The sequence below is a fragment of the Balaenoptera musculus genome, chromosome 6 (genome assembly GCF_009873245.2).
Source record: "Balaenoptera musculus isolate JJ_BM4_2016_0621 chromosome 6, mBalMus1.pri.v3, whole genome shotgun sequence".
NCBI classification, from domain to species: Eukaryota; Metazoa; Chordata; class Mammalia; order Artiodactyla; family Balaenopteridae; genus Balaenoptera; species Balaenoptera musculus.
In genome coordinates, this window is record NC_045790.1 from 79,554,492 (window position 1) to 79,693,041 (window position 138,550).

At 48.3% G+C, this 138,550-nt stretch overlaps 8 protein-coding genes and 1 pseudogene across 20 annotated transcripts; 4 read left to right on the forward strand and 5 right to left on the reverse strand.

The window, feature by feature from the left end:
• The first annotated feature begins 3,377 nt into the window (after positions 1-3,377).
• On the forward strand, positions 3,378-21,137 carry NPR2 (natriuretic peptide receptor 2). 4 transcript variants are annotated; one of them, XM_036854802.1, is made up of 22 exons: positions 3,379-4,846; positions 5,678-5,883; positions 11,702-11,815; positions 12,119-12,254; positions 12,498-12,592; positions 12,820-12,952; positions 13,180-13,264; positions 13,505-13,625; positions 13,788-13,862; positions 14,074-14,151; positions 14,383-14,487; positions 14,605-14,676; positions 16,438-16,597; positions 16,779-16,934; positions 17,012-17,180; positions 17,340-17,486; positions 17,986-18,109; positions 18,299-18,367; positions 19,964-20,138; positions 20,210-20,308; positions 20,571-20,662; positions 20,796-21,137. In XM_036854802.1, exons 1-22 carry the CDS (start codon positions 4,180-4,182, stop codon positions 20,859-20,861), a joined length of 3,144 nt encoding a protein of 1,047 aa, XP_036710697.1. In that variant the 5' UTR covers positions 3,379-4,179; the 3' UTR covers positions 20,862-21,137. The 4 variants fall into 4 exon arrangements, with proteins under 4 accessions (XP_036710700.1, XP_036710699.1, XP_036710697.1 ...); XM_036854805.1 differs by lacking the exon at positions 13,505-13,625 and having other exon boundaries at positions 3,378-4,846; positions 12,820-12,956; XM_036854804.1 differs by lacking the exon at positions 13,505-13,625 and having other exon boundaries at positions 3,378-4,846; positions 13,140-13,264.
• Positions 19,451-24,221, reverse strand: SPAG8 (sperm associated antigen 8). 2 transcript variants are annotated; one of them, XM_036854814.1, is made up of 7 exons: positions 23,497-24,221; positions 22,545-23,394; positions 22,268-22,442; positions 22,050-22,095; positions 21,852-21,966; positions 21,667-21,729; positions 21,226-21,557 (listed from the first exon to the last, which is right to left on the reverse strand). In XM_036854814.1, the coding sequence occupies exons 1-7, from the start codon at positions 23,532-23,534 to the stop codon at positions 21,360-21,362; spliced, it is 1,485 nt and encodes a 494-aa protein (XP_036710709.1). In that variant the 5' UTR covers positions 23,535-24,221; the 3' UTR covers positions 21,226-21,359. The 2 variants fall into 2 exon arrangements, 1 of the variants encoding a protein (XP_036710709.1); XR_005020240.1 differs by lacking the exon at positions 21,226-21,557 and adding an exon at positions 19,451-19,706 and having other exon boundaries at positions 21,667-22,442.
• A 100-nt stretch (positions 24,222-24,321) lies between these two features.
• HINT2 (histidine triad nucleotide binding protein 2) lies at positions 24,322-26,495 on the reverse strand. 4 transcript variants are annotated; one of them, XM_036854817.1, is made up of 6 exons: positions 26,361-26,482; positions 26,081-26,152; positions 25,006-25,146; positions 24,805-24,909; positions 24,629-24,701; positions 24,322-24,519 (listed from the first exon to the last, which is right to left on the reverse strand). In XM_036854817.1, the coding sequence occupies exons 1-6, from the start codon at positions 26,439-26,441 to the stop codon at positions 24,506-24,508; spliced, it is 486 nt and encodes a 161-aa protein (XP_036710712.1). In that variant the 5' UTR covers positions 26,442-26,482; the 3' UTR covers positions 24,322-24,505. The 4 variants fall into 4 exon arrangements, with proteins under 4 accessions (XP_036710712.1, XP_036710710.1, XP_036710711.1 ...); XM_036854815.1 differs by having other exon boundaries at positions 24,322-24,508; positions 26,361-26,477; XM_036854816.1 differs by lacking the exon at positions 26,081-26,152 and having other exon boundaries at positions 24,322-24,508; positions 26,361-26,495.
• Positions 26,496-29,392: 2,897 nt separating this feature from the next.
• FAM221B (family with sequence similarity 221 member B) lies at positions 29,393-37,321 on the reverse strand. Its single transcript, XM_036854813.1, has 7 exons — positions 37,246-37,321; positions 35,780-35,958; positions 33,563-34,214; positions 33,271-33,414; positions 30,853-30,963; positions 30,477-30,674; positions 29,393-30,285 (listed from the first exon to the last, which is right to left on the reverse strand). The coding sequence occupies exons 3-7, from the start codon at positions 34,212-34,214 to the stop codon at positions 29,837-29,839; spliced, it is 1,554 nt and encodes a 517-aa protein (XP_036710708.1). The 5' UTR covers positions 35,780-35,958; positions 37,246-37,321; the 3' UTR covers positions 29,393-29,836.
• Positions 36,066-63,789, forward strand: TMEM8B (transmembrane protein 8B). 6 transcript variants are annotated; one of them, XM_036854807.1, is made up of 13 exons: positions 36,604-37,340; positions 41,794-41,983; positions 42,362-42,569; positions 48,493-48,626; positions 48,918-49,186; positions 49,794-50,119; positions 54,119-54,212; positions 54,370-54,493; positions 54,607-54,749; positions 54,963-55,141; positions 62,230-62,376; positions 62,510-62,626; positions 62,877-63,789. In XM_036854807.1, exons 1-13 carry the CDS (start codon positions 36,815-36,817, stop codon positions 63,210-63,212), a joined length of 2,793 nt encoding a protein of 930 aa, XP_036710702.1. In that variant the 5' UTR covers positions 36,604-36,814; the 3' UTR covers positions 63,213-63,789. The 6 variants fall into 6 exon arrangements, with proteins under 6 accessions (XP_036710707.1, XP_036710702.1, XP_036710701.1 ...); XM_036854806.1 differs by having other exon boundaries at positions 62,881-63,789; XM_036854810.1 differs by having other exon boundaries at positions 62,761-62,972.
• Positions 63,790-67,700: 3,911 nt separating this feature from the next.
• LOC118896388 lies at positions 67,701-68,686 on the reverse strand (annotated as a pseudogene).
• Positions 68,687-76,796: 8,110 nt separating this feature from the next.
• Positions 76,797-77,735, reverse strand: LOC118897532 (olfactory receptor 13J1-like). The gene has a single exon (XM_036856829.1). The coding sequence runs from the start codon at positions 77,733-77,735 to the stop codon at positions 76,797-76,799; it is 939 nt and encodes a 312-aa protein (XP_036712724.1).
• Positions 77,736-127,006: 49,271 nt separating this feature from the next.
• On the forward strand, positions 127,007-128,027 carry HRCT1 (histidine rich carboxyl terminus 1). Its single transcript, XM_036855863.1, has one exon. The coding sequence runs from the start codon at positions 127,235-127,237 to the stop codon at positions 127,559-127,561; it is 327 nt and encodes a 108-aa protein (XP_036711758.1). The 5' UTR covers positions 127,007-127,234; the 3' UTR covers positions 127,562-128,027.
• Positions 128,028-131,111: 3,084 nt separating this feature from the next.
• SPAAR (small regulatory polypeptide of amino acid response) lies at positions 131,112-133,334 on the forward strand. The gene is made up of 2 exons (XM_036855687.1): positions 131,112-131,295; positions 131,799-133,334. Exon 2 carries the CDS (start codon positions 132,137-132,139, stop codon positions 132,362-132,364), a length of 228 nt encoding a protein of 75 aa, XP_036711582.1. The 5' UTR covers positions 131,112-131,295; positions 131,799-132,136; the 3' UTR covers positions 132,365-133,334.
• Positions 133,335-138,550: the final 5,216 nt, after the last annotated feature.

The following is a 138,550-nucleotide window of genomic DNA, read 5'->3' on the forward strand; positions in this document are numbered from 1 at the left end:
TCTCTCTTTCCCTCACTAGGGCTAAAAGAAATCATGCAGAATTTTAGTAAGGTCTTTTTTTGCCTTTAATGTGCTTCAGTATGTTTTGTTTTTAAAATTTTTTTGGCTGCAGCCGTGTGGCTTGTGGGATCTTGTGGGATCTTAGTTTCCTCACCAGGGATTGAACCTGCACCCTCCGCAGTGAAAGTGAGGAGTCCTAACCACTGGACTGCCAAGGAATTCCCACTGTGTTTCTTTTTTTATACTGCCTCCCCCTCTCCCTTACTGAAATGCTGCATTTGAAAATGTATCTTTTCTGCCTTATTTTATCTTCCTTTCCGCGGCTGCTCTCTGCCCTCTGTTGGCAAGTTCTCTTGGACCTGTCTTGTGTGCAGGAGACAATCACATATAAGTCAAAGCCTTTTTCTGCAAGTCAGGTTGGTTAAGCAGAGAGAAGACTGGAAGGTGTTTTGTTTCTCTGGAATCCTATAGGCTTGGAGGCACAGTCTTGGTGTAGAGCAAACCAGAGGGTCCAGAGTTAGCTGTGAAATCAGGGAGGTTACAAGTTCAGTACTGAACTGGGAGTTTGTTTGGGGCATCAAGGCTTGACATGGAGATTGGCATGAGCCTGAATCCCATGTCAATCTCAGAACTCAGCAAGGGTCTTGAGGCTCCTTTGGCCTGAGTGTGACAGGCCTCAGGACTTCTTTGCACTAAGGAAGAGGGCAACTTGGAAACTACCATAGCTTCTAGCAGCTAGCTAATTGATGTTCCACAGTTTAGTTCTGGATCAGATATGAGGTGTTTGGGCTGGCCCTGTCCCAGAAGAAATTATAGATGGTGTCTGCGAAGTAGTGGGAGGCATTACCGACTCTACAGAGATAAAGTTGGCTCCTAGCTGGGTGCTGCTCAGGCCAGCAGGACCTTTAGGTTTCCCAGGCTTTGTATGGGTAGCAGTAGGGCCACCAAATACAGACAAAATCTTATTGTCCATATCAGTGAGGACATAATTAGATAGTTGGAATATATAGATAATCAATCTCATTTATCTAATATTTTCAGCCTCTCCCTACAAATAAAACAACAAAACAAAAAACTTTCATTGGATGTTAGTAAGAAACAGCATTGATTAACTTTTATTTCCCTGGCCTTTCCCACTTTCTAGTCAGTGGCCAGCTGGAATATTTTCAGCCTCTCCCTACAAATAAAACAAAAAAACAAAAAACTTTCATTGGATGTTAATAAGAAACAGTATTAAGTGATTAATTTTATTTCCCTGACCTTTCCCACTTTCTAGTCTTAGTGGCCAGCTGGAAGGAAGAGGGAAGGGGCAAGATGCTTGAAATGACATGTCATGCATTTAAACTTGTCTGGGGAGTCTGGGCAACAGTGGTGTCTGGTCCTCACTTGAGTCTGCAGGTGTTCCAGAGAGACTCTTCTGGGTCTTTAGTGGCCATTACCCTCTAAGCACAGCCTCACATGGTAAATTCCTTGAGTCAGAAGAATATCTGTACAGAGCCTCACTTTAGAGACCAGGAAACCTGGATTCTAGTCTCTGCTCTGCTATTAAAAAGCCATGTAGGATTGGGGGAGAGGGGCGGGGCAGGGAGCTATGGGACTTCCCTCTCTGGGACTCAGTTTTCAATTATCTTTAAATGAGGGGAGTGAACAATATTATTTATAAGATTCCTCCTAGCCCTGAAATTCTGTGATTCTGGCAGAGACTGTGTCGTTTGGATTTGCTTCTCTCATTAAACTGTGTGTAGTTGCTTGAAAAGTATTATTTGGTGGATTGGGTCTGAAGTTAGAGCCATGTCTTTTTCAGGTTGTCCCATCACCCTTTTGACTGGTCTATATCCTTCTTTTCCTTGCTCAGATAGGACGAAATTTCTTTACACTAACAGTGTCAGGAGCTGGAACTGGAGTTAATCCATCTGTGTTAAAGAAAGAGCTGCCCTAAGATTTCCATTTCTACCAGGCTGAGGGCAAGAGACGTTGTTGGGGGGCTTGCCTTTGGCCTCTGTGCCCCAGGGATTCCAATTGTATGCTCCTCAAAGGTAAGTCTGTATCATTCAGCTTTTTGTATTCACCCCCATAGCTTGTGCAAGGCAGCCAGTGTTCAATAAAGAAATATCGTACCTAAGAATAAAATGGCATTGTCCTTAATTTCCCCCCAAACCACTAGGTGTCGCCTTCATCTCAGAGAAACTACGCCCCTCCACTCCCTCCCCGCCCACCCTCCTCCCTCTACTCCAGCTTTCTCAGCTTCTTGGCACTGATTTCTGGAGAAGTGGCTTGAAGCAGGAGACAAACTGTGGCTCTTGGCAGGGGGAGGAGAATGGGTTTATGTGCATCTCCTTTATGACAATTTGAGGAAAACTCCCTAAGGTCCCATTGCAGCCCCTCCCAGCAACCATGATATCATCCCTCACAAGCTGTTCCTCGGGATCAGATCAGCACTCCAAATATGGGGTGTCTGGGGTGAGCCTTCTAGGATGGAAGCTTGGGAGTGGGGTAGAACCCAAGGGGGGCACAATGGGCTTCCACTGCTGGGGAAACGTTTTGCTTAGTCAGTCTCTGAGCCTTTATCAGGTGGAAGCCCAGGCTGTGCAGGAAGACAAAAGAGAGAAGAGGCTGCTCTGGGCTCCCACCCTGGAGCAGATGGTGTGGTGGGAGCCCAGTGGGCTATGGTGGCCTCTGAGGACACGGGAGGGCACAGAGGGGGCGTGGGGACAGAAAGAGGGAGATTGGAGGGTTGAGTCCTAAGGAAGAAGGAGACTCATGGACTTCGTAAGGACTCAGGAAAAATCGGTCACCGGAGCGCCTTGGTCCCGGAGGGGCTTATCTTCCAGGGACCAGGCCTGTCTTACTGGTGAAGGAGGGAGAGGTTCCCGTCAATGAGAGGGGTGCTATAGTTTACTAGGTGGAGGACAAGTGAGGATACCAAATTTGTGGGGATCCCTGACTGTTTCCTGGAGGCTGGAGTGTTTGAGGGACTCAGGGGAGTTAAGAAAGGAGACCCTTAGAAGAGCGGGATACGCGAGGGGTGGGTAGGGAGGCCCTGGGCTCGTGGGAGTGTGTGAGATGGAGAGCGCGCGGCGGGGTGGCCCAGGGGCCTGGGGGAGACGGGGTAGGCCTTGAAGTGAGGGGACGCCCGGAACCTCGCCGGCCTGAGAGGCCCTTGCGCGGAGCCCCCGGGCTGTCGCCGGGTGGGTTGGAGACCTGGGAGGTCCCCGGGCGCCCGGGTGGGAGTGGGGAGTCGGGGGCAGGGGAGACAGCAGGCGCCGGAGGGTGGGGCCGGGCGGGGGAGGAGGAGGGGCCGCGGGGAGGGGGCGGGGAAGGCGCGGGGCGGGGGCGGGGGCGGGCGGCCTGCCCAGGGAGTCACACTCTGCAGCCGCCGGCGCAGCGAGCGGAGGCGGCCGGGCCGCGGCAACCTGACCTGGACGAGCGGCGCGCCCGGGGGCCCAGGCGGGGGGCGGGAGGAAGCGCAGGGCAGCGCCGGCCGCCCGGGCCCAGGAGAAGCGGAGCAGAGAGGAGCGGGGACACGGGCGGGGCCGCCGCAGCTCCGGATGGGACCAGCGCCCTGGGCCCGTTAGTCCAAGCAGGAGCTTCGGGAGAAGCCTTCACAGGGAGATTTACCCCTGCCTTTCCTTCTCCTCCGGCCCAGGCCTCGCTTCGCTGCCCGCCTGCCCATGGTCCCAGTCCTTCCGCCGCGCCGGCCCCCTCCCACCTTATCCCCTTGGTCCTTCTTTTCGCAGCTCTCTGCCCTCCTAGCCCTTTCAGCGGTGAGGTCCCCCCAGGCCTTCTCTTTGTACCAGCCTACCCCCCCGCTCCACCCCATCCCAGTCTCGGATCCCCTTTTCCTTCTCAGCTTTAGATTCATCAGACGGCTTCACCTCTCACTCTCCCCATCCCAGTCACAGGCCCCCTTGGTCCCTCCCTCCTCCTGCCACCCTACTCTTAGCCCTCCTCCGTTCCTGCCCTAGGCTGGTGGACCCACTCCTTACCCACTCCCCGGGGCTTCCTCCCACCTCCTCCTCCCCGATTCCTGCCACTTTCTGTATCCCAGCCTACCTAGCTTATCCTCACTTCTCTCCCTGGCGGCCTTCCCCAGGTTCCACGCTGGGCGGTGCTTGTGGCTCCCCCGTAGGCCAGAGTGGCCCCAGGTTCTGGGGGGGGTGGGGCCGCTGCTATCTCCCCATGGCACTGCCATCACTCCTGCTGTTGGTGGCGGCCCTGGCAGGTGGGGTGCGTCCTCCAGGGGCGCGGAACCTGACGCTGGCGGTGGTGCTGCCAGAACGCAACCTGAGCTATGCCTGGGCCTGGCCACGGGTGGGTCCCGCTGTGGCACTCGCTGTGGAGGCGCTGGGCCGGGCGCTGCCCGTGGACCTACGGTTCGTCAGCTCTGAACTAGATGGTGCCTGCTCTGAGTACCTGGCCCCGCTGCGCGCTGTGGACCTCAAGCTCTACCACGATCCCGACCTTCTGTTGGGCCCCGGTTGCGTGTACCCCGCTGCCTCTGTGGCCCGCTTTGCCTCACATTGGCGCCTTCCCCTGCTGACTGCGGGTGCTGTGGCCTCTGGTTTTGCGGCTAAGAATGAGCATTATCGTACCCTGGTGCGCACTGGTCCCTCTGCTCCCAAGCTGGGTGAGTTTGTAGTGACGCTACATGGGCACTTCAATTGGACTGCCCGTGCTGCCTTGCTGTATCTGGATGCTCGCACAGATGACCGGCCTCACTACTTCACCATCGAGGGCGTCTTTGAGGCCCTGCAGGGCAGCAACCTCAGTGTGCAGCACCAGGTGTATGCCCGTGAGCCGGGGGGCCCTGAGCAGGCCACCCACTTCATCCGGGCCAACGGGCGCAGTGAGTGTGGCCCGGGCTACTTAGGGTCAGGGGAGGAGGGTCGCTGTGTCCCTGGAGCTGAGCACTGGGAAGCTGTAGATGGAGATAGCCGTGGAGGAGCCAAATGTGGTGGTTGGGATCAAGAAACACGTGTGGATGGAGCCCCTGGGAGGGGCTAACGCATTATATTGGGGGGCTTGTGGATGTCACAGACAGATGTGAACAAGGAGTAAGATGGCCTGAGGGGAGAAGCTTGTGTCGGGGAGAGTGTGGGATTGGGGGAAGTTGAATTTGGGGGGCAGTGTGAGTTCCCTGGAGTAGTGAATGTGGTTGATGGTCACTCCAAAATGTGTGCCTGTCTGTGAGCAGAGACTTCTCAGACTGGGCCGCCAATACCCCTTGGTGGCATAAAGAGCGTGAAGACTCCATAAATGGGCTTTGGGGTGCAGCTGATTAGGTTGGGAAAGACAGGTAAAGCTCACACTGAGAGAAATTCTGAGCAGTCAGTGCCTTTGAGCCTAGGGAAAGACAGGGCAGAGTGGGGGAGTGAGGAGGGCTGGCGGGGGGGGGGAGCAGCAGGCAGGGCTCTGGGAAGAGGGGGGGCTTGAAGGATAGCTCCCTTCCTCTGGGGTCTGGAGTCAGGCTCTGACTTCTGCCAGATGGTCCATACGGTCCCAGGGTACTTATGACATAGACTCCAAGGGGGGAGGGATGGGGAACATCTGCTGGGTGGTTGATAGATTAGGGCCTCTCTTCCTCGCTAAAGATGGAAATGCAGATGGTCAGAGAGGGGGCTGTTTAGGGTCCTGGATGCTTTCTCAGAATGCCCCTCTGTCATGTACCTGCTCCCAGTTGTGTATATCTGCGGCCCCCTGGAGATGCTGCATGAGATCCTGCTTCAGGCCCAGAGGGAGAACCTGACCAACGGAGATTATGTCTTCTTTTACCTGGATGTCTTTGGGGAGAGTCTCCGTGCGGGCCCCACGCGCTCCACAGGCCGGCCCTGGCAGGACAATCGCACCTGGGAACAGGCCCAGGCCCTCAGAGAAGCTTTTCAGGTATCATTTGAGCCAAACTTGAAGGGAGTGGGGAGAGGAGCTTTTTTGGGGATTCTCTGTCTCTCACAAGACCCCATAGAAACCCCAGCAAGAGGACGAGAATTGTGAACCACAGGGGTGAAATGGACGGAGGCTTTCCAAGTCTAGTCTCACCTCTGTGGCTCTTTCTCAGTGTGTCTTCCAAGGCTACCTCCCAAGATCCTGGAACACTGACTTTCCTAAGTACCAATGGTGGATATACCGTGGGGTGGGGGGGAAGTTCAGGGAAAGATCTAGGTCCCGTCCCTGGGAGGGCTTCCACCGTTTCTGGAGAGGCGAGGCATGATTGTGGTGCAGTTAGATGCAAGTACAAGAAAGGATGTGATGATGTGTCCTGGAACAGACACTAAGAACTTGAGTGGTTCAGAGGAGAGGGTCACTGTGGGCTGGGTTTAGGGAAGGCTTTTATAAAGGAAGCAAGACTCTATGGTGACTTTAAAGATAGATGTCATATTCCTAGTCAGAGTGGGAGAGAGGATGCAGGCAGCCGGAGCAAAGAAAAAGAGATGGGAATGGACATGTTTGGGGATCCAAGAAGATGCTGACCTGACAAGAAAGAACGGTTCACTTGGAGCAGATTATAGGAAATAATGCTGCAGAGGTAGATTCAGATTAAGGAGAGCTCTGAACCTAAGACTGAGGCGCTTGGACTTGAATGGTGGGGTCTTTGAGGTTTTTTTGTGATGAGAAATATACTGACAGAATTCAGGTTGGATTAGAAGAGGAGGAGACAGTGAGGCCGCCTGCAGTAGGTTGGAATGCAGTATGGAGGTGTGGGCTTGAACTATGGTGATGATAGCAGGAATGAAAAGAGATGGGTATGAGAAACAGTTTGTAGGGAAAATTGACATGACTGTCTTCATTTCACTTCTCTGCTCAAAACTTTCAATGACTTATTTCCTACAGAATAAAGTCCTGACTCCTTATCATGAAATTTAAGATTTTCTACAGTCCTCAACCCACTTTTAAAATCTCACCTCCCAGTACTGCTGAGTACTCCAGCCGGCTAGACCTCACTCAGACCTGCTACCTCGGGCCTCCCTGCCCCCCTGCCTTTGGGCTCTTTGCTGCTTTTGTCCACAGTGGTCTTCATCCCCTTACCCCAAATCTCTCCCTCTCAAAATCATACCCATGAATTGCTCCCCGATTCTCCCACCAATTTTACACTTACTTATGTACATAAGTACTTTTTAAAACTTATTTATGCATACCCCCTTCTTAACCCAAAAAGGATTTGAGGTGGCGTATAGGATAACCTTAAGGTCCTTTCAACCCTGAGATTCTTTGACTCTAAGTAGATGTGTATAAGGGCTGGACTTGGGTGGCCACCTTCTCCAACGAGTAAGGTTTTATGTGGCTGTGATTATATATTTGGTAGCGTCTGACTGTGAATGACATATCTGTTTGCATGCCTGAGTATGAGTCTGTGACCGTCACACTTGAACACGGGCAGTGGCAGGACAGGTTTTGTTGCTGCTGAACTTTTGCCTAAAATGACCTTCTCACCTTCGTGTGTCTGGATAATGCTTGTGTATTCTATAATACTCAGATCAGTTATTTTCCCTTCTAGGAAACAATTCCTGAATCCTCAGGTTGGACTGAATTTCCCACTCTTGTGCCTAACTCTATCTCCTCTAGAACTTACAACATTATTCAGTCAATGTTTGATTCATCTGAAGACTGACTCATTCTGTTAGTGTTTACTGAGCACCTGTTATGTCCTAGTCACTGTGCGAGGTGCTAGTATACAGCAGAGAACATAACAGATGTCCCTGCCTTTTGGAGCCTACATTCAGTAGAACAGACAGACATAAACAAGCAATAGATACAAACATAGAACAAACTGTGATGTGTTACTTAAAAAAAAAAAAAAAAGGCATAGCGTGGTATGAGAGGAGAATATCAGGGGTATTGTGCTTTAGCTAGTGTGGTCAAGGAAGGTCTCTCTAACCCTCCCAGATGGGAAGACTCCACAGCCTTCTGGGCCATATTCTCTTTGTGGAGGGAACACCTCTCTTCTTGTGGGAGAATTCCTACCAGCCAAGGGGCCCCAGCACTTAGGGTAGTAGGAGGAGGAGGGATCTAGTCTGCTAACAATTAGCTACATACAGTTGACTCTTGAACATTGTGAGGGTTAGGGACATCCACCCTCTGTGCAATCGAAAATCTGAGTATAACTTTACAGTCAGGCTTCCCTCTTGGAGGTTCCATCCACATCTGTGGATTCAACCAACCGTAGATCATGTAGTACCGTGGTCTGCGTTTATTGAAAAAAATCTGCGTATCAGTGGACCCGTGCAGTTCAAACCCAGGTTTTTCAAGGGTGAACTGTAAATTAATTCTCAGCTCTCCCGCTCACTGTAGGCATTATTCAGACAGAAAAACAAAGAGGGAGATTTTGCTACAATACAAGAGAAGGGGCAGTCAAGAATATGCTGAGGGGAAAATCAAAGTGGTGGGGTGGGGTGAGTGGTGATGAGGTATCCTCTGACAAAGCTACTCTTATCCTTTTCCAATCTGGGAAGGATAAGAGTAGCTTATCCTTACCCCGGGCAGGGAGTGAGGGAAGTTGTGTGGTCAGCTCCAGACAAGGATGAAAGAGCAGAGAGCCCACACCCCAGAGATACCTGGCCCACTGGGGTCCCAGACCAGGCCAGCCTGGAAAAGGTGGCGGCAGAGGTGAGGAGTCCCTGATATAGATGCCCACAGCCTTTCCAGGAGGGTGTCATGCCCAAGGAAGGGGTCCCAGCTCATGCTGGATACTAGCTATTGGGGGAGAGGACTCTAAAATTAAGTACGTTGCTATGATTTTTCTCCCTCATTAAACCATAGCCGCTTGAGGGCAGGGATCACGCTTGTCTTTGTATTCTGTGTACCTAGCACGTTTGCTGAATTGAATCAAGGTGTGTTTTGGGAAGAGGGGGGCCGGGGTTAGGAATTCATTTAGACAGGAGTAGAGCTGGCAGCTACTGTAAACCAAGATGATCAGCCAGGAAACGGAAGAATAAGTAGATATGGTGGAACTAACCAAATGGGTAGGCTCTAAGGATCCAGAGGCTCTGTCTGGACATTTGTGGACCTTCTACAGGGTCAGAAACCCAGGCAAGCCACAACCTAGGTGACCAGCATGAGACTGGGTTACAGATGGGGGACACCAGCGGCTAGAATGGAAGTAAGCAGTAAACCAAGGGCCGTGTAAGGCAGCATCTCTTGTGGAGACCATTCTGTTAATTTAGGCCACTGTTGACAGCGCCTCCTGTGGCAGCCAGAGTGGGTCTGGGTATGGGTGGGCCCACAGGAGGAGCCAGGCATCTGCTGCCCTTGCACATTTCCCAGGTGCCCTCCTGGCTTCCACCCACCGCTGTACCCATTTTGGCAGCCTTTGCTTTTTTTTTTTTTTTTTCCGCCTGGGGTCCCCTGTGGAATGGGACACAGTTACCTACCTTTACCTTCTCTCTAGCCCCTGAGCAAGAACAGAAATTCTTTGGAAGTTCTTCTGCTTCTCTCTCTTTTTTTTAGTAGCTAGTAACCACAGCAAAACAGAGTCGAGCATAGCGGTTCTCAAAGTGTGGTCTTGGGATCCTGGGGGCCCCTGGAATCCTTGTAGGGGGACCATGAGGGCAAAACTATTTTAAAAATAATACTAAGGTGTTATTTGCCTCTGTCACTCTTCATTCTTCCATGATTGTACAGTGGAGTTTTCCAGAGGTTATGTGACGTGTGATGATGTCATCATTCTGGCAGCTATAGGAGGTGTGCTTGTGTATTCTTGTGTTTTAAAACTTTGTCAGTTTTAATTTCTAATATGGTAAATATTGATAGATGTAATCCAAACAAACAAAAGCTCCTTGGGGTCCTCAATAATTTCTAGTAGCGTAAAGGGGTCATGAGACCAAAAAGATTGAGAACTGCTAGTCTAGCAAAGAAACAAACCTAGGGAATTACTTTTTAAAAAGCATTAAAAACCTATTATCAACCTTTATAATGAAATAGAAATTGTGTGAAGCCTGATCTTTTCAAGATTTTTAACTAACTTTTTACATTTTTTGTCAACCATATCCTACCCTTCTATTTTTCTTTTATCCTTTGAATAGGTGTTACTGAACGAACCCTTCCAGCCCCACCCTCAGTCTCCCTCTCCTTTTTAATTCTGCCTGACAGTGGGGGAGTATTAGCAGTGTGTGATCAAGCATCCGAACGCTCCAGTAAGAATAATTACATCATGAAGTAGACTCCAGTCTAATATAATCAATGTGTATTAGAAACTGACTTCATTATTTCCTACCTGGAATGAATTGATCTATAATAGATCGTAAGTGATATATCTAGTATCTCTATGGTACTTTCTATGACAGGAATTAACACAACTGGTAGAAATGGCTAGTTTTATTTTTTTTAATTTTAAAAATTTTTAATTTTTTTAAAGAATGAATTTTATTTATTATATTTATTTTTTGGCTGCGTTGGGTCTTCGTTGCTGCGCGTGGGCTTTCTGTAGTTGTGGCGAGCAGGGGCTACTCTTCGTTGTGGTGCGCGGGCTTCTCATTGTGGTGGCTTCTCTTGTTGCGGAGCACGGGCTCTAGGCGCGCAGGCTTCAGTAGTTGTGGCACGCGGGCTCAGTAGTTGTGGCTCGCGGGATCTAGAGCACAGGCTCAGTAGTTGTGGCTCTCGGGCTTAGTTGCTCCACGGCATGTGGGATCTCCCCCGACCAGGGATCGAACCTGTGTCCCCTGCATTGGCAGGCGGATTCCTGACCACTGCGCCACCAGGGAAGTCCCAAAACGACTAGTTTTAATCTCTCATTTCACAAAGTCACGTTTCACAAAATATATTGATCTGAAGTCTTTCCCCAAAGTTGCAGTGCCAGTTTCCTGACGAAGGCAGAGGCTGGTCTCAATGATTGTGGAGGCCTGAGGTGGAGGCAGAGGCTGAGAAGCAGGAAGTGTGTGAGGCCAGTGGGAGCCAGGCAGGCATCCCAGTGAAAGACAGAGGCATGCTGACTGTGGCCAGTGAGAAGTGTGCACGACTGAGACCATGTGTGCCCCTGGCTTATCTATGAGATGTGTGTGGGCATGTGACTGTGTGTTTGCCTTGTGACTCATGATGTGTGGGACTATGCGAGTATGCAGGACAGTGCTGCATATGGTGGGTGTTCCATGCACATTAAAGGAGCCAGCTCATGGCTTTTTACAGATGGAATCACTCTCTCAAAGTATTTCCCCCAGTTGTCATAGAACCTGAAATCTCTAATTCACTGGGTGGAGGCACTGTGCTCAAGTGGCCCAAATGAAAATGTAAACATTTTACTGATGACATGAGCAGTAATTAACACCAGGGAGAGGAGCTGTTGCTCAGTGTTGTCCTTGCCAGTAAACAGGCACCCAGAAAGGGTGGGACAGAGGAGCTGTGTTACAGCAGCCCTGCTGGGAGGCCTGGGTGGTAGTAGGGGCTTCAGGACGATGAGGAGCCCGGTTTGGGGGATGGAGTTGACCTCATCTATTTCCCAGTCTCCACCTTCCCAGAACCATCCTATCTATCTATCTTGCATGGAGGAGTGCCACCTGCTCTCCCCAGAATATTAAACATACACACACACACACACACACACACACACACACACACACACACACACAGAGTTTAGTATCCTCTCGGCCTTCAGAGTCACCCATGTACATTTTTTATATCATGTATATTTCACCAAGTTTCCCTGTCCTGCTTCCTCTCTTCCCCTAATGCCCATCTTGAATCATTTCCACTCTCCCATGTGCTGTTGGTACAGATGGTATTGGTCATCACATACCGAGAACCCCCGAATCCTGAGTATCAGGAATTCCAGAATCGTCTTCTGATAAGAGCTTGGGAAGATTTTGGTGTGGAGCTGGCCCCTTCCCTCGTAAGTAGATCTCTCTTTCCCCGAGAATCAGGCCAGGCTTTGAGGAAAGCCTCTTCTCCCTAACTCAGAATCAAGCCTTGGCCATGGAGCCAGCCCTACTTTGGGGGCTGTCCACTTCCATTCAGGATTTTCTCTTCTGCCTTAGTGTTCAGTGAGGTAGGAATGGCACCTTAGGAATGAGAGGAGGGAAGAAAGCAAACCAGAAAGAGGAGAGGTAGAAGGAGACCCCAGAGATGGAAAAGGGGGCTGGGGAAGGGGCTTAGCAGGACCTTTGGAGAGCACTGCTGAAGTTACCACCCCCAGATGAACCTCATTGCTGGCTGCTTCTACGATGGGATCCTGCTATATGCTGAAGTCCTGAATGAGACAATACAGGAAGGAGGCACCCGGGAAGATGGACTTCGAATTGTCGAGAAGATGCAAGGAAGAAGATACCATGGTAATGGAGAGGGTCAGATGGAGGCCAGAGTGCTGCTGTCAGGCTCAGGAGTGGAGTGGGCAGAAGAAAACACAGACACCAGGGGCAGGAGGGAGAGTTAGTAGGGGCCAGAGAACATGGCAGAGGTGGACACATATTAAGAATGGGGGCAGGGACAGACTGTGAGGTGATTGGAGGGATTGGGAGGATAGGAGAGGGGCCTAGGGTAGATCTCAGAGTGAGGGGTACTCCTTTCTGTCTTAGGTGTGACTGGACTGGTCGTTATGGACAAGAACAATGACCGGGAGACTGATTTTGTCCTGTGGGCCATGGGGGACCTGGATTCTGGGGACTTTCAGGTGATGGGGGACGAGGCAGGGAGGAGAGTGGGGGGCCTGCCAACCCAGCTTTCAGGGGGTCCACGGGGGCAGAGTCACAGGTTCTAGAGGCAGGGACTTATTTCCTCTGCTGGAGCTGCATGGTGGGTGGGCGGTAGGATGGGGAGAAAAGCAGCCAAATAGCTGGGTTTGTGGGGAGGAGGCTGGTGGGAGCAGGCCTGTGGGCCCTGTTTTCTCCTTCCTCACAGCCTGCAGCCCACTACTCGGGAGCCGAAAAGCAGATTTGGTGGACAGGACGGCCCATCCCCTGGGTGAAGGGGGCCCCCCCCTTGGACAATCCCCCCTGTGCCTTTGACTTGGACGACCCATCCTGTGATAAAAGTGGGTGTGTGCAGGGACTGGGAGCAATCCTTCCTCCCTTGACTTTCCGTTCTTTTACCTCCTCCTCGCAGGCTCCCCCACCCTTAGCTCTATCTCACCTCTCCTGCTATGCCCCCTGCCTGCTTCTTTACCTCTAGAGATCTGTCTGCTCCCTGCACCTAAGAGCATCCCCCCTCCCCGTTCACAGCACCACACACAGTCTTTCTCAGGGCCCCCTCTCCCTTCAGCCCCACTTTCCACTCTGGCAATTGTGGCGCTGGGCACAGGAATCACCTTCATCATGTTTGGCGTTTCCAGCTTCCTCATTTTCCGGTGAGTTCTGGGCTTTCCGCTGACCTACTCCCTCCCTCCCATTTCCACACAGCCTTCTGGCTGAGGCCAGGAGGTCCCTAGAACACGGGGGAGGGAATGCATCCCTCTCTCTCAGTCCTGTGTCTGGGGTGTGACAACTGCAGCTTCAGGAGCTGCCGGGAAGTCCCTGCAACCTCGCTGTTGGCTTCTGGGGTGGTAGGATTGGGCTTGCCAGTCAACTGAGGTGTGCAGTCCTTACAGAAAACTGATGCTGGAGAAAGAGCTGGCTAGCATGTTGTGGCGCATTCGCTGGGAGGAGCTGCAATTTGGCAATTCAGAGCGATACCATAAAGGTGCAGGCAGTCGCCTCACACTGTCGCTGGTGAGCCCTCGTCTCAGCCGTCCCTCTGCTTCCCTCTGAGTGCCTGTCCTTTCGTACCCTGGACCTTTCCCAGCACATCAGCCTGTAATGATAGCACCTGCACTACCACCACCATCTAATGTTCCTTTCATCCTTCCGCCTCCATGTTGCCCTTGGCCCCAGCGGGGATCCAGTTACGGCTCGCTCATGACAGCCCATGGGAAATACCAGATCTTTGCCAACACCGGTCACTTCAAGGTGAACAGTCGTCCACTTGTTCTGGTCCCCACCATTTCATCCTGTCTCATCTGCATCTGTCACCTCTTCCCGTGACCCTCTGCTCCTCATAACCCTCCTCTCTCTGTCCAGCTGAACTCCTGGATGCTCCCACAGTTCTCCAGTCTTTCCCAGCACCCAGAGACCCTTTCTGATATTAATTTTCCTCTTCCCCTTTCACTCCCACCATCAGGGAAATGTTGTTGCCATCAAACACGTGAATAAGAAGCGCATTGAGCTGACCCGGCAGGTTCTGTTTGAACTCAAACATGTAAGTCATGGTGTATGGGTTGAGGGCCAGGGGTAAATAAGAATGGGGAAGGGGAAGGGGAAGGGGAGAACTAGGGAATAGTAAAATTGGCTAGGAGGGCAATGGGTTTATTTATAAATGATTTCAAGTTGTAAGTATAATTAAGAGAAAGGTCCTCTCATGTAGTGGTAGATTTCTGTATCTAATTTTTAGCTCTTTCAATTCTCTTTTTCTTCCTTTTTTTTTTTCTAGATGAGAGATGTTCAGTTCAACCATCTCACTCGCTTCATTGGCGCCTGCATAGACCCTCCCAACATTTGCATCGTCACCGAGTATTGTCCTCGTGGGAGTTTACAGGTGAGGGATATAGGTGGGGATTATAGGGGCAGGGGAGATAGGCCCAAAGTTACACTGACTGTGCAGGTAATAGTGGGGCTAGGATAGTCACATAATCTATTCCATGTCACTTACCAGGATATTCTGGAAAATGATAGCATCAACTTGGATTGGATGTTTCGTTATTCACTCATTAATGACCTTGTTAAGGTGAGTCTTCCCCACTCCTCCTTGAGTTCATCCACTTTAAAATGCCTCCCTCTTTCTATCTTTGCTTATGATTTCTCTTCCTAGTCTAAAAATTCCGTCTCTCCATTTCCCCTTATTCTTAAGGTTGGGTAATAATGGGTAAACAATGGATTTGGGGCTTTTAATTGGGGGGAATGAGTTTTATCTGCCACAAAGAGTCCTGTACTTGTAGAGAATTTTTGTCTTCCTGCCCTATCTCAAATCTCAGGTCTCAAATACCTCAAATCTCCCTCCGTCATCTTTTCTTTTTCCTCCAAGAGTTTATATTAAAATCTCTTAGCAGGGAAAAATTACTGGGGTCTCCAAACATATTTATCTTCTGTTTTTTTTCCTCATCATTTACTCTCTACCCAATATTTGGTATATCTGCTCTTTTGTTCAGAAAAACTGAAATTCGAAATGAACATTTATTAGTAAAAATAAGAGAAGCCAAGGAAAATTATACTAAATGTTTGGTATCTTCTAATATACTAGGTTTCAGCTATTTTCAAGTGACCCAGAGGTCCGTGGATTTGTGGAGGCATAAATTTGAATCCTGCACAGGTGGGACAGGTGTTTAGAAGCAAGTCCCCCAGCCAGTGAGCTAGCCTAGTGGACCACCTGTACCACACCTGGAGCTGGCTTTGGTTTTTCTGCATAATTTTCAAGAGGTTATTTAAAAAATTTTGTGTGTGTGTGTTAAAGTTTGCCATCAAATGAGAGATAAAATATTAGGTAAAGTTGATGTGGTGCTCAGCTGGAGGTGTGATGATAAATATAAGAAAAACATGACTCTTGAGAGAACAGTGATTTGATGGAAAGGTGATTTAGAACAAAGCCAGAAGCCTAATATCTGTATTCACGAGTTTGGAGATTCCCAAAGGTTTGTTGATATCAAGATGAAACGAATAAAAAGGAAGAGTTCACAAAGACTAGGGTTTTGAGTTGTTTAAGCCCAGAGCTAAACATTTAAAGGAGGTTAGCATACAGGACACTGTATCCTTTTTCTATTCCACCTGAAGTGACTTCCCAGGGGAAGCACCACTCTGCCCTCTTAGGACCTGCCTTAGAGTCCCTCACAGGCAAACTTTCTCTCCTCTCTGGCCCCAGGGGGGCCAGAAGTTTCAGGCTTCTGCATTGGCTTGGTAGCTACCTCCTACCTTTGTCCATTTCCCAGGTTCTTCTAATTTACTATTTTCTCCACTTTCTCTCTGGCCCGACATCCCCTGTAGTAGATCGCTTTCCTCCTCCATCTCGACTTGCCTGTCTATACATGGTTGTATGTTAAAGTTTACAACTGGCTAGTCTTCCTTGGTGCATCCAGATACTCTTGATACCTGGACCTCAAGCCATGTCTTCCTGAGTAGTGGCCAAGCATTTGAGGCCACCATGGGTGTTGTATTCTTGGAGTTCACTCTCAGAGTTCCGATCCCTTCATTACTCAGAAGACAGACCGCCCTTTCCAGGATAATAACTGATAGCTCCCCTTGTCCTTCCTCTTAAGCATGTCTCCTATCCCTGGTGCCTGGGTGCCGATATACTGCTTAAGTTACCAGGAAGAGACGACTCTCCTATTTTGCCTGCTTCCTGGGGTGGAAACTGTACAAAGGATGCATTCCAAAATTAGCTTATTGTTTTTATGGTCCCAAGATCTTTAGACAGCTAGCTAATGCCCATCTCACGGAGAGGGGATATCCCAAGCCAGATATGATCCAATCCCATGACTTGATCTGTATCCTGCAGGGCATGGCCTTTCTCCATAACAGCATTATTGCATCCCATGGGAGTCTCAAGTCCTCCAACTGTGTGGTGGATAGTCGTTTTGTGCTCAAAATCACAGACTATGGCCTGGCCAGCTTCCGATCAACTGCTGAACCTGATGACAACCACGCCCTCTATGCCAGTGAGGCCTTCCCCCACAACCTGCTTTTACATTGCCCCCCCTGGCCCTGATCATTTCCACTTAGGGAGGGTGGGAGAGGGAGACGGAGTGACAGTAATACGGTGAGCATTATGGGAATGAGGCCAGGTGGGCTTGGGGATTCCCTTTTTGAGGACCTGGCCAGCCTGTTCCCTCTTTTCAGAGAAGCTGTGGACTGCCCCAGAACTGCTCAGTGGGAACCCCTTGCCAACCACAGGCATGCAGAAGGCCGACGTCTATAGCTTTGGGATCATCTTACAGGAGATAGCACTTCGCAGTGGTCCTTTCTACTTGGAGGGCCTGGACCTCAGCCCCAAAGGTGAGAGTCAATCTACTACCCAGAGCCTCCTCTACTTGGGGGACCTGTTCTTCATTCAAACCCTTTATCACCCTCAGAGATTGTCCAGAAGGTCCGAAATGGTCAGCGGCCTTATTTCCGGCCGAGCATTGACCGGACCCAACTGAACGAAGAGCTGGTTTTGCTGATGGAGCGGTGTTGGGCCCAGGACGCAGCTGAGCGACCAGACTTTGGACAGATCAAGGGCTTCATTCGCCGCTTTAACAAGTGAGAGGGCGCCATGGTGCAGGGGCTCCCCAGGGCTAGAAGCCCCATCAGTCTTAGTGGATGAGGTGGGGTTGGCGGGGCTGAGAGGGTGGGTTGGGTAGAAAGCCCTGGGAGTCTTGAGCATCTTGGAGCAGGTACCCTATCCTGGCCTCCTTCCAGGGAGGGTGGCACCAGCATACTGGACAACCTCCTATTGCGCATGGAGCAGTATGCCAACAACCTGGAGAAGCTGGTGGAGGAACGCACACAGGCCTACCTGGAGGAGAAACGCAAGGCTGAGGCTCTGCTCTACCAAATTCTACCCCAGTGAGACTTCTCTCCCCCTTCCTGAATTTTCCTTTGGTATTCTTCTGTTGGTTTCTGCCGAATCAAGCTCCTGAGAACGCACTTCCCAACCCTTAGAATGCTGCTTTGTTACATCTTGCTACCGTGAGCCCATTCTGGCTCTAGACCGTGTGTTTTCATTCTGTCTCCAAATGAGTTGTGCTGCCTTCTTCCTGGCTTCCCATCCCTTCTTCTTAGGACACTGCTCTACCAGACCTTTGCTCCAGCAAGTGTATGTAGAACAATCCCAACTTGAGACGTTTAGCCCGCATCCCCAGGGATCCCCTTCCAACCCCACACCACTTGTACACCTTACCTTGCCCTGGACTGTAATGTCTTCCCAGCCACCTTCCTTCTCCTCCACCAGGCTCAGCTTTCATGTTCGAACTCATCTCTGCTCCAGCCATACTTTCCTTTCCTCTCTCTCGCCCTCCCACCCTCTTTATCTGAGTTTGGCTCAAACTGTACTTTTGCTTCCTAGTTCAGTGGCAGAGCAGTTAAAACGGGGAGAGACCGTACAGGCCGAGGCCTTTGACAGCGTTACCATCTACTTCAGTGACATCGTTGGCTTCACAGCTTTGTCAGCAGAGAGCACCCCCATGCAGGTGAGAGCCAGGTGAGGGGCAGAGGGTGGGGTAGAGACCTGCGGGAGCTTCACTGGGGCATAGAGATCCTTGATAATAGGGAAGGTTAGCTTGGTCTGTAGTTTCCATATCTTGTTATGGCTTGTGTGTTAAGAATTCTTAGAAAGTTAGACACAAGTCTTAAGGCCTCTACTTTCCCATCCCTGTTAGGTGGTGACACTTCTTAATGATCTGTATACCTGCTTTGATGCCATAATTGACAACTTTGACGTCTACAAGGTGAGAGCTGGGGCTGCCCTTACACTGACACTCTTTTAAAACCCAGTCTCCCCGAATCCCACATGCCTTACCTGCTCCAGGGTCAGTTTTCCTGCCTGGGTCTCCAGCATCCTAGTGCTAGAGTACCCTTTGTAGACAAATGAGGCTGTGGCACTGTAATTGTACATTCCCGTCTAATCTCTTGTGAATCCTTAAGGCTTCCCTAATCGGAACCATCACAAGATCTAGCCCCTGTCTGCCACTTCTTGCCTGGGGGTATAGGCATAGCCTAGTCATCTTTTCTCTTCTCTTCATCCCCTCCAGACATGGAGGAATCATACAGGATGTGGGTATAGAATGATTTATTGGGGTGAGGGACAAGCTATGTAGTGAAAGCTTTTTGTTGAAGTCATTGAGTTGGCACAGGGTAGGCTTTATTGTGCTTAGGAGTAAAAATGATCGGGCTTTGTGACCAACCGTGTGGCCTTGGGCAAGTAACAGAAGCTCCTGAGCCTCAGATGTTTTATCTATGTGATGGGAATAATAAATTTATTGTGGAAAATGCCTAATATTGTGCAGATAATAATATTTATTACCCACTCCTGTCCCTTCCCTTTGGACTTACTCTGCCATCTCTGTTATTACTGTAAAAACTCCCATAAACCCTTTACTTGCATTCACCAATTGTTCATATTTTCCCCCATTTGCTTTATTTTAAAAAAAAATCTATGTATCCATATATTATTTTCTGAACCTTTTGCAAGTAAGTTTCAGACACAGTGCCCCCTTTTTTAAAAAAATAAATTTATTTATTTTATTTTTAGCTGCGTTGGGTCTTTGTTGCACGCGGGCTTTCTCTAGTTGTGGTGAGCGGGGGCTGCTCTTTGTTGCGGTGCACAGGCTTCTCATTGTGCTGGCTTCTCTTGTTGCGGAGCACGGGCTCTAGGCGCGCGGGCTTCAGTAGTTGTGGCTCGCGGGCTCTAGAGCACAGGCTCAGTAGTTGTGGCGCACGGGCTTAGTTGCTTCCCGGCATGTGGGACCTTCCTGGATCAGGGCTCGAACCCATGTCCCCTGCATTGGCAGGCGGAGTCTTAACCACTAGGCCACCAGGGAAGCCCCACAGTGCCCCTTTATCCCTAAACAGGTCAGTGTATAGTTCCTAAAAACAAGGACCTTCTCTTACACAGCTTCAGTACAATTAACAAAGCCAAGTGCCTGCTTTCTTACCTTTGACACTTCAGGCTGTCTGAGGCTCATTTCATTGGGCCTCGTTGACGTCCCCACCAGCTTCTGTGCTCTTCAGGGCAGCCCTGTTGTCTTGCTTCCCATTTCCTGACAGCAGAGGCTATTTGACCGTGTCCTGTTGCAGACAGGGTGTCCATTCAGCAGACATTTGTAGAGTATTCGCCAGGTGCTGGGGTGGGCAGGAGGATTTACAGATTCCCTTGACTTCCCCTTTTCCCAGATTCTCAGGACCATGGCACTTATTTTCTAGTCAATGTTCTGCCCTCCAGGCTGTCAGGATGACTCATAGTGGTACCCAGCTTGTCTCCTTCTGCTCTTCCCCATCCCCACTGATACAGATAGAGGTGACCTTTTCATCCCCCTCTCAATCAGGTAGAGACGATTGGAGATGCCTACATGGTGGTATCTGGTCTCCCAGGCAGAAATGGTCAGCGCCATGCCCCGGAAATTGCTCGTATGGCCCTGGCATTACTGGATGCAGTTTCTTCCTTCCGCATCCGCCACCGACCCCATGACCAGCTGAGGCTACGAATAGGGGTCCACACGGGTAAGGCTGACTCTCACTCCTGTCCTCATATAGACTTTTCCCAGGCTCTCCCAACCTATTTCTTCTCATAGGGCCCGTCTGTGCTGGGGTCGTTGGCCTGAAGATGCCCCGCTACTGTCTTTTTGGAGACACAGTGAACACTGCTTCCCGAATGGAGTCTAATGGTCAAGGTGAGACATTAGCCCTCCACCCCAGCTTCAGCCTCAACCTGTGTTGGCCTTTTCTTTTCAGAGTTCCTCCAAATCTCATTCTGAGAGACCACAGTTCCTGATTGCCCCATCCTTGGACATATTTTGGTTCTAGTGCACGTGCCCTGGGAATACTGAGACCCTCCTGAGGGATGGTGGTTGGGTAAAGCTCTCTCCGATACTGCCAGTTCTTCGGTTGCCTTTTCTGATTCTTCTTTCCATCATTTCCCCTATCCCACCCCAGCCCTTAAGATTCATGTCTCCTCTACCACCAAGGATGCCCTGGATGAGCTAGGATGCTTCCAGCTAGAGCTTCGAGGGGATGTGGAGATGAAGGTGATGGCAGGCCACGGGGAGGGAGTCATGGAAAGGGAGGATGAACACAATTATGGGGTTTGTGGGGGGAAGGGAGGGAGATATGAGGAATAACATAGAAGAATCTGAATTATCTCTACTTCTCCGCTTCCAGGGAAAAGGAAAGATGCGAACTTACTGGCTCCTAGGAGAGCAGAAAGGACCTGCTGGGCTCCTGTAAACCCCACTTCTTCCCAAGTCAGACAATCCCCTGCTGCTAGTACCCAGGTGGGCAGTGGCTATCATCTCTCCACATAGCAGAAGTGGACGTTGTCACATGAGATGGAAACCAACATGCACAAAACCCCCACCTTATATGGAAGTTGCTGCCCTTTGCAGCCCAGCCTTGTACATATACCTGTCCCTCTCTGGCCTGGTTCCCTTCCTCCCTACCTTCTGTAAATATCTGTATCTAAACCAGAATATTTTGGCCAAATATAAAACAAACAAAAACAGTCATGGTGACATAGTCTGTGTTAGGGGCAACTCCAAGGAAAGGTTATGGGGTATGGACACGGTAACTCACAGAATCACTGAATGAGCAGTCTCAGGATGAGAGAGAACCCTTTTTATGTAAAGAGCCGCTTCACCAAGTACAGACCAAATTCACTTCCTCCCCATCTCTCCAGTACAGACGGAAGGAGATTCCATATTCCACATCTCCTTCCCTCCTTGACCCTTAGAAAGGAGTAGTTCTACCCCTCCCTCCACCACCCTGCCCTCCTCCCTGATGGCCAAGGGAAGATATTTTTCCCAACTGGTGGGAATAATTCTCGGGTTCATAGGGCAAGGGCTGCCCTAGAGACAAAGGCACTGGTGTTGAGAAGCTGCAGTTCTTCCGGAATGGCGTGTCCAGAGTCCTGATGTTACTGACACCCTGGAGGAGTGCCGGAATGAGGACAGAGCCCGCTCTCCACCAAGCCGGGGCAGAACAGCCTCTTCCCATCCCTTTCCCCCACTCCCAACAGCCGGTCACCCTCACACACCTGTAGCTGTGGTGCCCTCTGTAGCCAGAAGGTTTCAGGCTGTTCCTTATGGTAGTCGTGAGGCTGCGAGGGAGATATACTGAATAACTCTTGGCCTGAAGCTCCCTCTCTCAACCTCTGGGCCTGCTGCTTTCCCACAGCCTGTCAGGGCCCAGCTGTACAAGTGGGGTGGGATGGGTTCTTACCTTTGTTGGGGCAGGAGGCCCTGATTGCACCAGCTCCTTTCCATAGTCGTGGTGTGTCACAGACTTGACCTCAGAGTCCTTCCTTGTGGGTTCCTGCTCTGCCTGCACCTCTTTACTACATTGGCCTGGGGGGCATCAAGGCCATTCTCCCCTGATTTTTGTCCTCCCCCTCCCTTTCCCATTCACCCAGCCTCTCACCAGATCTGGTGGTGCAAGAGCATCTCCAGCATGGCTTCACGCTTCCCTGTGGGAGGTCAGGGAATGGACAGAGTGGGGGGAGTCTGGTTAAGGAACAGGCCCAGAAGAAAAAAAATTGGGGAAAAGGAAGAACTGAGCTTTGCCCTTACACCCATCAGACATTCCTCTCTTTTTTTCTCTGCTAGACTCACTCTGGCCCATTCTCTCATGTTTCATACCTCGAATTGGCTGAGAGTGGTTTCCTGGGGGCTGGTATGAGTCTTTCTGGGTGGTGCTGGAGCACATGGGTGACTGTGGCTCCAGGGTCAGCAGTCCCCGGTGTCCGTGTCGGAAAAAGAAACTCTCAGAGCCATCCTGCATGCTTGGGACTTGATCCAGGTGGTTGGTGGCTCTCTGTGGGCCCCAAGTTGAGTGACCATGATATCCTTTCTGGTACCCACCCTCATCAACTGGGGGCAGCCTTCAAGAAAAGGGAGCAGGTTAAACCCTTAATACCTCCTCCTCCCAGTTGTAGAGAAGGCACTGGCCCCGTGGCAGTGTTTCACTGAGAACCTTACTTGTCCCTTCAACCTCAGGGGGCTTCCACAGCCCTCGGGCACCAGGTTCTGAGACTTGCAAAAATTTCCAGGGTTGTTTCTGAGGCTCCCAGTGGCTGTGGTGACTCCAGGAGGCATAATTAGGGAGCAGATCTGCCCTGGGTTTTCTGAAGCCTGAAGGAGCAGAGGAGCTGAAACCAGGGCCCTGGCCAGAGCCTGGCCTATGCCTAGAATCAGCGGCAGGAGCAGGACCAGTGCCTCGACCAGAGCCGTCACCAGGACCTTGACCAGAGCCACTGCCAGGACCAGAACTGGAGCCAGGACCAGGGTCAGAGCTGAAGCCAAGACCAGGGCTAGAGCTGGAGCCAGGAACAGGGCCAGAGCTGGAGCCAGGAACAGGGCCAGAGCTGGAGCCAGGAACAGGGCCAGAGCTGGAGCCAGGAACAGGACCACGGCTAGAGCTAAGGTCATTTGCAGTATAGGGATTCCAAGCAATATGGGAAACGGAGACAGGCTCAAAGCCAAGTCTCCCGTGGCCTATCTTGTGGGTAAATCTGGGTCCAGTGTAGCGCTCCCCAAGAAGACTTTCAGAGGAGGGCTCCATGAGAAGGCTCCGTTCAGAGTAGGGCGCTGGGGTCTTTGTAGATAACGCAGCTGCTTTGGTAGTGGAGGCGGCTGCAGTGGCTGCAGCAGCTGCTGAAGTTTCTGCGGTTGCAGCTTCCAGGGCTGACCTATGACAGCCATCCCAATAAGGAAAGGGATCCAAAATGGACCCTAGTCCTTCGGAGCTGGGCTGTACGTCTAAAGATCTGAAAAAAAGTGAAAGCGGCAAAGTTGTCAGAAGCGCAGCAAAGCGAGTCTATTAACCTTCCTTGTCCCCTTAAGCCTGCAGCCAGAGCTGTGCCTCTCACCGCGACTGTGATCCCTCGGTAGACTCAGTGGTCTCCATCTTCAGAAGCCAGCTACCGGGTTGCCATAGAGACGGCAAATCATTCCAGGAGACTGCGCGGAACCAGAGCTGGGCTGACGGGGAGGGTGGGGGTGGAGGCAAGGCCTCTGCGGGGCGGAAGTCTTGCACCTGGCGTAGTTTGGGAAGTCTGCCTTCCGTCCGGCCTCCCTTCTGCCTCAGCCCGGCTTTTAAGGTTCCGCTGGCCTAAGGCCTCGACCTCCATACCTAAGCAGGGCTTACTGAGGCTTTCTAAGGTGGTTCTTTGCGTTGAACAGGCACAGAGCTGTTATATCAGATGAAAGTCTACTTGGTATGTTTATGTTGGGGCAACAGTAGTTCATTCTCAAAAGTGGGGGCATCTTTTCAAAAATTTTAAGGATGAAAAGACATCAGACACAGCTTAAAAGCAAAATGGTGAGACATGGGAAATAGTCAAAGGGTAGCGACTTTTTTGGTGTGATTACTTCTCTTTCAATAAAAGGCCTTCACATTGACAATCCTCCTTCCAGACCCCCTTAGAACATGGTTTGGCATCTGAATTAAGCAAGTCCTGGGACTCAGTCTCTTCCTACTCATTCAGGCTTATTCCTACTGCTACTTTTCTAGAGGCCTGACCCAGGTAGACCATGAGTCCTAAGCTCTCAGATATATAGGCAAATGCCCCTTTAACTACAGGATGGGCCTCCTTAGTGTCTCAGACCATAGTCAAGGGGGATCATAGTCTTGAATCAGTTTTCTTTCCTATTTGTGGTATAAATCCTTATATATTTAAGACAGGGATCCAGAATTGAGGGAGAGCAAGTTTATTAGCATTACAGGGTGCCGTTTTCCCCCACCCCCATCCAAGCATCCAAGTCTGAGATCCTTGGTCATTTGGTAGGTTCAACCTGGAGGCCACTGGAGCTGTCGGCCCCCAAGTACGTGAATGTGCAGGTGATACACAGATTGTGCACCCAGCTTCCCATCGTTGATCACTGAAATGGAGCTTGGGTTAGGGGGTCAGGATCATGGGAAAGGTCAAAGAATGAAGATCATACTGAGGGGTAGGTATGAGAATTCATAGGTGAGGGGCTCAAGGGCCAAACGTCACTCACCAAGTCGGTATCCATCTCCCAGCCCCTCAGCCTTTGCTGTCTTCTTGGCCACAAGGAGAAGGTGTCCTAGAAGCTACAGGGAAAGGGGAAGGAGACATGTGGCTTCATTTACAGGGAGCAAAATTTCTAGCTGAGTACAGGGCTCCCCCAGCCAACCCTGGCCCTTTTCTTCCCACCTGCTGGTCTTCTTCTTCAGCCTGGCTAATGCGAGGAATGGGCTTCTTAGGAATGACCAGAAAGTGCACAGGAGCCTGAGGGGCCACATCACGGAATACGAGACACTGGGAGCAGTGACAGGACACAGGCCACCATGTTATTTCAACAGGCTGGATGGTATTTATGAAATTCCTAAGGGGATGGGTCCTAAGGGCGCCCACCTGCTGGTCCTCATACAGAATGTCAGCTGGGAGGCTTCGATCCAGGATCCGGGAGAAGATGGTTGGGGCTGCCCCACCAGGAGCTGCCTGCTGGGCCTTGGCCACTTCATTCCCATCAGTCACAGCTGCAGCTCCTCGGACCTGAAGGTGGGTCAGACACACCCAAGGGAGGAAGCTGGCAATACCTGTCTCATGTACTTAGTTGGGGCTGGCAGAGGCTGGCCATTAACTTCACCCTTCTAAGAACCTGTTAGTGGTTCCCACTCAAAGGGAAAGTTCCTCACTTTCAGAGCATCAGCAGCAGAGAACAGGGCCAGATAGTGCTGGGCCTGGTTAGGTAACAGGCAGATTTCACTGCAGGATTCAGCAGTGCAATTGATTCCTGCTCCTAAAGGGTTGAGGAAATCTAGCAGTGTTCAGGGGAAAGGATCCAGAATGAGAACCTGGAGGCTTAGGTCCAAGTTCCTATTTCACTATTGAATTACCTTAGATAAATCCCTTCTCTCGGCTTCAAATATAAAGGGGGTGGTTTGCATCATCTCTTAAGACTACTTGGAGCTCTTTCCATTTACTCTCACCTTGTTAATAAGTTTCCATTTACTTTCATTACTTGTTTTCTGATCTTTAAGCCGTGTTAACTATCTTATCCAGCTTTTAATACAATTGCCCTGTTTGACACAAAGGTGTCTGGGTATCACATCTGACCTCTTAACTGTGAATTTTCACTCCAGTCCCCTGAATCGGTGGAGGGAGGAGTTCATTTGAGTGAACACAACCCCAGCCCCTGGGGATTGAGGGTAGGGAAGTCCCAGTTTCCCAGGGACTGAGAGAAGGCTGAAGTCAGAGATGTCACATTGTGGGGAAAAGGGACAGGATGAATCTGACCCCTTGAGTCGCTGTGGCAAAGAGGAAGAAGAAGGGGAGTTAGCATTAGTGCTCAGTAGAAAGCCAGGAGTCTGACGGGGCAGAAGACTGGCTCCCAGGAGAAAAAGCTCACGTCCCGCAGGGGGCACTGAGGAGCTGCCCAGAGTAGGCGTTCGGTCGGCTGGGAGATGGCGGCAGACGCTGCGCTGACCCTGTGTCCACCTCGGTGCCCGGGCCTGTGCAGGGCGTCGTTCATCGCCGGTTCGTTTCTCTCGCGGCGAGGCTTTAAGAGAGGCTGCCGTGACCTCACCGCACAGCCCTGGAGCCTGCACCTCGGGAGGGACAAGGTTCCCGGCCGGGCGCTCGAGCTCCGGCCCCGCGAGGCCGCAGGGCTGCGCAGGCCGGGGCGAGCCGGGGAGGAACGCGCCCCCCGGCCCTGGAGGGCGTCAGAGCCCGCGGGACCCCTTCCTCGCCCCACGGCCACCTCTCACCTGCGCCCCCCGCGGCCCCGCTACCGCCACCGCCCGGCGCGCCGCGCACAGCCCGGCGGCCAGCACCGTGGCTGCCGCCATCTTCCCCTCGGCCGCAGAAACCTCCCACCCCGGCCAGCGCTCGGGCTCTGTGGCCAGCCGAGGTGGGGAGGCGTGGAGCCGGCGAGCGGCGGCCATTGGCTCCGCCCGCGGCCGGGAGCGAACCCCATCATCCCATTGGGTCATGCTCCTGGGCCCGGCACGCCACTGGCTCCGCCGCCACGGTAGAGGCGGGATCTTTTCATCCCATTGGCTTCTTGTGCCAACTCGAGGGCGAATTTTCTACTCCTTTGGCTTCGTCCTCTAGTCAGAGTGAAAGTTCCTTTAGATTGGATCCCCTTGCTAGTTGCGCTGTGAGATAGTTTCTCACTCCATTGGAAGGATTGAGAGACCTGGAGGTGGGATTTTCTTCCAATTGGCTCACAACACAAGGCCGGCCCACCTGAGGTTGCGGCTCGGGGGGCGGGGGTGTAGTGGGGCTTTTATCGTATTGGCTCCTCCTATTCGGGTCGGGCCCCTACTGGTGGGCTGGGAGGAAGGGGGCGGTGCTCCGTCACCTGCCGCGCAGAGGCTCAGAGGTTGTGGACCCTTTCATTGCCTTGGCCAGGAGGAGGGCGGGGTTCGGAGAGGGGCCGCTCCGCGCTTATTGGCCCCAGGAACCACCACTACCCCCTGGAATTCCAGGCGGTAGGAGTCCCGGAAGAAAGAGGAGGGTGGAGGTCGCCGGGCGGGTTGGCCTGAAGGTGAATGGGGCCGGTTTTTTTTTTTTTTTTTTTTTTAACTGGTGGGATAGATACCCAGCATTATTCCCTACAAGGACAGTTTCAGCCCCTTGACCATTTCAAAGATGTTAACTTACTCATCTGAGGGCAGTTCCTCCTTAGTTTATGTGCTTGTTAAAATATTCCAAGACTAAAGATTCTGCAGTTTGTTTTCCGGGCGGTTTTTGCATTTTTCTTTTCCTTTTTTTTTTTTAACGGGCGGGGACAGGAGTGTCCTGTCTTTGCTGCACGACTAATAAGCAAAGGAATATGTATCCAATGTTCTTTCCTAATCAGAAAAAGTATGGGATACGGTTAGCTCTGTGTCTGGCATTTTCAGTGAGCCGGGCGAGTTTGAAGGACAAGGGAAATGTATTACGGCTAGGTTAGAAGTATATTTCGTTCTGCTGGAATATATATTTTTTGACATCAGAAACATGGGGTCACAAAATGCTAATGTACTCACACCAGGAAAGTTTTAGTCTGAGGTTTAACACAGGAGAAAAGTCACCACCGTATCGTTAGTTTTTTTAGCACATGGCCTGACATATATAGGTGCTCAATAATTATTTGTGGAATGAATAACATTTGGTGTTTTCTTTCACTTCCTTTTCCATAATATATAATACATATGTATTACATATTATATTCTTATTCTTCCATTTACAGTCAATTTCCCATATTATTACATAGTCTATGTAAATATACTTTGTAATGGCTGCATAATACTTTCTTGAATGAGTTTATCACAGTAACCATTCCTTTATTGTTGACTATTAGCTGAGTTGGTTTTACCGAGAGGTCACCATGGTGCTAATTGCATAATAACCAGTAATGGGAAATTCTACTTCTGGAGATAGTAATTATTTCTTTTGAATAGCCATATTATTGTTAGAGAGTCCTTTCTCCTCCAAAGGACAGACATTTGACCCTGTGATTTCCCCCAGGGGTTCTAGCAGTCAAAGTTGCATACCTTTCCTTGGAATAATAGAGGGCCTCCCTAAACGTGAGGGTATGTACACTGGCCTTTTCTGTGCCCTGGAGGCTGCCGTTGTCGTGTGCTTCTGGGACAGCAGCAGCCCCTAGAGCTGCTCTGGAGAAGGGCAAGAGATAAAAGGTGCTGGGAAGAGGAAACCAGCCAGGAGCGGTAGGTGAGTACAGAACACTTTGAAACTGGTTATTTCTTTGGATTCTCATAGAGGCAGGTAGCACAGAGGTTATCCTTTTTTTATAGATCCAGAAACAGAGGCCCCGAGAGGGAAAGTGACTTGTCTAAGATTACAGAGCTCATTAGTGTCAGAAACCCCTATTCCCCATAAGAATCACCAATGGGCTTCCTAGTCAATCCCCAACACTCACTGATTCTGGCCCCTAGCCCACAGTCTTCTCCACTCCAGGCTCTTGTGATCACTTGCAATTGCTCTCATCTGAAAGCTGCAGCGCTCTGCAGGTTCTGGCCACTGTCTCCTGTACTTTGATCCCTACCACTACATCTGCTACTGGACCTCATGAGACTTCTGTTCCTTTGACTGTTCCCTTTTTTAATCTGTCAATTGCTTCCTGGCTTCACTTTCCTTTCCTATTTGTATGGTCAGCTCCCTCCACATCCTCAAGCCTTCTTTTGCATTATTTTCCTGATCATCCTCCCTAATACCCTTCCCATCACCACCCATTAATCTAAATATTTTGCTTCTCTGCTTCTCTAACTAGGTTTCTGCTTCCAACTATACCTGAATCCCTAATTGCCCACCGATTAGGTTTTTCTCCAGTTTCCCTCATTAGCCTTCCCAAACCTTCACCTCTCTTCCTGTCTCCTACCCCCCACTCTTATCCCTCTCCTCCCCCACCAGCAACTGACCTTGTCTCCTACTTCACAGGGGAACTTCCACCAGATCCTACTCCCTGCAGCTCAGTGAAGGCCCCATCTTTTCTTCCATCCTTTCTTCCATCCTCCTTCCTCCTCCTGGTCTCAAGAAGTGGTGTTTCTCTTGTCCAGAGTGAATCCCTTCACTTTCGCCTTGACCCCATCCTCTCCTTCCATCTTTGGGATCTGGCTTCACGAGGCATCTTTCTCTTCTGTACCCTTCAAGGTCTTTTTCTCTACTGGCCCCTCCCCTTTTCCTAAATAAAAAATGCTTCCTTGACCCCACATCCCCCTGTAGATATTGTCTGACTTCTTCCCTGCTCCTTTTGTCTAAGTTTCTTAAAGAAATTCCTTCACACTCACTGCTGTTTGGTCCACTGCACCACTGAAGCTGCACCCTCTGAAGTTACCAAAGACCTTCTGATTGCAAAACCTGATGGACACTCTTCAGTCTTTGTCTTACTGGAGCCCCTATCTGTGTCTAACATCACTGCTCCTTCTTGAAATCCCCTCCCTCCTTGGCTTCCTTGAAGCCACTCTCTCCTCCTGATGCCAGAGCTAGCAGTTTGAACGTGGGTGCAGTGGAGGCAGATGGCTGGATCCAGCCTCTCTCCTGCCTGGTGCTCTCTCTCACCCCCTGTAGGTGCCAACTCCAAGGTCCTAGGGTGTCTACCCTGGGCCGGGCTCTATCTGCCTCATACAGAGCCAGTCAGATTCCAGTGGCTTTCCCTTTATTGCTGATCTGGGCCAGGCTCACAGAGGCCTGTGCCAGGTGTCTGTCCCTGGAGGAGGGAAGAGCAGAGGTGAAAGGGTCAGGTACAGGGGTCAGATATGGGGCCAGGCTGGACATTGTATGGGCTAGGGAGCCCAGGGGGACTAGGGTGGGAGCTGGGACGGCCAGAGGGCCGCTTCTCCTGGAGGGCCTCGAAGTCAGAGTTGTTGATGATGGCTTCTCGGAGGGTAGGCATCTCCGCGAAAGGCACATAATCTGCTCCTGGGGGTGGAAACCAGTGCGGGTATGGGATGCAGGAGGGAGGGGTGAAGTAGTCCTGGATGGGGTGGTTGAGGGCAGGAGTGCCTTCCTGCCTGGCCTTCTGATTACAGACCCTGGAGTGGGCCTCTACCCCAGGTTGCCCCCTCACCGTGAGGCCTCCCTCCTCACTGCTGGGTCTCCTCAGTCTCAAAGAAAGTCTCATGTTCTTCCCAGCGCCAGTCACGGCTGCACAGAGGAAATTAGACTCAAAGCAGTTGCACCAACAGCCTAGGGCAAGGGGGCAGCCAAGAAAAGTACAGGGTATTGGGGCTTCCCCAGGGGCTGACTACATTCTCATCTCTTCCTCACCAACCGCAAGCCCAGGTCTCTCCTCCCAGCTCCCCATCTGCATCCCCGAACTATTTGCAACCTATCCCGACCCATGCCCACCCCTGCACTCCCCTTGCTCTGGAAGGTACCTTTGACCTTGCAGGAATGGGACCTGGTAGCTGCGTGGTCTTCGTGGCTGTGTTTGCAGCGACATTGGGCTCTCCAAGCCCTGGGGTCAAAGGTGGCCCGTCTCTTGAGCCAGAACTCACCCACCTCCTCTGGGCGTGATGGGATAAAGCAGAACATGAGGCAGCGGCACTGGCCCACATTGCAGGGCACGGATATGTCTGTGAGGAGGGGGATGGATGGTAGGGTTAGACCAGCACCTGACAGGGTGTGGCTTTCGCATGTCAGCTCCCTCCCGCAAACCAACACACACACACACACACACACACACACACACACACACACACACTTGCTCTCATACATCCCAACACATGACAGAGGACAGTTATCACTCCACACCTGAGATGATCTGGTGCTCTCTCAACAAGTGTCCACAAAAGCACTTGGACTCATCCCCAATCCGGAAACAGTCCCATAGATAATGGGGGCAGCGCCAGCCAATATAGAGACCTGGGTGTGGAGGGATTGAGTAATAAGGAAAAGTAAGAAGAAAAAATAGCCTAAGCTCCCCCCAAGGTGTTCTCATCTCTCCCCCCCATGTGTATCTATCTCTACCCACGAGTCCTCATCCCTACCCCTTTAGACTTTACTCTTCAAGGTTTTCTCATCGCCCCACAAGTGTCTTCAGATCCCTCCCCACCCTAGGATCCATTCCATCTGTGTCAGCCTGTCAGAGGGAACTGAAGACGGTCTTCAATGCCGAGCAGGAAGATTATATGTGAAATTTTGTTTGACGATGAACATGTATCTCGCTGAGTTCTCTGAGACTGTGGGATTCTCATCTCCTCCCCTCCCAACATTAGAGTCCACCTTTGCTCTGTTTCCTTGAAGTGTCTAAGGTGAGGGAAAGGGAAGATAATGGGCCAGGTGCAGAGTAGATGATGGGGACTGGCTCCTAAGGAGCGTAGTATTGAAGGGACCTGAAGAGGAGGAGGAGGTGGGGCAGCCCTGGTGCCAGGAGGTAGGAGGAGGGCTTCTCTCACTTCTCCAGGTTGACACCTTCGTACTTCCCTTCTGCGTTCCTGGTGTTACTGAACTAATACCCTCTATGAACTTGAGAAGGGCTGCCTGTGGCTCTCCAAGGGTCAGGAGAAAGGGGGAGGCCAGAAGTCATGAGTGGTGAAAAGCAAAAATATAAGCTTGTGAGGCTAAGAAAGGAGGCATGGAGAGGAAGGTGAGGCTAAGACGTATCCCTGAGAGCAGGCACCAGCAAGAGGCCACCACCCTTGAGATCTGAAGCTGTCTGGCTTCACGGTCGGTCTCACCACAAGGCAAGGGTGGTGCTGAGTAAATGTGGGAGGAGAACCAGAGCATTTCCTACTCACAGTTTCTCATCCTCTGTGAGAGCTGAGAGTACCCCAACTTTGAGCCAAGAATCCTGAGTCCCCAAGGAGTGGGGCCTTTAGCTCTAGGACTCTTATTCCCATTTAAAGTTTCCAGTGAACTGTCACCTCCACCAGAAAGTTGTCCCTGACTTCTCCTGTCTGTCTAGGGGCCCTTCCTCTTGCCTTCTGTGGCTCTCATGCTACTCCTATCACAGTACAATGCATTATAATGGACTGTTCACTTGTATTCTCGTTAGACCGTGAGTTCCTCCAAGGAAGGGTCAGTGTTTTCATCGATGTCCTAACACAGGACCTGGCACAAAATAGGTGCTCAGAGAATATAGATGCTTGACTGAATAAGTGAGTGAGCAAATTCCTTTAGGAGGGAAGAGAGACTCCATATTCCAGGCAAAGCCCTGAAATTCCATAAGGAGAATAAGAAAGAGTTAGTGTCCTCTGGTCTTTGACTCTGGCCAGGACCACAATCCACAATTCTGTGCCTGTCAAACTAGATTTTCTTGTCTTTCCCATGGTCTCTTAGATCTTAAGCCTGTCCAGATGTGGCTTTTGGCTTTGATGCTTCTGACTTGATACTGCCAGCCTGTGGTATTAGTGCCCCACTGCAACAGGGAAGCTTGGTTGAAAGGGCAGATTTTAGGCCGAGTCACAATGCGGGTGGGCAGGGGCCAGGATTCCACTAGAGGAATTCTGAACTCTGTTCAGAGTAGCAGGATACAGTGCAGGAACAGGTGAGGTGCAGAGGTCAACAAGTGTTAGTGCCCATAGATCGAGGCCTAGCCTGAGGGCCTGGGAGAGTCAAATTCAAGCACTGATGTGGGAGTCACTGCCCACCTTTCAGATGAAGAAGACTGGAGTTTGAAGCAGGGGAATGGCAGTTATACCTCAGACTCTACTTGAGGGGCTGCAGTGATGACAGCCTTTTTTTTTTTAAACTTTTGGCCACACCATGCAGCACGGGGGATCTTAGTTCCCTGACCAGGAATTGAACCCGTGCCCCCTGCAGTGGAAGCGCAGAGTCTTAACCACTGGACCACCAGGGAATTCCCCATGACAGCCTTTTAATGGAGTTCCACCAAGGGGACTAAGGCCTTTTGCTATATCAGAGCAACAAGTCACCTGGAAACTGTCCAGGGTCCTGGGCCATCTCTGCCTTAGGATCTGTTTGGTGCAGGCTATCTGAGCCTTCGTTCAGCCACCTGTTCCTGCCTTCTATATATGAATATCCCCACTTTTTGTCTGCATCCACCCTCATCTACCTTGGCCTACCTGCCTGCTCCCCTCCCAGATTCCAGGCAGGTGGCATTGCCATTTCCACCAGGGCTATCCATTGAATGGGCAGTTCCTAGATCCTGTTGGATGGGAGGATGGCCATGGGCCTGTCACCAGCCCCTGAAAGGCTGCCTGGGCTCACCTGTTTGGATGGCATTCAGGGCTGCCTCCTTCTCCCACTGGAAAAGATAATTCACCTGAGCACCAAACTTCCCTTTGCGCATTGCCTTAGTCACTTCCACCAGGTCTGCCTGCTCAGCAGGGACCACTGGGTGGATGGTGTAACCTGGGGAGGAAGGGGCTGAGTAATTAAGGGGAAGTGAGGAGGCCCTAAAACTAAGAGAAGGGGCCAGGTCAGAGAGTAACTCAATCTCTTCCTCCTGGGGCAGGTCGAAGACAGTGATGAGAAAGGGGGAAAGGGCAGGAGCAATTACAGCTGACTCCTTTCTTCCCCTTCTTCTTGTCCAGCTGGTGTTCAGGCTGAGCTGCGTGAGCGGTGCTGTCAGTGGCAGCCACCCCTTTCTCTCCCTCTTCTTCCTCTTCCCCATCTTTTGCAGATGTGTCCAGGTGGACCTGGGCTGGAAGGCCTGAAAGGGAGTGCTTTGGAAGGCTCTCAGATTCAGAGGTCTGGATAGACCTCCTTGTCCATGAGCCCTCACTGGAGGAAGACTCAGAGAAGGCTTCCTTCAGATAATCAGAGGAAGACACAGAGACACAGCTTAGTGATGAGGTCTGAAAAATAAGGTGTTTCTCTGGGTCCTTGGAGATGTGAGTCTCCAACTGGGTCTCAGGGGTAGGGGTCTCCAAAGGGACCTCAGAGGCAGAGTGTTCTAAAGGAATCTCAGAGATGGAAGGCTCCAAAGGGGTTTCAGAGGTGTGGGTCTCTAAAGGGATCTGGGAAATGGATGGCACCATATGAGATTCAGAGGCAAGGGGCTCTAAAGGGGTTTCAGAGAGGGCAGGCTCTAAGGGGATTTCAGGGATAGGGGGCTCCTGTGAGTCCTCAGCAGAGGGGTCCTTTGAAGAAAGGCTCTCTTCCGCATCCATGGTGGTATGAGGCTCTTCTGTGACCTTGTCTGCTTCCATCTAGTGGTAGAATAGGGTACACGTTTCATTAGGTTGGGATTGGAGGGTCTGCAAGTCAGGATTCACAGGGGGCTATGGAATTAGGATAAAGTTTTCAGTGTACCTGAGATATAAGGGGGAAGCCAGATGAGCTCTGGGCCAGGGTATGGTGCTGGGAGCTTCACCCATGTGCCTAGACCCCATATCGCATACTGAAAGGCTGAAGCAGTCAGAATCCCATCAGTAGATGGTAGCAGAGGAGGGGTCCTAACATAGCATCTTGGCTGGTCCAAGAGCAGGGTTCTGGGCATAACTTAGGACCATGGAGGTCAGGCTGTGGAGTTCTAGAGACTGGGAAGACCAAGCCAAAGTGGGGGTTTGCTCCCAAGAGTGCAGGAGGATGCCATGACCACAGTCTAGTTTTGTCTAGGGGCCCCTCCCCCACCCCTTGGTGATGTCATTCATGTTCAAGGCTTCAGCTACTTCCAGCTGTATGCTGATGACACCTGATGACTCCTAAATCCATATTTCCAGCTCAGACCTCTTTAAACCCCTGTACTTCAGTCATACGCAACTGTCTGCTGGACATTGCTAAATGGATGTCCTACAGGGCATCAAAACTGAACTCTGAGAATTATCCTAGAATTCTCCTTTCCCCTCAGCCTACATCTTAAAATGGGCACCAAGGACTATATTTCCTATCTTCTAAATATCCCCTAAATCCATTCTCTTCTCTCCTTTCTCTCCAATTTTGTTCAAGTTCTCATCATTTTCTACCTGGATTATGTAATAACTTTGCCCCTCTGCTGCCTTCCCCAGCATATTAATCCACTTTCCCATTCTTTCATTGATTTAGGTAACTTTTACAAAGAGCCTAATCTTAACACTTTTACTCAGGTACTGGACTCAGTTGAAAGAATCTGGGAAGAAGACAGGTTAGCCAAAATGACAATACCAACGAGTTGGTGTTGTGCTGGGGTAAGCCCAGGATGCTGTGGGGAGTGGGGTGTGCCTAATTTATCTTGGAAGGATGTCCAAAAGGGGTCAGTCCACCTTAATGACCCAGGCGAGACCTTTCTAAAATGCAACCCAACAACGGCATTCCCTTGCTTAAAAATTAACACTCAGTGCCTCAGCCTAAGTATTAGGTCCAAATTTCTTGGCCCTGACATTCAAGGCCTGTCATCATTTGCAACACTGCCTAAGGATTCCAGCCTTACCTTCCCCTGGTCTCTACCTTTGTCCATGCTCCAGAAATACTATATTTATCATTTCTTAAACTCATCAGGGCCTTTCCAAAGGGGAAGTTTGTGTCAGAAAGCAGGGGGAGAGTAGGATGATGGGGAGGAAGATGGCCAGACATTCAGCAAGAGGATAAAGGGACCTGAGGGTGAAGAACCAGAGGATGGGAGGAGAGGAAAGGGAAAAGGGGAGGAGGGAACTGAGTGGAGGAACGGGGGAGGGAGAGGATAAGGATGAAAAGTAGAGAATGGGAGGGGGTTGGACTGAGGTGGGAAGGGACAGGAAGGTATTAGGAGGGAATGGAACGAGGATTTGGAAGAGGGGCCTTTTGAGAGACTACATACCTCTGGGCTTTGTCTCGGCTGTTACAAGTCCTTAGGTCAGGATCTTGTCTGAAGCCGGGAACGGGAAGTACTGGCCCCGAGGGAGAGAAGGCGCTTGTGGTTGTGGACGAGCCCTGGCTGTAGGCGCTGTGTGCTGAGAGGACTTGCCTGCAAGTCACTTGAGGAGGGGACTTGGACACCTGCAGAAAATCGCAAAGGAGCTCTGGCCAGTTCTGAAGAAGGGTGGGAGGGGAAGGGACGAGAGGATCCAGGGCCGATGAGGAAGGGTCTTGACTGAAGCCTCTGGAACCCTGGCCGGGAGTGGAGGATCCGTCACCAGGGCAACCGGAACGCCTAGTAGTCTCCGTGGCAACAGCAGTCTGGTCACCTCCTCGGTGAGTGAGGTCTCCTGAGGGGTATGTATTTGACCCGGAGGGGACAAACCTAGAGGGTCACTTCTTTTAATGGGGTTTTGCCGGATCTCTGTGAGTGGTTTTGCGGGATCTTTGTAAGACTCTGTGAGGGTCTCTGGGTAGGGTCTGCAGATATCTGTGGGGACGTCCGTGAGTGTCTGGGTTTATGAAGGTCTCTGTAGGGTTCCTATGAGATGTCTGTGGGGTGGTCAGTGGGGGCTGTGAGAATCTGATGGGGGCATCTGGGCTCCGCGGTTGGGGAGAGAAAGGCGGGGACTCTGGGAGCTGGAGCTGGGGCGGGGTCTGTCGTCGAGCCCAGCAGGGCCAAGTTAGAGACCAATAGAATAGGGCCGGGGGCGGGCTTTAGTGAGAAGGACCAATCGAACTAATAGGGGGGCGGAGCGTCATACGACGTCAGGCTGAGGCCGCCGCCGCGGGGCCTGGTTATCGCCCGTCCAGCGCAGCCCGGAGTCGCCCAGACCTGAACTCCTACCCAGGTCCCCGGCCTGGCCCCAGCAGGCTCGACCCCGGCCCCGGGCCCGCGAGGACACCGGAGGTCACCCCCCGGGGGTGGGAGCGGAGCCGCGGGTCAGCTCTGCGAGCGCCTGCGCTGGCCTGTCCGGCCCCGCCCCTGCCCCGGGCCATGGCCCAGCCCTTGTCCCGGCCCCTTTTCCTATCCCGATTCGGGCCTTGGCCCCCGATCCCGCCCTCGCTCCGCTTCCCACATCGGTTCCAGCTCCGGCCTGGGTCCCAGCGAATGCCCAGATCCGGGTCCCAGCTCAGGCCCCCACTCCAGTCCCTGGCCTGGCCCCCATCCCAGCGCCTGCCCCTGTTTCACCTCCTTTCCCAAATCCCAGCCCAGCCCTTGTCCCAGACCCATTCTCAAAATTTGCTTAAGGCCGGGGCCCAACCCCTGCCCTTCCTCCAGTCCCCATCACAGCCCCTCCTTCCATCACATCCCCTACCCTTGCATAAGTCCCAATGCCCAGCCCAGCCCAACTCTTTATCCCAGTCTTTGCCCTCATCTCTGTGTTTACCCAGGTCTCTCCCACTACCCAGCCCTCTCTTTCATACCCTGCCCCTCTCCCAGCCTCGACTCAGGTCTGGGCTCCAGCTGCCGTCAGCCTTACTGCTGCTGTTGCTGTTGTCTGTCCTTGGCCCAGGGGCTGGTGAGTGCAGAAGCAGGAAAGACCGAGGCAGGGATGGGGTTCTGGCAGGGAGGGGTGGACTGGAGGGATTCAGGAGAGGTGGGACCTGGGCAGCTAGATCACTGGGGAAGAAGTGGAGAGAAACAAGAAGTCTTACATAATTGAGAGGAATTGGCAGGGTCAGAAGAGTGGTAGCTGTGGGCTTGAGGCTCAGCAGGTGGCTGACAGAGACTGCAAGGTTTTCTTTCTTGGGGTCCATCCGGACTCCACTCTGACTCTTGCTTTTCCAAGAAAGTCCTGAGTGCTTTGCACCTGCTCATGAAGTTTGGTGGGGGAGACATAGTGCCCCAGCAGAGAGCCTCTAGTCCAGTGTGGGAAGATCTGGCCTAAACCTTTGAGGAACTGGGCATGCCTTAAAACAGGGTTAAGAAAACAGTTTTGAAAATAACATGTAGCAAATAACAAAATAACATGGACATGGGTTAGTTGCCATAAAAATGAATTTTCTTCTTGTAATGAGTTTCATTCCAAATAAGCTTGATTTGCTTAGGAATAATTCCTGACACTTTTAAAGCAGGGTTGAAACTCGGAGACTATTTTACAGATGGGGAAACTGAGGCTCAGCAAGAGATCAATTTGCCCAAGATCATACAGCTTGTCGGTGGCAGTGTGGGGCTAGAAAAAAATTTCCTAATTCCTACCCTATACTGGTGTTTTTTGTTTTTGTTTCTGTTTTGTTTTTCATTGCAATATATGCCCAATAGGAAAACAGATCCAAGTGCAGAAAGGCTCAAAGCACAACCTGTCCTCTCCCCTGTCTTCCCACAAGGGGGCTTCATCCACAAACTATCCTCACTTGTCAGTTGTCAGCCCAGGGCCACCATCCAGTGAGGAAGTGGCTCGGCCAGGAGAGGGAGATACCCAACTTCCTAATGGGTAGAATGTGGGAGGATGAGGGGGTCCTGGCCATAGGGTATGTGCTGTAAAGATGGCCCCATAATAAAGAGTCATCATGGCCCCAACCCCCAGCCACCTCTGGCGGGTGGCACTCTAGAGCTGATGGGGATGTGCCTGAGGAAGTCTTTGGCAATAACAAGTAGCAGAGCAGCTGAGGGTGGAGGGGCTGCGTTTCAGTGAGCTCTGGGGCCCTGGTTCAGTGTACAAGCTTGAGGAGATCAATGCACGCCAAAGGTCACTGCCCCTGCGGAGATGTGCAAGCTCTATGTGGATGCTCACTGGTATCTGGGCACTTATGTGTCTGTGTGTGTACCTGAGGGATCTGTGGGAATGCTGGGCATGTGCAGTGTGTGTATATGCTTGTGTGTTGCTAAGTGTAGGCGCATGTCTGTTGTGTGCATGTGAGCCTGTGTGTCCTTAGTGCCTATGTTACTGTGTGAGGGGGAGGTACATGTTGTGGCCCATGCATGTTCCTCTTTAGCTCTTCTTGCCCCCCCTGCAGACAGATCACTGAAGCGTCACCTCCAAGTGGATAGTTCTCGGTTGGAGGCAGTGTTGGGTGCCTCCCACAGCATACATGAGTAATCCATCTGCCCCCAGCCAGATTCCTTGAGGGGCTCAGTGTTGGTTACTGCTCAGTGTTGATTACTGCTGCTGGCAGATCGGGCACTCAACAGAGGCAGAAGGCAGGTCAGTTTTTCAGTTTGGGTGAGGGGGAGTCCATTCTGTCAAGCCCAATTCATAGCTTCTATCCCTGCCACCCCAGCTTCTTTGTTCATGAGCCCATTGGGCAGACACTGGGCTGACTAGGAGAGGAGGGTGATTGACAGCCACAGAGCTGTAGAAAGTTGAAAGATGTGGATTAAAACATGATTGCCCAGAAGCAGTTTCAAGTGCTTTGGGAGGATTGATTATAATGAGGTTGGAAATGAGCCCTGACTAGGTCCCACAGCAGGCAGGGCTGCCCTGAATGCTGTTACTAGTCACTGGCCTGCAGGGGTGCTCTGTGACCTGGTGGTGATGAGAGGTTTCACCTGAGGAGAGACTAGCAGTGTCACAGGACCATGATGGCACAGTCGGTCTCAATAAATCCTTGGGTCTTTTCCTTGGGCTTGTCTGACTGCAGTTGCATAACCCAGGCATGCCTTGCCATTCCAGGAAATGACCTTTTGTTCTACTGAGTGCTGTCACTAGAAGGGCCAGCCTCAGCCCGTGTGTGTGCGTGCATGCGTACGTGTGTGTGTGTGTGTTTCAGGTGGTGATGGAGAATCACTCTAGCCTCATCTGGAAGCACTGGCGCATCCAAGACAGGTTCGTCTGAGCTTGGTTAGGGCCTTACTTGTGCTTCCTCTGGGACACAGCTCTGTAGGTCCTGGTGAAACCCAAAACCAAAGCTTGGAGTGAATGGGGCTGTGGACACTTTCTCAAACATCTGCCCTCTAGGTTCCTCCCAGCATCCCCAGCTTCTTTTTACTCCCTTTTCCCACCAGGCTATTCTGTGACCTCTGTAGCCCCTAGCCACTTCAGGGTGGCTTAACTAGTCCCCCAGTTCTCCAGGCCATGCCATGTTCCTTTAATCACAGGGCTCTTTGTGCACATCTGTCTATTGTTTCCTAAAGGTCATTAGCTGCTTTCATCACCAGCTCTCTGAGAATCTGCACTGGGGGCCTGGCCAGCATTTCTTCTAACAGTAGCAATGACCCATCTGATGACCCATACCTGGTACCAGCTTTGAGGAGGAGGAGGAGCCCTGCCCTAATTCCAGCAGGGAGTGCTCCAGTGCTCTGCTTTCCTGTAACAATAGTATCCAGGCTATTCAGCTCTTAGCTTTCTGCCTCCTAGTTGTCACAGCCAGGGCTCCTAGGAAACCTTTCTTCCCCATCCATTGGTTCATTTCTCTTCATCCCTCTCTGATACATCACCACTGCCCTGTGAGTGCTGCTCTGTGAGCCTCTCTGGTTCCTGAGCAGTGCTCAGCTTGCAAGGTGGCAGGTCTTCCTTGTTGACAGTTGAGAGTGACCATGTGGCCTGAACTGCACAGACTAGTCCTTGGGTATAAGCGTGGCTTTTGAAGAGCACAGGCCAGTCTAGGGCTAGTGACCTCCACCTATATAGGACGGCTCTCTGCAGGGTGACTCAAGGTTGCTGAAGTTCAGTAGGGCCAACCTTGATCCATGTTCCCTCCTTCAGCAGCCTCCCTTTCCAGATGCTTCTTTCTCTGTTATTTCAAATGCCTCATTTTTGGAGTTACATCTCCCATCTCCAGAGGGGGAAACTGTCAGAATAGGCAAGGCCTGTGGGTATTTCCTACTGGGCTGAAAACTCTGCTTCAAGTTCTCCCCTACCCACTGCCCCTACTCTTGTTCTGAAGCTGCTTGAGTTCCCAACCTTCTCATCTGTCCTGGGGGCATCCTTCTGGGCTTCGCTGGGGCTGGTCTTATGTCTCCAAAACAGTCAGATTCCCCAGAGCTTTGCCTGTCATTTGGGGCCCTCTTCTATCCAGCTGAGCCGCTGGGTTCTTTTCACTGTTACAGCCGTCCTGGTCCCTATGTGTTTGCCTGGTAGCTGCTTACACCAGACTTTCCTGCTCACTGGGCTCTGCTCCTGACAGCCATGATCGGGTATCTTGGCATTTCGGCTACAGAGGGCCACTTTCTCCCCACCTCCCACCCCAGCCTCGTCTGGATATGAATATTCCCAAGTGGTTTGAGATTCCACTGGCTTACCAGTTGACTGCCTCACTGGACCTCCCTCCAGGAAGCGCCTCCAGCCCCTCCTGAATCCCAGAGGCCCTGCTGGCTCTCCTTTCCTCCTCTCCCTGGGGCTCTTGTGGTGGCCTGCCAGCTCCTGTCCTTGCCTCTGCCACCCAAGCAGGCCCCTTGCAGCCTCACCACATTTTCCCCTCCCCTCTGCCGCCCTGAGCCAGTATACAGACAGCTCTTGTGAAGCTTCTGAGAGTTTTTATTGCTTCTGACCACAGGGGAACAGAAAAGGGAAGAAAATAAACAAGGCAGTTTCACAGTTCCATGCTGACTCCCAAGCCCACAGGTGGAGTTCCAGGCTGCTCAGTAGCCTAAGAGTCCATGCCAGCACACACACACACACACACACACACACACACGCACACAAACACACGCGCGTACACGCACGCACGCGTGTGCACCATCCACAGCTGTTTTGTTAGGCTTGGTAAGAGGAGAACAATGGCTCCTAAGTGAAGGGCAGCTGTGGGGTCCTCAAAAGGGTCCTGGTTTTGCATTTAGACAAATCAAGGTTTGGATCCTCAGTTTGGTCTAGCGTTAAGCCTCAGTTTCCTTATCCGTAAAGAGAGGTCATTTTTCCCAAGGTCACTGTAAGGTTTAAGGCAAATGATGGCGAGGGCAGCGTGAGACCCAGTTCCCGGCCAGAGGAGAGCCTTTGTTGAGTCGGTGCTGTGGGTGAGGCAGCTTGGTGTGCCTGGGGCTTGCTGGAAATGGCCTGTCCTACTTTGCTCCTTTCTCTTCCGCCTGCTCCCCAGGAGGCCTCTTCCTGACTGACTACTCCACCTGCTCACCCCGCAAGCTGAGTCCCTTCCGCTCCTTTGCCAGCACCGAGCTCTTCCACTTCCATGTTCCCGAAGACACATTCCTGGCCGTGTGGAACCTCATCATCTTCAAAGAGCAGGGGGGAACCTTTGGGGACCACTGCCCAGACCAAAGTGTGACTGTGTGAGTGTCTGAGTTAACCTCCTCACCCCCGCGTCCAACCCCAGGCCACTTTCCAAACGAAAATGCGAGTTTATGAGTATCTAAGCTGACCTCCTGACCCTGACCCCTGACCCTTGTCCGGATTGAAGTGTGACTGGCTGAGGGCCAAGACCTCTGTCTCCTGACCATTCCTGGCTACTGTGTGACTGTGTGAGCGCCCGAGCTGATCTTTTGCCCCTTATGTTCTGACCCCTGACCTGGAACCACTTTATTGTGTGGGTCAGTATAGCGAATCCACTTGTTTTACTGACGATAAATGACAGTTCTCCTTTCTTTCCCCCGTTTTCCATGTCCCACCCCATTGCCTGCTTTCCTCTTCTCTTCATTCTGGTCCCCCAGGTATTTCCGTTCCGGGGCACCCCCTGTCATCAATCCCCTGCACACACACTTCCCAGGGGACACGGCTGTGCCTGGGGTTTTCTCACTGACTCTCAGCTGGACACTGCCCAACCGCACCTCTGGCATCTTTAACGTCAGCAGCCCCTTACCTGGGGACTGGTTCTTGGCTGCCCACCTGCCCCGGGCCCACGGCCACATCTCTGTCAAGGTGGGTTGATACTGTCCAGGGCAGGAGGGGCCAGAGCTGCTTCTCCATCTCTGGGCTACCTGGCACACCAGCCTTGTGCCAGGGTGGGCAACAGCATAAGGGTGGCTGGCGTGGGGCATAGCTAGAGGTCAGCAGGTCACCTGGTGGGTCAAGACTAGTCTTGTTCTGCGTCTTGGTTGGTGATAGCCCCGCGGACTCTTGTAGGCTTTAGCCCAGTCGTTAGTCCATTTGGGAGTATACGTTCCTCTTCTATTGGAATTTTAGCTCCTGACACCTTATGGAAGATGGTAAGAGAATACTCTGGGGCAGGGAAACCCTTTCCTGTTAAGAGGAGGCTTTGGGCAACTGGCGTCCAACCTGATTGTTGACGCTCTTTCCCCCAAACATCGACAGTGATTTCATAGAGCAGAGTTTGTTAAAGTCTCCAGTGTTGTAGGGTTGAGGTCAGGCTGCTTCTCCATTCTGGTTTGGAGGGGAAGGAAATGCTGCAGAGTTTTCCTGCCACTCCCAGGTGCTGGGCAGGCTAGACCTCTTCATTACTGTGAGAGGACCTGAAGGTTTCTTGCTCCTGTCCATTGGTGGGAAGGGGGGTGGGATGAGGTGGCCATGTCAGAGTGGGATGGCCACGGGTGTGGGGTCAGTGGTCACGGCAAAGGGCCAAGCGTGAGCTGAGCAGGATTCAAAGAAGAACAAGAAAGCGAGTAGGGTTTGGCCACTGAGAATTGGGAGGGGCAGAAATTCCCAGTCAGGTGAGGATTTGACCTGGCCATCTCTCTCCAGGGTGAGTTCCTTGAGGGCAGGGTCCCTGGACTGTGTCAGACTCCCCTCTCCTCCTCCTGCTGAGGCCCAGCGTTCAGAAGTGTTATAATGCTTTTGAATGAGCTGAGAATTACACAGGGACAAGTGTATGGGCACTGCTGTTGTCGGAGATGGGAACTCAGGCTGAGGGAGCGTCTCGAGGCCTCAGTGATAGGCCAGTTTTTCCTGAGAGTGATGTACAGGAGAACCTCCTCTGCAGGCCTGGGAGCCCTCTGGGTGAGAGCATGTTGCGAACTTGCCCGGAAGTGGCTCTGGGTTCTAGGTTCTTGACTCCCATCAGAACCAAGGGTTCTTCTATCAGGAGGAATGTCTTCTTAGGTCTTTGGCCAAATCCCAAAGAGCCTGTTCCTGGTCCCAGCTCTGATTCTTGACTCTCTTTGTGAGAAGAGAAAATCTTTCTGAAGCCCTGCTGTAGTTATCCAACAACCTTTCTGATTGAGCAGGAGGAATCTGGCGCCTAGGCCTGGGCTGGGATTATGGGAGCTGAAGCCTGGTTAGGAGAGGTCAGAACCAGGCTTGCGGTGCCCATTTGCATCTAGATATAGCGAGTGGGGCCTGGGAAACTTGGTACTGCAAGCTAGAGTCCTATCCCATAGAGATCCCTGGGGTGTGGTGAGATTAGAGAGAAGAGGGCGCAGTTACCCCTTGCCTGTGACTGGCAGCCGTGTGTGGACCCCATGAGAGACGGAGCTCTCCAGTCAGTCCTGTTCTAGAGGTTGGGGGGCAAGATCTTCTTTGTGTTTCCTCTGAGAATTTGATTATCTTCTGGAATCTTATATGGGCCTGTAAGGATTCTTAAGTTCTCTAGTTAATTCCCTAGAATCAAGCCTGTGGGTGGGTTGTCCAGAGCATTCCTCCAGGGCTCCGTCTTCTCTGCTCGCCTCCTCCTTGTCCCATCGTCCTGACTTCCCATAAGGCTTGGCCAACACAGGAAGTTATTGTGGGTTCAGGGATATCCTTGGGTGGGGACTGAACGGTCCCAGCAGTAAGAAGGCAGCGCTGTTCCTCAGCTTTGGGGATGAGTTCAGGCCTCCCTTTAGACGTTAGTCTTTGAGCACCTGCTTTGTCCCAGGCCTTGGGTTGGGTGCTAGGGACACAGATAAATAAGATGTATACTAGTGAGATACAGGAGGTGTTTTAAGAGGACAAAGGAGAGGTGGATAACTCAGCTTGGTAGTGTGGTGGAGAGTTGGTTTTAGGAAACTGTTAGGAAGTGAGACCTGATGTTGAGAAAGCAGGGAAGGGCATTCCAGGTGGTGGGAGTAGCATGGGCTAAAGCTTAGAAGGGAGAACTGAAGTGGTTCAGTGTGGGGCGGTCGTTGGGGTGAGTGAGGGAGCTGGAAGGGTGAACAGAGGCCAGATCAGGAAGGGCCTAGAAGTTTGAACTTTATCCCGAGAGTGATAGGGAGCCTTAAGAGGTTGTAAAAGGGTAGTGACTTATCTGGTCCAGGCCCCTCTCCTGGGCTGTGGTCCCACACTTCTGCTGGCCTCTGTGTGTGTTATTCACTACTGTATTCCTAGCACCCAGCACAGAGCCTGGCACGTACTGGGGGCTTGGCAAATTTTTGTTGCCCTTCTGCCATCTTCTCAAACTCATGTTTCCAAAACTGATCTCATTTCTCCTCCTTTCCTTTTCTCCTTCTTTCTGTCAGCCTCTTCTGTCTTGACCTGTGCCCTCTATCTCCTTGCCTTTCCTGTGTGGCGCATGTATTCCTCCTGTGGTGTCCAGCTACCAGTCTGCCCTGAAGGGCTGCCCTTTGGCTTGTGGGTAACATCTGGCACCCAAATGGCTTATTAGGGGAAGTTCTCCAAATGTCTGGGGCACAGTTCTCCTCGAATGCTTCCTCTTCCCAGCTCCAAGATTTGAAAGTAAATGAAAGCAGATAAAAGAATGAAAACAACAATAAGGAAAGAAAAGGAGCAGATTGTACGGAAGAAAGGATTCAGTTGAATCCACCCACTAGGACCAAGTGTGGCTCAGTATCTCAACTGAAGTGGTTCAAATCTGCTAACAGTCTTCCTTCTGTTCTTCTTCCTCCTTCTAAATTATTTTATTTGTATTTCAAATAGGTAATATATGCACCCGGTACAACATTCGAAAGGTACAAAAGGCATACAGTGAAAAGTAAGTCTTCCTCTTCCCTTTGTCCCCTTTCAGTCCCCACGTTTCCTCTCCAGAGTTAACTAGTAACTAGCTGTTACCTAGTTCCTTATATTACTCTTTCCTTCTTGAGACATTTTCTCCTCTTGCCCTTTGTGACTTTACCGAACTGTCCGATTTTCCTCCTGCCCACCGCCCACTCCTCTCTCTCCTTTCCTGGCTTCTCCTCTGCTTGATCTCTTCACATGTGGTACCCCAAAGTTTGGTCCCAGGACAACTCCTTTTTATTTCTTCATTCTCTTGCTAGGTGTCTCCAGCACAACAGTTTTAAATACCACCTATAAGTTCATGTCTTCCAGGTGTATTGAGTCCTAATTTCTTTGAATCTCAGACTTTACATCCAGTGGCTTACTTGACATCTCTGATTGGATGTCTAAGACCAGTCTCAAACTTAGCAAGTACATATCCAAACAAAGCCTCAAGTCAAAATCTCTTTAATTCCTATTTCACTTTTCCCAGTCTAAGCCTCTTTGTTCTCTAATCTTCTTCTCAGTAAATGGCACTGCCATTCACCAGTTGCTCAAGCCCCAAATTTAGGTGTCATACTTGATTCTTCTTTTTTCCTTATTTCCCCACAACTAATCCATAAAGAAAAAGTCTTGTTGACTCTGCTTCTAAAGGATGCCCCGGATGCATCTACTTCTGTTTCCACTCTTAGCACACCTTCCCTTAGCCGCCTCCTGGGCCACCACAGTAACCTGCTAAGTGGTCTCCCTGCTTCCACTCTTGCCCCCTGCCGTCTCTCCAGTGCTCATCTACTTCCATGTTGATTGGTGCTAGCTAACTGTGGGCCGGGGCTGTGCCGAGTGCTGGAGTATTCCCACGGACAAGGCCAAGATCTTTGGGCATCTTCAGTCTGCAGGCCTCACCCAGAGGCTCAGGCCTTACTAAAGAAACTCAGCCCACCTATGCTAGGACAGTCTAGGAATCAGTCTAAGGCCTTCCACTCCAGCTTCTTTCAGATTGCTTCTCACTCCACTTCTCACTTTTGGCCCTCCTGGTCCCTCAAACTGCCTTGCTTTGGCTCTGTTCCTTCCAAGACCGCTGATGTTGACTGAGTTTGGATTTTCTCACTTAGCTTCTGCCTTGGCAGCTCTTGAGGACCTGACTTCTGGTGCCCTTTCTGTGGTTCCATTACAGGATGAAGGTCCCTGCTGCACCTTCCCTGGTCTCCACTGACTGAATGCTCCCGTCCACAATAAAGGAGGTGTTAGACATGCACATTATACAGTTTAAGGAAGGAGCACATCTTAACTAGAGAAGTCATGTCCACTGATCTTTTAGTTAGGGCAACAGCAAGCAAAACGTGGAAGAAAGTGTTTCTTCCCTCTGGACTGTGTAGTAAGGACAGGGGCCATCTCCCGAGTGTGAGTCCCCACCCTTAGGGCTCATTCACCACAAGATTATTGTGGTGGTGATTCCTACGTTAGGAAGTGGGGTCAATGAAATAACTCGTGAGAGTATTTCTGGTCCTTAGGGCTTGACACAAAAGATGAGGGACATCTGCTTTGGATATCAGAGATGGAGGTCTCTGAGCAACGAGGTGGGTTCAGGAGCTCTCTGAAGGGACCTCTTTTTGACACCTGTTCTTTAACTCAACAGATATTTTCTAGCACCTAGTATGTGCCAGGTGGTGTGCTAGGTATTGAGGGTGCAGTGATGCAAAAGGTACAGGAAAATTCCAGGCAGAGGGTAAGGAGATATTCCGGCCTGGCATCCACCAAGGCCCCCTTCCAACCTTGTGGAGCTTTGCTAGAAGTCAGCAAACAAACAAACAGACAAAACAAAACAAAAAAAAGTCAGCAAACAAGCCTTGGCTGGCTTTTTCCATGGCATGGAACTCAGTGGGATGTCAAAGCCTGGAATTCTTGTCCCAGGTCAAGGCTAATGGTATGTCTTGGTCAGAAAAATCACATAAGTGAACAGTGGCCTCTAGTTTATTGGGCCAGCATAAGACCATTTGTCCAGAAGATGAGAGAAGCCTAATCAGGAGCTCCCCCTCCCCTGAACTGCTAGGATCGAGGTCCCAGAGAGCTGCAAATGCCACAGAAGAGGAGCCAGAATTAATGGGCCCATCCTCACTGGAGATGCTGCAGGGCCAGAGTGGTGTCCCCCCGAGTAGAGAAGTGTTAGGGATTTTATCCAGAAGAGTAGCTCGGGGAGATGTGGCGGTTCTCCAGTGGCAGAGGAAAGCCAGACTGAGGCAGAAGGAGCAGATGCATCTGTGGGCCCCTGAGGCAGGGCGGTGGTCGGAGGACAGAAGATAGGCTTTGGCTTCATACAGGTCAGAGCTACCCCCAGCTGGGTTGATTCGCTTATTCATTCATTTATTCAGCAAACATTCATCTGTGAGGGGTGCACTTTACTTTAGGCTCTGTGTCTGGGGGAACAAAATAAGACCAGGTTCCTGTTCTCAAGTTACCTGTAGTCTGGAGGTCCCTTGGGAGGCAGAGTGGCTCTTCCCTGGGGGTATTAAAGCAGAGGCTGGACAAGCACTTGGGAGGGGCAGGTGGAGAATAAAGGAAATTAAAGATTCAGATGGGGGAAGTGGGGAGGTTTGGACTGGGAGCCTTTAAGGGGCTTTCTAGTGCCCTTGGAGTGCTAGTGTTCTAAGTTCCTGAGGGCTTGGTGGGGGAATGAGGTGGTTTGAAATTACCTTGAGGGGCTGTCCAGGAATGCTCAGGAGGAGGGGTTATTGGAGGAGGGGCAGGGAAGGCCTGACTGTCAGGAGGGGCCCAGTTTTGAGTCCCTAAACCTCAGCCAATGCTGAGGATCCCAGCAGATCCTGCAGACCTAGGAGGGACCCAGAGCTTAGAGGACCGCGGTCACAGCCCCAGAAGCAGGAGGGCCAGAGGAGGTTTGTCCTCCGCCTCAGCAGGCTGTTCGCCTTCCTTTAGTAGCACCTCGCTGTCTCCCCTCCTGCCACCCCTGCTTGTGTCTCAGGGTCTCCAGGATGAGTGTCAGTACCTCCTTCAGCCGCAGCTGATTGTCCGGCGTTTGTTGGACGTGGCTGTGCTGGTGCCTGGGCGACCCTCCGAGCAGACCCTCTCCCTCCACAATCGCTCAGCCCTGTACAAGTAAGTCAAATACTGCCCCACACCGGGCCCTTCCCATGTTCCTTCCCCGGCCTCAGCCTACCTGCTGATCCTGCTCTCCCTCTGGCCAGGCTGGACTGCTGAGCCACCCAGAGCCCCAGGGTGGTTCCCACCCCTGCCTCCCCCTCTCCCGGCACAGACGGGAAGACCCGAAAAGGCCTCCGGTTCTTCTGTCCCTTACCCCTCCCTTCTTCCCAGTGTCTCCCTCATCCTGTGTCCCTCTCACCTCTCTGTACCCTGTCTTTTCTCACCTCCAACCTCCCCTCTGCCCAGGGTCTTTGTGCCCAGCTTCACTTACAGGGTTTCAGCGCAGCTGGTGTGCGTGGGGGGCCGCGGGGCATCTGCCTGCCCCCTGACGCTGCACCTGCGTCCCAAGGCCCCACCCCTGCACAACTCAAGCTCTGTGGCCTGTGGAGGTGCCTCGGTATGCCAGCTGGAGCTGGCACTGCCCCCATGGGGGCACTGGGTCTACGTGCGTGTGGAGACACCATCCCGGGGCCCTGGCAGGACCGTCTGCTTCCAGCTGTGCGTGCGGTTGCAAGGTCAGAAGCCCCCCACCTGCGCCAGCCACCCAGCTTGTGCCGACCTCTGTGGCTGGGAGGAGGCAGGCACAGTGGCTGTGTTCACTGGTCCTCGGCCACGTCCCTACGACCTCCCTGGCCCAGCCCAGGCTCCTTTACTCGCCAAAGCCCTCCCACTTGGAGCTTCAAGTCATTGGAAGACCTTCAGATCTTTTCTTGGTACCTGACTTGGGGCTCACTAAGGGACCTCATTACTCTCCTTGATTTAATCTCTCAGTGTCCTGGAGTAGGCAGGGGACAGCTAGGACTTCTGGGACATGGTCCTTGCCAAAGCCCTTGCAAGTCAGTGAGAGGGTCCATCACCTGTTTCAGCAGTGTCCTCACTGCCCTTGGGGCGGGAGAGATGACCTTGAGTCCCTCCAACATGACATTCCATTAGCTGTGACCACTAGGAAGCCCCTGGACCCTGTCCTGTGACCTTAGATGCCAGACGCCAAAGGGATGTTGGATTCCAGTTCTTAGCCTCCCCACTCTTTGTTATACCCTGTGGGGCTTAGATCCGGTGTGTGGTGGGGCTGCAGGGCTGTGAGGGTGGCAGGCCTCAGCTCTGATTTCCTCTGCCCCACAGAGTGCCCACAGCCCAGCCTGTCCCGTGCCCTGGTCCCCGGAGCTGCCATGAACATGCCCCAGTCACTGGGCAACCAGCCACTGCCCCCAGAGCCGTCATCCCTCGGGGCCCCTGCCGAGGGGCCCGGGGCCACATCCCCACCTGAGCACTGCTGGCCAGTGCGCCCGACGCTGCGCAATGAGCTGGACACCTTCTCCGTCCACTTCTATGTCTTCTTTGGCCCCAGCGTGGCCCTCCCCCCTGAACGCCCAGCCGTGTTTGCCCTGAGGCTTCTGCCAGTGCTGGACAGCGGAGGTGTCCTCAGCCTGGAGCTCCAGCTCAACGTGGTACTATTTGTGGAGAGTGGGGAGGTCGCCCTTTGGGGGAACCCGAAGGGGAAGGTGTCGGGGTGAAGGGGCCCTTACCTCCTGCAGGAAGCCTGTCTAGGTTGCTTTCACCTTTCATGGTTAGAGACCATGCCTCAGCCCAATTCTGGTCAACAAACATGCCCTGAGTATTTACTACACATGGGCTGGGTCAGCCAGGGCAGCTGAGCAGTCTGGATTTTCCCAGTTTTATAGGCTTACCTGCCACTCACTTAAGGGCCTCTCTCTATGGCAGGTGTTTACTTTTTCTCGCATATCTCCTGTGATGGGGAGCTCACCACCTCTTGAGGCCACTCTGATTGCTAGAGGCATTCTTTTTTTTTTTTTTTCCAAAGTTTTTTTTTTTTAAACTTTGGGTTTATTTATTTATTTTATTTTTGGCTGTGTTGGGTGTTCGTTTCTGTGCAAGGTCTTTCTCTAGTTGTGGCAAGCGGGGTCCACTCTTCATTGCGGTGCGTGGGCCTCTCACTATCGCGGCCTCTCTTGTTGCGGAGCACAGGCTCCAGACACGCAGGCTCAGTAATTGTGGCTCACGGGCCTAGTTGCTCCGCGGCATGTGGGATCTTCCCAGACCAGGGCTCGAACCCGTGTCCCCTGCATTGGCAAGCAGATTCTCAACCACTGCTCCACCAAGGAAGCCCCTAGAGGCATTCTTGACATTCCATCAAAGTCTGCCTCCATGGATTTTTTACCCACTGACCTTTGTTTTGCCCCAGAAGCTATATCCAGTAGTCTACCCTGTCCTTTTTTTTTTTTTTAAAGGAACTCCTTTATTTATTTATTTATTTATTTATTTATTTATTTATTTATTTATTTTTGGCTGTGTTGGGTCTTTGTTTCTGTGCGAGGGCTTTCTCCAGTTGCGGCAAGCGGGGGCCACTCTTCATCGCAGTGCGCAGGCCTCTCACTATCGCGGCCTCTCTTGTTGCGGAGCACAGGCTCCAGATGCGCAGGCTCAGTAGTTGTGGCTCACGGGCCTAGTTGCTCCGCGGCATGTGGGATCTTCCCAGACCAGGGCTCGAACCCGTGTCCCCTGCATTGGCAGGCATATTCTCAACCACTGCGCCACCAGGGAAGCCCTTTTTTTTTTTTAATAGACATTTTTCAGAGCAGTTTTAGGCTTACAGAAAATTGAGGAAAGTACAGAGAGTTCCCCTCTTTCCCCACACAGTGTCCCCTATTACTCACATCTTGCATTAGTGTGGTACATTTGTTGCATCCCTATCCAATTCTAACAGCCCTTTGGATGCCTCTCAGCCTCGCCAAAGCTGAACAGCCTCAGCATCTTTTTTTTTTTTTTTTTTTTATAAAGTAGGCTATTTAATTTTATTTATTTATTTTTGGCTGTGCTGGGTCTTCGGTTCGTGCGAGGGCTTTCTCTAGTTGCGGCAAGTGGGGGCCACTCTTCGTCGCGGTGCGGGGACCGCTCTTCATCGCGGTGCGTGGGCCTTTCACTATCGCGGCCCCTCCCGTTGCGGGGCACAGGCTCCAGACGCGCAGGCTCAGTAGTTGTGGCTCACGGGCCCAGCCGCTCCGTGGCATGTGGGATCTTCCCAGACCAGGGCTCGAACCCGTGTCCCCTGCATTAGCAGGCAGATTCTCAACCACTGCGCCACCAGGGAAGCCCCCAGCCTCAGCATCTTAGACTTCTCATCCTCTGCTGTCTCCTCTGGTCATACTTCTGGTCATCATGCCTCTGAAATAAGTGATCCAAGGTGGTCTGACCTGGGTGGCAGGCAGCATTTGTGCAACCTGAGATCAAGTTACCTCTTTCAGCTGCTGCCTCACACTGTGGGGTCACCTGAGGCTTGTGGTAGACTAAGACCTCTGGATCTTTTTCCTTTTCCTTTTTTTGCTTCAAAACAATTGTATACATTTTTATTATAAAAATAATAGGATCACATATAAAGGCTTTGGAAAATAGAGGAAGACACCTCCATAACACAACTGCTTAGCTTTTTGGTATATGTCCTCCTAGTCCTTATCCAAATTAACTGATGTGTTTATCTAGTTGTAACCAAGGACCATGCACATTTTCATGCCCTGAGATTGGTTCATGTGAACCGCTGCCAATTCCTATCTCATATTTTTGCAGCACACTTTTTAACCTGAGTGGAAGAATTTATGTCCATCTTTGAGACATTGCCTAACACTGGTTTGGACCTTGCATTTTCACTGCTTTGTGTAATTCACACACTTGAAAAGCTGGCCTTCTAAACCTCTTAGTCATTATTTTCAGCACTGAACAAGACTGGGCTGAGGGCAGAGCCCTGTGTCAGGCCATTGGCAACTGTCTTGGGTTGGCGTTGATCTAATTATTTATCTACTGTTCCCTCAGCCAAAAATCCTTTTAACTTTACTATCCCTCAGCTCTGGGGCAGGGATCATTTTCCTATCACCCACCTGAGACCTGGTCTGTGTCTTGAGGTGGTGTTTTATGGGACATGGCTCAGAACTTTCTAGTGATCCTGCTGGTCAGGACAGAGCTGACTCTTCAACCCCAAGATGTTCCTTATTTTCATACTCAAATTCTCTGTGTTCTGGCTAAGACTGTATATGTTCTGTGTTTGCTTATTGCCATGCCTTTGGGCAATGACAGTGAAGTCTTGATTTGACCTTGAAACTATAGAGCCTATGTCAGAGACCAGCCCCACCCATACTGACTCTTCCTCAGTACCCTGAGAGGAGAGGCCCACCTCCCCTGCTGCTTTGCCCTGTCTCTCTCTGCATTCTTGTCAATTTTCTCTAAAAGGCATCTGCTTACATTCCAGCCATCTGCATGCTATGACACTGCTGCACACTTCAGACAGCCTGTTCTATTTATTCTGAAAGGTATATTGGCACACCTACTCTGATCTTTTCCTCAAGTATTTTGATGTTTTCCCTTGGATCAAAAACTGGACATTTGGCTCAGAGAACTGCATACCTAGAGGACATTTCTTCTTTGGCTCCCACCAGAATGGCTTTTGCTGAAAAATACTTTGGCATATAGCCCTGGGCTTGCATTGAGGGAAGTTATGAACAAGTTGTATGAACTTCACTCTCGCAGCTAAGGATAGGAGGCGGGGCAGCACACAGTGCTTCTTTGATGTGAATTTAATTGAGAACCACCCCTTTGGGTGCAGTGCTTCTCCTGAGACTCTAACTTTTATCTTGTGGACTCACAAATGTGGTAACTCACGTTTTCTTCTTTGCTTTGGTTGCTTGGAAGTCAGCAAATATATGGCCCACATCTAGGGACAGATTTGTAAATTTCCCTCATGTATTTATTTTATCCTGTTATAGGTATTTAATAAGCTGCCTCAAATCCTTCTTGAATGAGGTGAGCTTATGGCATCCTGTTACCTTTATTCTTGTAGACAACCCTTTCCGTTTACTCCTGTGGATATCCAGTTTCTTTTAATCCCAGCCAGTTTGCTACATTTAATCCCGTAGGCGTCCTATTACCACTGCTCAGTACCTAGAATCATTTCACCTGAGGAAGAGTGCATTTCTTTACATGCCTCCCGCCTTCAAGGCCCAGGTGAAGATGTGAAGATGACTGACGAACCTTACAATCACCTTTGTTTACAACTAGTGTCTACATCCAGCAACAGTGCTCTTCCCCTTCCCCCCATCAAGCTAGATAGGACTGAAAAAGTGGGTGTTGTCTCTTGCCTGGACAGAATTTAAACAATTCTTCCCAAAGAAAGGATTCAGAAGTGGCCTTGCCTTCTCATCAGTCTTTGAAAGATCTCTGCTGTGGAAGATCTGGTGTTTCCCAGTTTTTCTGTTGTAAGAACGAGGAGGTGAGGGGTGGGGAGGGTGCTTCCGTGTGGAGAGCACCTGCAGGTACGGGGTGTCCAGTGAGGGCCTGGAGGGGTTTCTGGGGAGGGGTTAAGAGGTGGAGGAGCCTGGCAGGGGGGCTGGTGGAGGGCCTGGATGGTGTGGCCGCCTCATCTTTATACCCGCCCTGCCCAGAGCTCCCTGCGCCAGGAAAATGTGACCGTGTTCGGATGCCTGACTCACGAGGTGCCCTTGAGCCTGGGGGATGCAGCAATGACTTGTTCCAAAGGTGGAGTGAGGAACCGGGGAAGGAGGGGGGGCTGGAAGTCGGGGGTACGGGGTTGGGTATGGAGGAAGGATGGGCTAGGGCGTCTGGGAACTGGAGGCAGGCGGGTGAGGGTTCTTTAGGTCCTGACCCCACACTGACTCCTCCCTTCTCCCCTCAGAGTCCCTGGCCGGCTTCCTCCTCACGGTCAGTGCCACCTCCCGAGTGGCCAGGCTGCGAATCCCATTCCCGCAGACGGGGACCTGGTTCCTAACCCTGCGCTCCCTGTGCGGGGTGGGGCCTCGGTGAGCGGGACGGGGCGCGGCAGGGCGCGGCCGGGCGCGGCGGGGCGGGGCGGGGCGGGGCGGGGCGGTGCGCGGCTGCGCCCGGGCCCGGTTGATTGGCAGTTTGTGCGCAGGTTCGTGCGGTGCCGGAACGCGACGGCCGAGGTGCGGCTGCGCACTTTCCTGTCCCCGTGCGTGGACGACTGCGGGCCCTACGGCCAGTGCAAGCTGCTGCGCACGCACAACTATCTGTACGCGGCCTGCGAGTGCAAGGCCGGTGAGCCGGCTGGGCTGGCGAGGGAGCCCACCCGGGGCGGTCGGGAGGGAGGTGGCAGCCTGAGTAGCCGGGTTTGAGGGGGTGCGGAGTCAGGGTGGGACCACCCTCCTCTGGCAGTGGCGTCGGGCTTGAGCAGAGGCCGCCAGCGGAAGTGTCCGCTGAAGCCTGGGCTGCCTTCTCACCTCTTCCACCCTGTGCCTCTCTCATCCGCAGGATGGCGGGGCTGGGGCTGCACCGACAGTGCGGATGCGCTCACCTACGGATTCCAGCTTCTGTCCACACTACTGCTCTGCCTGAGCAACCTCATGTTTTTGCCCCCCGTGGTCCTGGCCATTCGGAGTCGATATGTGCTGGAAGCGGCTGTCTACACCTTCACCATGTTCTTCTCCACGGTATGCGGTGGCATCTGTGTCTTCACCGAGTCCTTACCCATGGTGGGGGGCGGTGAGAGTCTACATTTCCACCACGGGGTTTGGGGATGTCTACACCTTCATGGTATGAGAATGTCTCCTCTTCAGTGTACAGCAGTGCTTCCTGACCGCTTCGTATCATGGCATGCGAACATGATAATTTTTATAAGGCACATTGGGATATATGAACAAGGCTCTTTGCGATTTAAGATAACAAATAGTCACTGGAGACAGTGTGGGGTCTCCAGCGACACGCACCCTGCCTGTCCACTCTAAGGGCTAAGGGGACCTTTACCTCAACACACTGGCTGAGAAACTCTGACCTACAGTTTGGAATTGTGTCCACACAATTCCCCTGAGATGCTACATCTAGGCATCTTTTCATCTCATCCCTGGGCTCTTGGTATCTTGTGATGTACAGTGCCTGCCTATGAGCACTGCAAACATCTTAGATGGATTCAGACTTTTCCACATGTCTTAGCAATAAGGATATCACAAAAACCAATACATGCCTCCCTGTTGTCCAGTATTAATAGATCAGACATATATCCAAATTACAAAAATCCTACTTATCATCCAGGAGAAAGTGGGGGGCAAATGTCCTGAAACTGAGTCATGGTCTAGGGTCCCGGTTGTTTCTCCACAGGTGAGGAACAGTGGGCTGTAACCGAGCCATGTAGCAAGACCTTGGCCACTTAAGCTGCATGAGAACAGCACACCCCAGTTTTGTTTGACTGGTTCCCTTTTTAGGCCTGCTCTGACAATGCCCCACTCTGTTTTTATATTCAACATTGTTTCTCTCTCTCTCTCTTTTTTTTAGTTTCCAGATCCTTTTTATATTGTTGCTCACTAAATCCTCTAGCAACAGCTCTTTCACCAGCACACTCTTGGTTATGTGCAGATCTAATGTGGTTTGCAATTAGTAAGAACACCTAAGTGTGTCAGGAGCCTGGAGCGTGTGAGGAGAGCGTATCCATTCTCCTGCACTTCACAAAGCATCCTGGGCATTGGCTCCAGGGTGTTCAGTATCAGATGGCTTCTTATCTTCTGGATTTGATGGCATATCATCCTGAAAAGAAAAGACCTTCCCCTAGTAGGAACGCTGGGGGAGTCGAAAGTGCCTGGCATCACATACAGTGCTTCCACTTTCTTAAATAAGGCAGTAAGCAAATGATCAAGGAGAAGGTACTGGCTCTGAGGTGTTGCGTAAAGTCCTGCTCTGACTCCTGTTTTTTTTCCACACGTGCCAAAGTGTAGAGCTACTTGTGATTCATTTTTCCCAGGCAGATTTCCTCTTGTCCCTCTTTCCTGTTCTTTATTTAGTTTAGACTTATTTCATTCCTCAGCAGTCTCCATTTAAGGACCCATCGGTCATATTGCAGGTATCAGCACCAGCATAGTAGGCGACAGTCTTCTTCCTTGTCTTCAAATCCAGGACAGTCTACACCTGGAAGTAGTGTGTCACTTCCTACGCAGGGCCTGGGAGCAGACAGTAGCTTTGTTCTTCAGGAGTTTAAAATTCAAAATGTAAATAAGTGAAAAAAGCAAAACAAAGCAAGCCACAAACCCAGCACTTGATTTTGTATATAGCCGACAGTTCAGATAACTATAACAGAAAAACAACATCTACTGAATACATGCTGTGTGTGAGACACTGCTCGTCGAATCCTCCCCATAACGCTGTAATAATAGAGAGGTATTGCTATTATTATTATCCCTGTTTTGCAGATGAGGAAAGTTTAAATACTTTGCCTAAGGCCTGAGGTGAGTGGTAGAACCAAACTTCTCACTCAGCCTGCCTCCTGATCCCTCTCATGTAATCATTGAGATGTAGTGTTCCCCTTGCATAGGGCAGTGAGCGTGCATTGATACATTTCTAACCTGACTTCAGTTTCTCAGAAGTCCTGGAGTATGTAGAAATACTAACGACCTCACTTTAGTAGTTCTCAAATTCTTAAAAGATAAAAAGAGCCAATCAAAAGGTCAGGAAATATAACCAAACCAAATACAAGAAATCACAGGGAAAATATATCAGACATTGCGGTTGTGCACCTCTAACTCATACAGTTAAAGCCACATGTCCTTCACAGTGCTAGAGGAGTCTTCATAATTGGATCCCAAAAGACCCAGACAGAGCTGACATCCTGGGGCCCCTGCAGCCTTCCTGGCTGATTGCTGAGACCCTGGCTGCAAGCCCACCTCCTCATTACCTCTTCTGTTCCTCACACCAGCACAAGTAATTCTCAGTGGCCCTTGGCAAAATCCCATGACTGTTTCCAAGAGGAAACGGAAGCAGAAAATAAGAGAACAGCAGGAAGTTTCATTCTATCCCGAGTACAAATATTCTAATCTTTGTATGGATTGAATATATTTGCATCTCCAATTTTAAATTCTGTGGTGCCAGGATACTCTGTTTTGGAGCGTTAGACAAACTGTATAGTTATGTTATAAAAGTATAAAATTCCACAGAAAAAAACAATTTAGGATAATTTTCCAAAATTATCTTGTAAGTAAAGAAATGTTCAAAGCTGAGGAAGGTGTCAAATTAGATTATACTAATAGAAGCCAGTTAGTAGTCTGAATTTCTTTTCTTAAATCCCCCAATCTTTCTGTGTTATTTCTACCACTTCTTTTTATTGCTGATGACAAAAGGAATACTAATCTAAAAATTAGTCCACAATTTTCAGTGAGACAACAATAGTGCAATATATATATATATGTAATATATATAATTTTTTTTTGCATAAGGGAAAGTTTATTAGTGTGGGGATATTCTCCCATGAATATACATGGCATAAAGTATAAGATGACTATAAGGTGACTAAAATTTACTGGGCACATACTGTGTGCCAAACATATAGGAGAGTATTCCAGATGTTCAAGGTAGAGTTTCCCAGGTGCCACTATAACTCAGCCTTCAGTAGCCCACTCCAACTTTCGGTTGAGCCAGTTGCTTCTAGGTGATGGGTAAATGGTTACACCAGTGAAATCTATGGTGGTGAGCAATTTGCTTTACCTCATTTACTATAAATTGTGCCTCCTGGTTAGAGATGGTGCTGAATGGGTGCCATGGCAATCGATAATGGATCCTGCACCATGAATAGTAAAGCAGGCTGAAGCACTGCAGGCAGAAGAGACAAACATGCCTAGAATATATGATAACAAGATGCTGTCTCCTCCGGGTTGAGGAGTTTCAGTGAAGCAAGCTGCCGCAGGTTGTTGGCGGGTTTCCCTAGCAAAGTGTGCCCCGGGAGGGAGTCAGTGATGGACTTTACTGATGGCATTTTTGGACATTCAGCAGTGACAGTAGCCAGATCAGGATTGGTGAAATGTAGATCATGTTGTTCACCTCACACTGCAGTTTTATTTATTTTTATTTTTTTAATATTTATTTATTTATTTTGGCTGCACCGGGCCTTGGTTGCGGCACGCGGGATCTTCGTTGCGGCATGTGGACTTCTTAGTTGCGGCATGTATGTGGGATCTAGTTTCCTGACCAGGGGTCGAACCCAGGCCCCCTGCACTGGGAGCACGGAGTCTTATCCACTGGACCACCAGGAAAGTCCCCACACTGCAGTTTTAATTTAACTCTACCCCTAAGGGTTTTTCTACAACCTTAAACAATCTCTTTGACTTTCTAGTATACTTGTAGAATAATCAGTCATAGAAGATTAGAGAGATGATATCCCCCAAAACCTCTCCACTCCAGAGATGATCTCTCCATTATTCCCCACTCGTTTTTTCAATGTAGAAATTCCTAGGAGGAAATCAACCTTCAATTAATTATTTTCTTAGATGTGTCTTCAATGTTACGTGATTCAGCTTTGCTTTTTTTCTGCTGATATATATATATATTTTTTAATATTTTTAAAATTTATTTATTTATTTATTTTTATTTTTGGCTGTGTTGGGTCTTCGTTTCTGTGCGAGGGCTTTCTCTAGTTGCGGCAAGCGGGGGCCACTCTTCATCACGGTGCGCGGGCCTCTCACTATCGCGGCCTCTCTTGTTGCGGAGCACAGGCTCCAGATGCGCAGGCTCAGTAGTTGTGGCTCACGGGCCTAGTTGCTCCGCGGCATGTGAGATCTTCCCAGACCAGGGCTCGAACCCGTGTCCCCTGCATTGGCAGGCAGACTCTCAACCACTGCGCCACCAGGGAAGCCCTCTGCTGATATTTATCCTCTCTTATCTGAGATTGAAAGATTTATTACAAGTCCCTCTCCCAGAAGCGTTTGGGCATTTCCTGCTATATACCTGAAAGTCAGGCATATGAAACAAGTGCTTGGTGAAGTGTGAGAGGTGAAATTAATGCTTTAAAATAAAATCCGAATCATAAAACAGTATTGGGTAATTTAGTGAGCAGTAGTACGTATATCCGGTCTTGGAGGTAGAGAAATAGAAAAAGGCCAAAATATTGATTTGTTTAGGAACCAAATTAGTTCCCAATTAATCACATATAAGAGAAAGAATTAAAAAATAAACCTTTGAGGCATATTCAAACATTAATTCTAATACTGATATGGGCCCACATGAAAAGTCTCTCCAAGTTTCCCAGTAAGAACTCATTTTCTCTATTTAATAATATAAAAGAGGGATTTATGTCCCCAAACTTATAAACCCTCTGAAAAGCCTGGGATACTCACTTAAAACATGATAATTCCAGAGCAGTCTCTTCCTGAAGGGACAACATTCTTTACCTCCAAAGTGAAGGGAAAGAAAGAGGATAGGTACACAAGTTGAAGACTTGCAGTTTAAAATGCGAAGGAATCGAACCCAAGGTTTCCCAATGTCAATTAATATCCCTGAGTTTTCTTTTTCATTTAGTTTTCTTTTTCTAAACTCCTAGCTTCTCCCTGCCCTTATGTTATTCCCCCTCTCCCCTCTGTTGGTTGAAGTTAAACATTTTGCAATTTGAATGACTGGATGAAATCTTCAACAGGTTCAAAAGAAACATTAGCAATTTCTTTCGCATCCTTTGTCTCTCAAGACTAAACTTTTGAGTCTGTTTTCCCATCCTGTTGGTGGCAGCTCTGCATCTGGGCTGGCTTCTGTCAGCTTTCACAACAGACCTGCTTCAGTTTCCCACCTGCTTTCCCTAAGGTCGCTGCCGTTTCAGTGAGGTTGCGGTGTCATGGTTTGTGCTATGAGTTCGGGATATAATGCTCCTTTTCCCTGAACTCTTCTTCCTGACCCCGCCTCCACCTTCTCGTTCTCAGCTCTGACTCATTCAAACAGGAGACTAGGTTCTCCCATTTTCATTTTCCCCAGGAGTTACTGAGACCCCACTGCTGCCAGTGAGTGAAATTGTGATATTGCTCCGCTATCTCTCTCCTCAGCTGTGGGCTGGATATCCCTGCCCCCTCCCTGCCCACACCCAGAGCCATGCCTCTGGAGGCCTGGATACCTGTCTCACTGAGGTCTGTAAGGCTGTCTCTCTTTTGGGCTCAGAACCCTTGTGACTTAGGGTTGCCTTTTGATAGAATGATGAAGAAACTGATGTGGGCTGAAAGTAGTGCCTAAAGGGTCCATCCAGTCAGTGATCAAGCCACTTCAAAGGCTGCCTTTGGATGGTACAACACAGCCTTCCTGCCCCAGCTTCGGTTCAGCCTGATGCATTTCAGCCCAATCCTGGCAACTACACTGAGTTGTTTCTCCTATCAAGAGGTGCTCTCAGTAGCCATGGCTCCCTGAGGACCTGGGGTAAAGTGCAGGGGACAGAGGTCAAACATTGATTCGCAGAATCTTAAGAGACTTTTTTGATCCCCTAAAATCTGCTGCCGTGTCTCAAACTCAGCTCCAATGAGTAGATTTTGGTCAAGTTTACATAGGTCAAAACCTTTTTCTTTCCCATTATAGCTTCATAATTTTTCTTAACCCTGCTTCCATTACCATAATAACCCAGTCTTCCTGACACGGAGCAGGGGCGATGTTGGGAGATGGGAGAAGTGAGCATGCCACTGTGATGGTTGTTCTCGGTCAGAGCTGTTTGTCTTCAGAGACCTTGCCCAGTCTCTTTTCTTTGGGTGGGCTCGTAAGGCACATGATATAGAAGGACACGTGTTCCTGCATCTCTGCACCAGATATTCTTGAAACCATCCATGGCCTTAGTGTTTAGCATCAATAAGTACTCAAATTATCTAAATTCTACACAGAAGTTCAAAGAAAGATGACAGTAAATGTTCCAAGACAAAATAAACTTGAACTCAGGTTATCCCTGGGTTACTGTTTTCGCAATAAGGGAATGCAGGCTGCCGGAGGTCCTGATAGCATTATCCAGCGGGGCACAGGGATTGGGACCACAGACCCAAGGGCTGATGGCAGAGCTTGGTTCCTTAATTGGAGTGCCCAGTATAGCTTGTTCCAGTTCCACTTGTGTCCCCTGCACCCCACCTTTAAGCTCCTCAATACCCTATTCTTTACTGTGTTCCCCACAGTGTAGGGTAGGTGAGCACTGTCCCTTCCCTATGTTCTTCCCATGGTGTAAAGTGCCATGCTCTTTTCCATGGCTTTAGGGACTGCCTTTTTTCTTACTGTCCCCCCCCCTTCCCCCATGGCATTGGGCGGGAGAGGATGCAGAGGACCAATTAGTGCAAGGTCTGAAGGTGAAGCATAACTCAGAGTCTGAGCTAACAGACAGGGCTTGGGGTTTGGATTGGCCAAGAGGCCAGATTCCAGCCTCAGAGCTTGGGCCAGGATTACAGGTGGGACCCACGCGAGCACAAGGGGATACAGGCAAGGATTGGCCTCAGCTTGAGAGACCTGGATCCCCTGGCTTGGTGCTCTCACAGCACATTCCAGAAGCAGGAAGATTAGGAAGGTGAGGACAAGGCTTAGGGCTGCCAGATACGTACAGCCTAAGACACAGACCGTACAGCCTAAGACACAGACCGGGCCTCCCTACCACATTCTTCTCAGGGGTGGGGAGCTGGGAATTTCCCAGTTCTGCTCAGTCTGTGCCCTCTGACCTCCGCTTTTCTGACAGCAGCACGCCACCCCATGGCCTCTTTCTCCGGTTTTGTAGACCTGGACCTTTGCCGCAAGTTCTCTCAATGCCTGTCCTCTCTTTCTCCAGTTCTACCATGCCTGTGACCAGCCAGGCATTGTGGTTTTCTGCATCATGGACTACGACGTGCTGCAGTTCTGTGACTTCCTGGGCTCTTTAATGTCCGTGTGGGTCACTGTCATTGCCATGGCTCGCTTACAGCCTGTGGTCAAGCAGGTCAGTCCAGAGTGGGCCCTGGGGGACAACCATAGCCAAAGTCTACTTGAAATCCACTTCCCCATCTCTCCTGGGGGCATTGCCGAGTGCCTCTCGCCATCCCGGCCCAGCCCCTGGAGACCTCTTTCTCTAGGTGCTGTACTTGCTGGGGGCTATGCTGCTGTCCATGGCTCTGCAGCTTGACCGGCATGGACTCTGGAACCTGCTTGGACCCAGTCTCTTTGCCCTGGGGATCTTGGCCACAGCCTGGGTAAGGTTGGGAGGGCTGGGGGCGGGGAGGTCCCAGCAGGACTTGGGTGCAGGGACTTGGGTATCTGGTTCCCAGTTTAAGGTGGGCTTGGACCCTGTCGTCATCACTGTGCTGCTCACAGCGCTGCACTCCAGTCTTGGTAGATGCCTTCAGGTCACCACCAGGGCTCAGGGGAAGCCTGAGAGTGACCAGCATTGGCTTGGGTTCCAAGGCCTCGCGTTCCTGAGCCCCACTTCTCTGCCTCCCCCAGACAGTACGCAGCGTCCGCCGCCGGCACTGCTACCCGCCCACGTGGCGCCGCTGGCTTTTCTACCTGTGCCCAGGCAGCCTTATCGCGGGCAGTGCCATCCTGCTCTATGCTTTTGTGGAGACCCGAGACAACTACTTCTACATTCACAGCATTTGGCATATGCTCATCGCTGGCAGTGTGGGCTTCTTGCTGCCCCCTCGTGCCAAGACTGACCGCCAGGTCCCGTCTGGAGCCCGGGCCCGGGGCTGCGGTTACCAGCTGTGCATCAATGAGCAGGAGGAGCTGGGCCTTGTGGGCCCGGGAGGGGCCACTGTCAGCAGCATCTGCGCCAGCTGAGAGGGGCTTTGGGCTGCCCTTGGGGAACGTGAACTCTTCCTCGGGGCAGAGAGCCCTTCCTTGGGTTCTTCCTGGGAGCATGGAGTCCTCCCAGGGATAAGAGACAAGTTGTATTTCTTGAGGACATGGAGTCTTTCTTAAGGACACAGAACTCTTTCAGGGACCTGGCACACTTCCCGAGGGCCTGGAGTCCTCCTGCATCTTAAGGACTGGAGCCCGTGCAGGGCCACAGAGCCCCCTCAGGACCAAGGAGTCCCTCCCAGGGGTGTGGAGCCCTTCCCAGGGTATGGAACCCTCCCGAGGATATGGATTCCTGCCCCGGGAGACCAAGCCCTCTCAGGACGTGGCATCGTTCCTAAGGAAACGGAGTCCATCCTGGGGAAGCTGAGTCTCCAGATCTTCCCAGCAGCTCAGCAACTATGGGCTCAGGCTTCCTTCCCAGAGGCAGCATCTGGGCTGTGCTGCGCTGGGAGGGGGATGCAGGACAGATGGGGCTGGGACTGGGGCTGGGGTGGCTGGTATCCTGAGCTGATGCAGGTGGAGTCTGGTGTGTCTCCAATGAAGTATTTGCTGGTTCTGTGCTGCCTTTTTTTTCCTGGGGGAAAGGGTGTGGGGAGGGGAGGGAAAGAGGGACCCTGAGACAATCAACAGGGGTGACGGAGCCCAGCTGGCATGAGCTGCTGGAGCTATTGTCTGAGGCTTTTGCCCCATTGTGTCAGGCTGCAGCAGCCAGGAGTAGGGAGTTGTGTGAGTCTGTGTGTGTGTACTTGCTGAGGTGATTTCAATCAGTGAGACAGACCTCCCTTGTGGTGCCCGCACCCAATAGGGAAGGAGGCTAAGGGCTCAGGAAATTGGACTAGCGGGTACAAATCTCAGATGTGCAAGAAATACCACAGGAATGTAACTTCTGTTTTGAGTCTCCATTTTGCCCGAGTGCCAGAAACATAATCTTTTGTCATTTGGGGATTTATTCTGTTTCCACAAAGGTCACAGCTGAGTCCCAAGGGTCTTACATAATGCCGAGATATTGCAAGGGTGTTCTCCCTGGTCACCAGGGTCCATGTGGCGCCCCTGAGATTTCCATCATCCCACCTGGTCCCCAGTCAGTGGTACAAGCAGGCCATCCTGGAGTGGTTTCTTGTCCCCATCTGTGTAACCCTTTCAGTCCTGAGGCTCTCCACCACTTCTGTACCACATGCAAAGACTTGTGAGACCTTGGTTACCCAGAAACACCTTGAAGCCATTTCTACCCTGGGTTCCTGCTCTGCATTTTACTTGACCAACAATGCATGAGTTGCTCCAGCTTTCACACCCTGCAAACCTGTCCAGGGGCTTGGTCTGGGGAGTGGGGCTCAGGGCCCCTCCCTTTTGGGGCCCTCCTATGCCAGTACTCTCACTACCTCCCCATCTCCTTGCTTTCTCCTCTCTCTAGCTTAGAGAATCTTTTTTTAATCTGGAGATGGGGACACCTACTTTTTCTTACATTTTTCTCCCAAATCTTTTGTTTATGCTTTAAGTCTTTTATGTTCCCTTTAGAGCCTAAGCTTTTGAAACTCAGATGCCAGGAAAACATCTCTTTGTTCTCTGCTTTCTGCAATCACATCTCTTCCTTGGGGCACTGAGCAGAGTGTGATGTAAGAAGGTCACATCTCACATCACATTCACCAATTGAATGGTAAGAAGGAAGGAGAGGTGTGGGCTAGGTGTCTGTTCCTGTATCAGAAATATTATTCCACACAGATCACTAGGACACATGAGCCCAGATAGCTGGGATTCAGGACACAGTCAGCAGAGTACAGAAGGCACTGAAGAGGGAGACACAGCTGAGACAGACCCCACCCAGCTAGGAGGGATCAGAAGGGGTTTTCTGGAAGCCGGCATTGAGTGAGGATTGAATGAGTTTCCATAATGCCAAGATGTTGGAAGAGTTTTCTCTCTGGTCACCAGTGTCCATATCACATTCCTCCCCTGAGATTTCCATCATCCCATCTGGTCCCCAAGCAGCAAAGCACTTAGAACACTTAGTATAGTGCCTAGCCTGGTATGTGGTTAAGTCTCCAATGTATGTTAGCTAAAGGTCAGGTGTTTGGACATGGGAGTCAACGGCAAGGGGGAGACACAGGGGCAGGAAAGACTGATCTTTACTGGGGAACTGGGACTAGTTCAGGGCATCTGGACCTGCAGGGGGTGTGTGTGTGGAGTTAGGGTGGAGGCAAGCAGCCGGTGATGAGGCTGGGCAGGTACATGGGGTCTGGCTTTTATCCTAGGGAAATGAGCAATGGCCTCATCGGAGGGGTTTAAGCAGGAGAGTAGCAGATCAGATTGGTTTGCTCTTTTTGCATTATTTTGTCTTTTCAGATAGGTGTTTCGACGGCTGGTGCAGAGGATTTTGGAGAGGATTTGGAGGCTGAAAGTGCAGCAACACAGCTGTTGCACTATTTGAGAGAGAGTTGGTGAAGGCAGCGTCAGTGGAAAGGAGGGGACTGATCCGAGAGCTGTTACGAGGTGGATTCTCTAGGACATGGTGACTGATTGGATGTGTGGGGTGGTGAGGGACGAAAGAAAGCCGATGGTGACTGCCACGTTTCTGGCTTGGTGACTTGGGGGGGTGTTGGTGCCATTCCCTGAGATGGTGACGCACCTTTGTGGGGCAGAATGATGAGTTCAGTTGTGGATAGTTTGAGTTTGAGGTGCCTGTGGGATTCCTGGAGGGAGAGGACCAGCAAGAAGACCGTGCCAGGCAGAGCAGCTGAACCAGGTCTGGAACCCTGGCCTCCTGGGTCCCAAAGCAGGGGTCCTTTGTTGTCTCCTGACTTGTTCAAGTGACTTCCTGGAATACAGGGCTGTGGCCACCAGATACTGCTGCTCCCTGCTCACGTCTGTCCACACGTTTGGACTAAGACCCCGGACTGCCCACAACTGCCTGGAGCACGCCCAGCAGCACAGGATCCAGTCCCCAGATGTGACATTGTGAGGGCTTCTGAGGGACAGTTCAGTTCAGTAACCCTCTATCGGGAAAGCTCTGTGGGAGCTGCAGAGACAAGCCAGACCTGGTTGAATCCCGCCATCAAGGAGCCCACATCGTGGTGAAATAGCATGGATGCAAAGCAGAATGGGATAGGTACCGAGTGAAAGATACCAACAAAGTGCTGTGGGACGTAAAGGAAAGAGAGACTATTCAAAGTGCACCAGGAAAGGCTGTGTGAGAGAGCTGGTGTCTAAGGTGGCTTGGAAAAATAGTCCCAGGTCTCACCAGAGATCAGCATGAGCAAGACACCAAGGTGTAGGCAGTACAGACACTGTAGCGAGGGGGTCACCGTGTGAAGGGGATTAGTGGAACATCAGGCTGGAGAAGTGGGGGGCTGGGTTCTGGAGGGCTTGAACTCAACTGAAGAATTAGGGCTTCATTCTGTGGTTAAGGGGAGCCATCGTAGGTTCTTGAGTAAGGCATCAGCCAGGGTCTGGCCAAAGTAGCAGGACAAGCGTGAGTGATATAAGGGGTCTGTTGTAGAGAACAGAGCTGTCGATTGTGGGAGCAGTTGGAGAAGCCTGTGCGAAGCTGGGCCTCTGCACCTGGTGTCGGGCCTGAAGCTGCTCTCGGCGGGCGTGAAGGGGGAGGTGAGGACAGACCAGCACCCAGGAGGACAAACTGGAGCCCGTGTCTGGGCCTCACTGCCTTCAGGCTCAGTGACACTGGTGACCTGCAGGAGGAGCTGGCACTCTCTGGCGTGGCGCTGCACTTGGCACGGGCCTCCGAGCAGCTGCAGGCGGCGTGGCAGGGGCTGGAGGAGCTGCGCTGACAGCAAGGTGAGCCCCAGGCCGGTGACAGCAAGTGAGGTCTCCCACCACGATGGTGCTGCTTCGCCTTCGCCTCCCGTCTCATGCGGATTTCTCTCGTGGTCCACCTGATCCCAGGACCTTACAGGGAAGGAAACTCTGGGAGGCCTGGTTCCACCCTAGTTAGCTCGACCCAGTCCAAAGCCACCACAACAGAGCTAACCAGCACTCTCCTGGGATGATTAACCTGGCAGCAGCCGGTGAAGGACAGTTGGTCCGAGAAAGGGAAGCTCTAGAAATCTGCAGTAGCCCCTGGGTTGACTGTAGGGTGGGTGGTTGTCACTAGGCTCTTCACGAATTCTTCAGTCCTCCCCCTCCTTCCAGATGTGTGGTAGGTGGGTGTCCCCTCCCCCTCGGTGTCAGCCCTGGTGTGTGCCTTGCCTTGGCCAGTGAGGTGGAAGTGGAAGTAACAGGTCACTTCTGAGCAGAAGCTTTAAGAATCAGTGCAGGCTTTGTCATTTTCTCTTTGCCTTTTGCCACTTGGACCAGCAGTGTGCCAGATGGTAGCTGCTTTATCATCCTGAGTCCCACAGGGATGAAGGCGATGGTGCAGAGCAGATCCAACCTCTGATGGACCTGCAGCGTGAGTGAGAAAAAGAACCTTTGTGGTTTTAAGCCATTGAAATTTTGAAGTCATGACCACAGTGTACCCTAGCCTGTCCTGCCTGATAGAGTTAGAGAGCAACAAGAAAAACAGGACATTTCCCTGGAGAGCAGGTCTCCCCTCAGCAGAGCTATGGCGGCAGCTTTCACCTCTGTGTTCCTCAGGCTGTAGATGATGGGGTTCAGCAAGGGTGTCACAACCCCATAGAACAATGCGATAATCTTAGCCAAGTTGGGGTCCTTGGCCTTGGGCTTGAAGTACTTGAAGGAGATGGTCCCATAGAAAACCACCACCACTGTGAGGCGGGCAGAGCAGGTGGAGAAGGCTTTGTGCCAGCCGGCAGCAGAGGGCACCCTCAGGATGGCAGCAAGGATGAAAACATAGGACAGGCAGATGAGCAGCAGCGGGGCCAGCGTCACGACAGTAGTGGCCACCATTGTTAGCAGCGCGTTTAGAGAGATGTCCCCACAGGCTAGTTTCAGCACTGCCAAGATCTCACAGAAGAAGTGGTTGATGACATTGTGGCCACAGAAGGGGAGGCTCCAGGTGAGAGTGGATTGCAGCGGGGAGTTGGCAAAGCCTGTCCCCCAGCTCAGCGCCGCCATCCACACGCACATCTGCCTGCTCATGAGCTCTGAGTACCGAAGCGGCTGGCAGATGGCCACGTGACGGTCACACGCCATCATGGCCAGGATCAGGCACTCCGTGGAGCCCAGCGCCAGGGTCAGGAACATCTGCAGGGCGCAACCAGGGAAGGAGATGGTGCTTTGGGTTTCCAGGAAATTGACCAGCATGAGAGGCACAAAGGAGGATGTGCCACAGATATCCATGAGGGAGAGGTTGCTGAGGAAGAAGTACATGGGGCTGTGCAGGCGGGGTCCAGCATGTTCAGCCTGATGAGGAGGGCGTTCCCCAGCACTATCACGGAGGAGATGCCCAGGCAGAGTACAAACAGCACCATCTCTAGGTTGTGGTGCTCGTGTAGCCCCAGCAGGACCTACTCTGTCACAGCTGTCTGGTTGGCCCCATCCATCTCATTCTCCCTCCTTTCCCGTCTGGACCACACGGGTGTTGGAAAAAGCACCAGCTGGCCTGGGAGCCAAGCAACCTGGATGTGTGACCTGGGGCGGGTCAGCCCTGCCTCTGGAATTTAGTCTCACCATCTGTATAATAAGAGAGTGGACTTCAGGTCTGCAAGCCGGCCCTCTCAGCTCTGCAGTTCTGGTGTAACTTAGGGGAGGCAGGGCCCATTCTCATCCCCTAGGCTCTTCTCTCTTCTCCCCTGGGTGGGCCCAGGGGAGACAATAGAATAGGGTTCATGTTTCAGGTGCTCCTTTGGAATCTAAAGCGTTCTTGCCTGTGAAGAGGAAGCATCTTTTCTGGGTTATGACTTCATACGGCTGAATTATGCCCATAGTATTTCGGATTCATTCACTCACTGAATATTTGTTGAATGCCTACTCTGTGCTAGGTACTGTTTAGGTGTTGGGGCTATAGTTGTATGAAAAATAAGTGGATAAAAAGATGCCACACCTGTCACAAGTGCTGCCCCTGTTTCTTAAGTGAGATGAGCTCGGGAAGGGAGGTGGGTGATGAGTGATGCTCGCTTAGCGTTCCTTTGGGCATAAAGGTTGAACATTTCCACTCCATAGGATGTGTAAGCCTTATTCTGGCCATTCCTCCTTAAGGAATCACAGACCATCCATTGATTTTTAAAAGAACATACAAGAACATACATATCCCAATAGAGCCGCTGGTCACAGCATTTAACCCTGGTCATGAAAGCCAAGTGACTCTCTTCTTGGCCTCCATATTACTTTTTAGGATAAATAATATCAGCAGTAATCTCACACAAAGAGGGAAACCAGGTCTCACGTGGTAGAGGCGTCGTCAGTCATTGACTAGCTTTATACAGGGAGGGTGGGAAAGGTTGCGGTCTTCGCCCAGGTAGCTTCCGTTGCTCTTCTGAGCTGGTCTCAGCCTCTTTGGGAAACGCCAGTGTCACGAGGGAGCGAAGTGTCAAGTGTTAGATGGGAAAGCTGTCTTGTAGCCCCAGTGATCCCTGGTGTAAGGGAGAAATAGGAGCTGAGGGTGAACTTTAACCTTTCAGAAGATATATACCTACCCCTCCCTCACTCCTTTCGCACCTAGCTTTACTGTGAGGCCTCTGTCCTGTGACAGCATTGGAACCCTGTCCTTCCTCCAGGGCTGGATCTTCCCCCTCATTCCTCCTGCCTAATTGCACCTATCATTTGTAGGGGCCGATGGGCTCACCCTCTCCCAAATAAACCATGTCTTTTCCCAGCACTACATCTTTGCCCAAGAAGTTCCCTTTTGTAGGCAGTCCTCCCTCTCTTCCCCAGTGGGGGCGTTCCTGCTCCTTCTTCAGAGTCCAGCTCATCTCTCCTGCACCCTGCAGAGTCACCTGCCCCCTTCTTGTGCTCCCACAACCCCTGGCCATCCTCTGTGCTCTTGTGTTGCGCACCTGTCTCCTCTACCACCCTTGAGAGCGGGACTGTCTCCTTCCTCTCGGCACCTCGTACAGCAAGTGCTGCCAAGGGCAGTCACTCAACAGATATTCAGCGCAGGATTCTGAAAACCCAGCGTTGCATCCCAGCTCCAGCTCTAACTAGCTGTGTGATGTTGACCAAGTCACTTGGCCTTTGAGACTCAGTTGCCTTCTGAAAAATGGGAATTCTGTGTAGCCAGATGAGACACACACAGAAAAGTGCTGGTGAGCCGCCCAGCAGCGAGGCTCCAGATCAAAGACTGTGTCTTCAGCCACAGGCACCTGCTGGATCTGTGCTCGCCACCTCCCCGCACAAGAGCTCCAGCGTCTGTCATGACCCCCTCTCTCCCCAAAGCCTGTGTTGGTTTTCCCTCCTCCAGCCTAAATCAAGGTGATTGTTAGGGGTGTTTCTGGAACATACAGGGGTAGTTGATAAATCTGGGTCAGCCAATGACCGTAAATCTTATCCACGTAAACATTTAAAAGTAGTGATTCTCTTGCTGAAGTTTGACAAAAAGTTAAAGAATTGCCTGAGTGTGATGGTTCGTTCGTTCCCTCATTCATCAAATTGTTATTGAGCACCTACTATGTGCTGGGTGCTGGGAATACAGCAGAGGCAGATGCGGCTTCTGGCCTAATAGAGGTTACACTCATTTCGTTGCTCTCTGGTGACCTTGGTCACATCCCTTCCTCTCTCAGCTTTAGAAACCTCTGAGATTCTCTTTGAGTCTGGGATGTAAAGTAAAACCTGAGGTCTGGAAAGAAGAAGTTAAAAGGAGGCATCTTTCCTGGGTTGTGACTTCATGTGGCTGGATTAAGCCCAAAGCTTAATTTCAGATTCAATTATAAGGCCTCGGTCTTTGTTGGGTGTGTTGCCCAAAAAAGACCTTTTAACCTCAAATTTGGACACTGGACATAGGTGTGAAGGGTGTTTTCAGGCAGGTAAAATGTGGGAAATAGCCTGACTCTGCATTTCTCTTCCCCACCCTTGTCTCCAACAAAAAAACCAAGTGGGAATGGCACAGGCATTTGAGGGCTTTTGTCATCAGGCTCTGGTCTGCCCTCCTGCCTCACCTCCTGTACCTTCATGCACCCCTGCTCAGCCTCAGACCACTCCCCATTGATGGACAAATCCCGCACACTCCTGTCTCGTCCCTTCTCATCCTTTCCTCAGCTGGAGTGGCCTTTCTCTTCCACTCATCCTCCAAGGCTCAGCTCACACACACCTTCTCTGTGGGGCCTGCCTTCCCAGTCCACAGAACTGACCATCCCGAAAACATGACGCTCACACAGCCACTAGCACAGTTAGTTTGTTGTGTGTGTTGTTCTCTCTCACGCAACAGACTGTGAGCTGTGGAAATCAAAGGGCTGTGTCCAGTTCATCCCTAATACCCTGCAGTGCCTGCACACAGGAGGTGCCATTTGAGATCCAGTGCTTTTCTTCTGCCAAAATCCTGATCCCAGATTTCTTACCTTGAGATCACCCTCTCTCACCTTCCCCCAGAGCACACACCAGCAGAACAATGATGCAGCCGTGTGATTGCTGGGAGGAGAACTTTAGTGGGGCCAGTCTCCTCCCTGCAGGGATAGCTGCTCTCTCTGGAGAGCTAAATCAGGAGAGTGATAGGTTTCCTTACAGTGTAAGAGTCTGGTCATAACACATTCATGGATATTAGGAACAGCCCACTAGGCCATAGGCTTATGACCCCAAAGAAATAAGGCTGTGTCTAGAAAATACCATGCTGCCGGGTTACCGACAGCTTTGACTGCAACATGGGCCCAGGCTGGGACATCAGGGAGCAGCTGCGGTTCCCTTGGTCCATCAGTTAAGATGAGCTGGGTTTTGCTGCAATAACATACAACCTCATAATTTTAGTGGCTTACCACGACAGAGGTTTAGTTCTCATGCTGCATGTCCATTGCAGGTTTTCAGGGGGCTCTGTTCCAGGTCATCATCCTCAGAGACCCTGGCTCCACCACCTGGGACATCACCAGTTGTTACGGCTGGGGAAGAACACACCAGAGCCTCTCACACCAGAATTTAAGTGCTCCGACCCAGAAGTGACTTGTATCGCAAATGCCCACAACGCACTGGCCTGTGCAGTCCTACGACATGCTCAGGAGGAAGAGGACCAGAAACATTGCAGAGCACTTGGGTACGATGGCGTTTCGCAATACACTCAGGAAATCACTCTAGCATCTGTCTGCCAGACCTCTCACCCTGTCGTGTCCTGGAAAGTCAGGTATCCAGAGTGATAGGAAATTGAGTGTCTCTGAGAATCATTGCCTAATCCACTCCCCAGTTTTACCCCTCCTGAGAGGCAGGGAGATGCCATGGAAGGAGCCCTGGACTGAGAGTGAGGGGCCCAGATTGGATTCTTGCCTTTGTTCCGATTCTGCTATATGACCTTGGTCCAGTTTCTCCTTGTGTGAAATGGAGCCATTCAGTTAGCTTGTCCCTGGTACTCTGTGCAACCTTCAAAACATTCCCTCCTCACATCTTTCTAGCAACTTCCAACCCTGAGGTCTGACAGACCGAGGGTCACTTTGCATGGTAAATATCATGTCAATTTCATTGGCTGGTAAATCTAGTTTGAACCATTTAATACTTATTTTAGGCTTTACATATTATTTTAAAAGGAAGGTGAGGGGCATAACAAGAAGAAGCTCCTGCTACAATTTCCCGGAAATGCCTGGATCTGGGATTCCCGCTTCACGTTCCTCGCTGTGTTAGCAAAGCAGGTGAGTGTGGGCTTTGAGGTGAGTCAGAGCAACCAGGGCCCATGTCCCAGACCTGCCACTTGCTAAGTGTTTTCTCAGCCTCAGCTTCCTTACCTGTGGAGATAAGAATAGTATTTCCTCATGGGGTGATTTTGAGGATCCAGTGAAAGCTCTTAGCACAGAGCTTGGCACATGGTAAGTATTCAGTCAGTGGTAGCTGATATTATTACTATCATTATGTTCCCTTCCCCAAGCAGATATTCTGGTTTTTTGCATGTTTAAAAAAAAGTTCATGAGAAGAGTCAACATGCTAGATGGATTCTCCTTACCTCCTACCTATTGGCCCAGTGGCATTAGTGCAGGCAGGTGGCTGAAGCAGCTGCCCCATGAGGTGACCTGAGGCTTGGGAGAGCAGAGCAAGGGAATACTGAGTTCATTACCAGCAGACACACTGTCCTGGGATGGGCCGGTGAGAGGCCCTGAGGCCCAGCCTCCTGGTCCCTTGCCATGTAGACAGGTCGTGTGCTCCTTGCCTTTGGGGACCTCTCAGACCCTGCCCAATTTAAAGTTCAAACTCTGCAACTACACAAGTTTGCACATTTGGCAGCTATGGGGCTTCAGAGACCTCAGATTCCCTGTGCTTCTTCAGGAGGGCCTGGCTGGGTGAGGAGGGCACAGGAGAGACACTGGACAGAGAATCTGAAGACCAGGTCTCATTGCAACCCTGCCCCTTGGACCTGAGGCTCGGGCGCTGTGACCCCTGCCCTTGGCCTGGGCGTCCTGGGCTGGGAAATGGGGTGTCTCCTTCCAGGAGTGCTGTGGGGACCTGCACTCATGAAAGGTTAGGGAAAGTGAATTGCTGTACAGGGTGAGACCCCGAGCCCTTGTGAGGGACCATGAAGTCAGGGGTTGAGCCAGGTGCATGAGTTTCTGCAGGTTCCCCTTTCCATTTCCCTTCCCATGTCCTTCTCTTTCCTTCACAATAAAGAATGACAACTTGACACAGTTTAGGGACTAAAAAACAGCCTTAAATAATGCAGCAGCAGTTGCAGATTTTCCCATTAAACTATGATTTGTCTCTTGGAATTTTGTTTTTTGTCAAGGACACAGGTCAAAATATATATTGGAAGATTGTCCCCACTTATTTTCCAGCTGCTTGGGAACGGGGCTGTCTTGCCACCCGTGGTTGCCCGCAAATGCGTCCTAACAAGCTCATCGCCGCCCTCCCACCCCTCCAGCCTGATTCTTTCATCTTCCCCGTAACTCAGGGTTTCTTTCAGGGTGGAGCGCGATCCACCCAAATAAGCCAGAAGCCTGGGCACCAACCCACAGTCCCCCCTCCCTCAGCCACCTCTGCAATCAGCTGAATGTCCCCAAGGTTTCTCAGCTCCGCCCTCTCTGCCTGACTGCCCACCTGGGTCAGGCCCCATGGGTGCCTGGGTTATGGCACCAGCTTCCACACTTCCTGCCCTCAGCCCGGGGCCCTTCTCGTCTGTGCTCTACTCTGGAGCCACATGATCTTCCATTTCTCAAAAATAATATTATTTTTAAGTTCAAAGTGATGTTCATTTTAGAAGTATTGGACAATATTGGAAAGAATAATTAAGAAAACAATATTTATCTGTAACCCCATCAGCCAAAGGAAACGACTATTAGTTCATATTTTGTCTTAATTTTCCAGAATTTTCTACATACATACTTATTCATATATCCATAAGAAAAATACCTTTAAAGAATTAGGATTATAATATGTTCTGCCTTTTTCTGTTAATTACAGTGTGAGAATTTCCCATCATCAAATATCCTTCAAAAAATAGGATTTCTAATGGCTGTGTCACAGTCTATCATTGGGCTCCACCAGGATTTATTTAAACATTCTGCTATGCTTGGACATTAAGATACTTACAATTTTTTGTTACCATAAATAATGCTGTGATTAATACCCATATATATATATATATATATATATATATATATATATATATACATATATATACTTATACATAAATCTTTGCACCTCTAATAATTTTCTCAGACTAATTCCTAGAAGTAGAGGTGTTGTGTCAGAAGGTCTGACGTTTTTAAGTCTCTTGATTCATACCCACAGCTTACTTGGCAGGAAGGTCATATTAATTTATTCCCACCCCCACCAGCAGTGTATGACATTACCTACTTCACTGCACCGTAGTTAACAATAGACGTTAAAAACAATTCTTCGACAATTTCATGGGTGAAGAAAGGTATCTAATCAGTGACCTTTCTAAAAGTATCGATAAGTATGATTTTAAACCCAAATGCCCACAGGATAAAGTCCTAACCCCTGTCGTGGCATCGAAGGCCTAGCAGAAGGTCTTAGTGGCAGCGGTCACTCTGGCTTGGTCAGACTGTGAGCTGCGGGGCTGTGCTTCCCTCCTCTGTGCCTCTGTTCTGACCAACCAAGGAAACAGGAAGAGGGACTGGAGGGGAACTGAGGGCTCAAGCAAGGAATGTGCTTACCTGCAGCCAGGGGGCAGGAGAGCTGGCCTGCTGCTTGAGACCAAGCTCAGCTCTCCCATCACATGGACGGTGACACTGAGGCCAGAGGGGGCAGGGAATGGAGATGCTCTCTGAATGTGAGTCCATTTCCTCTGTGTGTTCACTGAGCTCTCAGAGAGGAAAGCTGGGAAAAGGCTGAGCACCAGGAAGAGGTAGCTATGGCAGGGTCTTAGTGGGTGGGCTGAAGACAGGTAGAGCAGAGTCTCCCCAAGGCCAGGTGAGGCCTGGATGCCGGGCAGGGAGGCCCCGGAGGCTACTGCTGCTAAAAGGGAGACAGGGGAATCCAGGCCCTAAGCTGCTTGGAGTGATTGGTATCCCGGTGGCTGGGCAGGTCTGCAAGTCTTGGATGCTGGGGCTCGTCACTGCCTCTACTGTCACCTCCCAAGGCGGTAGGTCATGCCTGTCATCTGTGAGCTCCATCTCAGCTCTGCTCAGATTTGGGAAGGACCCCAGGCTCTGCCATTGTCACCCCTACATCGACGTGTTTTCTATTTATCTAAGAAGTCTATTTATTTATTTAAGGGCCTGGGGTTGGGCCGGGCTGGACCTTGGGACAGAGTGGAATCCGATACTACCTGCTCTTACAGTAACACTGAAAATAAAGCAGGAGGAGCACAGTGAGAGGTGCAGAGTAGGGAGGCTTCCTGGCGGAGGTGGCATTCAAGATGGGCCTTGAGATGGGGGCAGGGATAAGTTAGGAGTGTGGAATTAACAGATACACATTACTATATATAAAACAGAAAAACAAGAACCTCCTGTATATCACATGCGACTATATTTAAAAAATAAAAAGATGGGCCTTGAGGGTCAGGCAGTCCTTTTACGCGTGGAGCTGCGTGCTGGATGGAGGCTGCCTTGTGGAAAGAACCAGCAAGGGCACAGAGCTGGGCAGTGCTGGGCAACACTGAGGCTCACGCCCGGCTGGTGTGTGCGGCTGACAGGAGGAGGCTGTGGGGCACAGGACGGGGAGGGGGTTTAGTCAGGGCCAGCTTGTGGGGTCCTCGAATGCCCCACTGAAGACCTCACGGTTCATCCTGAGAGCTCTGGGGAGCCAGCCAGGGGTTTCAGTCAGGAGAGTGACAGGATCACATGTACTTTTCAAAAAGATCCCTCTGGATGCCCCTTGGAGGAGAGATTGGGAGGAACAAGACTGAAATCCTAAGGCCAGACAGGAGGCTGGTGTAAAGATGCAGGCAGTGATGCTGAGAGCGCCCCATGGCTCTGCCGGGGGGAGGAGCTGAGGGGTGACTGTGAGCTCCTCTGTGGCAGGATCAGTGGGACTTGGTGCTGCGTTTCTGGGCTGGAGATTCCAGACCCGCAGCCCTCACTGTAGGCTAATGAAGGCCTGGCCTGCTAGCCTGCAGAGCCCCGGCCTCCCTCACCTGGAGGTCCATCTCCTGCCCCACACCTTCCTGGCGGCCTCCTTCACTTCCTTGTTCCTCAGGCTGTAGATGACGGGGTTCAGCATGGGCGTGACCACAGCATAGAGGACCGTGGAGACCTCATCAGAGATGTGGGCCTCCTTGCTCCTGGGTTTCATGTACATGAAGATGATGGTGCCATAGAAAAGCAGCACCACAGCCAGGTGCGCCGAGCAGGTGGAGAAGGCTTTGTGGCGTCCAGCGGTTGAGGGCACCCTCAGGATGGTGGCCAGGATAAGCATGTAGGACAGGCAGATGAACGCCAGGGGCACGGGCAGCAGCAGGATGGCACCCACCCACAGGAAGACCTCGTTGACTGACGCATCACCGCACGCCAGCTTCAGGACTGCCAGGATTTCGCAGATGAAGTGATTGACCACACGGTGGCCACAGAAGGGCAGCCTCATGGCGATGACTGTCTCAGTCACTGACTTGAAGAAACAGAGTACCCAGGCGGCTCCCGCCAGCAACAAGCAGAGCCGGTGGGTCATCAGCACAGGGTACCTGAGTGGCCGGCAGACGGCCAGGTAGCGATCATAGGCCATGATGGCGAGCAGCAGACACTCTGTGGAGCCCGTGGACAGGCTCAGACACATCTGCATTGCGCAGCCAAGAAAGGAGATGGTCTTCTGGGCCGACAGGAGGTGGACCAGCATCAGGGGCACAAAGGTGGACGTGTAGCAGATATCCAGGATGGAGAGGTTGCCCAGGAAGAAGTACATGGGCGTGTGCAGGTGGACGTCCAGCACGCTCACTGCCACGATGGCTGTATTCCCCAGCAGGGTCACCAGGTACATGGCTGAGCACAGAGGAAAGAGCAGGTGCTCCAAGGCTGGGTAGCCCGAAAATCCTTTCAGAAAGAACTCAGAGACCTCTGTCCTGTTGACCAGCTCCATACTGCAGGGCCCTGGGGGGCACAGCTGGGAGGCAGGGAAAGGGTGCAGGGTGGCGGGGAGCCCACAGAGTCTCTTTAGGGATGAGGTGTATTGCTAAGGTCTTTTCCAGCTCTGACACACTCTCTCTCTGCGACTTTGGGCAGTCCCCATTCTTCTAGGCTGCGATTTATCCATGTGAAAAATGAGGATTGATGTGGATCAGAATTTCCCTAAGAGTCTTAATGGAAATGTTAGTAGGCAATCTGAAAAATCAATTTGAAACAACATTGGGTTAATCAAAAGTAAATAATATACTGCAGGACTTCTCAGAGCCTTTAATGCCCCACTGTGATTTGTGACTTTCTGAAAGCAGTGTAGAGTATGTAATTCCCAAACTTATTTGACCATAGATCCTCCTTTTACAGAACACCCATTAACCTCCTGCAAATAAGTATTCTACCAACATAGTCTGGGAAGCAATGGGCTGGATCAAAGGTCCTCAGATCTTAGAATCACTTGGAAAGTTTGTTAAAACACAGATTTCTGGGCTCTATCCCCAGAGTTTCTAACCCATTAGGTCTGAGTGATGCTGCTGCTGTTGGCCAGGGGACCACACTTTGAGAATCACTGGGCTAGGTGGTCTCTGAGGGTCCTCCTGGCTTTCAGGAAGCCTCTGAGCTACTTTACACTGTTCCCACTGTTGGGGATGCCCTTCTTTCTCCCTCAGCCTGCAGAAATCTGACTTGTCTCTGCAGGTCAGCTCTGGTCTCCATGCATGAAGCACACCTTGTGCCTCGCACTGGAGGGGCTCCTGGGCCCTGAGCCTACCAGAGCGCTTGTCCACCTGTCCCACCATAGGGCCTGCTTCATCAGCTACTGTGTGTGGACTGACCTTCAGAATCTGCCTCCATCGTGTTTTTTTTTTTTTTTTCTGTTTCCTTATTTATTTTCATTTTGGGTGATCTGTCCATTGGTGTAAGTGAGGTGTTAAAGTCCCACACTATTATTGTGTTACTGTCGATTTCCTCCTTTATAGCTGTTAGCAGTTGCCTTATGTATTGAGGTGCTCCTATGTTGGGTGCATATATATTTATAATTGTTATCTTCTTCTTGGATTGATCCATTGATCATTATGTAGTGTCCTTCCTTGTCTCTTGTAACATTCTTTATTTTAAAGTCTATTTATCTGATATGGGTATTGCTACTCCAGCTTTCTTTTGATTTCCATTTGCATGGAATATCTTTTTCCATCCCCTCACTTTCAGTCTGTATGTGTCCCTAGGTCTGAAGTGGGTGTCTTGTAGACAGCATATATATGGGTCTTGTTTTTGTATCCATTCAGCAAGCCTGTGTCTTTTGGTTGGAGCATTTAATCCATTCATGTTTAAGGTAATTATCGATATGTATGTTCCTATGACCATTTTCTTAATTGTTTTGGGTTTGCTTTTGTAGGTCCTTTTCTTCTCTTGTGTTTCCCCCTTAGAGAAGTTCCTTTAGCATTTGTTGTAGAGCTGGTTTGGTGGTGCTGAATTCTCTTAGCTTTTGCTTGTCTGTAAAGCTTTTGATTTCTCCATCGAATCTGAATGAGATCCTTGCCGGGTAGAGTAATCTTGGTTGTAGGTTCTTCCCTTTCATCACTAAGTATATCATGCCACTCCCTTCTGGCTTGTAGAGTTTCTGCTGAGAAATCAGCTGTTAACCTTACGGGAGTTCCCTTGTATGTTATTTGTCGTTTTTCCCTTGCTGCTTTCAATAATTTTTCTTTGTCTTTAATTTTTGTGAGTTTGATTACTATGTGTCTCGGCATGTTTCTCCTTGGGTGTATCCTGTATGGGACTCTCTGCACTTACTGGACTTGGGTGGCTATCTCCTTTCCCATGTTAGGGAAGTTTTCGACTATAATCTCTTCAGATATTTTCTCGGGAACTTTCTCTCTCTCTTCTCCTTCTGGGACCCCTATAATGCGAATGTTGTTGCGTTTAATGTCGCCCCAGAGTTCTCTTAGGCTGTCTTCAGTTCTTTTCATTCTTTTTTCTTTATTCTGTTCCTCAGCAGTGAATTCCATCATTCTGTCTTCCAGGTCACTTATCCGTTCTTCTGCCTCAGTTATTATGCTGTTGATTCCTTCTAGTGTAGTTTTCATTTCAGTTATTGTATTGTTCATCTCTGTTTGTTTGTTCTTTAATTCTTCTAGGTCTTTGTTAAACATTTCTTGTATCTTCTCGATCTTTGCCTCCATTCTTTTTCCGAGGTCCTGGATCATCTTCACTATCATTATTCTGAATTCTTTTTCTGGAAGGTTGCCTATCTCCACTTCATTTAGTTGTTTTTCTGGGGTTTTATCTTGTTCCTTCATCTGGTACATAGCCCTCTGCCTTTTCATCTTGTCTATCTTTCTGTGAATGTGGTTTTTTGTTCCACAGGCTACAGGATTGTAGTTCTTCTTGCTTCTGCTGTCTGCCCTCTCTCCAATGTGTTTTTGAGCGAAAATTTGATAGATCTTTTGGCCCTGCCCCAAACCTCCTATTTTCTCTGAACCTGAGCCAGGGCTGCTGTGACTTCATGAACTCCTAGGCATCAGCGTGGAATATTCCCTGAGAGGTCAACTCGTTGGAGCTCCCATTGTGCAGGTAGGGAAACTGAGGCCACACAGCATATCCCTGGCAAGGCGAGTCTAGAATCCAATCCTCCCAACAGCATGACAGCTGCACCATGCTCAGAGCAGATATTTGCCTCTGTTAAACCCCAAATCTTGGTTGGTCTTTTACCACACTGGATGGACGTCTTTCTCCCAAGTCCCCACCCTGCCCCCTAATCTTCTCACCAGCTAAGGAGCATGACTTAACCTTTCCTTGGTGTTTCGGGCACTTGGCACTATGTCACTAAACCCTGGGATGCACCGCCCAAGCTTGGGTCTGGGTTAAGCTCCAATTCCTGTCAACGCCTCCCTTGTAGCAGACGATTTCCTTCTCTTAGTCCTCCCATTTTTCAGAATCAAGAAGTGATTGAGTCCCTACCATATGCCAGGCATTGTGCTAGGCATTAGGGGAACGAATGAGAACACGTATGCCCCTAGGCCACTGGATCCCAAACATTCCCAGGCAGAACTCCTCTCCAGTTCCCACCCGAGCCTCATCCTGCTTCTGTTTGCGCGCCTCCAGTGACAGGAAGCGCATTACTCCCTTAGACATAACTTCTCTTCTTTTTTTTTTTTTTTTAAACATCTTTATTGAAGTATAATCGCCTTACAATGGTGTGTTAGCTTCTGCTTTATAACAAAGTGAATCAGTTATACTTATACGATATGTTCCCATATCTCTTCCCTCTTGCATCTCCCTCCCTCCCACCCTCCCCATCCCACCCCTCTAGGTGGTCACAAAGCACCGAGCTGATCTCCCTGTGCTATGCGGCTGCTTCCCACTAGCTATCTATTTTACATTTGGTAGTGTATATATGTCCATGACACTCTCTTATCCTGTCACATCTCACCCCACCCCCTCCCCATATCCTCAAGTCCATTCTCTAGTAGGTCTGTGTCTTTATTCCCGTCTTGCCACTAGGTTCTTCATGGCCTTTTTTTTTTTTTTTTTCCTTAGATTCCGTATATATGTGTTAGCATACTGTATTTGTTTTGCTCTTTCTGACTTACTTCACTCTGTATGACAGAGTCTAACTCCATCCACCTCATTACAAATACCTCCATTTCATTTCTTTTTATGGCTGAGTAATATTCCATTGTATATATGTGCCACATCTTCTTTATCCATTCATCTGTCGATGGACATTTAGGTTGCTTCCATGTCCTGGCTATTGTAAATAGAGCTGCAATGAACATTTTGGTACATGACTCTTTTTGAACTATGGTTTTCTCAGGGTATATGCCCAGTAGTGGGATTGCTGGGTCGTATGGTAGTTCTATTTGTATAACTTCTCTTCTTTTCTTTGTGCCTTCAGGCCACTTGAAGGGTCACAAAATCCTTCCTGATATGGAGTCTCCCCGGGTATCCCTGGGCCTCCACCACCCCGTGAGGCCCAGGCTGGGGGGCCCCTGTGGACGCTCCTCTCACACATACGAATGCAGGGTCCCGAGCTTTGGGCCCTACCTCAGGGGCTGAGGGGCCTTTTCTGCAGCAAGAAGAGCTCCGACCTTGCCCCAGGTCCACAGATAGGAGGTCTTGCCTCACTTTGACTGTGTCTAGAGACGTCGTGGGTTCGGGGAGTGTGAGCTGTGAGCTCCCTTCAAGTTTTGGCCAGGAAACTCTGAGGCTGGCTTCCTGGAGAGGCACCCTCCCTGGACAGAGTATCAGTAGCAGCAGGCGCTGTGCCAGGGCTGGGGCAGGCCAGAGCCGCCTCTTTGCACGGTTCCACGTACCACATAATTTGTCCCCTACAGTCACTGGCAAACATCTGCAGTGATCGTCTCCCTGTCCAAGTATATATACACCCACGCAGGTCCCTACAAACGCACCCACCTGTCTGTGTGTACACACGCCTGCCTGGCAGCCAGGCACACACATTCTCCTGTGAGTATATACGCCACACCAGGCTCGTGCGTGTATGTGTACGGTCATTGGCTTGAGCGTATGTACCTGTGCAGCAGGCACTCACTCTTGCTCTCTTTCTCACACACACCGTTAGTGCAGACCCTCGGACCTGTGGCCAGGGCTTCAGAGGACCAGGCAGGATGACTTCCCCTGGAGGAGGTGTGTGGAGACCAGGCAGGGGCTGTGGAGGTATCACTAGAGAAGCAGCAGCCCGGAGGGCGGGAGCAAACTCTGCCTGGGGATGAACCAGGAGGACAAAGAAAGCTCAGAGCAGGGACATGGTCACCAGACCTGCTCAGTGCCTTGTCTGCCTTCCCGCCTGAGTGCTGAAAATCTGAGAATCTGAGCCTCCTGCTGTGCCTTCTCTCCTCTGGCTGGGGCTTGTGGGGTTGGGGGGTGGGGCAGTGGGGATGGGGGAGTGCAGGTGGGGGGGGGAGTTGCAGGAAGCGGGGAGGAGGAGGGGTGTGGCTGCAGGCTGTGGGACAGACTCTGGTTCCCAAAGCAGGGCCAGGAAGCTTCGTCTGCAGAGCCCACTGTGTCCTTCCTGCCTTCAGATCTCTTCTGGCCAAATGCTATCTGAAAACCAGTTCAAATGCTACCTCTCCCGGGGAGCCTTCCTTTATCCTCTCCCAGGCCACCTGAGCCCTCTGTCCTTTGTGCATCACGGCCCTGTGTTTGCACCTCCAGAATGGTGCTCACCTCTCTCACCCACTTCCTGCCTGTTGCCTACCCCAGCCAGCCCACAGGGATGCCAGCACTCTCCCCTCCTCACCCAGATTCTGAAGGCCAAGTTGAAGGCCCCAGCCTGGCCACAGACAACTTCTTCCTGACTTGCTGCCACTTCCTGGGGCTAAGACAACTTGGGAGTGAGCAACTGGCTGCCAGATACGAGCTGTTCCTAGCCTGGATGACACATGGCCGAGCTGGGAGGGGTCTTGCAGGTCAGCAAGGCCACTCCCTTGTTATATATGGGGGAAGTGAAGCTCAGAGAGGGAAAGAGGCTTGCCCAGCACTGCACAGTGAGTTAGAGGGGGAAGCCAAGGCTCCAGGAATTCCCCTGGGGTTCCTGACTCCCAGCCCCTTCCTCTGCCCCCATTTCCCCATTTTTTCACTTACCTTCAGGCTCTTCCAGATCCATGTCCCTTGTTCCCTGGAAAAAGTTGCAGAGACCAGGAACCTTCTCTGTCTGGAACTAGGAGAAAACAGGTCAAAGAAGCAGGTCTGAGCCTCCTCTATCCAGGGAACCCCGGTGGGCAGGACCCGGAGCTTCACACTGACTCAGCTTTCCAAACTAAGAAGACATGCCTAGGCTTTTGTAGAAGTCAGCGAAGTGTTTGCAACTTGATAGACTAACGTGGAGCTTTTAGAATTTGGTGGAAGTAGACAAAGTACTTAGAATTCAGCGGAGTTCTTTGAAATGTGTCAGGTTTGGTAGAATTAGGAAATTCTGGTGGGCTCAAGGCTGAACAGGGTGCCCGACAGTTTACTATGAGCAGCCAGGGACTGCCCGGCCTAGGCAGCTCCCAGCTCCATGCCAGCTGACAGCCTCCCAGGAAGCAGGCACCTTTCAAAGCTCCCTGTGCCAAGGGACTGCACCATCCCCAAGGCAATTTAGAGGGAGAAGAGGAAATGCGCCCAGCTTAGAAACTTTGGGGTGCTTCAGGGATGATGTCCCAAAGACCCAATTACACAGAGTCTACTTAGAAATCTTAATTGGTTTGGAAAAGTTGGAGAAGGTGGCTCAGGGCCAGGGATCCACCCTCACAGGTCAGTCCCCAGCCAGTGCGGGCCGAGAATGTTTACAGGATCAATACATGAATGAATGGATGGATGCACAATTAAATCAATGCATAAGCAATTCTCGGTGAATACATTTAAAGAGAAAGGAATGAGTGAGTGAACAAATGATAGGCAGGGTTGCTTTCCAGGAGGGTTAGAGGTTTTGGTTCAACTCTCATAGGGATCTTAAGAAAATGCAAAATCTGGAAAGAGTGTAACAGGGGAGGGAACTGGAGGGAGAGACAAAGAGAATTACAGAAGAGCAGAGCAGGGGTGTCCTCACAGGCCATCCTGACCAACCCTCTCTGTATGGACAGGAAAACTGCCCTAGAGAGTGAAGCAGCTGGCTCAGGTCACCTAATGAGGCAGAGGCATGGCCCTGGATTTGTCTGCACTTGAATCGTTTGTCCCTCAGTCAATGCAAAGCAGGTCACCCCAGGTCAATTAGTGATTGGGTGCCTCTCACCTCCACCCACCCCTCTTCCCAGCCCTCAAAACAGTCATCGTGGTGGTTTCTCCTTGAGGTTCCTTCTAGTTTTCTGACTCCATGCCTCTGAGGGCTTAAGGACATCTTTATCAAATAGGATAATTTTTATTTTGAAACTGGGTATTGTCATTGCTGTTGGATTTTTAACTATTTTAAAATTAAAAGTAATTTTATTAGCTTTTTATTTATTTGTACAAATTGTACATATAGAACATTCTTGTAAAAAATAGCAAGAATGCAGAAGTATATAGTGTTAAAGTGACACTCCGCTTTCATGTCCCCTCCTCCCCACTCCCCAAAGGTGACCAGTGTTATTAGTTTTATGTATGTCTATCAGGTACTTTTCTGGTCTTTTATATCTGCATATCTACACATAGAAATAGATTTTGTGATCATGTGTAAGGTTGGCTTTTTAGCAGGCTCTTTTGTTGCAGTCTTACTGAAGATAAGTGATATACAACTGCACACATTTAAATCATATAATTTGATAAATTTTAACATATGTATACAGTCATGAAACCATCACCACAATCAAGATTGTGAGTTTATCTGTCATCCCCAAAGTCTCCTCACGCCCCTTGGTAATCCATTCCTCCCTCCCCCAAAAAGGCCATCACTGACCTGCTTTCTGTAAATATAGATCACTTGCATTTTCTAGCATTTTACATACATGGGACTATACAGAATGTACTCTTTTAAAATATGGCTTCCTTTAAAAAAAATATGGCTTCCTTTACTCAGTGTAATTATTTTGAGGGTCATTCATGTTGTGTGTATCAATAGCTCTTTTCCAAAATAACATCTTTATTGAGCTATAATTCAAATGTCATACCATTTCCCCATTTAAAGTGTACAATTCAATAGTTTTTATTATGTTTACAGAGTTGTGCAACCATCATCACAATCAGTTTTAGCACATTTTTATCACTTCCAAGAGAAACTCTGTACCCGTTAACAGTGACTCTCCTTTTCCCTCAAGCTTCCTCTGGCCCTAGGCAACCACTAATCTACTTTCTCTCTCTATAATTCTATTCTGGTCATTTTATATAAATGGAAACATATGATATATGTCCCTTCGTGACTGGTTTCTTTCACATAGCATAATGTTTTTAAGGTTGACCTATATTGTAGCATGTATCGGTACTGAATTTCTCTTAATTGCTAGATAAAATTCCACGTTATATATGTCTTTTTCCATTTGGGCTGCTGTAACAGAATACCATAGACTGGGAAGCTTAATAAAGAACAGAAATTAATTTTTCATAGTTTTAGAGGCTGGGAAGTTTAAAATCAAGGCTCAGGTAGATTTGGTGTCTGGTGAGAGCCCACTTCCTGGTTCTTGGACTACCGTGTTCTAGCTGTGTCCTCACATGGCAGAAGGGGTGAGGGAGCTCTCTGGGGTCTATTTAATTTAATTTAAATTAAATTAAATTAAATTTTATTTTTTGGCATTCTCTTATTTTCTTGGCGTTCTTTTTTAAAAAATTTATTTGATTGAAGTATAGTTGATTTACAATGTTGTGTTAATTTCTACTGTATAGCAAAGTTGTGTTAGTGTCTGGTGTACAGCAAAGTGATTCAGTTATACATATATATAATAGTTTGTATCTGCTAATCCCAAGCTCCCACTCCATCCCTACCGCTCCCTCTCTTTGCAGCCACAAGTCTGTTCTCTATGTCTGTGAGTCTGTTTCTATTTTGAAGATAAGTTCATTTGTGTCATATTTTAGATTCCACGTATAAGTGATATTATATGGTGTTTGTCTTTCTGGCTTACTTCTCTTAGTATGATAATCTCTAGGTCCATCCATGTTGCTGCAAATGGCATTATTTCATTCTTTTTTATGGCTGAGTAGTATTCCATTACATATATGTACCATATCTTCTTTATCCAATCATCTGTCAGTGGACATTTGGGTTATTTCCATATCTTGGCTATTGTAAATTGTGCTACAATGAACATTGGAATCTTTTTGAATTATAGTTTTTTCCAGATACATGCCCAGGAGTGGGATTGCAGGATCATATGGCAGCTCTGTTCTTAGTTTTTTGAGGAACCTCCATACTGTTTTCCATAGTGGCTGCACCAGTTTACATTTCTGGGGTCTATTTTATAAGGGCACTAATCCCATTCATGAGGGCTCAACCCTTATGACTTAATCATCTCCCAAATGCCCCACCTCCTAATATCACATTAGGGATTAGGATTTCAACATATGAATATTTGGGGGACACAAACATTGTCTATGGCAATGGATATTTTAATTTACGCATTCATCATTTGATGGACATTTGAGTTTCCACTTTTTGACTGTTATGGATAATACTGCTATGAACGTTCATGTACAAGTTTTTGTGTGGACATATGTTTTCATTTCCCTTGGGTACATACCTAAGAGTGGAATTGCTGGGTCATATGATAACTCTATGCTTAACCTTTTGAGGAATTACCAGACTGTTTTCCAAAATGGCTGCACCATTTCACACTCCATCAGCAATGTATGAGGGTTCCAATTTCTCCAAAACCTCACCAACACTTGTTATTATCTGCCTTTTTGGTTATAGCCATCCTAGTGGATGTGATCTCATGGTAGTTTGCATTTTCTTAAATTTTATTTATTTATTTATTTATGGCTGTGTTGGGTCTTCGTTTCTGTGCGAGGGCTTTCTCTAGTTGTGGCAAGCGGGGGCCACTCTTCATCGCGGTGCGCAGGCCTCTCACTATCGTGGCCTCTTTTATTGCGGAGCACAGGCTCCAGACGCGCAGGCTCAGTAGTTGTGGCTCACGGGGCTAGTTGCTCCGTGGCATGTGGGATCTTCCCAGACCAGGGCTCGAACCCATGTCCTCTGCATTAGCAGGCAGATTCTCAACCACTGCGCCACCAGGGAAGCCCTGCACTTTCTTGATGACAAGTGATGCTGAGCATTTTTCGTGTGCTTATTGGCCATTTATATATCTTTTTTGGAGAAATGGTTATTCAGATCCTTTGCTCATTTTAAAATTGGGTTATTAGTCTTTGCATTATTGTCCACTGTTTTCAAGAGCACGTTTAGGATTAACTTCTCCTCACTGTTTCAAATAGCGTCAGTTCCTTTGAGGGAGAGCTTTGGAATATTCTCTTCTTATAGACTGCCTCTTCCCCTGAACTAAGTCTCTGAGCCACTGCTGAGTGAGGGGTAGTAGCCTCTGGTCTTCTCACCTTGTCTCTCCCAGTGCCCTGAAAGCTGGGGTGGGTGAGATAGGAGCAAGTATTCTCTGCCTGCTGCATCTGGGGTAGAGCCTCCACCCTATGAGTGGAGACTCAGGGGAGGAAGGGAGCCCCCAATTTCTCAGCTGCACTAACCATAAATTTAGCCTCTGTGACTCAGAGTTGGAGGGGATGAGACCTGCTGGTGGCCTGCCTGCCCCATGATAAATGTTTTCTATGCATTTTGAAAAAATGTGTATCCTGCTGTTATCGGGCAAAGTGTTCTATAAATATCAGTTATGTCAATTTGGTTGAGAGTGTTGTTCAAATCTTCTGTATTTTTACTCATTTTCTCTCTACTTGTTTTTTCAATTATTGACGGAGAGGTGATGACATCTATGGCTGCAGTTAGAGATTTGTCTATTTCTTCTTCTCTTTGTCAGTTTTTGCTTCATGTAGTTTGAAGCTCTGTCATTAGATACAGGAACTTTTACTATTGTTACAATCTTCTTGATGAATTGACCCCTTTGTCATTTTCAAATGATCCTCTTTATCACTGTTAATATTCTTTAAAATCTACTTCATATGCTATTACTATAGATTTGGGTCTTTAAAAATTTAATCTGACAACCTCTGCCTTTTAATTGGGTTGTTTACACCATTTACATTTAAAATGACTATGGAAGATGCAGAGAACAAACGCATGGATACCAAGGGGGAAAAGAGGGGTTGGGATGAATTGGGAGATTGGGATTGACGTACATACACTAATATGTATAAAATAGATAACTAATGAGAACCTGCTGTATAGCACAGGGAACTCCACTGTACAGTAGAAACTAACACAACATTGCAAAACAACTATACTCCAGTTAAAAAAAAATAAAATGACTATGAATATGGTTGGGTTTAAATCTTCCATCTTGCTGTTTATTTTCTATTGCCCCACCTGTTATTTTTTTCCATTTTTAATTTTGTTCTGTATTCTTTTGGATTAATTGAGTATTCGTTATGATTTCATTTTATCACCTGTATTGGTATACTAGTTATTTATTTTTAGTGGTTGCTTTAAGTATAACCTATCAGTTTACCTTTAATTAATATTGTACCTCTTCACCAACAGAGTGTAAACCTTTTAACAGTACACTTTTATTTCCCCCCTCTTGGGCTTTGAGCTATTGTTGTCCTATATTTTCATTCCACTTATGTTATATATCCTGTAATACCTTATTGCTTTTGCTTCAAATAGTCAACTATTTTTAAAAGGAGTTTAAAATTTAGAGAAGAAAGTCTTTTATATTTATTCACATATTTTACACTTCCAGGACTCTTAATTGCTTTGTGTAGATCTAGACTTCTTTCTGGTATCACTTTTCTTTTACCTGAAGGAATTCTTTTAACATTCTTGTAGATATGGTCTACTGGTGATAAAGTCTCTCAGCTTTTGTATGTCTGAAAACATTTTTATTTTGCCTTCATTTTTGAGAGGTAGTCTCGCTTAGTATATGATCTGACAGTATTCCCCCCACCCTCCTCCATATTTTAAAGATGTTGCACTACTGTCCAGCTTGCATTATTTCTAACAAGAAATCTACCTCCATTCTTATGTTTGTTCCTCTGCATAATGTGTCTTTTTCTTTGGCTGCTTTTAATATTTTTCTTTATCGTTGGTTTTAAGCAATTTGATTATGATATGCCTTGGTGTAGTTGTTTTCATGTTTCTTCTGCTTGAAGCTTGTTGAGATTTTTGGATCTGTGGATTTGTAGTTTTCATCATATTTGAAAATTTTTCAACCATTGTTTTCTCATGTTATTTTTTCTGTCCACCATTCCTTTTCTTGGGATTCCAATTGTACTTATATTAGGGCACTTGAAGTTTTCCCAAAGCTCACTGATGCTCTGCTCTTTCTTTTCTTTTTCTTTTTCTTTTTTTTCGGTTGCACCACACAGCTTGTGGGATCTTAGTTCCCCAACCAGGGATTGAACCCTGGCCTTCGGCAGTGAGATCATGGAGTCCTAACCACTGGACCGCCAGGGAATTCCCAGTTCTTTCTTTTCTTTTTCAGTTTTTTCCCCTCTATGTTTCATTCTAGATAGTTTCTATTGCTATGTCATCAAGTTTACCAATATTTTCTTCTGTAAGCTCTGGTCTGCCATTAATCCCATCCAATGTATTTTTGTTTTAGAAAAAAACCTTTAAAATGTTTTAGGTTGGCAGGAGAATTCCAAGATAGTACATAGATTTCCTGTATACCCTTCACCAAGCTTTCTCTAATGTAAACACCTTATATAAATGTAGTGCATCTACGAAAACTAAGAAATTAGTATTTTTACAACACTATTAATTAAACTAAGGCTTTATTCAAATTTCACCAATTTTTCCACTAATGTCATTTTTCTCTTTCTGGGGCCAATCAAAGGTGCCTGTTGCACTTAGTCATCCAATGTATTTTTTAATCTCAGAAATTGTATTTTTCATCTTTAAAAGTTCTATTTGGGTCTTTTAAAAAAAATTCTGTCTTTCCTTAATGTGTGAAGCTTGCTTTTAAATAAATTACAATATAGACATTTACAGTGTAGACATTTCAATATACTTATTTGTTTCTTTTAAGATGGTACTTAATAGTCTACTGTATAAATACACTAAAGCTTATTTGACCATTTCCTGTTTTAAACATTTAGGTTATATCCCGTGTTTTTCTTTTGCCATGGAAACAATCTGCAAAGAATATGATTTTATGCAGCTCTTTGACACACATACAGATATTTCTCTAGGATAGCTGTCTTGATAGGGAATTATTGGCTCAAAAGTGTAATTACTTAAATTTTTGAAAGATGCAACCAAATTGCCCTCAGAAATGCTGTCTTTTTTTTTTTTAACATCTTTATTGGAGTATAATTGCTTTACAATGGTGTGTTAGTTTCTGCTTTATAACAAAGTGAATCAGTTATACATATACATATGTTCCCATATCTCTTCCCTCTTGCATCTCCCTCCCTCTCACCCTCCCCATTCCACCCCTCCAGGTGGTCACAAAGCACCGAGCTGATCTCCCTGTGCTATGCGGTTGCTTCCCACTAGCTATCTATTTTACGTTTGGTAGTGTATATATGTCCATGCCACTCTCTCACTTTGTCCCAGCTTACCCTAGGTTCTTCATGACGTTTTTTTTTTTTTAGATTCCATATATATGTGTTTGTTAGCATACGGTATTTCTTTTTCTCTTTCTGACTTACTTCACCCTGTATGACAGACTCTAGGTCCATCCACCTCACTACAAATAACTCGATTTCGTTTCTTTTTATGGCCGAGTAATATTCCATTGTATATACGTGTCACATCTTGTTTATCCATTCATCTGTTGATGGACACTTAGGTTGCTTCCATGTCCTGGCTATTGTAAATAGAGCTGCAATGAACATTGTGGTACATGTCTCTTTTTGAAATATGGTTTTCTCAGGGTATATGCCCAGTAGAGGGATTGCTGGGTCATATGGTAGTTCTTTTTTTTTTTTTTTAATTAATTAATTTATTTGTTTTTATTTTTGGCTGCATTGGGTCTTCGTTGCTGCACACGGGCTTTCTCTAGTTGCGGCGAGCGGGGGCTACTCTTCATTGCGGTGTGCGGGCTTCTCATTGTTGTGCCTTCTCTTGTTGTGGAGCACGGGCTCTAGGAGCACGGGCTTCAGTAGTTGTGGCACGTGGGCTCAGTAGTTGTGGCTCACAGGCTCTAGAGCGCAGGCTCAGTAGTTGTGGCGCACAGGCTTAGTTGCTCTGCGACATGTGGGATCTTCCCGGGCCAGGGATTGAACCCATGTCCCCTTCATTGGCAGGTGGATTCTTAACCACTGTGCCACCAGGGAAGCCCCATATGGTAGTTCTAATTTTAGTTTTTTAAGGAACCTCCATACTGTTCTCCATAGTGGCTGTATCAATTTACATTCCCACCAACAGTGCAAGAGGGTTTCCTTTTCTCCGCACCCTCTCCAGCATTTATTGTTTGTAGATTTTTTGATGATGCCCATTCTAACTGGTGTGAGATGATATCTCATTGTAGTTTTGAGTTGCATTTCTCTAATGATTAATGATGTTGAGCATTCTTCCATGTGTTTGTTGGCAATCTGTATATCTTCTTTGGAGAAATGTCTGTTTAGGTCTTCTGCCCATTTTTGGAAGAAATACTGTCGTAATTTAAATCTCCAAGTGTGCAACAGTACTAATTTCTCAATACCCTGACAGATGCTATGTGTTGTCAGCCTTTTATATTTTCTGTTATGATGGATGAACACGGATACCATATTGTTTTATTTTGCATTTATCTGATTACTAATAAGGTTAGGTATTATTTCATGCTTCAATTTTTGCTGTTAAATTTTTTCCTTTTGTTAATTGTCTTGATATTTTATGCCCATTCTTCTAATTTTGAAGAATACTGATTTTCTAAGAGTCCCTTATGTATTCTCTATGATATTCCTTTGTCTATTATATGTGTGGCAAATATTTCCTGTCATTTGGCCTTTTACAAAAAGGTGCCTTTTTGTTACATAGAAGTTTGTTTATAGTGCCTTTTGTTACATAGAAATTTAATGATTTTGGGTAATTAAATTTCTCTCTCCTTCATTTCTCCAAGGTTTTAAATATATTTTCTTTTCTGTACTTTATTCTAGTACTTTTTAAAAGTTTTGTTTTTTAATTTCACTCTTATTTTATCTGGATTTATTTATTTATTTATCTATTTATTTATTAGCAAGATAGGGTAAGTTTATTTACTTGCCTCAACAGAATTTATTGTAAAGGTAATCCTTTTCTCAGTATTTAAAAATGCCATCTTTATCAATACTAATTTCTCATATATTTATGAGTCTCTTTCTAGACTCACTGTTATGTTCTAAAGAAATTTTTATTGTCTTTTACTGTCCTCATACACACTATTTTATTTAGTTACTGTAGATTTGTAGAGTATATTGATATCCACTAGGGCAAATTCCCTCTTACTGGCCTTTTCAATAATATCTTGGCTATTCTTTTTATTTATTTATTTATTTATTTTTGGCTGCGTTGGGTCTTCATTGCTGTGCCTGCGCAGGCTTTCTCTAGTTGCAGTGAGCGGGGGCTACTCTTCGTTGCGGTGCGCGGGCTTCTCATTGTGGTGGCTTCTCTTGTTGCGGAGCACGGGCTCTAGGCATGCAGGCTTCAGTAGTTGTGGCACACAGGCTTAGTTGCTCCGCAGCATGTGGGATCTTCCCGGACCAGGGCTTGAACCTGTGTCCCCTGCATTGGCAGGCAGATTCTTAACCACCACGCCACCAGGGAAGCCCATCTTGGCTATTGCAAATTTTCTTTTCCAGAAAAATTTTGCAATCAGCTTGTCAAATTTCATAAAAATTCTTCTGAGATTTTGCCTTTAATTTATTGACTAATTTGGGGGCAGAACTGACATTTTCATAAAATCAAGATTTCCCATTCAGGAGCATTGTCTTTCCATTAATCCAGGTCTTTTACTATGTCCTGATCACATAGCTCTCTCCTAACATGTTAATGAAGTGCTTTTCATCGATATATTTACCATGTTGAACTCTCTTTGTATTTCTGGGATAAACCCTTCTTCCTCATGGTGTTTCATTCTTGTCGGTGCAGGATTGATTTGGGGTGAGCTGAAGGGCTCCAGCTCCTGGGCTCCACCTGGTGGGCACTAGGCCATTCTTCAGGACTTTTGGGGATGGGTGTTGGAATAGCCGTGAGGCCCTGTATTCCAGGGCTCAGGCCTAGGCAGATCCCTATGGCAGCAGGATGATAGATCTAGGAATCTGGTAGACATAAAACCTGTGTGCCCCAGCTATGTGGCTCTCTATCCTGCCACCTTGGGCTCTACTAGTTTCTTACTGCTCAGAGACCCTGAGAGAAGAGACCAAATGTGTATTAAAACAGTCTATATTCTCTCAGAATCCAGCAGTCTGTTCACTGACATGTCCTTTCTCTAAGCTTTATATTTATCTTTATGCCATTTTCGATGAGGGTAAACCCTCAAATATAATTTCATTTTTATGAATCTGGATGGCTTTTCATATCAACAGACTTACAAATCAGAAAACTATGTCCCAACTTTGGTCCAGAAAGTAAGCTCTTGAGTCTTTGGCACCAGCCTAGTTTGGAGCACAGAAGTTGTTTAGAGATCTCACTGAGAGTTGTCTAAAATAGAACTTGTGTATGTTTAAATGAAAATAAATTCTTAACAGCGGTGAAAAATCAGTGAGAGTGAAACCACACTCCCTCTTGGGTGGGACTCGAAGCCAGCCAAAACTCAGACTGGGACTCAAACCCATGGGCTTGGACTTGAAACCACCCGCACCTCAGATTGGGGCTTGAACCCACAATCCCTGATTTAGGAGGGGACTCAAACCCACTGTCTTTTAATTGAAACCTCTCACCTGATGTCAGGACTTACTGAAGCTCAGGTCTTTTTATCTCAGTGGAGAAAGAATTCAGCCAGAGGCAAAGTGGCAGGCAAAGAGTGAGTTTATTAGCATAGGATGCTTTTGAGAAATGCATGTGGGTGGGCGAGAAGGCTCTGCCCTGAGGACTGAGAGGGCTTTATTTTTATAAACAAAGGAAAAGTGGGAAGGGGGAGAAGACCACCTTCTTTCTTATTTTTGGGCAAATGTCAAGGCTTACATCGCTGGTTCCTCCTTTGTCCTATACGGTTAAACCAGGACTGTCAGGGCACTATTTAAATCATATGTGTATATTAGTAAAAGGGTGGTAACATATACTAAAATATGATAATTCATCTCAGGTTTCAGTATAATGTCCCCTTTCACCTATATTTCTGTCTTGACTACATGTAGAAATGCTACTCTTCAAGGACTATTAACTCTCTGACTTCATGTAACAAGATTCAGACCCCATATCTACGGTCTTGTGGTCCCCCCAGTCATCTCCCACCCCCCACCCCCCACCCCAGTGGCATGCGGGATCTTAGTTCCCTGACCAGGTATTGAACCTGTGCCCCCTGCAGTGGAAGCGTGGAGCCCTAACCACTGGACTGCCAGGGAATTCCCTATTGTCTTGTGTTTTAACTATCAGGGTTTGTGGCTTGAGTGTGTCTGGCGCTTGTAGGCACCTGGTCTTCCTTCAAGGTAGTGTAGATTGTTGCTAGGTTACTGGATGTTTTTTCTTGAGTGGTCATTAGCTTACAACAGTCTCCCAAACTCCCTACAATTCTCTTACTGTCTTTAATTAGTGGGATTTCTTTTCTTTTCTTTTCTTTTTTAATTTATTTTTTGGCTGCGTTGCGTCTTCATTGCTGTGCGCAGGCTTTCTCTAGTTGTTGTGAGCGGGGGCTACTCTTCGTTGCGGTGCGCGGGCTTCTCATTGCAGTGGCTTCTCTTGTTGTGGAGCATGGGCTCTAGGCGCATGGGCTTCAGTAGTTGTGGCATGCAGGCTCAGTAGTTGTGGCGCATGGGCTTAGATCTTCCCGGACCAGGGATCGAACCCGTGTCCCCTGAATTGGCAGGCGGATTCTTAACCACTGAGCCATCAGGGAAGTCCCCTAGTGGGATTTCTAAACTGACTAATTATCCTACTCTATCCCTATCAAGAGTGCCACCAGCAGACCAGAAATGTGGAGGAATTTCTGAAAAATGGTAAGCAAATGAGGTTAGATTGCTAGAGGAAATCACAGCTAAACAAAGTAAGAAAGGGATTACTGCAATAAAGGGAGTGGTCTGGGGGGCAAGCTCAGCTCAGAGGCAACAGTTACAAGGAGTAGGAGGAAGGGCCTGAGACCACCATCCAGATGACTGGTAGGGACTCTAATTAGCAGCAAGTGGGCAGGTCCAGGTAGTGGGCATCAGAGATAGTTGCCCTCAGACTGAGTCAGTAATTGTTAATTCTTGGACGGGAGACTAAGAGGAGTTCATGGAGGAATGGGGGAGCCACCAAGCCCAGATGATATCCTCTCAGTAACACCTCCAGCCCCTACATCATGATTCCTGGAGATGGTAAATGGAAACTGAATCCACAGACAGGCCAATAGGGAATCTTAAATAAGAAGATGAACCTACCATGTGGAATTATATGGTATTTGTCTTTTTGTGACTGGCTTATTTCACTTAGCATAATGCCCTCAAGATTCATCCATGCTGTAACATAATGTAGAATTTCCTTATTAAGGCTGAATAATATTCCATTGTATGTATGTACCACATTTTATGTATCCATTCTTTGCTTAATGGACTCTTGGGTTGTTTCCACATTTTAGCTGTTGTGAATACTGCTGCTATGAACATGGTGTACAGATATCTCTTCGAGACCTTGCTTTCATTTTGGGGGTTATACCCTAGAAATGGAATGCTAGATTGTATGGTAATTCTTTTAAAAATTTTTTAAAAATTATGCTATTTTCCACAGTGGCTGTACCTTTTTATATACCCACCAATAGTGCACAAAGGTTCTAATTTTCTACATCCTCACCAACACTTCTTTTTTTTTTTTGATAGTAGCCATCCTAATGTGTGCGAGGTGGTATCTCATTGTAGTTTGGATTTGCATTTCCCTAATGATTAGCAATATTGAGCATCTTTTTATGTGCTTACTGGCCATTTGTGTATCTTCTTTGGAGAAATGTCTATTCAAGTACATTGTCCCTTTTTGGATCAGATTGTGGGTTTGTTGTTGAGTTTTAGAAGTTCTCTATATATTCTGGATATTAATCCCTTATCATATATATAATTTGCAAATATTTTATCACATTCTGTGGGTTGCCTTTTTACATGAATAGTGTCTTTTGATGCACAAAAGTTAAAACTTTTTACAAAGTCTAATTTGTCTATTTTTCTTTTGTTACCTGTGCCCTTGGGGTCATATCTAAGAAATCATTGCCAAATTCAATGTCCTGAAGATTTTGTCCTATGTTTTCTCCTAAAATTTTTATTGTTTTAGGTCTTACATTTGGGTCCTTGATCCATTTTGAGTTAATTTTTATATATGGTGTTAAGTAAGCGTCCAACTTCATTCTTTTGCATGTGGATATCCAGTTTTCCCAGAACCATTTGTTGAAAAGGCCATCCTTTCCCCATTGAACGGTCTTGGCACTCTTGTCAAAAATCATTTGACCATATATGTGAGGGTTTATTTTGGGGCTCTCTATTCTATTCCATTGGTTCACATATCTGTCTTAATGCCAATACCACACTGTTTTGATCACTGTAACTTTGTAGTAAGTTTTGAAATCAGGAAGTGTGAGTCCCCCAGTTTTGTTCTTTTTCAAGATTGTTTTGGCTATTCAGGGTTCCTTGAGATTCCATATGAATTTTAGGATGAGTTTTTCTATTTCTGCATAAAAAGTCATTGGGATTTTGGTACGAATTGCATTGAATCTGTAGATTGCTTTGGGTAGTACCGACATTTATACTCTATTAAGTCTTCCAATCCATGAACATGGGAAGTGTTTCCATTTATTTATGTCTTCTTTAGTTTCTGTCAGCAGTGTTTTTTAGTTTTTATTGTACAAGTCTTTCACCTCCTTGGTTAATTGCTAAGTATTTTATTTTAGTTTTTGATGCTATTGTAAATGGAATTGCTTTTGTAATTTCCTTTCAGATTGTTCACTGTTCATGTATAGAAATGCAACAGATTTTTGTGTGTTGACTTTGTATCCTGGTACTTTCCTGAGTTCATTTATTAATTCAAACAGCTTTTTTTGTGTGTGGAGTCTTTAGGGTTTTCTACATATAAGATCATGTCATCTGTAAACAGAGATACTTTTACTTCTTCCTTTTCAGTTTGGATGCCTTTTATTTATTTTTCTTATTTATTTTTCTTATTTTCTTATTTCTTTATTTCTATTTCTTACTTCTAATCGCTCTGGCTAGAACTTTCAGTACCATGTTAAATAAAAGTGGTTAAAGCAAGCATCCTTGCCTTGTTACCAATCTTAGAGGAAAAGCTTTCAGTCTTTCACCATTGAGTATGATGTTTACTGTGGGTTTTTCACATGTGATAATTATATTGAAGTAGTTTCCTTCTGTTCCTATTTTGTTGAGTGTTTTTATCATGAAAAGGCATTGAATTTTGTCAAATGCTTTTTCTGCATCAATTGAGATGATCCTGTAGTTTTGACCTTTATTTTGTTGACATGGTGTATTATGCTGATTCATTTTCATATATTGAACAATCCTTGCATTCTAGGAATAAATCTGACTTGGCCATGGTGTATAATTCTTTTAATGTGCTGTTGAATTCAGTTTGCTAGTACTTTTATTGAGGATTTTTTTTTTTTTTTAAATTTTTTTTTTTTTTTTTTTTTTTTTTTTTTTTTTTTTTTTATTTATGGCTGTGTTGGGTCTTCGCTTCTGTGCGAGGGCTCTCTCCAGCTGCGGCGAGCGGGGGCCACTCTTACCGCGGTGCGCGCAGGCCTCTCACTATCGCAGCCTCTCCTGCTGCGGAGCACAGGCTCCAGACGCGCAGGCTCAGCAATTGCGGCTCACGGGCCCAGTCGCTCCGCGGCATGTGGGATCCTCCCCGACCAGGGCTCGAACCCGTGTCCCCTGCATCGGCAGGCAGACTCTCAACCACTGCGCCACCAGGGAAGCCCATATTGAGGATTTTTGCTTCTATGTTCATCAGAGATATTGGCCTGTAGTTTTCTTTTCTTGTGGTGGCTTTGTCTGGCTTTGGTATCAGGGTGATGCTAGTCTCATAAAATGAGTCTCTAAGTGTTCCTTCTTCTTCTATTTTTTTTTTTTTTTTTGGAAGAGATTAAGAAGGATTTGTTTTAATTCTTCTTTGAGTGTTTGGTAGAATTCACTTGTGAAGCCAACTGGACCTGGGCTTTCTTTGTTGGGAGGTTTTTGGTTACTGATTCAATCTCCTTATTTGTTATTGGTCTGTTCAGGCTTTTTAATTTCTTCTCAGTTCAGTTTTGGTAGGTTGTGTGTTTCTAGGAATATATCCATTTCTTCTAGGTTATTCAGTTTGTTGTGTATAATCGTTCATAATAACCCCTTATACTCCTTTTTATGTCTGTGTCATCTCTTGTAATGTCTCCTCTTTCATTTCTGATTTTATTTATTTGAGTCTTTTCTTAGTTTTGCTAAGGGTTTGTCAATTTTGCTTATTTTTTTAAACTAACTCTTGGTTTTGTCGATTTTTTGTATTGTTTTTCTATTCTCTACTTGATTTATTTCTGCCTAATCTTCATTATTTTCTTTTTTTGCTAACTTTGGTCTTCCTTTTTCTCATTTTTTAAGTTCATTAAATTTCAGATTTTCTTTTTTTTCTAATATAAATGCTCTTTTCATTTCACTCCACAAGTTTTAATATATACTATTTTTGTTTTTGTCTGGTTCTAAATAATTTCTAATTTTCACTATTATTATTTCTAGTTATTATAGAAGGATATTTCTTAATTTCCAAGCAAATGGAAATTTTTTGGTAAATCTTCTAATTTTTAAAATTGATCTCAGCTTGATTCTAATTTAATTTCATTATAGTCAGCAAATGTGGTGTATACGATATATGTTATTTAAAATTTGTTGAGGGCTTCCCTGGTGGCGCAGTGGTTGAGAATCTGCCTGCCAATGCAGGGGACACGGGTTCGAGCCCTGGTCTGGGAAGATCCCACATGTCGCGGAGCAACTGGGCCCGTGAGCCACAACTACTGAGCCTGAGCGTCTGGAGCCTCTGCTCCGCAACAAGAGAGGCCGCGATAGTGAGAGGCCCGCGCACCGCGATGAAGAGTGGCCCCCACTCACCGCAACTGGAGAAAGCCCTCACACAGAAACGAAGACCCAACACAGCCAAAAATAAACATAATAAATAAATAATAAATAAAAAAATTTAAAATTTGTTGAGATTTGCTTTATGACCTACTCTCCGGACATTTCTTATAAATATTATCTGTGTGCTTGAAAATAACGTGTCTTCTCTGTTGAGGGCAGTGTTTCTATATATGTCCATTTTATCAAGGTTTATAATTACTTTGTTCAAATCTAAATCCTTATGGATTGTTTTGTCTGCTTCAGTTCTCACTTACTTAAAGATACGTGCTAGAATCTTTCTCTTTGTTATGAATTTATCAAATTCTGCTTACAGTTCTATAAATTTTTACTTTATATATTTTGAGACTATGTTGTTAGGTACATATAAGACTAGAATTGGTATATCCATCTGATGAAAATAATCTTTTATGTGTATATAGAGATCTTCTTTATCTCTAGTAATCCTTTTTGCTTTAAAATTTTACTTTTCTATTATTTATTTATTTATTTAAAAAATAAATTTATTTTTATTTATTTATTTATTTTTGGCCTTGTTGGGTCTTCGTTGCTGTGCATGGGCTTTCTCTAGTTGTGGCGAGTGGGGGCTACGCTTCATTGCGGTGCACAGGCTTCTCATTGTGGTGGCTTCTCTTGTTTCAGAGCATGGGCTCTAGGCTCATGGGCTTCAGCAGTTGTGGCACGAGGGCTCAGTAGGTGTGGCACGAGGGCTCAGTAGTTGTGCCTAACAGACTCTAGAGAGCAGGTTCAGTAGTTGTGGCGCACGGGCTTAGTTGCTCCGCGGCATGTGGGATCTTCTGGACCAGGGCTTGAACCCATGTCCCCTGCATTGGCAGGCAGATTCTTAACCACTGTGCCACCAGGGAAGTCCTACTTTTCTATTATTAATATTATTATACCATCTTTCTTTTGCTTAGCATTTTAAAAAAATTTTTATTTATTTATTTTTTATTTTTGGCTGTGTTGGGTCTTTGTTGCTGTGTGCGGGCGTTCTCTAGCTGCGGCGAGTGGGGGCTACTCTTTGTTGCGGTGCGCAGGCTTCTCATTGCGGTGGCTTCTCTTGTTATGGAGCACGGGCTCTAGGCACGTGGGCTTCAGTAGTTGTGTCATGTGGGCTCAGTAGTTGTGGCTCGCAGGCTTAGTTGCTCCGCGGCATATGGGATCTTCCCTGACCAGGGCTCGAACTCCTGTCCCCTGCATTGGCAGGCGGATTCTTAACCACTGCACCACCAGGGAAGCCCTTGCTTAGCATTTGATTGACATATCTTTTTATATCCTTTGCTTTCAACTTTTCTATAGCCTTTTTTTTTTTTATTTATTTTTATTTATTTATGGCTGTGTTGGGTCTTCGTTTCTGTGCGAGGGCTTTCTCTAGTTGTGGCAAGCGGGGGCCATTCTTCATCGCGGTGCGCGGGCCTCTCACTATCACGGCCTCTCTTGTTGCGGAGTACAGGCTCCAGACGCGCAGACTCAGTAATTGTGGCTCACGGGCCCAGTTGCTCCGCGGCATGTGGGATCCTCCCAGACCAGGGCTCGAACCCATGTCCCCTGCATTGGCAGGCAGATTCTCAACCACTGCGCCACCAGGGAAGCCCTTCTATAGCCTTTTTTTAGACTTTTATAGTAAATAGTATTACTATACATAGCTTTAAAATTAAAGAAAAAACAAAACATGGGCAGGAAGGAAGAGGAATGAAGCCCAAGGGGGATCACTTCAAGTATCTAGTTGCCAGGGGCTCATGACATCAGGCATTGAGACAGGGAATCAATCTCAAAACATCCCACTCCGCCCTATCCCTGACCCTAATCCTTCTCTCTTTCTCAGGAACCTCATTTCTTGAGTCACTCCTCTCCTCTTGTGACTCCCCTGAGAACATAAGGCTTAGTCTTGTATCTTTAAAATAAAACCTTCTTTGACATAATTTCCTCCTCCAGCTGCAGCCTTATCTCTCTCCTCCCTTCACTGACAAGTTTCTCAAAAAGTTATTCCTGCCCATTCTACCACTCAGTGGCTCATTCCAGAAACCTGGGAGTTATACTTGGCTCCTCCTTCTCCTTAATTCTCCTCATCAAAGAGTTAGAATGTCCTCTTAATTCCATCTCAAAAATATACTTTAAATCTGTTCCACCTGTTCCTCTCCCTGATACTGCCTTGATGCAGGCACCCATCATCTCTTGCCTGGGCTTTTGCACCTTCTTCTAAGAAGGGATTTCTGAACCCCTCATAAGGTGGCTGTGATTCCCCCTCTCCCTCTGAGTCCTTACACCTTTACCTATTCCTCAACTAAGGGCTTCTGAGGTCTGTGGAATGTTGACACTCCATGTCCTTCAACTTGAGGTATGTGGGATACCCATCCACACTCCCCATCTCCCATAGCTCCAGCCCCTCAGATCGGACCAAAGGGATGACTCATTTTCACTGGGCACCATTCCCAGAAATGCTCTGTTCCTGTGGCATTTAGGGCCTGATGCTGGAGGGTGGTGCCCTGAGCTCTGGAGACAGGCTCTCAGAAGGCTAATTAGGCTAGGCTAATTGAACACTGCCGTTGGCAGTCTTTATAGCCAGACAGGTTTCCTGCTGGGAGCCAAGCTCTTGGGTATCCCTGACTGTCCCAGCTGTTTTTCTGCCCTTAAGGAGATATGAACTGGATTATGTGATTCAGTACCCCAAGAAGTTCCTTGTTCTTGCTTCCACAGAAATAATGGTGCTGCCTTCTCTGGGTTGGAGAACAGGCCTCAAAGTCCTCATCCAGAGGACAGAAACAGGTGTGTCATTCTTTCTCTACTTTTGGGTTTCTCAACAGGTACCCTACTGGTGTTTCGGACAGGAAAATTCTTCCTGGACTAGCCCTGTCATTGTGGGATGTTTACCATCCCTGGCTCCTGCGTGTGAAGTGCTGATCACCCTCCCCAATCAACCTGACAAACTCAAACACCCCCACATATCTCCAAATGTTCTCCAGGAAGATTCTGTCCCCAGGTCTAATCCAAAAGGCACCAAGTGGGTACCTACAAACAAGGAAGTCACTGAGATTCCTAAGATGCTGAAATCCTCTGATGTTTTCAGGTCTGTCTTGGCTTGTCCCAAGACCTAGACCTTCAGCTCTCTGAGGCTGTGACTGTGTTTGATTCAGCACAGGGCTTGGTCCAGAGCAGGTGTGAGTGAACAAAGGACCAGGACTGGTGGTGACCAGATGCTCTAGAGGGCTCTGTCCAGTAGAAACATAACGCAAGCTGCGTATGTAATTTAAATGTGTAGCAGGATTAAAAATGTAAAAAGAAACAGGTGAAATTAATTTCAAGAATGTATTTTATTTAACCCAATATATCAAAATGATCGTTTCGACATGTAAAAAAGATAAAAATGAATAATGAGATATTTTCCATTCTTTTGTGTACTGAGTTTTTGACATCTAAATTACACATATAGAACCTCTCAACTCAGACTAGCCACATTTTATGTGCTCAATAGCCATGTGGCTAAGTAGCTACCATATGGGACAGCACTAGAAAACTCTATTCTCCTATTGCCCCCCCAACTATTGCTTAATTTCCCCTGCTTCCAACATTTTTGTGTGTGTGTGAAAATTTTCAAACACATAGAAAGGCTGAAAAAATTATAGAGTAAATAGCCATGTACTTAAAAATCTAGTGTCCACAGTTGTTAACCATTCCCTGCATTTGCTTTATCACATATCAATCTATCTATCCAACCATCTTATTTTTTTGGTTATTGCCTACTTTTTTCCCCTTGGCTACACCTCGTGGGATCGAACCCGTGCCCCCTGCAGTGGAAGCGTGGAGTCTTAACAACTGTACCACCAGGGAAGTCCCGATTGTTGCCTACTTTTAAGAAGACCTTTTGATTGACTGATTGATTGGTGCAGGATAGGTTGGAAAGCCACTCAGGAACCTATTATGTCTTTGAACATTTCACTACAAAAGCCTAACTAGGAGCTTTTCAAATTTTTAGGGCGAAGGTCCTTGAAAGACTCTTCGTTTTTTCTCTCCATCATCCTCTCATGTCCTCCTTTTCCTTTCCTGTGGATTCTCAGAGGTACGATTTCTGTTTCCGAGGGAGACATCATGCCTTCATGGGTTCCATCTCTCAGTCTAGCACAGTGTCGCCAGGGGTTAGAGGTGGGCTTTGGGGTCAGACAGGCCTGGGCTTGATTCTGGCTCCGCCACTTCCTAGCTATGTGACCCAGAGCAAGTGTGTTAACTCTGTAAGCCTCGTATATAATGTGGGGATAATGGAGTTTTTGTGAGGTTTAGGTGAGGTAGATTTGTAAAGTGTAATTATTGTAGCAGTTATTAAAATAGTAGGTTGGGGAGGAAAGGGAAAGGAGTTTATTGCTTATGAATGACCCTCTCCTTTGCACTTTCCTGGGGCCTTGAGAACACTTAGGTTCCAGCATTTACCAGGTACATTGTAATCGCTTATATTTCTGTCTCCCATCCAAGGTAACGAGCTCCTAGAGGACAAGGACTGTGTCTTTCTTCTCCCTAGCCTCAGCACCAAACATAGGGCCTGGTTAAATAGATGTTAGTTAGGGACTTCCCTGGTGGTCCAGTGGTTAAGAATCCATCTTGCAATGCAGGGGACGCTGGTTTGATCCCTGGTTGGGGAACTAAGATCCACATCTACGGCGCAACTAAGGCTCTGCGCCACAACTAGAGAGAAGCCTACATGCCGCAACGAAAGATCCCTCTTGCCGCAACTAAGACCCGTCGCAGCCAATAACTAAATATTTTTGAAAAAAGATGTTGGTTAAATAGATGAATATAATTCTACGTGTCACAATTACAGTAGTTCCCCCCTGCCCCAACCTGTGGTGTTGCTTTCTGCAGTTTCAGTTACCTGTGGTCAACCGAGGTCCAAAAATATTAAATGGCGAGTTCCAGAAATAAACAATTCATATGTTTTAAATTGCATGCTGTTCTGAGTAAGACGATGAAATCTTGTGCTATCCAGCTCCGTCCTGCCCAGGACCATTAGACACTTAGTGGCTGTCTAGGCTATCAGATTGAATGTTAGGGGACGGCAGTGCTTGTGATTAAGTAACCCTTATTTTACTTAATAATGGCCCCAAAGTGCAAGAGTAGTGATGCTGGCAATTCAGATGTACCAAAGAGAAGCCATAAAGTGCTTCCTCTAAGTGAATAGGTGAAAGTTCTTCTTAATAAAGAAAGAAAAAAATCGTATGCTGAGGTTGCTGAGATCTATGACATGGATGAATTTTCTATCTGTGAAATTGTGAAGAAAGAAAAAGAAATCACCTGGAGCAGATGATCCTCCCTCTGACGTATTGTCAGGTCAGTGGTAGCCTTACGCTACATCACGATACCTGCGTCATTCATCTCACTTCATCTCATCATGTAGGCATTGTGTCATCTCCCATCATCACAAGAAGATGGGTGAGTACAGAACAATAAGACATTTTGAGAGAGAGAGAGGGAGAGAAAGGGAGCACATTCACATAACTTTTATTACAGTATATCGTTATAGTTGTTCTATTTTATTATTAGCTATTGTTAATCCCTTACTGTGCCTAATTTATGAATTAAACTTTATCATAGGTATAAATGTATAGGAGAAAACATAGGGTTCAGTACTATCCATGGATTCAGGCATCTGCTGGGGGTCTTAGAACATATCCTCCTCGTGGATGGTTGGGGAGGGACTACTGAAAGCAAGGATACTTATCAGTCAAATCCATTTCACCTGCCTTCACTAAGCAAGGTCATTTAAAGACTTGCACGTCCTCCAGGCAGCAAATTGCCTAAACAAGATGTTTGCCCGAGTTGTTTTCCAGGAACTTGAAGTCAGCTGTGTCTAGTTCAAGCTGAGCCAGTTAAGACTGGGTAGGACCACTGACCCTCCAACTGCGTGTCTGTTCAGTGACCCTTTGACGTCAGAGGGCTGAAAACCCCACCCTTAGACCGTGCTAAGCATCTCCATTTTTGACTGTGCAGAACCTGTAGCTTAGTTATGCCTGAGCAGAATGATGATGACCACACCTTTTCCCAATCACCTTTCCCCGCGCTCGCCATGCTCCCCACGCCCCCTAAGCCTCAAACCACCCTGCTGCTTTATTCTTTATCCCATTAATACCCTGAGCCCTTTGCCTTCTGGGAGGCGCATCTGAGACTTGTTCTCCGGTCTCCTTGCTTGGCTGCCTTGTAAACAAACCTCTCTTTGCTGCAAATCTCGGCATCTCAGCATTTTCACTTGCTGCACGTTGGGCAAACCAAACCTGGTTCGGTAATACTATTGTTTTTTTGTTTTTTAAGAATAGAAATGTATTCTCTCACAGTTCTGAAGGCTGGGAGTTCAAAATTAAAGTGACAGCACGGCTGAGCTCCCTCTGAAACCTGTAGAGGAGAATCCGTCTTCCCTCTTCCGCTTCTGGCGGCTGGTTGGTGATCCGTGGTGTTCCTCGGCTCACAGTGTAGCACGTCAGTCTCTGCCTCCCTGGTCACAGGGCGTTCATCTCTGTGTCTCTTTTGCTCGTATAGAGACACCAGTCATATTGGGTTAACGGCCCACCCTACTCCAGGATAATCTGATCTTTGCTAATTATATCTGCCATGACCCTGTTTCTTTCTTTTTTAAAAAAATATGAGTGAGGACGCATTACTTTATTTTTATTTTTTGGCTGTGCCACTCAGCTTATGGGATTTTAGTTCCCTGACCAGGGATTGAACCCAGGCCTTCGGCAGTGAGAGTGAGAAGTCCTGACCACTGGACCGCCAGGGAATTCCTGATCCTATTTCCAAATAAGGTCTCATTCTGAGGTACTGGGGGTTAGGGCTCCAACATATCATCTTTGAGGGACACAGTTCAACCCATAACACTCAGGGTTGCTTCCTAGTCTTCTGTCAGTTCCCTTAGCCCTGCCCCTAGCTCTTCAAAGTATCTTTTCATTGAAACTTCTTCAATTACCCTTTTGTGTATGCTCTGAAGTGGATCTTTGCTCTGACCCTTACAGGCTGTGTGATCTTGGGTAAGACGCTTAACCTCTCTGAGCCATGGTTTCTTCACCTCTAAAGTGGAAATAATTTTCATACCTGCTTTATCTACTTTACTGTGTTGCTGAAAGCTCTTTATAAACCAAAATGGCCCATAGCACTGACTGGGGTCATAATCATCCTGTGTGTGTTGCAAGATACAGTTGGGAAAGGACTGTGTCTAGACCAGAGAGCCCCAACCCCCGGGCTGCGGACCGGTACCGGTCCACGGCCTGTTAGGAACCAGGCCTCACAGCAGGAGGTGAGTGGCGGGCAGGCAAGCGAGCGAAGCTTCATGTGCCGCTCCCCATGCTCCCCATCGTGGGCATTACCACCTGAACCATCCACCCCCCCCACCCCATCCATGGAAAAATTGTCTTCCACAAAACCGGTCGCTGGTGCCAAAAAGGTTGGGGAGCGCTGGTCTAGACTGTTCTGTTTGATCTGAACCAAACCTAGTACCACATACCGATACATGCCAAATAAACCCTTCTTGACGTTGTCAGTGATGTATCTCGTGCATCCTGGCCTGGCCTTGAGAGGCTGAACACTGAACTGCTTCTCAGAATACAATTTATCCAGGGCCATTTTTAAAAATTTCTTATATTTTATTTAAAATTTTTTTTAATTTTAATTTTTTGTTGAGGTATACTTGTACAATATTATATGTTACAGGTGTATAACATAGTGATTCACAATTTTTAAAGGTTAGTACTGTATCTTTATTTTTTTTTAAAGAATTGAACCACCTCTTTTTAAAAAATATTTATTTATTAATTTATTATTTATTTATTTAGGCTGTGCCGGGTCTTAGTTACGGCATGCAGGATCTTCGTTGCGGCATGCGGACTTCTTAGTTGTGGCATGCATGCAGGATCTAGTTCCCCAACTAGGGATCGAACCCAGGCCCCCTGCACTGGGAACACGGAATCTTACCCACTGGACCACCAAGGAAGTCCCACTACTGTATCTTTAGATAGACATTTCAGAAAGTTAGAGCTTTGGAAAGGCAGAGAGGAAAGAACCTGAGATTCAATGTCTCCAATCTTTCCCTCATTATGCATAGGGGAAACTGAGACACAAGAAAATTTACTACGTTAACTTGCATATGCACATCTAAAAGCCCATGGGCACGCTATTCGGGGGGTGGGGTGGGGAAAAGCTCCCTTTGTATTAATGAGCTCCCACACACCCCTGAGGATAGCCAATCTGGTACACTTCCACTTTTGGGCATCTTTAAGCTGACACCAGTCGAGTTTATGATTCTGGAGTCTGGCTGCCCTCATCTTTGGTGAATGAGGTGGGTCACTTGGCCAGGATTCAGAACTATTCTGTTTGGGTGGCTCGGTTTCTGAATATTTTTCAAAAGCTATAACTTTTGTTGCTTTCATTATTCTACAAGTAACATGTTTATGGTTGAAATTTTAAAAATATAGGTTGCCAAAAATAAAAGTTGATCCCCTATAACCCTATCAGAGGGGAACACTGTTATGACACTGTGAGCAACTCAGCCCTTTGCCTGTGTGTTTACAGTTGTAACATGAACAGTCCCAGCACTAACTGCCCCGAATGCACAAATGGGGTCACATTTTCATGAATTCCCAGATTTTATAGCGCGTATTTCCCATCCAAATAACATCAGTGTCTCAGTTTATCCATCTCTAACCCATCCTTCTGCAGTCTATTCATTTGTTTTGGGAGTTCCCCAGGGGCTGCCTCACAAATTTCATACTTCGTTCCTCTTTCTTCTCTCTCCTTTCTCCTTTCCATCATCACATGGGGCCAGAAGAGACCAGGCTTCCCCTGGCCCTGGATATCATGGCCTTTATCTTCCTGAGAGCTTCAAACCTCTGCTACTCAGCTGTCACCTGTGGGATGGAGTGGCTTTCTGCATTATGAGGGAACTCCACGGCTGCGTCCTCAGCTTGGTTCTCCATTCAGTAGTAAGTCCCCTACGCACGAACGAGTTCCGTTCCGAGAGCACATTCGTAAGTCCAATTTTTTGTAAGTCCAACAGAGTTAGCCTAGTTAGCTAGTACAATCAGCTATATAGGACTGTACTGTACTGCATTAATTTTGTATCCTGCAACCTTACCAAATTCATTGATTAGTTCTAGTAGTTTTCTGGTGGCATCTTTAGGATTTTCCATGTATAGTATCATGTCATCAGCAGTGACAGTTTTACTTCTTCTTTTCCAATTTGTATTCCTTTTATTTCTTTTTCTTCTCAGATTGCCATGGCTAGGACTTCCAATGCTATGTTGAATAATAGTGATGAGAGTGGGCATCCTTGTTTTGTTCCTGATCTTAGAGGAAATGCTTTCAGTTTTTCACCATTGAGAATGATGTCTGCTGTGGGTTTGTCATATATAGCTTTTATTATGTTGAGGTAGGTTCCCTCTATGCCCACCTTCTGGAGAGTTTTTATCATAAATGGGTGTTGAATTTTGTCAAAAGCTTTTTCTGCATCTACTGAGACGATCATATGGTTTTTATCCTTTAATTTGTTAATATGGTGTATCACATTGATTGTTTTGCATATATTGAAGGATCCTTGCATCCCTGGGATAACTCCCACTTGATCATGGTGTATGATCTTTTTAATGTGTTGTTGGATTCTGTTTGCTAGTATTTTGTTGAGGATTTTTGCGTCTATCTTCATCAGTGATATTGGTCTATAATTTTCTTTTTTTGTGATATCTGTCTGGTTTTGGTATCAGGGTGATGGTGGCCTCATAGAATGAGTTTGGGAGTGTTCCTCCCTCTGCAATTTTTTGGAAGAATTTGAGAAGGATAGGTGTTAACTCTTCTCTAAATGTTTGATAGAATTCACCTGTGAAGCCATCTGGTCCTGGACTTTTGTTTGTTGGAAGATTTTAAATTACAGTTTCAATTTAATTGCCTGTGATTGGTCTGTTTATATTTTCTAATTCTTCCTGGTTCAATCTGGGAAAGTTGTACCTTTCCAAGAATTTGTCCATTTCTTCCAGGTTGTCCATTTTATTGGCATATAGTTGCTTGTAGTAGTCTCTTATGATCTTTTGTATTTCTGCAGTGTCAGTTGTAATCTCTCCTTTTTCATTTCTAATTTTATTGATTTGAGTCCTCTCCCTCTTTTTCTTGATGAGTGTGGCTAAAGGTTTATCAATTTTGTTGATATTCTCAAAGAACCAACTTTTAGTTTTATTGATCTTTGCTATTGTTTCCTTTGTTTCTATTTCATTTATTTCTGCTCTGATCTTTATGTTTTTTTCCTTCTACTAACTTTGGGTTTTGTTTGTTCTTCTTTCTCTAGTTCCTGTAGGTGTAAGATTAGATTGTTTATTTGAGATTTTTCTTGTTTCTTCAGGTGAACTTGAATTGCTATGAACTTCCCTCTTAGAAATGGTTTTGCTGCGTCCCATAGGTTTTCGGTTGTCATGTTTTTGTTGTCATTTGTTTCTAGGTATTTTTTTATTTCCTCTTTGATTTCTTCAGTGATCTCTTGGTTATTCAGCAGTGCACTGTTTAGCTTTCATGTATTTGTGTTTTTTACAATTTTTTTCCTGTAACTGATTTCTAATCTCATAGTGTTGTGTTTGGAAAAGATGCTCGATACAATGTCAATTTTCTTAAATTTACCAAGGCTGGATTTGTGACCCAAGATGTGATCTATTCTGGAGAACGTTCCATGTGCACTTGAGAAGAAAGTGTATTCTTCCACCTTTGGGTGGAATGTCCTAAAAATATCAATTAAGTCTGTCTGGTCTATTGTGTCATTTAAAGCTTGTGTTTGCTTATTTATTTTCTGTCTGGATTACCTGTGTATTGATGTAAGTGGGGGGTTAAAGTCCCCCACTATTACTGTGTTACTGTCAATTTCTCCTTTTATGGCTGTTAGCATTTGCCTTATGTATTGAGGTGCTCCTATGTTGGGTGCATAAATATTTATAATTGTTATGTTTTCTCTTTGGATTGATCCCTTGATCATTATGTAGTGTCCTTCCTTATCTCTTGTAACACTCTTTATTTTAAAGTCTGTTTTGTCTGATATGAGTATTGCTACTCCAGCTTTCCTGTGATTCCTTTTCATAGAGTATCTTTTTCCATCCCCTCACGTTCAGTCTGTATGTGTCCCTAGGTCTGAAATGGGTTTCTTGTAGAGAGCATATATAGGGTCTTGTTTTTGTATCCATTCAGCCAGTCTGTGTCTTTTGGTTGGAGCATTTAATCCATTTACATTCAAGGTGATTTTCGATATGTATGTTCCTATTAATATTTTCTTAATTGATTTGGTTTTGTTTTTGTGGGTCTTTTTCTTCTCTTGTGTTTCTTGCTTAGAGAAGTTCCTTTTGCATGTGTTGTAGAGCTGGTTTTGTGGTGCTGAATTCTCTTAACTTTTGCTTGTCTGTAAAGTTTTTGATTTCTCTGTCAAATCTGAATGAGATCCTTGATAGGTAGAGTAATCTTGGTTGTAGGTTTTTCCCTTTCATCACTTTAAATATGTCCTGCCACTCCCTTCTGGCTTGCAGAGTTTCTGCTGAAAAATCAGCTGTTAACCTTATGGGGATTCCCTTGTATGTTATTTGTTGCTTTTCCCTTGCTGCTTTTAATATTCTTTCTTTGTATTATTTTTTGATAGTTTGATTAATATGTGTCTTGGCATGTTTCTCCTTGGATTTATCCTGGATGGGACTCTCTGCACTTCCTGGACTTGATTGACTATTTCCTTTCCCATGTTAGGGAAGTTTTTGACTATATTCTCTTCAAATATTTTCTCTACCCCTTTATTTTTATCTTCTGCTTCTGGGACCCCTATAATTCGAATGCTGGTGCATTTAATGTTGTCCCAGAGGTCTCTGAGACTGTTCTTAATTCTTTTCATTCTTCTTTCTTTATTCTGCTCCCCAGCAGTTATTTCCACCATTTTATCTTCCAGCTCGCTTATCCATTCTTCTGCCTCAGTTATTCTGCTATTGATTCTTTCTAGAGTATTTTTAATTTCAGTAATTGTGTTGTTCATCACTGTTTGTTTGTTCTTTAGTTCTTCTAGATCCTTGTTAAACGTTTCTTGTAGTTTCTCCATTCTGTTTCCGAGATTTTGGATCAGCTTTACTATCATTACTCTGAATTCTTTTTCAGGTAGGTTGCCTATTTTGTCCTCATTTATTTGATCTTGTAGGTTTTTATGTTGCTCCTTCGTCTGTAACATACTTTTTTGTCGTTTCACTTTTGTTTTTTTGATGGTTGGGCTGTATTCCTGTCTTACTGATTGTTTGGCCTGAGCTGTCCAGCACTGGACTTTGCAAGCCGTTGGGTAGAGCTGGGTTTTGGTGCCAAGATGAGGACCTCCAGGAGGCCTCACTCCGACTGATATTCCCTGGGGTCTGAGGTTCTCTGTTAGTCCAGCGGTTTGGGCTTGGCTTTCCCACCACAGGAGCTCAGGCCTGACCTCTGGCCTGAGAACCAAGATCCCGCAAGCTGTATGGCATGGCAAAAAAAAAAAGGAAAAGAAAAAGGAAAAAAGGAGCAGTACAATAACAAAGAATTAAAAAAAAGTAAAATTAGAAAGATAAAAAATATATTAGGAAAAATAAAAATATAATTGAAACAACTTCAACAAGGTAAAATAAAACCACAACAGAGAAAGGAAAAAAAAGGGGGAACAAGCCGAAAGGAGCAGAACAATAACAAACTATAAAGAATAAAATAAAATTAGAAAAATAAAAGATTTATTAGAAAAAATAAAAATATAAACAACAACAACAAGGTAAAAGAGAACCCCAACCTGAAAGAAGGAAAAAAAAAGCCTTGGCTATGGGCGGTGGAGTTTTGGTGGGGGGGCGGGGTGGAACTTAGGTAGGGGTGGGGTTTAGGGTGGGTGGGGCCTAGGCGGGGGATGGGGGGGTGAGTTTCAAGCATGGGCGGGGCCTCTGCTTAGGACCTGCCCAGAACGGAAGAGGTAGCACATCCAACAGGGGGCTTCTGGAGTGTGGATTTCTGGAGTTGGAGGTAAGGCCCTGGGTGAGGGTGTGTGGGTGGGATTTGGGCCCAGCGTGGTTGGAGGGGGTCTCAGAGGGGCTACCTCTGAGTGTAGAGGTAGGGCCCTGGGTGGGGGTGTAGGGGTGCGGCAGGAGGGAGGCTCCAAGGGCAGAGGATTAGGCCTGGGAGCCCAACAGGCTCCCCGGTGCCTAAGTGGACAGGCAAAGTGCTGGCCGTGTTCCCTTCCGTTCCTCTGCCCCCCACCCAGTGTCTCCCCTGTCCCCACTGGACCCCTAACCGTGGGTGGGTCCCGCTGGGTGTAGGAACTCCTCCCCTCCGCCAGCCGCCCCTCAGGGGTGCCGGTCCCGTAGGTCCGGGCTTTACTTTTGCTCTGCCTTCTCTCCCTCCCACTCCCTCAGGACCTGTGTGGCTGGAGGGGGCCTCGGTGGGCAGAGGATCAGGCCCGGGATCTCAGCAGGCTCCCAGGGGCCCAAGTGGGCATGGGAAATGCTGGCCATGCTCCCTTTTGATCCTCTGCCCTCCCAATGGTCCCTCCCTTTCCCTCTCTGGGCGTGGGATCCCTTTCCCTCCCCCAGCCGCCCCTCAGGGGCCCCGGTCCCATCCTGCCTCCACTTCTCCTCCCTCCTCACTCCCCCCAATGCCCAAGTCCTACCCGGTCGTTGGGGGTTCCTCCCATTCCCTTAGGTGTCAGTGGTCCCCCACCAGTGCCTGGTAGGTGCCCTAGTTGCGAGCAGACGCGAATTCCAAGTCCTCCTAGCCTGCCATCTTGACTCCGCCCCCCCACGAAAAAACCTCCTTGATTGTATTTCTGCATGCGATTCTCTACTTAAACATAACAAAAATGTTCTGTTTTTAAAACAAATTGTGATGGGCGATGAAAACTGGGTACTGTACAATAATGTGGAATGGAAGAGATCATAGGGCAAGTGAAATGAACCACCACTAACCACACCAAAGGCCGGTCTTCATCCAAAGAAGGTGATGTTGTGTATATGGTGGGATTGGAACGGGGTCCTCTATTATGAACTCCTTCTCGGGAAACCAAACGATTAATTCCAACAAGTACTGCTCCCAGTTAGACCAACTGAAAGCAGCACTTGATGAAAAGCGTCTGGAATTAGTCAACAGAAAATGCATAATCTTCCATGAGGATAACGCAAGACTGCATGTTTCTTTGATGACAAAGCAAAAACTGTTACAGCTTGGCTGGGAAGTTCTGATTCATCCACCGTATTCACCAGACATTGCACCTCCAGATTTCCATTTATTTTGGTCTTTACAAAATTCTCTTAATGGAAAAATTTTCCATTCCATGGAAGACTGTAAAAGGCACCTGGGACAGTTCTTTGTTCAAAAAGATAAAAGTTTTGGGAAGATGGAATTATGAAGTTGCCTGAAAAATGGCAGAAGGTAGTGGAACAAAAGGGTGAATATGTTGTTCAATGAAGTTCTTGGTGAAAATGAAAAATGTGTCTTTTATTTTTACTTAAAAACCAAAGGAACTTTTTGGCTAACCCTATACCTAATCCAATATTTCTACCTTTTATTTTATGCTCTTATTTAATTGTACTAAGCTGAAGTGGTGAGAATAAGCATGCTTGCTTGTTCCTGATTTTAATGGGAATGCCTATGTTTTTTCACCATTAATCATGATGTTGGCTATTGGTTTGAGATATTTTTCTTTTTAATCATGTTAAGAGAGTATCCTTCTATTTTTCTGTTCATTTGCAAAATTTATCAGGAATGCATAGTGAATTTTATCAAATGCCTTTTTGCCATCCGTTGAGATGATTATATGGTTTTACTTTTTTCATCTCTTTATATAAGTAATTACAACAATAGATTTCTAAAAACATCAAACCACCTGACATTCCTAGAATAAACTTTACTTGTTTATGGAGTGTTAGTCTCTCAATATTCTGCTAGGAATATAAATATGTTATTTGTTTTTTAGAATTTTGAGGTTTGTCTGCAGTGTTTTTGTACTGTCATTGTGAGGGGTGTCAGGGTTATGCTAGTTGTATAAAGTAAATTATATAAATTTAAAAAAATCTTTAAAGGTTTCTTTCTTTCTCTATTCTTTGAAACAGTTTAAACAGCTCCAGCTATTTGTAAGATTATTTTCTTTATTCTTTTTTAAAATAGACTTTATTTTTTAGAGCAGTTTAAGTTCACAGCAAAATTGAATTGAAGGTACAGAGAGTTTCCATATACTTGCTGTCCCCACACACAGGCAGTCTTCCCCACTATTAACATCCCCGTTTGTTACATTTGTTACAATTGATGAACCTACATTGACACATCAGTCACCCAAAGTCCATAGTTTACTTTGGGGTTCACTGTTGGTGATATATATTCTAAGAGTATAATGTATCCACCATTATAGTGTCCCATACAATAGTTTCACTGCCCTAAAAATCCTCTGTGCTCCACCTATTCATCCTTCCCTCCTCCCTCCCCCGCTGGCAACCATTGATCCTTTTGTCTCCATAGTTATGCCTTTCCTGGAATGTCAGAATGTCGTATAGTTGGAATCACATAGTATGTAGCTTTTTCAGATTGGCTTCTTTCACTTAGTAATACACATTTAAGATTCCTCCATGTCTTCTCATGACTTGATAGTGAAGTAGGAGATAGATGGGCTCCTGGGCCAGACAGCTGGTGTTTGCCAAATGGAGCAAAACTGAAGTTTTGTCCTCAGCCAGACAAGAACAACACCCGTTTCCCTTCCTCCGTTGATATGGAGGGAATGAAGTAGCAGTGGGGATTTTGTCGCAGCAAAAATAGAAATGAGACTTTTCTTTTCTGATAAACACGGAAAATAAGGAAACAATAAACAGGCTAGGGAAATAACATAAACAGGCCTTAAAGAGTTAAGCAATCTTGGTTATTCTTTAGATGTTACTACTAACAAACACTTGTAGCTAGACTTGTCCTTCACAAAGCTGATTGCTCTCTGACTCCATATGAATTACCCTTTGCACCTGGCGTTTCTTCTCCCCCTACACTCCCTTGTAGCACTCTTCATTTTGGAAAGAAGGTCACGGGCCAATAACTTCAGGGGCACCAGACCCGGTTGCTCAGCCACTTGACACCAGCTTTGGCCATGAATTTGCAGAAGAAAAGAAATGCAAGACCTTAATTACTTTGAGCCTTATCACCTACCCCAGACCATGAGCCCCAGGCTATATAACTTTTTCTTATTCCCCAGGGAATGGGGACACAGTTCTTGAGGTGCTAGCCTGCTGTGTTTTCCCCTTTGCCAGGTAAACATTAAAGCCATTTTTCTTGAGACTTCCCTGGTGGTCCAGTGGTTAAGAATCTGCCTTCCAACGCAGGGGACTGGGTTCAATCCCTAGTCGGGGAACTAAGATCCCACACGCCGCGGGGCAACTAAGTCTGTGTGCTGCAACTACTGAGCCCGTGCTCTCTGGAACCTGCGTGCTGCAACTACTGAGCCAGTGCTCTGGAGCCTGTGCGCCACAACTAGAGAGAAGCCTGTGTGCCAGAACGAAGAGCCCACGCACTGCAACGAAAGATCCTGCATGCCGCAACGAAGATCACGTGTGCCACAACTAAGACCCGATGCAGCCAAATAAATAAATTTTAAAAAAGAGTAAACATTAAGGGGCGGAGTCAAGATGGCGTATAGGAGGATGCAGAATTTGCGTCTCCTCACAACTAGGGTACCTACCAGGCACCGGTGGGGGACTGTGGACACCTAAGGGGATGGGAGGAACCCCCAGTGACTGGGTAGGATGTGGGGCATGGGGGGAATGAAGGGGGAGGAGAAGTGGAGGCGGGATGGGACTGGTGCCCCTGAGGGGTGGCTGTGGGAGGGGAAGGGATCCCACGCCCGAAGGGAGAAATTGGGGAACCATTGGGAGGACAGAGGATCAAAAGGGAGCGTGGCCAGGTTTCCCCTGCCCACTTGGGCCCCCAGAAACCTGCTGAGATCCTGGGCCTGATTGTCTGCCCACCGAGGCCCCCTCCAGCTGCAGGTCCTGAGGGAATGGGAGGGAGGGAAGGGGGAGCAAAAGTAAAGGCCAGACCTCCAGGACCAGCACTCCTGAGGTGTGGCTGGGAGAGGGGAGGAGTTCCTACATCAAGTGGGACCCACCCACGGTTGGGGTCCAGCAGCAACAGGGAGACCCTGGGGGAGATGGTGGGGGAGGGGAGCAAAGGAACAGAAGGGAATGGGGCCAGTGCTTTCCCTGTCCACTTAGTCACCTAATCCTCTGTCCTCAGAGCCTCCCTCCTGCCACGAAGAACCCAAGACCCACCCCTACACCCCCACCCAGGGCCCTACCTCTACACTCAGAGACCCCCTCCAATGAGCTGGGCCTAAACCCCACCCACACACCCTCACTCAGGGCCCTACCTCCAAACTCCGGAACTCCACACTCCAGAGGTCCTCCTTTCCATGCACTGCCTCTCCCCTTCCACACAGGTCCTAAGCAGAGGCCCTGCCCGATGCTTGAACGTCACCCTGCCCCACCTACCTAGGTCCCGCCCCACCCTAAACCCTGCCCCTGCCTAAATTCCACACCCACCTAAACTCCACCCCCATAGCCAAGACTGTTTTTTTTGTTTGTTTTTTCCTCTTTTAGATTGGGGTTCTGTTTTACTTTCTTGATCCATTGTTCTTGATTCTTTTATATTTTTATCTTTCCTAATAAATCTTCTATTTTTCTAAATTTATTTTATTCTTTATACTTTGTTATTGTTCTCTCTTTCTGGCTCCCCCCACCCCCCCCCCTTTTTTTTTCTTTTTTCTGTTGTGGTTTTATTTTACTTTGTTGCAGTTGTTTCAATTATAGTTTATTTTTCCTAATATATTTTTTATCTTTCTAATTTTATTTGTTTTTTATTCTTTGATATTGTACAGCTCCTTTTTTTCTTTCTTTCTCCCCCCCCCCCCCCTTTTTTTTTACTACATCATGAAGCTTGCGGTATTTTTGTTCCCAGGCCAGAGGTCAGGCCTGAGCTCCGGTGGTGGGAGCTCTGAGTCCAAACCGCCGGACTAACAGAGAACCTCAGACCCAAGGGAATATCAATCGGAGTGAGGCCTCCCAGAGGTCCTCATCTCAGCACCAAGACCCAGCTCTATCCAACTGCCTGCAAACTCCAGTGCTGGACGTCTCAGGCCAAACAACCAGGAAGACAGGAATACAGCACCACCCATCAAAAAAAAAAAAATGAAATGACAAAAATAAATGTTACAGACGAAGGAGCAAGGTAAAAACCTACAAGACCAAAATAAATGAAGACAAAATAGGCAACCTACCTGAAAAAGAATTCAGAGTAAAGATAATAAAGATGATCCAAAATCTTGGAAACAGAGTGGAGAAAATACAAGAAACATTTAACAAGGATCTAGAAGAACTGAAGAGCAAACAAACAGTGATGAACAACACAATTACTGAAATTAAAAATACTCTAGAAGGAATCAATAACAGAATAACTGAGGCAGAAGAATGGGTAAGTGAGCTGGAAGATAAAATGGTGGAAATAACTGCTGGGGAGCAGAATAAAGAAAGAAGAATGAAGAGAATTGAGGACAGTCTCAGAGACACCTGGGACAACATTAAATGCACCAACATTCGAATTATAGGGGTCCCAGAAGCAGAAGAGAAAAATAAAGGGGCTGAGAAAATATTTGAAGAGATTATAGTTGAAAACTTCCCTAACATGGGAAAGGAAATAGTCAAGTCCAGGAAGCGCAGAGAGTACCATACAGGGTAAACCCAAAGAGAAACATGCCGAGACACATATTAATCAAACTATCAAAAAATAATACAAAGAAAGAATATTAAAAGCAGCAAGGGAAAAGCAACTAATAACATACAAGGGAATCCCCATAAGGTTAACAGCTGATTTTTCAGCAGAAACTCTGCAAGCCAGAAGGGAGTGGCAGGACGTATTTAAAGTGATGAGAGAGAAAAACCTACAACCAAGATAACTCTACCCAGCAAGGATCTCAATGAGATTCGATGGAGAAATTAAAACCTTTACAGATAAGCAAAAGTTAAGAGAATTCAGCACCATCAAACCAGATTTACAACAAATGCTAAAGGAACTTCTCTAGACAGGAAACACAGGAGAAGGAAAAGACCTACAAAAACAAACCCAAAACAATTAAGAAAATGGTAATAGGAACAAACATATTGATAATTACCTTAAATGTAAATGGATTAAATGCTCCAACCAAAAGACATAGACTGGCTGAATGGATACAAAAACAAGACCCGTATATATGCTGTCTATAAGAGACCCATTTCAGACCTAGGGACACATACAGACTGAAAGTGAGGGGATGGAAAAAGATATTCCATGCAAATGGAAATCAAAAGAAAGCTGGAGTAGGAATTCTCATACCAGACAATATAGACTTTAAAATAAAGACTATTACAAGAGACAAAGAAGGACACTCCATAATGATCAAGGGATCAATCCAAGAAGAAGATATAAAAATTGTAAATATTTATGCACCCAACATAGGAGCACCTCAATACATAAGGCAAATGCTAACAGCCATAAAAGGGGAAATCGACAATAACACAGTGATAGTAGGGGACTTCAACACTCCACTTTCACCAATGGACAGATCATCCAAAATGAAAATACGTAAGGAAACACAAGCTTTAAATGACACATTAAACAAGATGGACTTAATTGATATTTATAGGACATTCCATCCAAAAACAACAGATTACACTTTCTTCTCAAGTGCTCATGGAACATTCTCCAGGATAGACCATATCTTGGGTCACAAATCAAGCCTTGGTAAATTTAACAAAATTGAAATTGTATCAAGCATCTTTTCCTACCACAACGCTAGGAGACTAGATATCAATTACAGGAAAAAAACTGTAAAAAATACAAACACATGGAGGCTAAAAAATATGCTACTAAATAACTAAGAGATCACTGAAGAAATCAAAGAGGAAATCAAAAAATACCTAGAAACAAATGACAATGAAAACACAATGACCCAAAACCTATGGGATGTAGGAAAAGCAGTTCTAAGAGGGAAGTTTATAGCAATACAATCCTACCTCAAGAAATAAGAAAAATCTCCAATAAACAACCTAACCTTACACCTAAAGCAATTAGAGAAAGAAGAACAAAAAAAAAAAACAAACCCAAAGTTAGCAGAATGAAAGAAATCATAAAGATCAGATCAGAAATAAATGAATAAGAAATGAAGGAAATGATAGCAAAGATCAATAAAACTAAAAGCTGGTTCTTTGAGAAGATAAACAAAATTGATAAACCATTAGCCAGACTCATCAGGAAAAAAAGGGATAAGACTCAGATCAACAGAATTAGAAATGAAAAAGGAGAAGTAACAAGTGACACTGCAGAAATACAAAGGATCATGAGAGATTATTACAAGCAACTATATGCCAATAAAATGGACAACCTGCAAGAAATGGACAAATTCATAGAAAAGCGCAATCTTCCGAGACTGAACCAGGAAGAAATAGAAAATATTAACAGACCAATCACAAGCACTGAAATTGAAACTGTGATTAAAAATCTTCCAACAAACAAAAGCCCAGGACCAGATGGCTTCACAGGCTAATTCTATTAAACATTTAGAGAAGAGCTAACACCTATCCTTCTCAAACTCTTCCAAAATATAGCAGAGGGAGGAACAATCCCAAACTCATTCTACAAGGCCACCATCAAAACCAGACAAAGATGTCACAAAAAAAGAAAAATACGGGCCAATATCACTGATGAACATAGATACAAAAATCCTCAACAGAATACTAGCAAACAGAATGCAACAGCACATTACAAGGATCATACACCACGATCAAGTGGGGTTTATCCCAGGAATGTAAGAATTCTTCAATATACGGGAATCAATCAATGTGATACACCATATTAACAAATTGAAGGATAAAAACCATATGATAATCTCAATAGATGCAGAAAAACCCTTTGACAATTCAACACCCATTTATGATAAGAACTCTCCAAAAAGTAGGCTTAGAGGGAGACTACCTCAACATAATAAAGACCGTATATGACAAACCCACAGCCAACATCGTTCTTAATGGTGAAAAACAGAAACCATTTCCTCTAAGATCAGGAACAAGACAAGGTTGCCCGCTCTCACCACTATTATTCAACATAGTTTTGGAAGTTTTAGCCACAGCAATCAGAGAAGAAAAAGAAATAAAAGGAATCCAAATAGGAAAGGAAGAAGTAAAGCTGTCACTGTTTGCAGATGACATGATACTATACATGGAAAATCCTAAAGATGCCACCAGAAAACAACTAGAGCTAATTAATGAATTTGGTAAAGTAGCAGGATACAAAATTAATGCACAGAAGTCTCTTGCATTCCTATACACTAATGATAAAAAATCTGAAAGAGAATTTAAGGAAATACTCCCATTTACCATTGCAACAAAAAAGAATAAAATACCTAGGAATAAACCTATCTAAGGAGACAAAATACCTGTATGCAGAAAACTATAAGACACTGATGAAAGCAATTAAAGATGATACAAACAGATGGAGAGATATACTATGTTCTTGGATTGGAAGAATCAACATTGTGAAAATGACTATACTACCCAAAGCAATCTACAGATTCAATGCAATCCCTATCAAACTATCAATGCCATTTTTCACAGAACTGGAACAATAAATCACACAATTTGTATGGAAACACAAAAGATCCCGAATAGCCAACACAATCTTGAGAAAGAAAAATGGAACTGGAGGAATCAGGCTCCCGGACTTCAGACTATACTACAAAGCTGCAGTAATCAAGACAGTATGGTATTGGCACAAAAACAGAAATATAGATCAATGGAACAGAATAGAAAGCCCAGAGATAAACCCACGCAAATATGGTCACCTTATATTTGATAAAGGAGGCAAGAATATACAGTGGAGAAAAGACAGCCTCTTCAATAAGTGGTGCTGGGAAAACTGGACAGCTACATGTAAAAGAATGAAATTAGAACACTTCCTAACACCATACAAAAAATAAACTCAAAATGGATTAAAGACCTAAATGTAAGGCCATACACTATAAAACTCTTAGAGGAAAACATAGGCAGAACCCTCTATGACATAAATCACAGCAAGATCCTTTTTGACCCACCTCATAGAGTAAGGGAAATAAAAACAAAAATAAACAAATGGGACCTATTGAAACTTAAAAGCTTTTGCACAGCAAAGGAAATCATAAACAAGACTAAAAGACAACCCTCAGAATGGGAGAAAGTATTTGCAAACGAAGACCTAAATAGACATTTCTCCAAAGAAGATATACAGATGGCCAACAAATACATGAAAAGATGCTCAACATCACTAATCATTAGAGAAATGAAAATCAAAACTACAATGAGGTATCACCTCACACGGTCAGAATGGCCATCATCAAAAAATCTACAAACAATAGATGCTGAAGAGGTTGTGGAGAAAAGGGAACCCTCTTGCACTGTTGGTGGGAATGTAAATTTATACAGTCACTATGCAGAACAGTATGGAGGTTCCTTAAAAAACTAAAAATAGAACTACCGTGTGCCCCAGCAATCCCACTACTGGACATATACCCTGAGAAGACCATAATTCAAAAAGAGTCATGTAAAAAAAAAAAAAAAAAAGAGTCATGTACCACAATGTTCATTGCAGCACTATTTACAATAGCCAGGACATGGTAGCAACATAAATGCCCATGACAGATGAATGGATAAAGAAGATGTGGTACATATATACAATGGAATATTACTCAGCCATAAAAAGAAACAAAATTGAGTCATTTGTAGTGAGGTGGATGGACCTAGAGTCTGTCATACAGAGTGAAGTAAGTCAGAAAGAGAAAAACAAATACTGTATGCTAGCACATATATATGGAATCTAAAAAGAAAATGGTTCTGATGAACTTAGGGGCAGGACAGGAATAGAGACACAGACGTAGAGAATGGACTTGAGGACATGGGGAGCGGGAAGGGTAAGCTGGGACAAAGTGAGAGAGTAGCATTGACATATATACACTACCAAATGTAAAATAGCTAGCTAGTGGGAAGCAACTTCATAGCACAGGGAGATCAGCTCGGTGCTTTGCGACCACCTAGAGGAGTGGGATAAGGAGGGTGAGAGGGAGACACAAGAGGGAGGGGATATGGGGATATACGTATGCATATGGCTGATTCACTTTGTTGTACAGCAGAAACTTAACACAACACTGTAAAGCAATTATACTCCAACAAAGATGTTAATAAAAAAAAGAGTAAACATTTTTAAAAAAAGCCATTTTTCTCGTTCCTCCAGAACTCTGTCTCTGTATTTCTTTTCGACATTGATGCACAGAGAGCCAAGATTTTGGCAACAACAGCTCATTTCTTTTTAGTGCTGAATAATATTCCATTGTCTGGATATATCTTAGTTTATCCATTCACTTACTGAAGGACATCTTGGTTGCTTTCAAGTTTTGGCAATTATGAATAAAGCTGCTACAAACATCCGTGTGCAGGTTTTTGTGTGCACATAAGTTGTAACTTTGGGTAAATACCAAGGAGTGTGATTGCTGGATCATACAGTAGATAGAGTATGTTTAGTTTTGTAAGAAACTGCTAAACTGTTTCCATAGTGGTCTACCATTTTGCTTTCCTTTAAACCTGTTTTTCACATGACATTTTTACTATTAAAATTTCACCTGGATATACCTAGATGGTCTGGTCTGGCCTGTCCTGGCCTCTTCAAATAGTTTGCCTAGTACTCGGTGCAACTTTTGATCTAAAGACAATTCTTCAGGTAGGAAATTTTCTTTATTTCTTTAACAATTGTTTCTCCATGGGCTCTGTTCTCTACTTCTGGAATGTCTATTATGCAAGTATGCAGTTGACCCTCCAACAACATGTGTTTGAACTGCATGGGTCCCCTTACACGTGGGTTTTGTTTCCAGTACTAAATACTACAGTACTACACGATCCATGGTTGGTTGAATTGTGGATGCAGAACCTCTGATATGGAGGGCCAGCTATAAAGTTATAGGTGATTTTCAACTGTGGGTGGGTTGGTGCCCCTGACCCCCCATGTTGTTTAAGGGCCAACTGTGTTTGATTTCCTGGGCATTTCTTCTCTCCCTCTTTCTTTATTCTTTTTCAGTTATGGGGAAGGTTTTCAAAGCAGTCTTTCTTGAGTGGTTTTTAATTTAAAAGTAAATTTCTTTTTTTGCATATTTCCCAAACTCACATATGGACTGACCTTTTGAATATTATTTAGAATATAAATTTGAGAATTTTACTAAGTGTCTGTTTTCAAGATTCTAGCAATTCTGGTAGTAAGGATACAATACCTTATATCTTTTTTCATGTGTCTAGTAATTTTTCTTTATTTATCCCCTTTACAGAAGGACCTACCTAGATCTATGTTTGTTTGAGATTAGAATTTGAAGTGGTTCTAGAAAAGATTACGCAGATTATTTTCAAGCATATTGGTTCCAGGCAATGGAGGAAGGAAAAAAAAAGCCCACTTGTTTATGGTGTAGTTTTCTAGGTAGGGGCATCCAGTTGGCCATGATTAGTGCAGGGAGGGCTCTTGAGAGAAGTTTGCCACTGCGCTGGGCAACTTCTTTTCAGTATTTATAGAGGCAGCTCAAGGTTTGCTGGAGGAATGTCTCCTTTCTCTAACTGGCATAAGCACACAGGTTAGGAACCTTCTGGCCAATGTCTCTGCTTTTATGTGCAAACCAAAAGATGGGCTAAGTCTTGGCCAACTACCTTACGAGCAGACACTTTTGCAGTTCCCAGCATCACCCAAAATGTTTCCTGCCTGTGCCAACCTCACCCTAATGCATAGTCCTGGCTGTCTATCATGGGGCTTAGGGTGGCTCTGCTGGGGCAGCCCCTCAGTCGGGCTCCCTGGTGATGCCCTTCCTTAGTCAATACATCCATCGGTCTGGTTCCATCTGCACTAGATCTTGTAGAAATTCCTTACAGTTTCTGGACCAGAATTTGGGACAGAGAGGAGTTAAGAGGATGGGTTCAAATTAAGATCTATAAGCAAAGATCAGGGAACTATAACTTGACAGGTCCGAATACAAAACTGATTTATTTACAGTGTCACCGCTAGGTGGTGCCACCAATTAGTGAAAACAATGGTTGCTGTCATGGGACAACCGAAAACCACTTGCAGACAGTACAAGCACAAGTTTGTGAGCTTGTAGGGAACTTGTGTGCACTTGTGCACTTGTGTAGAAGTGTGTGCACACACACAACTCTTGGTGCATGAGTTTGCTCTCCGTGCAATGTTGGTTTACAAGTGTACACATGTGTGCAAGTCCATGAAGAGGCCTGTGCACCCTGGAGAGCATGGGCGTGAAGCTAATGATGTGAACTCCAAAAGTCTTGACCCATCAGCCGTATGTATTGTCTGGAACTCTGGCCCCTCATCTTGGAAGGCTGCTTGTGGAGCGTGCAGAAGCCCCGACCCTAAGGGAGAAATACAGCGACAACGCCACGGGACAGCTTTTCTGAGGCAGGGAATCCCTAGACACAGCCACACATCCTCTAAGGTCATCAGTCCTGCAAGCCCTCCAAGGAGGTCTCAGTCACTTGTGATGTCCTGGAGGACCATGGTCTCAACACCTTCCCGAGTGCCCAAAGCTTCAAATCAAATGCCCACCTTGGGATTGTATCTTCTGTCCAGATGGGGAGTGACCCTGCACTTAAGAAAATAAATGTGTGTGTATGTGTGTGTAGGATGGGGAGCTCCCCCAATTCCCTGCTCCCCACAAAGTCATCCAAATCCACACACCCTTTCCCTGTTATCTCTGTGGACGGTCCTCAGCTGATCTCAGCTCTCACTCTGGAGCACCCCCTCACGCCAGGAATCGTGCTGTCTTGATTATTTGCTGTCTAGAATAGCCCACAAAGCTGGGGTACCTTAGGCAAGTCCCCTCCCTCAGTTTCTCTGGCTCTCAGTGAGGGCTGGGTCTGCGTGATTCCAAGAGGCCCTTAGTGCTGACTGGAGTTCTGCCAGTGGCAGGGCCCTGCCCCGCTCCCGTGGCTGGCATGGAGTGGGAGTCTCCTTGCAGAAGCTCCCAAGAAGGAGAAAGTTCTGTTTGGCTTCCTCCTCCTCCTTCCAGCACACTTCCCTCCTAACAGGCCCCCAGGGAAGGCAGCTGGGCTCGCAGGCCTCTAGAAGCCACAGGGGGGAGTTCTCACTTGAGCATCATTAAAAGTTCAAGTGGCTTCCTCCCTCCACACGCACCCCCCCCCCCCCCGCCCCAGGGTGAAAGCCCCAGGACTCATTAGACCCGCTGCCCCCAGAGCCCAATTTGGTTGAAGGGAATGCTTGGCTTTTCCATCCAGAGGAGGTTTGCCCTAAGGGTTTGGGGCTTCCCTGAGAGAGCTCGTCTCAGATTGAGGTCAGAGAGGGAAGGTCCCCAGAGGTCACCTCTTACCCTGGCACTTTTCCAGAGGAGGAAACAGGCTGCAGGGGAGGGGCTTGTCCAAGGTCCCACAGAGGTGGGCTCACTGTGGAGGGCCCCCGGGCGTCCGTGGTCTCAGGATGGAGATGCAGAGCTGGGGGCTTCGGTGAGGCCCTGCAGCATGTGAGCAAGAGCTGTGAGAACAGTCCGACAAGCCCACAGCAGAAGGGGCTGCCCGGGGAGATAGTGGGCGCCCATCCCTGGACATGTGGGTGGGACGGGTAAGCGCTTGTCTAGATGAACTGAGGATTCAGGACCAGGACGGGGAGAGGGATCCGAAACTGCTCAGGTCCTGCCCCCTCTGTAAATTCTCCCCCAGGCAGGAATGGCGTGTCACAACTGCTGGGCAGGGAGGCTGGGGTGGAGCGGGGGCCTGCCATTTATGGCCAGTTGAGCCTGTTGGTTGGAAGCCAGGAGGCTGGCACGGGGCCCTCTCTGACCTCAGCGGCCTCCTTCCTGCCTCCTGCAGCCCTGGGCTAACACCCAGACCCTCTTAGCTCCCAGATCCAGCAGGACCGAGGACGCAGAGACAGTTGTTCAGCTTCCCTGGATGATAAAACCCTGCCTGCGGGGCCTGCCTGAGGTCCGGAAGTGTGGGACAATTGCACGATAGAACCTGACTAGTCCAGGAGGCCTCTGTGGGCTGCAGGACAGGGAGCCGCAGACTCTCAGATGGCACGAGGTCTCCCAAGTCGACTGGTGCAAACTCCACTGCCTTAATATCAGTGGCAAACGTGTCAGGACCTGGTTTAAGTGCCTTATAAATCCTAACTCCTTGAATCCTCAGAAAACCCTATGAGGAAATGTACTCTAATGAGCCATTTTACAGATGAAGAAACTGAGGCACAGAGAGTTTAGGAAACTTGTGCACAATCACAGGGCTAGTGAGTCATGTGGTTCGAGAACCCATGTGCTGTGCTCTAAGAGAGGAGGGAGCAGAGGCCCAGGGAGGGGACAGAGCTGGCCCAGTCACTTGGCCAAACGGCAGGATTGGGGGCGTAGACTCTTATCTCCAGCCTCCGGCCTCTCCCCACCCCGCAGCCCCTCCTTTCAGCTCCTCTGTCCCGACCAAGCCTCGCTGTGGGCCTCCCCAGAGCTAACAGTGGCCAGGCCTCCCCTTGGCTGGCAGCTCCAGCCCAAAGAGGCTGCACCCACATTCCCTGGCTGCTCTCCAGCCCACAGGAGCTGAGAAAACAAAGTGCAGTGACTGTGAGGGCTGAGCAGAGGCTGCCGAAGGGGAGGAAGCAGCGAGGAGCCACCGAGCGGAGGCCGCTGTCAACTCCCAGATGCTGGGCCTCCTGGGGAGCACGACCCTCGTGGGCTTGATCATAGGCGCTGCTGTGGCTAGTCTGCTGCTGCTGCTGCTGGCCGCCTGCTTGTACTGCAGGCAGGAGGAGCCTGACGTGGAGAGGAACCACCCCGCTGCAAGGAGAAACCGAGTCCGGTGGGCCCAGCCTCCGATCTCCTCAGGCCGGGGCCACCTGGGACGCTTGCACCATTTCCGTTATCCTGGCCGTGTGCCTCACATGCCCCACACGGCCCTCCATCACCACCATCACCTCGCCCACCACCACGCCCACCACGCCCACCAGGCCCAGCGAGGCCGCCGCTGATGCCTGAATGGCAGCCTGCCCCACCATCACCAGGATGCGGGGACCCCGAGGTTCCCGTGCAGAAGGGCACTTCTCGGTGGTGAACGTCAGGACCTGCTTGGGCTTCATTCGCCTACTGTGCCCTGTGTGCTACGGAGGCGGAGAACTGAGGAGCACCAGGGGTGGCCCTGCGCACACCGGAGGGTGACGGGGCTGAGAGCAGGGGTGGCGGTGGTCCTTTGGGGGCGGACGCCACCTTGTGACTGTAAGTCCCAACGGGCACCAGAAGTGACGGCCAGTCTGGTGCAGGTGCACAGGGGTGCGGGGATGCGCAGAAGGTGTATCCTGCTCTCTCCGAACAGCCAGGCCTCTGGCCGGGCGTAGCTGGGAGGCGCCCTGGTAACGCCCTTTCATTTGCAGAAGGCAGTTTGAGGCTGCACAGTCAAGTCAATGATGGTGCCTTAATACAAGAAAATAAAAACCACTAAGAAGCTTTTGTGAAGAGGCTCTTGATTGTAACTCAAGTGGGAGGGAGGGAGCGGCCAGCCCTGTGTCTGCCTTGCCCTGGACCTTCCTCTCCGGTGGGAACGAGTGCCTGGTGCGGGCCCTGCAGTGGGGGAGACTGGGCGGCTCTGCAGGGCTCGTGGACAGTAGGTGAGAAGGCCTGGGGCCTGAGCTCTGATGAGGGGGAGGTTAGGGTTTGCAGGCAGCCCTGCCCAGAGAGGGCTCATAGAGAGGAGGAGCGAGGCCCTCCACGCTGGCCCCTGGGCTCTACCTCCAGGGCTCTTTTCAGTCCATCTCTAGGACAGACTGCGCTCTGGAATTGCAGAATCCCCCTTCCATGGGCTGTGCTGAATTAATGTTTCTTTGGTAACTGGGTCAGGGTTTCCTATCCAGGCCTTGAGTCTCCAGCCAGCCTGACCCGCCCGTGCGTGGCTGGCACTGTGTCTGGGAGGGAGGGTGTGGTGCTGGGTGGCCTTGGGAGAGAGCTCGCCTCCTCGGAGTCTCAGTTTCCTCTTCCCTGAAATGGGATAGATGACAGAAACTTCTTGCCAAAGCCTGGAGGCCTGTTCCCAAATACCCCAGAACAGCTGACGGAATTCCAAAGTGAGCACGGAAATCTTGTTCTGAGGCCTTCCCTGAGGAAGGAAGTCCCGTGAGCCAGGGTGGGAAGTGGAGGGGGAGAGGCTTGGGGGCCAGGCCAGGTGGTGGGGAGGGGCTGGAGAACAGGCCAGAAAGTCCGGGGCCTGGTGACTGACTCACTGGAACAGAATGTCCTGTTTCTTTTCTATTTCCTGGTGGATTCTCTGTGAGGGCTGGGATGGGAAGGGGTGGGAGGGGGAGAGGGAGGCAAATTCACACTGAGAGCTGGACTAGACTTCAGGCTTGGGAAAGTGGATCGGGGTCTATGGTGCCTTTTGAACCCACCTCCCCTCCCCTCCCGCTACGGCTGCCCTTAGCTCATCCCCAGCCTGGACTCCTGCCACAGGCCCTCCCTTTGTGAAGCGTCCCCACACTGTAGCCTCCTCACTGCCCTGGGAACAAAGTCTCTGCCCCTTGGTTGGCCATTCAAGGCCCCCTGGTCTGTTTCGTGCCTACCCGTGTTCCTTTTGTCCTATCCGCACTGCTCCAGTCCTCAGGCTCAGAAAACACCCTGCACCTTCCCTTCTCTGTGTCTTTGCCCAAGACGAATTCGTTACTCACTCCTATGGGTTTCCAATTTATTATTATTATTGTTGTTGTTATCGCTACTTCTGTTGGCACACTGGAAACACTCTCTTTTCCTAGAGATTTACGGCAAGATTCAAAGGCCCCTGCCCTCATAGGTCTGAGAACTCTTTGAAGGCTCCCCACCGCCCAGGGTGGAAGCAGTCCACACAACAGATGCTCAGGAAGGATTCCCAGAGCCTCATGCTCTCTAGAAAAGTAAATGTGCTTGGAATAACCACTGCCAGAAGCTTGGGGCTTCAGGGACACCAGGTATAGCAGTAGGACCCTGCAAGGATTAGGCCGTTGAGCTCCCGGGGCCTTGCTGAGGGAGCTTGTGTTCCTACCCTATCTCCCCAGTGTTGGAGGTGTGTGGAGGTCTGTAGCCTGCTGGCTTGGACCATGCCCCCCATCCCTCTGCAGAGCCCCATGTCAGCCTTGGCTGGCCTGTCTTTCCTAAGTGTGGCTTCAAGCATCCTCTGGGAGAACCAGGATGCCTGCCATCACCTTTTCCCTTGTTAATATAAGTGGGATGTATGGGGGACTTCCCTGGTGGTCCAGTGGTTAAGACTCTGAGCTTCCACAGTAAGGGGTGCAGGTTCGATCACTAGTGGGGGAATTAATATCCCACATGCCACGTGGTAAGGCCAAAAAAAAACCCCAAAAAACCCCACTATATATATATATATATATATGGAATGTATGGGGCGTGGTCTTTCTTCTGACCAGTAGACAGTGATGGATGCTGGGATGACAGATGTGTGTCTAAGTGGTAGACATCTTTGGGAGCCCCACTGCATCTGGGGCTCATGGGCAGGGACTGTCTATCATAGGATTACAGAAGTCGCAAGAAGAGAAAATACCTGGAATAAACCCTTAGGACAAGCAGTTCCCCTGGTGCCCTCCATCTCCCAAACTGACTAATTGATTTTGGTAATTCAGTCTGAAACCACAGGCCCCACAGATTGGCTCATCATGTTTCCTGTCTCCTTCTTCTGGTCGCCCCAGTTAATACAAATAATTCGAAGTGTCCAGCTTTCTGTCACAGCCCCCGCTGGCTCCGGGCTCCTCCTCTGTGTGGGTGTCCGGTCATCTTAGAAAAGGGAAGAGAGAGAATTTAGCAGGGTATCATTTACTCCGAATAGTCACTCTCCCATTCTGTGTGTAGGCAGTTTCCTACAACTAGTACCAAAGAAAGTTCACTGGGCCTTGGAGAAATTGAAAAGGACCCAGGCTGTGTGACCCTGGGCTAGGCCTTGGCCCTCTCTGGGCCTTTGCACTCTGATCAGTAAAACTGTAGAAGGAGGCAATTGCTCTGTGGACCGGTGGTACCTAGAGAGAGCATCGAACTAAGAGGAAAGGGAGGAAGCCCCTCCTAGACTATTTGGTACTCTAGTTATCACTACTAACTAGCAGTAGGCCGTGGGCAGGTCGTTTAACCTCTGTGACTATGGGCACTGTTATCTCTGAGATGGAGATAATATCACTTCACAATATTGCTGGAACCATGATACTAGATAGTGCCTGACTGTGTGTAGTACCTGGAATTCTTGTTTCTCACAATACCTTTTCTCCAAGGTTGGGTAAAGTGGGGCTAATAACCCAGTCTACTTTCCGGAAGTGGTGGTGGTCTCAGGAGGTGTTGGCTGTGGAAGGGCTGTGACCGAGTGACAGTCAGGATGGAGCCCCTTCTGGCAGACTTACTCGTGGCCTGGGCCTGGCTCACCCCCTCCCCCGAGCCGGTGGAGTGGAGACCCTGGCAGGGAGCAGGGCTGGAGCGGCATGGGTGTGCACGGGGGTGAGGTGGGGTGAGTGCAGTCACCAAGGGGGCCGGCAGCTGTGCGGGTCCTGGGCCCTCACTCACAATTGGAGGAAGGAATGCAGGAAGTGCTCACAGCCGCTCAGACATCTCAGAGCCTCGTCCCCGGCAGGACCAAGGCTGCGGTACCCTGGGAATGCGTGTGCCATGGCCTGGCCCCTGGGGTGGCCGCCGGCTCAGGAGCCCACGGCACTGCGTACAGCCAGAGCTGTCCCTCGCGGAGCCCAGGGTAAGTTTTCACGGCAGCTGAGTGTGAGCAGCTGGCACGAGCTGGCAGCGAGGCGGGCTGTGGGGAGGCTGGAGCAGGAGACGGAGAGAGGGACTAAGGAGCCCACAGTAGTTACTGAAGACTCAGATATCCCGCCCGGAGCATGACCTGCCTTATCTAAACAGCACTCTCCCAGCCCGTGCAGAAAAGGAGGCCGAGTGAAAGGGCACTTGTTTCCTAGCAGCACTCCCTGCATCTGGCCCAGAGCTGCCATTGCCTCCTCCCCACTTTCGTCCCTGCCCCCAGCACAGGGCCAGGGATTCGAGAGGCAGCAGATAGGCTGATTCAAGGACTGGCCCAAGGTTCATCCAGGGGAGGAGCCTGGGCTCATCTCGGATCCACAGGATGGGGAGTATTTTGTCTTTTGTCTGAGTGTACAAACACTCGTGAAATCCATATGCGTCATCAGAGGGCCGGGTTAGTGAGGCTCCCTCTGAGCAAAGTCTTCTGCCTTCTCCTTCCAGCCCCCTGCATCCAGGGAGTCTTGAGCTCACATCTTTCAGGACAGCGCTTCTTCCAGAACTGCCAGGGGAGTTGCCCATGGCTCTTAGAAACCTGGCCCAAGGCTTAGAAAACAGTGACAGAGACCCACTGAGGTCGGAGTAGAGCCATGTGGGGCGCCCAACGGCCCAGAGGGGGCACCAGCCAGGGCCTCAGACCGGTATCTTCTTAGAAGACCACAGGGAGAGCAGCTGGAGGAGCAAGGGTACCTGCCATCACCAAGAGCCCCTCGCTTCGGATGGGGAGCTAAGGTCCGAGACACATCCCGGGTTGCTCAGTGGGTCAGTGGCCAAACGGGGCCATGGAAACGGCAGTGATTGGAATGGTGGCCGTACTATTCGTGGTCACCGTGGCCATCACCTGCATCCTTTGCTGTTTCAGCTGTGACTCAAGGACCCAGGATTCTCAGGGGAGCCCACGCCCTAGCTTCACGGTGGCCACGTTTCGCCAGGAGGCTTCTCTCTCCACGGGGCCAGGTCATCATGCCCAGCCAGTGGCGGGTGTCCGGGACTTCTGGACCTTCATGTGAGACCTACCAGCCCCCAGGATTTGCTCTGCTGGTGGTCAGACTCATCTACCCCCCAGCAAGCCTTCTCTGATGACCCACTCCTCCAAGCCCGGCATTCCTGTCCTTCCCTGCCTGTATCCAGAAAACTCCCTGTCCCATCCCATCCCAGCTTGCCATGCCCTCCAGTCTGGGAGATCCATGGTGATGGGACCAGGTGGGAGTCAGCTCTGACCCCTGAGAGCTCAGCTGGACCCAACCCACAGGATGGGGCTTAGGAGAGGTCCGGAGCTTGAGTGAACGGGCAGTGTTGGATGGCATGGTGGGCCAGCTCTTCTGAGCTTCACGGTGAACTGAAATATCACTGGACTTTATTGTGAACAGAGTGTTGGTTAACTCAAGTTATCCCAGGATGCCTATGACACTGGTTCTATTGCCACCAGAGGAAGCAGCGCCCTCAGTGGACAGTTTTACAAACCACTTCTTATCTGTTCCTCTAATTGAGTCATTTTGCTACTTGCCTGTGCATATCCTGCAGAGCCCACCCCTGAGATCTGCCTCCTACCCTTTACCTGAAATCAGCCCTGAAATTCTGAAACCAAAGGGCTGCTTCCTGGGAACTGGCGATTTATTTTATAATTGAAAATGCATATCCTTTTATGGGTCTCCCAAGAATCAGGGTTGGGGAATCACAAAAGGAAACAGAAGAGAAAAATAGAGTCACAGAAAGTACAAGATGTTTTATTAACAGGAAAGCCAGAAAGAAGACTTTGAAACATATTTTGAATGAGACTTTATTACTGTATTCTTATAGGTCACTTCTATTCTTAGAGACTGTAAGTGACTTGTGTCACTCAGGAATGATAGAAAAATGATAGAACTCCAAATGACAGAACTGAAAGTTAATTTCGAATAAGTTAAAATGTTATGTTATATTGACAGTATGTAACAAAGCTCTTGTTTGCATCACAAATAAATAGATGTTCAGTTTTTATTTACAGAAAATCTGTTTTCTCTGTACCCATGAAATAAATGCCGGGCCATATTTAGCATATGGTTTGAAGGGTGCAGAATTCTGAGTCTCCTGACTCATGTCTCCAGCCAGCCCTGAAGGAATGACTCTCCCAGGACCTGCCTGTTGAAGGGGGCAGGACTGACCTTGAGAGGAGGTCTGGCCCCTGAGGGTGCCCAGATGGGCCACTCCGGCCACGTGGCTGCCATAGGAAGGACTCTCAGAGAGAGAGGCTTAGGGCTGCAGAGGTGCAGAAGGGCAAGGGGACAGGGAGAGAGTCAGGCTGGTGGAGAGGGGTGGAGTGGGGTGGAGTGGGGTGAACATGGGGAGGGAAGAGGCACAGCCCAGGGACAGGAGCTCCTGGGGACTGCGTCTTGGTCACTCTGGACCCTAGAGCCCGCAAGCAGGGCCTTCATAGAGCATGTGGAGGGTACCGGCTGCAGGGAGGACCTGGAGGCCCTCAGTTGAGTGGAGTGAACTGTTCAGGTCATGTTCTCTGAAAGTGAAGCCCAGACAGAGTTTGGGGTACAAGATGTTTATAGGGGTCAACATCTGTGAGGGGAAGGAGGAGGAAGCAGGATTAGATAGAGGAAAGAGACAAATAATGATGCAGGCCCTTAATATCCCCCCACCTTTGCTGACTCTGAGTGCTCCCCCCAGCCCCCCAAGTTTGACCTCAGGCAAAGCAGCTCTGCAGCTGAGGCTGGCCCTGAAGTCCTTCCTTGAAGGGGTCCTGGGTAGTGCATCTCCACAGGAGCTCAGCAGCGGCCTGTTCTCAGAGGTGCGCAGACCAGTCAGAGGTGGGTGAGCGTGTCCAGGGACAAAGATATAATGGGCACAGGAGCCCCAGGTGGGCAGAGATGGCAGTGTGAGATCTGGGAGGGGAGAGAAGAGTGGGCCTCAGCCTCTCTCTGATCTCAAGCAGAGTTAGCTCTGTTCTAGGTCGGGCATCTTCAGCTGGACCCAAGTATCAGGACCCCAGGCCCAGGGCTTTGCCTCTGTATCGTGTGGTCACATCCTTCCCTGGGTCCATGGAGGGAAGGTCTGTAGGCTGGACTCACACAGCTCTGAAAACAAGCAATGTGGGGGGCAGCCTAACTCTGCAGGCGGGCAGTCTGTCAAGCCCTGAGGTCTCCTTATTTGCTCATTCGCTCATCTACTCACTCATCCATCCACCCATCCACCCACCCATCCATCCACCCACCCATCCACCCATCCACCCATCCATCCACCCATCCACCCATCCATCCACCCATCCATCCACCCACTCCATCTACTCACTTAGCCTTACTTCCTCATCGACTCATGCATTCATTCATTCATTCATCTCATCACTCGTTCACTCATTGTCATTCACTCCTCCATTCAATAAACACTGGCTGAGCACCGACTGTGTACCAGGCCCCGCCCAGGGAATGTGGGAGTCAACCAGACCTGGTCCCAGCATTCGATGAACTCTCAATATAGTCACCTGGACAAGGGTGCAAATAACACAGGTGCTCAAGGGAGGGAGAGCTGGGAGACCCAGGGAAACCTGGGAGGAGGTGGCTCTTGAGTTGGACTTGAAGAAAAGTTGGCACTTCAGCAAGCAGAGTTTGGGGGAGGGTGTCCAGACAGAGGGAACGGCGGCATGAATGGAGGTTCAGAGAACGTGCGGGCAGGGAGTAAGCAGTTCAGCCCGAGCGGGCGTGAGGAGACGAGGCTGGGCCACAGCCAGCTCCTGACGGAACCACTTCTTGCCACATCTGGCCAGCATGTTTCCGGGCAACAGAAGATGAAGGCAACAAAGAGGCAGCCTTCCTTGTCAGGCTGGGCAGGAGCAGTCTTCCCTAGCGCGCGCGCACACACACACGCGCGCGCACACACACACACACACACACACACACACACCAGCGTTGCAACCTGCTGTTGCTACAGGGGAGAGGTGGCTCCTGCAGCAGGAGCTGAGAGAAGGTTCTTGGAGACTCAGGGGGTGGCCGGCCCACAGTGGCAGTGGAGCCAAGGGTGAGGGAGAGGCTGTTCCAGGAAAGCAGGGAGTTTGAGAAGGGCAGGCAGTCAAGGCCAGCACCCTGGAGCAGGCTGGCAGAAAGGAGGCACCAAGGAGGAGCAGCTAGAGAAGGGGCAGGAAGGTGGGGAGCGAGGGGGGCAGAGAAGTGGGGAGTAGGGTTACCCGATTTAGCAAATAAAAATACAGGACATCAGTTAATTCTAATTTCAGGTAGACAACAAATAATTTTTAGTATACATAGGTCCCATGCAGTATTTGGGACACACTTATACTAAAATATTACTCGTTGTCTATCTGAGGTTCAGATTGAACTGGGTGTCTGGTATTTTATTGGACAACCCTACGAGGGAGAGTGGTTCTCAGAGAGGGCGGGTCAGTGGGTTGAAAGCATCAGGGGGGCCAGCGAAGGTGAGCACCCAGAAGAGGCCTTGGGTTATGCAATGTGACAGTTGACAATGACCTTGACGAGAACAGTTTGAGAGGAGTGAAGGGAGCAGCCCTACGGTGGTGTGCGTGTGCGTGGGCACGTGTGTGCACAGAGGCGGTGGAGTCAGTGGGAGCTGAGTCAGCAGGAGATCACAGCTGAAGATAATTTGAAGGGAAGAAGGGCGATGTATTGTGGCCAGAGGGAGAGTTTACTATTGGTCTTTTTAAGAAGGGGAGGGAGGTTGAGCATATGGAAGGCCCGAAGGAGAAGGATTGCAGAGCGAGACACTGACAGTCGCCAGCAAGGCAGGGACCCACAGAAGGGTGGGGCTGAGAGCTGGAGCACGCAGAGGGGCTCCGAGGGGTCAGGTCTGGATGGCAGATGGGGGGCAGGGCAATGCTGCTGGGAAAGATGCTTGAGGATATGGGTAGATGCTCATGTTGTGTGGGGGGCACGTGGGGAAGGAGGGAGATGAGGGCATCATGCCAGATAGTCTGTTTCCTTGGTGAAGCCGGAGCATCTGCTCAGAGATGGGTCTAGGGGAGCTGGGGTCAAGGAGAGCCTGGAATGATGCCCCGGAGAAGGGAGGAGCAGCTCCCACAGTCCTGCTTTTCTTACGTGTGTGGATGCGAGAATGTGTGCGGTTTGGGTGTGGTGTGTGCGTGTGGCATCTGTGTGTGCACGCTGTATGGTGTGAGTGTGTATGTTGTGCGTGTGTGTGTGTTGTCAGGCGTGTGTGTGAGTATGCCGTGCTGTGTGTTGGCCTGAAGTGCTCCTGCCGTTCCTCCCAGTGCAGCCCATTGTGTAAGAAGAGGGAGGGGTTCTCTAACAGGCCAGCACGGAGCCCCTCTATCCTCAAAGGAGGAGGTGGCAGTGTAAGGACAGAGGCTAAGGCTGGCCCCAGGAGGCTGGCAAAGCCGGGAGTGTTTACTTGGTGGCGGTGAGGGAAGAGGCTGCTCAAGGTCACCTGGAAGTCTGGGTGGAGCCGCACTTGAACCCCCAATCTCTCAGTCTCCAAAGGCAGCATTCTCTCTGTTCATTCTGCTAATACTAGTTCTTATTTACTGGACTCCTACTGTGTGCCAGGCACTATGCTTTCTGCGTTTCATCTTGTCTTTGCTCACAGCGACCCCCTCATCTCCATTTTACAGCCGAGGGACCTGAGCCCCCGCTGTGGGTCGCTCTGGGCCAATGCATCCCAGCGCTGCTAGAACCTGCAGACACAAAGTGAACCTGCCCTTTTCCTCTGTAAATGGGGGCTGCAAGTCTCAGCCAACCCATTTCATATCTTCAGGATGAAGGAAAGGCTGGAGCACCAGGGATCTGATTTGCCCTGGGTTTCCCTGTACAAGAGCCTTGCTCACACGTGACCCACCTGGATCTGTCTTTGAAGAAGGAAGAGGTCTTTGCCATGTACAGTTTGAACAGGCAGCCCAGGAAACCTCACCCCAGATAACTCTGCCAAGGGTTGGACTTCTGGGTTAACAGGCCTCAGCCCCGGGCTGCCCAGCCAAGGCCTCCCTGCAGAGGTATAGACTGTGCCTCTCCACGCCCAGGTCCACCCCCGGACAAAGGGGAGGGAGAACCCTGCCCAGCTCTGTCCCAGCGCTTCCCACTCCACTCACTGGCTGGGCCTCAGCCTGGTGCATAGGAGGTGAGAATCCTGCCCCCTTGTCTAGAGGCCATGTGAGGGAGGGAAGAGCCTGGAAACCCAGCTGTCAGGAGCCCCTGCCCCTCCGCCTGCCCTTCCTCCACACTCCTGACCCTGCAAGCAGCTTGGTGTTTCTCTCTGGGACAGGCTGGATTCTGGAATCAGGAGACCCTGAAATAACATGTTTTCCGGAAAAGTACCTTCCTTAAAGGAAACCACTTGTTCCAAGGAGTTGAAAAGGGCCATTGTGCTCTGCCAGTCCCCGCTCCCCTCAGGACACGACACTTGAAAAGACACACACTGCTATACGCGCGCGCGCACACACACACACACACACACAGATGCATTCATCCAGTGCATTTGTAAGAGTGAAAGTTAGGAGCAGACTAAACACCAATCAGAGGGGGGCCGGGCAAATCCTAGCAGAGACACAACATGACACTAGGCAGGTGTAGAAACAATGAGGTAAATTTAAACTCATTACCATAAAAGGGCATTTATCATATATCAGTAAGTAAAAAGTAGAGGGAATTGGAGAACTATAAACGTGCCCTGTGGTAAAATTCTATTTCTGTTAAAACACACTTAGATGCATAGAAGAGGGTGTGGAGAGCTACATGCCCAGGTGTTAAGTAGTGATTGTCTCCAGGTGGGCGGGTTGTTTGTGCGTTTCATGTTTTCCCTTTTTGTTTATCTGTATTTCCTGTAATAAATGGTTTGCTTTTGGATAAGAGACAGCAAGAAACTAACAAAGGAAAAGAACAAAATTAATTTTTCTAAGTTATAAAATGAACCAACTCCAATCTGAGGAAGAGATATAAAAACCCAGTCAAACACAGACGTAGAAATGGTGACAAATTCTCAGGACCAACAGACAGACACACACATATTCTGTGTAATTCACAGGGTTGAGGTAGAAAAGGCTGAGGAGTGGGGGGATGGTTGCTAAGTTTCTAGGAAACGCTGGGATCTGGATGTGAGGGTGACTGCGGGGACTTCAGGGCCTGGGGGGTGTGTTTGGGTGGCTTGGGGAGGGTAGAAGGAGTGTCCTGGGACTCAGCCTAGCCTGCGGGAGAGGCTTAGCTAGACACGCACCTACCTTCTGCCTCCTG

Coding starts and splice junctions, on each gene's coding strand:
- NPR2 (XM_036854802.1), top strand. CDS start 4,180: ATGGCACTGCCATCACTCCTGCTGTTGGTGGCGGCCCTGGCAGGTGGG. Junction 13,863..14,073: donor CCAACACCGGTCACTTCAAG/GTGAACAGTCGT, acceptor TCCCACCATCAG/GGAAATGTTGTTGCCATCAA. Junction 14,152..14,382: donor TTCTGTTTGAACTCAAACAT/GTAAGTCATGGT, acceptor TTTTTTTTCTAG/ATGAGAGATGTTCAGTTCAA.
- SPAG8 (XM_036854814.1), bottom strand. CDS start 23,534: ATGGAGACCACTGAGTCTACCGAGGGATCACAGTCGCG. Junction 22,443..22,544: donor TCTACAACTGGGAGGAGGAG/GTATTAAGGGTT, acceptor TGGGGCCCACAG/AGAGCCACCAACCACCTGGA. Junction 22,096..22,267: donor CCACTCTCAGCCAATTCGAG/GTATGAAACATG, acceptor GACCTCCCACAG/GGAAGCGTGAAGCCATGCTG.
- HINT2 (XM_036854815.1), bottom strand. CDS start 26,441: ATGGCGGCAGCCACGGTGCTGGCCGCCGGGCTGTGCGCGGCGCGCCGG. Junction 25,147..26,080: donor GGCACCGAGGTGGACACAGG/GTCAGCGCAGCG, acceptor ACCCACCTTCAG/GTCCGAGGAGCTGCAGCTGT. Junction 24,910..25,005: donor TTCTGTATGAGGACCAGCAG/GTGGGCGCCCTT, acceptor CACTGCTCCCAG/TGTCTCGTATTCCGTGATGT.
- FAM221B (XM_036854813.1), bottom strand. CDS start 34,214: ATGGAAGCAGACAAGGTCACAGAAGAGCCTCATACCACCATGGATGCG. Junction 33,415..33,562: donor GGGGAAGAAAGGAGTCAGCT/GTAATTGCTCCT, acceptor CTTCCTCCCCAG/GTTACACCATCCACCCAGTG. Junction 30,964..33,270: donor CCTGAATGCCATCCAAACAG/GTGAGCCCAGGC, acceptor CTCCACACCCAG/GTCTCTATATTGGCTGGCGC.
- TMEM8B (XM_036854806.1), top strand. CDS start 36,815: ATGGCCCAGCCCTTGTCCCGGCCCCTTTTCCTATCCCGATTCGGGCCT. Junction 37,341..41,793: donor TGTCCTTGGCCCAGGGGCTG/GTGAGTGCAGAA, acceptor CCTGCTCCCCAG/GAGGCCTCTTCCTGACTGAC. Junction 62,377..62,509: donor TACAGCCTGTGGTCAAGCAG/GTCAGTCCAGAG, acceptor CTCTTTCTCTAG/GTGCTGTACTTGCTGGGGGC.
- LOC118897532 (XM_036856829.1), bottom strand. CDS start 77,735: ATGGAGCTGGTCAACAGGACAGAGGTCTCTGAGTTCTTTCTGAAAGGA.
- HRCT1 (XM_036855863.1), top strand. CDS start 127,235: ATGCTGGGCCTCCTGGGGAGCACGACCCTCGTGGGCTTGATCATAGGC.
- SPAAR (XM_036855687.1), top strand. CDS start 132,137: ATGGAAACGGCAGTGATTGGAATGGTGGCCGTACTATTCGTGGTCACC.